This window comes from Podarcis pityusensis (assembly GCF_964106645.2).
Source record: "Podarcis pityusensis genome assembly, chromosome: 9".
NCBI classification, from domain to species: Eukaryota; Metazoa; Chordata; class Lepidosauria; order Squamata; family Lacertidae; genus Podarcis; species Podarcis pityusensis.
In genome coordinates, this window is record NC_138034.1 from 73,798,410 (window position 1) to 73,927,907 (window position 129,498).

General features: G+C 45.9%; 2 protein-coding genes and 1 long non-coding RNA gene across 6 annotated transcripts; 2 read left to right on the plus strand and 1 right to left on the minus strand.

Annotated features, from left to right (window-relative positions):
* Positions 1-6,400: 6,400 nt before the first annotated feature.
* ALMS1 (ALMS1 centrosome and basal body associated protein) lies at positions 6,401-76,379 on the minus strand. Of its 2 annotated transcripts, none has more exons than XM_081020611.1 (19): positions 76,171-76,379; positions 65,422-65,556; positions 64,103-64,298; positions 52,353-52,473; positions 49,247-51,503; positions 45,086-45,245; positions 42,142-43,521; positions 41,729-41,859; positions 33,607-35,359; positions 33,131-33,256; positions 31,330-31,500; positions 27,108-28,315; positions 25,563-25,680; positions 22,956-23,192; positions 19,755-19,927; positions 18,214-18,382; positions 15,858-15,921; positions 11,055-11,154; positions 6,401-6,496 (listed from the first exon to the last, which is right to left on the minus strand). In XM_081020611.1, exons 1-19 carry the CDS (start codon positions 76,204-76,206, stop codon positions 6,452-6,454), a joined length of 8,580 nt encoding a protein of 2,859 aa, XP_080876737.1. In that variant the 5' UTR covers positions 76,207-76,379; the 3' UTR covers positions 6,401-6,451. The 2 variants fall into 2 exon arrangements, with proteins under 2 accessions (XP_080876737.1, XP_080876736.1); XM_081020610.1 differs by having other exon boundaries at positions 19,683-19,927.
* On the plus strand, positions 19,936-22,817 carry LOC308485479. Its single transcript, XR_013990552.1, has 3 exons — positions 19,936-21,524; positions 21,576-21,944; positions 22,713-22,817. It is a non-coding gene; the product is annotated as an uncharacterized lncRNA (long non-coding RNA).
* Positions 76,380-96,229: 19,850 nt separating the features above from the next.
* Positions 96,230-112,403, plus strand: EGR4 (early growth response 4). 3 transcript variants are annotated; one of them, XM_081020941.1, is made up of 4 exons: positions 96,230-96,325; positions 107,813-108,122; positions 108,426-108,543; positions 110,234-112,403. In XM_081020941.1, exon 4 carries the CDS (start codon positions 110,242-110,244, stop codon positions 111,574-111,576), a length of 1,335 nt encoding a protein of 444 aa, XP_080877067.1. In that variant the 5' UTR covers positions 96,230-96,325; positions 107,813-108,122; positions 108,426-108,543; positions 110,234-110,241; the 3' UTR covers positions 111,577-112,403. The 3 variants fall into 3 exon arrangements, with proteins under 3 accessions (XP_080877067.1, XP_080877066.1, XP_080877068.1); XM_081020940.1 differs by having other exon boundaries at positions 107,813-108,543; XM_081020942.1 differs by lacking the exon at positions 107,813-108,122.
* The last annotated feature ends 17,095 nt before the right edge of the window (positions 112,404-129,498 follow it).

Here is a 129,498-nt window from a genome sequence, read left to right on the forward strand (position 1 = left end):
TTGGCCATTTAATTTACCATATTTTCCACTCTATAAGACGCACCAGACCACAAGACGCACCTAGTTTTTGGAGGAGGAAAACAAGAAAAAAAATATTCTGAATCTCAGAAGCCAGAACAGCAAGAGGGCTCGCTGCGCAGTGATTCGCTCCATAAGATGCACACACACATTTTCCCTTACTTTTTAGGAGGGAAAAAGTGAGTCTTATAGAGCAAAAAATATAGTAATTTAATAGCACTATGGTCACAGTTGCCAACGGATTCGACAACACATAACACCTTGCATCAGGTCCTGGGCATCACTTAAAATTAAGTCCAGGCTTGCTGTCCCCTTGCTGTATTCCATGCCCAGCTGAAAGACTGAATTACTTAGAAGGTGCAAATCTCTCTTGAGCTTCTGGGAGTAGGCTGTGCTTTGCACAGGGTTGGGCTCTGTGGCCCCCAAGACGCTGTTGGATTACAACTCCCATCTGCCCCAGCCAGGAAGTTTCAGGGATGATGGATATTGTAGTCCAATACCTGGAGGGCTACTGGTTCCCCATCATTAGATTAGAAGAATCCCTTAAACAGAATTGTGGGCTTTGATAGGCTGTCAGGAGGTGCCGTCAAGAGCTCACTGGCTATCTGCCTAGTGAAATCGGAGACTCGGGGAGAGCTTTTTCACTCCTCTTAATCTACAGTGTTGCTGCTGACCTTTAAAGCCCTAAACGGCCTCGGCCCAGTATACCTGAAGGAGCGTCTCCACCCCCATCGCTCAGCCAGGACACTGAGGTCCAGCTCCGAGGGCCTTCTGGCGGTTCCCTCCCTGCGAGAAGTGAGGTCACAGGGAACCAGGCAGAGGGCCTTCTCGGTAGTGGCACCTGCCCTGTGGAACGTCCTCCCGCAAGATGTCAAAGAGAACAACAACTACCAGACTTTTGGAAGACATCTGAAGGCAGCCCTGTTTAGGGAAGCTTTTAATGTTTAACAGACCACTGTATTTTAATCTTTTGTTGGAAGCTCCCCAGAGTGGCTGGGGAAACCCAGCCAGATGGGCAGGGTATAAATAAATAATAATTATTATTATTATTATTATTATTATTCAGAAACACAGGAAGATGTGGATTTACAGCCTCACATTTTGAATCGATGTTGCTCAGATTGTTGTTCCACCCCCCTGGCAGTTACTTCCTAGGGCTCAAATGCCTCCTGTGGCCTATGGTGGCTGCCAAGGGAATCTCTCTGCCTCTGTTTGGCTTTCTGCCCCGAGACTGAAGGGCACGTCTGGTGCGAGAGGAAGGAGGGAGCTCTCCAGAGACACCAGGTCACTTAGCTGCTGTATCTAACACATCAGACTCCTGTCTCTGTTCACTGCTATCTTGCTCCTGGTTCTTCATCATCCATTATTTCCCAGTTTCTTTCTTCTTCTGGGCTGTGTCCCGTCTCAAACCACCACGATCCCAGGTCCATACTCTCTCCCCCTTTCTCCTCTCTGGAAGGCTCTTAAGAGTGTACAGTTCACATCATTTCTGGTTTAGAATTAAACCACCAAACAATGGCGCAGAAAGATCTCACATCAGTCACACCAGATGAGGAAGGCCTTTGTCGTTCAAAGCTGGTGTCTCAAACTAGTACAGTGGTACCTCTGGTTACGTACTGCATTCGTTCTGGAGGTCCATTCTTAACCTGAAACTGTTCTTAACCTGAAGTACCACTTTAGCTAATGGGGCCTCCCACTGCCGCCGCATGATTTCTGTTCTCATCCTGAAGCAAAGTTCTTAACCCGAAGTACTATTTCTGGAAATAAAAAAATTCCTTCCTGTAGCACCTTAAAGACCAACTAAGTTAGTTCTTGGTATAAGCTTTCGTATCTGAAGAAGTGTGCATGCACACGAAAGCTTATACCAAGAACTAACTTAGTTGGTCTTTAAGGTGCTACAGGAAGGAATTTTTTTATTTCGACTATGGCAGACCAACACGGCTACCCATCTGTTACTATTTCTGGGTTAGTGGAGTCTGTAACCTGAAGCGTCTGTAACCCGAGGTACCACTGTACTACCGCATTGCCATCTTTGAAGACTTTGCAGGCAGCAAACTTCATGGATCGTGCTACTGAACCGCTGGTGAACTCCCAACGCTCTTTTATGCAATTCCGCTTTTGCAGCATAAAATCCTATCGCCGGTGCAAGAGAACAGGGGTTTCAGTGTGACACATGAAATCTCCTATAAAAGATTACTCGCAAGTACAACTTGCAAACTCAAGGGAGTTTAGGCCAGAAGTATCTGGCAGGCTAGAGAGCTCACGGGTTGCATGTGCTAATTCAGCTGACATGCCTTCAGATGTTTTTCCTGTTTACAGAGTCTGGCTGCGTTCTCTGCGGGTAAGCGAGCATTCCAACTTCATATGGGTGTAAAGAGAGCCCTATTGCAGTTTCTCCCTCCTCCTCCCTCTTTCAAGATTTCTTTAGATAAGAGTCAGATATCTGAGTTCAGAAAACAGAAAGACTTCTCAGTTAAAGGCAAACGCCCGCCTTTCCTCAAGTATCTTGCTTTCCACTTTTGTCATGTTTAATCAGGTCAGTAGTCTCCTGCTGTGAAAGAGCAAAGAAGTTAGAAGACTAGATCACATGTGGTGGACATGTGAGAAAATGAAACAATTTTGGGATATGATTTATAATGAGCTGAAAAAGTTATTTAAATATACATTCCAAAAAAAACCTGGAAGCTTTTTTACTGCTTGATAGGTGAAGAAATAGGAAAAGTAGACCAGAGATTATTCATGTATGCCACGACTGCCGCTAGAATCTTGGTAGCCCAAAAATGGAAGTCACAGGAATTCCCAACAGACAAAAATGGTAGAATATGTGGAATTAACAAAATTGACTTACAGAATTCGTAACCAAGAGGAAACAAAGTTCAGAAGAGAGTGGAGTAAATTTGTGGAGTATATAATAATTGTAGAAGTCTAAAGACTGTAGCAGGATTAAAATAAATCTTATGATGTGGATAGGATGTTATTAAGAAACTGCAGAAAGAAAAGTGGAAAATGAAAACCTGTTGGAGGGAGGGAAGTCCGCGCTTGGCAGAGCGATGAAATAATGTGGGTTTAAGATTATGGAACTTTACTGTATTTGTTTTGTTTGTTTGATTTATGTTAAAGAAAAGTCATAAAATGCATTTTTTTTAAAAGGAGACTAGATCACTTGTGCTGTACAAGGGGATGAACTGAAAAGATCACAGTCTGGATGACTTATGATTCTGTTGGCATCCATCTCTCAAGAGACAATGCAGTGTGCCTCTGGGGGTGAAGCTAAACTGTTGGAGAGTAGAGACTGAGACAGGAGAGACATGTTTTGTTGCAGCTGGGGCAGATTAAGGTGTCTGGTTGCGCTGCTGCAGATCCACCACGGCCTTTCTTCTCTCTGAGCTCCTCTGGTCACTGCTGTCTGTCTCCAGGAACTGCGGTCATCGGCAAGGGGTTCTCGCACGGCAGAGTTGGTGTTACCAGCCTTCATGTAACATTTGCAGCCATCTTTGTAACGCAGAGTCGGTCTGCCAACGGGCCTGGTGGCTGAAGCCAGCTCCCCACAGAGAGAGCTCCTTGGGGATCCTGCCATCTTCCATGCTGTGGACATGGCCAAGCCAGTGTAGACATTGCTGAGAGAGGAGTGTGAACATGCTGGAAATGCAGTGACTTCTGCAGGGCGCAAACCTGGGCAGTGTGTCTGGAGGTCCTGGGCTGTCCGGACGGCAAGATCCTCCCCCCCTCCTTTTGGGCCTTGCTGGTGTTGTCCCAATGAAAGCAAAAGAATACATTTGGAACCAGCTTGGCTGCAGAAGTTGCCGGAAGGAGGCACAGAACCGTCATCCAACCGTCTTAGGGACTCCAGATTTGTACAGGGTTAACTCCTTAGCCTTAGGGGGTATGGATTGTTCCTCAGGGTTTATCATCTCTATTTACCGCTACAGCAGGTGCAGAAACTGCCTTCTTGACCCACTATTAGTCTCATCCGCTTAATCTGCCAGAGTCTGTCTTTGTTTGCAGGGGATAGACAAGTCCCTAACTTGCTGAGGATTTAAGACCCATTGGCTACCCTCACCTGGTTTAGCCAACCTAATAAGAGGTCAGCATTTACAATTAAACAGCAATTAAATTAAGATTTATATGCTGTTATGCCTATTGTTTGCAGGAATATAGAAGGTTCCTGTGTGGATTAAACATGTACTTAGTTTTGCACGAGCAATCTGATGTGTACTAGCACAGACCTGCCGTAGTGGACCTCTCTTCAATCTGCCATGGAAATTTGTTTTCCCTTGTTCAAACCAATCCCAAAAGGGCCCATTTTTCTGTTGACCCTGCATAGCTCCAGCTACTTCCAATCCCCATCAAGCTGAACCCCACCCTGCTTTTTGCAATGTCCTCGGTGTGTGCACAGGCAACTCACGGAACGATGCACAGCTGCCTTTGGCCAGGATTCAACCCTATAAAAAAAGGATACTTTGCCCAAAGGAGAGCCCACGCAGTTCGGAGGGAAGGAAGCGTAAGATGCAATCAAGAAGAAAAGGAAAGCGGCTGTGAGGAGCCACAAACATATCCTTAGTAAGGAGCAGTGAAACAAAGTTTTTTGCATTGGTATATTCAACATTATTACAGTGGTACCTCGGGTTACAGGCGTTTCAGGTTACAGATTCCGCTAACCCAGAAATAGTACCTCGGGTTAAGGACTTTGCTTCAGGATGAGAACAGAAATTGCGCAGCGGTAGCGGGAGGCCCCGTTAGCTAAAGTGGTGCTTCAGGTTAAGAACAGTTTCAGGTTAAGAATGGACCTCCGGAATGAATTAAGTTCTTAACCCGAGGTACCACTGTATCCTTATCAGTTTAAAACACAATCACAGAAATAAGGTGATTCCTGAAAATAGGTATCTCAAGTACCAAAAGCCAGGGTAAAGATGAATGAGGATGACTTTAAGGAAGCACTAAGCCTAGCTGCAGAAACCCTGGAAACCAGAAATCTCTTTTCCCCTGCCTCCCACATGTTGGCATGCACCTGCATCAAGAGACAATGGAGTGTGCCTTCGGGGGTGAAGTCAAACTGCTATGTTAGCAGCACCAAAGTGACCTCCCTGAGGTGCAAGCCTGGAGGTCCTGGGCTGCCCAGCTGACAAGACCTCTCTCTCGGCCTCGCTGATGGGGTCCACAGGAAAGCAGAGCAAGACGCCTGGCACCAGGAGTTGCCAGAAGGAGGTGTACCAGGCGCCATCCAACCGTCTTAGGGACCCCACTTATGTAGGGCTTAGCTCTTTTTTGTTTGTTAGAGCGTTTATTAATTTTCCAATAAAAAACATCCAATTAACATATCAAATCATAATCCAATAAAAAAAATAAAATTAAATTAAAAAAAAGATCAAATTGTCTTCCGAGTTGTAATTTTGATTTTACGGCTTCCCACAGTCTGAACCTCGAAGCATATCCAAATCTCAGTCCTGCCTCTCATCATGTTGGGCTTAACCCTTAATCTTTTCTCCTTCCAAAGATAACCCGCAAAGCAGCGGAGGTTTAGGTTCAGAGTTTTCCTTCTCCTAGATGGGCTCCCTTCCCAGGCTGACAAGCCTCACCTGCCCCATGCTTCCCTCTACAACATGGGCAGAAACTCCCTTCTTAACCACTGGACCCACTATTGGTCTCGTCTGCTCAAACTACAGAAGCCTGTCTTCATACAGGGGAAGCCCCTGACTCACAGAGGGTTTGAGACCCATCAGCTCCCATCACCTGCTTTAGCCGGCCAGTCGAAGCTGTTCCCTAGGTGTGGCTGCTGTCGCATGCTGGCAGTTTCTAGGAGCCAAAGGTGAGAGCCGAGTGCAGAGTGGGGACCAAAGGTCAACAAACTACCCCAGAAGGAGCACGACAGATTCCCCGCCAGAAGTACTACCCCTCTCCTAACACCCTGTATACCCTCACATGGAGCAACGCCAAAAGAAAACGAAAAGTAGAAGTACTGGAAGAGTCTTCAGATATTTAATTTTTTCAGTAGTAGAAAAAGAAAGATACAGGGGAGCAACTCAACTATAAAAAAGTACAAAACACCCCAAAATTCAAGTATCAAATAAATTAACAAACAACCACACACACACATATACAAACAAACAAAACCCACTGATTGCATTGTTCTGATAAATTAATTCTAAGCTACTATGATCTCGGAGAGTAAATGCACACTACTAAAAGTCAATTATTTATCGGAAACCTGTTTTTAATCCTCGTGAGATTCAAAATATGTAGAAGCAGTCAGATTATGCTAGGAAGGACACCTCAAAATACTAATTAACATTAATGAAACCTCTTTTGCATAATTGGAAAAACCACCCGAGTAATCTGTTCACACACTTTTCATCTCAAACAGGGAAGGTGGTGAAATATTCAGTAGGTGTGATAGGTTTTATTGAAATAAAAGGTTGCTTGCTTGTTTTCGACATCACTCCCAAGGTACTTTTCTTCCCAAAATATGGTTGGTGACTTTCTGCGGAAAAAGAAAAAGATAAATCTGTTAGGCTTATCATCACTGCGATGCCATAATGATACCCATGCAGAGAGGGCAAACCTCCTACTGTCACCAAGCATCCATCCTCTGCCCACCCATCCTGTGCCGTGGAAACGGAAGCCTTGAGAGGATGGGAGAGAGCCGAAAAAAGGTGTAGCACAGGAAATTATGGACGTGACAAGAGCCCAGCTTCTGGGGTTCAGTCCAAAAGTCCTTCTAGCCCAGCACTCTGCTCTCACAGTGGCTAACCAGATGTCTATGGGAAGGCCTGTAAGCAGGACCTGAAAGCAACAACACTCTCCCAATTGTGATTCCTGTGATGGCCTGGGATTCGGACTCGGATGCTGAACCTGAGGGATCCCAGCCTGCACAGGAGTCCCCGCCTCCAGAACCAGCTGAGCCAGGGCTGGGGCATGAGCCTGAAGGGTCCTCACCTGTGCTGGGTCCTCAGGTGCAGGCACCAGTTGAGTCTGCTCTGGCTCCTGAGGTGATGGAGGACCCACTGCCTGCAGGTGCTCCACTCTCAGCCCCGTCATAGGAAGCTGAGGTTGCCTCTGGGTCTGGGAACCCTCCAGCCTCTCCTGAGCTGCAGAGGCTCAGGGCAGAGAGGCGGAGGGAACTAAGTTCCCGCAGGAGGAGTGCTCGCCTCCAGGCCAGGAGAGGCGAGTCAACAGAGGATCGGGGCCGCCCTATGCCTCGGGGCAGATAAAAGCCGGCCAGCCCCAGTCCCAAGTTGCAGGAGGAACATTGTTGGTGGCTATTTCCTGCCTGAACCCTGTCCTGCTTTCCTGCCGGAGCTCCTGACTTGCCCTGGCTCCCTGCTTGCAAGCCTGTTCCTGACTTCACCCGACTCCCCGCCCTGCACCCAGCTTCAGCTACTACAAACTGCCTCCCCGTTGTACCTTTAACCACGGACCGGACTTGGACCTCGCCTCTCGGGTAACCCACGGGACCAGCACAATTCCCAACAAATAGTATTCAGAAGCATACTGCCTCCGAAAGCATGGACAACTAGCTTTTGGAGAAATTATCAAAGCGGTTAAAACACAGTCAACAAAAAAGGCCAGGGTCCAAAGAGCCATTTCGGCTTGTGCTTGGTTTTTTAAAGCTATGAATTGCTGGCCCTCATTGCCATGGTGGGACGCTGCAGGCTTTGAATCTGTGGCCATTTCATTATGTTTACTGCAGTGCCGCCCTGTGGCGAAAAGTCAAATTCACAACTATATTTCCCCCCTGTTTTTCCAACTTTGGTGGTTTACCATGGCTTGCTGAAACAGAATCTTTTTTTTGGTGGTGTCAAATAGTGCAGCAAAAACGCCTGCTTGATGTTAACACGCAGGGAGTCACCTGCCACATTAAAAGACTGATTCCTTGCAAATGTTGGTTCTTAACGAGACGTTCTGATGACACTTTAATTTAAACGCATGTTAAAATACAGGCTGGGGGTGGGGTCTGTTGATAAAGGCTGGTCTTTTTTTATTTACAAAATTCACAGCATTGTTCTGGTGGGTGTAACTCCACTGGATATAGAATATTTTAGTCCAGGGTGCACACCTGGTCAGGATTTAGTAAGGTCTTGATTTAGAGCTTCACGTGCACTCTGTTGTGTTCACTGGGCTTCTGGCTTGTGGGAGGACTTCACATGCAATGGGAAGAAGCCCATGGGCTTTCCCTAATGTTATATTGCAAACTGCCCTGTGATTATATTGTAAACTGCCTTGTGATCTCTGGAGAAAGAGCTGCACCGAAATTTATAAATTAATAAGTAAATAAATATTCACAGCACTCTTACGTAACGACCTCAATTCTCCCTCCCAAAACCAAACACACAAACACGAACAAGCAAACAGCAAGGAAAGTTCAATCAGTTCTGCTTTGACATTCTTCCCAGTCCACTCCCTGTGCCAGCAGCAGAGGCAAGAAGGTCAACAATGCTGTTTTTATTTTGTTTGTATTAAATTGCAGTGCAAAACTTGCATTTATGGGGGCCCATAACGCGATTTCATAAAAGTGAGGGATTGCCAGCTACCGAGATGCTTACGCTGAGAATTTATGGACCTTTTCTGCGTTGCAAATTGCATTTTATGTACGGGAACAGTTAACATGCAGCCGCTTTGCTGAACGCATCATTAAATCCCGGGCCGTGAGAAGAGCTTTCTCCAGGAACCTTGTCCCTACAAGATCCGTTATGGCTTCTTACCCTCCAAGCTACTTTAGGAATCTACTTGGGGCATCAAATGCCGTCAATGCAAGCCTATAGGGCAGGTTTGTGTGGGGGTTCTCCAGATGTTGTTATGCTCCAATTCCCATTGGCCCAGCAGCCAGCATGGCCAATGGACAAGGATGAAGGAAACTGTAATCTAATGACAACTGGGAGCCCCACAAGCTTGACACCCCCTGATATAAGAGATCCCAACCCTGCCCCTCCTTTTTCATTTTTAAAATAAATATTCTAACTTCCCTGGCTTTTTTCTGGCCCATGTAGGACCAGTCTGGATAGCTAGCCTTGGTGAAGACTTGACATTTTCATCCCCCAAAAAGTTTTTGATTTGAGTTTCCACTGAAATGAGGCTGCATTTTAATGTTTTTATGTTGTATTTTAATCTTGTTTTTTAAGCTGTATTTCAATCAATTGTTTTTATATTTGGTGTTAGCTGCCCTGAGCCCAGTCTTGACTGGGGAGGGCGGGGTATAAATTATTATTATTATTATTATTATTATTATTATTATTTCCTATTTAAAGCCTGGAAAGGCTGCAGGATTAGCATGCTGAAGGTCTTCGGTTCAATCTCTGATGACTTCAGTTAAAAGGAAGTAGGACTGGGGGTTGGGGGAGACTCTCTGCCCCCAAGCCCTTAGCAGAGCCATCACTGGCCAGAGAAGAGTAGACTAGATGGACCAATGTCCACCTTCCTTGTACTGCAGCTTCAAATGTTTAAAGGGAAAGATGTAGTTCAGTGGTAGAGCACATGTTATAAGAACTAGGTTCAATCCCAGAATCGTTCAAAGGGTTTTAGGTAGGAAAGCCAGAAAAGGCTTCAGCTGGGGATCTTAAAGAGAGCTGATGCCGGTCAGAGTAGATGGCACTGGTGAAGGTAAAAGGTAAAGGACCCCTGGACAGTTAAGTCCAGTGAAAGGCGACTATGAGGTTGTGGTGCTCATCTTGCTTTCAGGCCGGGGAGCCGGCGTTTGTCCACAGACAGCTTTCCGGGTCATGTGGCCAGCAGGACTAAACCGCTTCTGGCGCAACGGAACACCGTGACGGAAACCAGAGCTCACGGAAACGCCGTTTACCTTCCCGTCAGAGCAGTACCTATTTATCTACTTGCACTGGTGTGCTTTCGAACTGCTAGGTTGGCAGGAGCTGGGACAGAGCAACAGGAGCTCACCCCGTCGCAGGGCAAGCCCAAGAGGCTCAGTGGTTTAGACCACAGCGCCACCCGCGTCCCTTTATGCAGATGGCACTGCAACCGGTTCAACTCAGGAGGCAGCAACTACACATGTTCATGTGCAGAAGCCAGGCGTTCCTGATTGCATTGGCGCATGGCAGCAGCATACCTTGGCAGTTTCCCTCCCTCTGCCCCTCCCAGGCAACATCACCTTTTAAATGAGTGCTTGTTTTGTTGACCCGGGCGGTATATGGAGGGTTGAAAAGTGTGGTCGCCGGGGATAAATCAGGGCATTTGAAGAGAGCCTCTGGTCTGCCAAAACTCCCATTTCCCCACTGAAAAACTGAATCAGGTGAAGTCTGAACATAAGAAGAGCCTGCGGCCCATCTGGATCTCACAGTGGCCCCCAGAACAAGAGCACTCTTCCTTCCAACAAATTTGCTGTGGCTGCTTTTGGCGTCTCTACAGATTTTAGGGACTGGGGCAGGGGGAAGGTCGTCATATTTGATGCATGGAGCTAATCTGGGCAGCAAGCCAAGTACCGTATTTTTCGCTCTATAAGACGCACCAGACCATAAGACGCACCTAGTTTTTGGAGGAGGAAAACAAGAAAAAATAATATTCTGAATCTCAGAAGCCAGAACAGCAAGAGGGATCGCTGCGCAGCTATCCCTCTTGCTGTTCTGGCTCCTGGGACAGCTGCGCAGCCTGTATTCACTCCATAAGACGCACACACATTTCCCCTTACTTTTTGGGAGGGAAAAAGTGAGTCTTATAGAGCAAAAAATACGGTACTTTAGATGGAAACTGCAGGAAACATTTCATTGTGACCATCTGATCACTGGGGAAATTCTGTTTATCCCAATGCAATGAACTTCCTTAACTCTCTTGCTCTCCAAAGGACACTCAGAGAAGACTGGGCTGTTGTGGAAGCAAGTGGGGGCTGGGAGAAAGTATCTCAGCACTACAATGAGTTACTATGACTTTAATGCATTGTATTAATTGACTTGCAGCTGTTGTTTGCTTTATTTATATGCTACTGCGTTTGATTGTTGTTTTAATTCTACTGTGATTACTGCGTGCCGCTTTGAGCTCGACATTAGCTGTTGGAAAAGCAGTACAAGTATAAACCAAATCAAGGCACCTACCATTTTATACAGCTGAGCCTTCAAACGATTTGTAGAATAGTCGGATTTTCTCTTTTCTTCTTCCCGTCTTTTTCGTACCTCAGGCAGCTGCTCATAGATGCTAAGAGAGCAGAAATAAAATGAAGGGATTACTCTAAAGAAATCAGTCCCAAATGAATCAGCCATTGCCCTGCTGAGTGAGTGCAGGGTTATATGGAGAAGAAAGAGGGAGCTTAAAAGAGCCAAGGTAATCTCTTTGGTACTCGGGTCCGAAACACAGACCTGACCTGCTGGATCTCAGGTGATCTGCTGAAGCCTAAAATTGATTAAAAGCCTCTTTTGAGCCTGACTGCTCTTCTTTCAGTTACACCCTTTGGCCAGTGCCAGGCTGAAAGCTTTTCTGACAAATCCCAGATTCAGGATCTGCTGTGGGCCCAAATTGCAACAACTGACCTCTCTCAGTTGTGGTTTTCCAACTGATCAGGCTTGCTAGCCCTCACAGAAACGGCCCCAGACCATTCTACAGAATTCCTTATTTGGCTCATTTACTGTAAAATAAGCACCAGAAATCAGGGCTGTAACAGGACTGAAACCTGGATTTACAGGATTTCTAGCTGGGGACTGGACCTGAACTGCCATCCTCCACCCACAAAAGCTGAACATTTCAAAGAGTGTTGGTTTTTAATCAGGATGGGCAAGGTTCCTAAGCCCATGGACTTGTTGGGATGCGTCCGGGGAGACGGGGGCATTTGGCAGGCCTCCAGCTGTATCCAGCCACCGGCCGGCAGCTGGGTGAACTCCGGTTCCCGGAACAGCATCAATCAGCGACTCGAGCCTCTGATAAGAGCGTGCTCAGCTTCTGAATATAATAATAATAATAATTTATTATTTATATCCCGCCCATCTGGCTGGGCCTCCCCAGCCACTCTGGGCGGCTTCCAAAAGAATATTAAAATACTATAATACATCAAACATTAAAAGCTTCCCGAAACAGGGCTGCCTTCAGATGTCTTCTAAAAGCCTGGTAGTTGTTGTTCTCTTTGACATCTGGTGGAAGGGTGTTCCACAGGGAAGGCGCCACTACCGAGAAGGCCCTCTGCCTGGTTCCCTGTAACTTGGCTTCTCGCAGTGAGGGAACCGCCAGAAGGCCCTCGGTGCTGGACCTCAGTGTCCAGGTAGAACGATGGGGGTGGAGACGCTCCTTCAGATATACTGGACCATGCATGAACATATCAGCAGAGTGAATAAATCTTCACAACAGAAGTGGTGGACAGAGACATGTGTAAGCATTATTTACAGGCGTTTATTCAGCATAAAGGTAAAGGTAAAGGGACCCCTGACCATTAGGTCCAGTCGTGGCCAACTCTGGGGTTGCGACGCTCATCTCGCTTTATAGGCCGAGGGAACCAGTGTACAGCTTCTGGGTCATGTGGCCAGCATGACTAAGCCGCTTCTGGCGAACCAGAGCAGTGCACGGAAACGCCGTTTATCTCCCCACCGGAGCGGTACCTATTTATCTACTTGCAGTTTGACATGCTTTCGAACTGCTAGGTTGGCAGGAGCAGGGACCGAGCAACGGGAGCTCACCCTGCCGCGGGGATTCGAACCGCCGACCTTCTGATCGGCAAGTCCTAGGCTCAGTGGCTTGACCCACAGTGCCACCCGTGTTCCTATTCAGCATAGTTCAGGAACAAAGGAAAAACATGTCTGCTTCCCTTCGTGTCCAGCAAAACAGCAGTATAGGCAAAAGCAATATACAAACGGAAGTTCCCAGCAGAACTGTGCTGGAAGTAAACAGGCATGTGACACACAACAGGCATGCTTGTTCCTTTTAAGGTGGAACGGAACTATATCCTAACAGGGCCCCTTAAAGACAGATGACAGCTACGGTTGCTTCTCGGGGCTCTAGCAACAGCCAGGATTCCAGCTGTTAGAGGAGAGCTGTTAGCAGCTGTCCAGTGGGAGCCAGGAGTCAGCAGTCAAGGTGGAAGGCAGACCTGGGAGGACAGCCAAGGAGTCAAAGCTAGGAAAGGCTTACTGTTGCCTAGACTAATTCCCAGCCTTTCCCAGAAAGCTTTTATAGTTTGTCCTAGTGAGAAAATGCTCTAAGTCAGAGGGAGCCCTGGTGGTTCATCGCACGGGACAGATGTGCACAGAGAGCTGTGCTTCAAGCTCCGACATCTCCCAAGGCCCCTGCCCAAGAGAAAGGAGTGACGGCAAAGAACTCGGTAAAGATTGCAGGAAAAGCAAAATGATGGTTGAACGGTTGCAGAAGCAGAATAAAGAGTAATTACGCTTACGCAGGAGAATGGCTGTGAATCACTCCCAGCGCGTTCCTTAAAATACACCCCCCGATTCCCAGCTCCAAAAATGAAGTATCTATCAAATCCCCTTTAGCAGTTAAAGGAATGAGCTTGTTAGAAAGAAAGAAGAGTTATCTGCTTGAACATTCCCTGGGGGGGATCTGATAAATATTGCAGAGAAGAGTAAAACAAACAGCTCATTTGGAATAAAGACAGGATGTGTCCCTCGGTGATTACGTTCTCACCACTTCATCTGTCCCCACAATCCAGTAACCTGATCATCTGTCTGATCCCTCCCTCCTATGCACATAATACATATTTGGAAAACTGCCATTAATAAACAAACGAAGTCAAAGCCAGTTTACTGCTGAACAGAAGATCAGGCTTTACAACATACCATAAACAAATCCCTATTCTTTAGGCATTAAAATACCCTGGCTAAAAATGTATGTATAGCCAAAGCTGGAAAGATTTCTGTTCCTGTAACTCTTGTTCCCACAGGAGAGATATCCAGAGATGGCCTAACTGCAGAACAAGGCAAGATGTGTGCCCCAGGGAGATAATTTAGGGTACCATTGAAGATTAAGAGACAGGTCTTACCTTGTGATGAGGTGAGAATATTCTCCGGAAAATATTCTTGAGAATGAGAATATTCTCGAGAATATTCTCTGCTAGAAAATTCTCTGGAGAATATTCTCCACAAACTGTAAATTCTAATGTAAGAACCAGTTTTACAACCCACATTTTTAAAAAAGCGAGTAAATAATACGTCAAGCTGCGATATTGCCAGGGTAAGAAATGAATAATGTTTGAGAAGTCAATATAAATTTATAAACATTTGAGACTTGTTACTTAAAGCCTATTTTTTAAATAATTTTTTTTCTTGTGACAATTTATCACTTATAATTTAAATATGTTGTGTGTTGCCTTACTTGTCTAAGCAGATAGTACTTTGCATTTCTGATGTTATGAAACTTGTCATTACTGATTATTTGTGTTTTATTTTCTGGAAATAATAGCCTTTGTTTTAAACTTTATATTGATTTTATTAGTGTTGCACTGAACATACTGTATCATGTAGATATGCTTATTAAAAGAACATACTCAAGTAGTGGACCTGAGGTGTTTTTTAAAAATTCCTTTTACTTTAAAAGCTACATTTCATACATACACAACATAATTAGAATTCAAAGTTGATGGTAAATTTACGGGTTAGTGGCAGGCTTAGTGATTAATCTGAGTCATTCACGTTGAATTTTCAATTTCAAGTTTGGTGCAAAAAATCAAAGAATGTGAATTCACTGCATTACCCCATTGAATAAAAGTATCTGTACAGTTTTTGGTTGCCATCTGAACAAGTTTACCCATGAATAAACATGTATATTAACTAATTATATCATTTTCAATGCATTAAAATTATATAATTTTCAATGCATTAAAATGAATATTCTCCTAATTTAAATGAAAATTTGCTAATATTCTCATTAATCGAGAATATTCTCGAGAATATTCTCCAAAAGATTATGCTCAAGAATTTAACATCACTAGTCTTACCCATGGTGCACAAGCCAGCAGAAAGGTGTTTTACACATCTCCTGTTCATTTTAAGATAGCCTGTGAGCAGCTCTAATGGACTAAGCCAAAGGCCCATCTAGGCCAGTGGGCAAACAGAAGCCTTTGGGAACCACACAAACAGGACCCCAGCACAGCAGCACTCTCCCCACATGCAATTTCTAGCAACTGGTATTCAGAAGCACCCTGCCTCCAACAGTGGAGCTAAACCAGGCAGAGGGAAACTCGGCCCTCCAGATGTTTTTGGACTACAACTCCCATCATCCCTAGCTAACAGGACCAGTGGTCAGGGATGATGGGAATTGTAGTCTCAAAACATCTGGAGGGCCGAGTTTGCCTATGCCTGAGCTAAACTGTGGCCACGGTGGCTAGCAGCCATAGTCAGTCTTATTGTCCATTAATTTATCTAATCCATCCAAGCTGGTGGCCATCGATAATTCTTGAGGGAGGGAGTTCCGCACTTTAACAATGTGCTGTGTAAATGATTCCCTCCTTTCGTCTGTTGTGAATCTTCCAACAATCAGCTTCATTGGATGCTCTCGGATTCTGTTATTATTAACTGTCCTTCGGTATCAATCAGCAAATTTGTCTACTATACTGCTTACCCATAACACTTCCCCAAGACCTTTTCCATCACAGCGAGGGAGCTGTCATCCTGGGAGTGGGATGCAGCTCTCATGAACCCAAAGGCCCTATCCATCAACCTCTCTGCCTCTTTTAACTTCTCCAGGCCTGCCACTTTCACCTCCAGGGAATGACATTTCTGCTGGGTTTTGCCCCACGTAAATTAGGGGTGGAGAAATTATGTGCTTTGGATTTTCAGGCCCCAATATCTACGGCCAATCTTGTGCCTTGTTCATTTTCTAACTCGCGTTAGAAAATAAATATATGAGGTTTATCCATATGCAAAAATATAACAGGGTTGTCCTCCAATCAAAAGCAGCCTTACCGTTTTGATCTCTGAACCATTTCATTCTTGGAAATTGCTCTTCTCTTCTGCATAGCCCTGTAGTCTAAACAAAGCAGGAAAAATGATGAGTACAGCACAATTCAAAACGTTAATGCGCCAGACAACTGATCTCATCCTCCAAGATGCTGTGCCAAGATAGAAGCTCGTAAGATCTGGTGATGCTAAGAGTGGGCCATGGGAGAGACATCAGTCCTCAGAAACAAGGTCTTGTGAAGGGTCAGCAAGGTTTACCTCACCTGGGCTGGTTCACTCCTGCGGAGATTGCTCTGTGGGCTGGATTGCGTCTGCGCAGACGCAATTTCCGGCACCGCGGAAGCAAGTCCCCGCTCTGCGCTGTTTTAGCGCAGTGTGCGGGGACTCACCGAGTGGGCGGCTCAGTTCGGGGGTGGCTTGTGGGCTGTTTAAATGACCCCCATGGGGCGCTTGTGGCCCATGGGACGCAGGTTGCCAACCCCTGGTCTTGTGCTTCATCCTCTGATGTAAAGACCATTGTGCCAATCTGACCAGGAGACGGGGGCTCCTCCCTCCTGACCCTTTTTGGACCACAGAAGCCGTAGAGGGTCAGGTTCAAGGTGCTGGTTTTGACCTTTAAAGCCCTTTGTAGCTTAGGGCCCTCATATTTATGGGACCGCCTCTCCTGGTCTGCCCCGCAGAGGATCTTAAGGTCCATGAATAATCATAGTTTAGAGGTCCCAGGCCCTAAGGAAGTCAGACTATCCTCCACCAGGGCCAGGGTCTTCTCAGTGATGGCTCCGAACTGGTGGAATGCTCTTGGTGGTTTGTTGTTGTTTTTTAAAAACTACTACTATAATACAAATATATACATACACACACACACACACACACACACACCCCTCGTGATTTTGCAACTAAGTAAAATTAGCATACCATGGGCAAGTGGAGCAAAAATGGCACTTGCTCTAGCTTTGCTGCTTTTCTAACACCCTTTACCACCGCAAGAATGTGCCTTGCTAAAGAAAGAAAAATCCATGGCAACAATCATCTATGAACAGCCACTCTGCAGAAAAATGGCCATGCAATGCTCAGTCACAGGTTGCATCTATTTTTAGTTGTTTGGGGTTAAAACAGGGCAGCTCTCAAAGCCTACAGCACACTGCCCATTAGCCTTTTCTGAATATAAAACTGGTTACTTACGCCATGCCGTGCCCTACAGAGAGACACGACATGCGTCCATCATTGCTGCTAGGGAAATATATGACAGCCTTGGTCCAAAGATGTGATATAACTGTGCAGGAGCGAGCGGCGCACACAGAGTCTGGCTGCTTGCTGTTTCTGCTATGGCAGTTTCCACTGCCAAATGGAAGGATGTAAGAAAAGCCTTGCTGGATGAGGCCAGTGGCCCATCTAGTCTAGCATCCTGTTATCACAGTGGCGAACCAGATGCCGCAATGGGAAGGCCACAGCCCTCTCTCCACGTGTGATTCCCAACAACTGGAATGCATAGTGTGGTAGGAACTTTGAGGTCTTAGATATATGTTAAATGTTCATAAGTGTACCAACCAAGCACATACATAGATCAGCACAGGAAGACCAACCTGGAACCATTTTGATTTGCAAACTGTTCCAAACTGACCAAATGTTTTCTCTGCAAGGTCAAATGAAAATGGAAAAGCCTCCCCATTGTCTTTTCCTTCACAAATCCTGTCTTAAGGGTATGTCTGTGTTTGAATAGGGTGTGAGCCTGTGACCTGGTCCAGGAACTAAGTATTTATCACTACAAAAGACTAGCCAGGCTTCCCAGGCAATCCAATCAAGTAACCTGGCAGACAGGAGATAAACAACGACAGGAGAAAAACAACATTCAAATTTCTGTTTTAAGGCCGCCTTTTCTGTGATGTAGGTGCGATGTATCTGAGGGGTGGTCTTAGGTTACACCCCTCCTGTGATGTGTGTATGATGTTTCTGGGGGTGGTCTTGATCTACAGGGTGGGAATTTCAAAAGTCTTTATAAGGCCTTGCGCACCATTTTTCTGGGTTCCTCCTCTCTCCTGCGGGTGAGGGGAGCACTCTGTTGCAACAGATCAATAAAGATCAAGCTTACTAGCTGCTTTGCTTCTCAATATTCTCTGGTTGGCCTCTGTTATTCTCTCCTACCAATAGGGAACCTATGTAAGGACTCTATATGGGCTCTTGGATACCCCATAAGGGAAAAGGGCATATTTTTGTTTACAACAATAGGGAGCTTAGAGAGACAAGCTGCTTGCCTCTTCAGCAATGGCTTGCCTCTTCAGCAGCAAAGGCCTTGTCCAGCTTTTCCCAGACGCATAACACCCCTCCTTTGGCATGCGACCCATGTCTGTAATAAGGAAGGCACCTCTGTTAGGAAGATGGAAACTTCTTCTCTCTTCACGAGCATTAAATAATTCTTCTCTCTCGCCCTGGAGCATGCTCTGCAGTTTCCTTTCTTCCATTATTAGCTTGAGGCGCTTCACACGCTCCCCGGAGCTGGAGATGAAATCAGGACGGTGCAGTGCAAGAGACTCCTGAGTTGGAAAACAAAAATAAGAGCTGCTTCAGAAGCTCCACTTAAGGCTGAGGAAATGTCAAAAATAGCTAACCCCATTAACAAAGCACTGAAAGCATGCCTCAGAAGAAGAGAATTATGCACGCAATGTACAGAATATTGCATCTACAAAAGGCGAAGAGATCTCTCTGTGGGTCTTGTTAACAAATGCTTTGATCTTGGACAACCAATTGGAAAGATACCAGGCTGGGAATAAGTGTAGCTACATTTTTGTAAAAGGGATAAGTACTTAAGCTTAAACAAGCTGGTTGGAGTGTGCACTTGGGACAAAAAGAAGTCTCCGTGCAATGAGGGAGGCCTCTCGGTGACTGTAAATGAAATGGATACATGGGGAAATTAACACGGTTCAATATTAGTCTTGGGGAGGGGGCTTCACAAGAGCCTGCTGGCTGCCAGATCTGCCAAAGCACAATGGTAGCAGGATGAGAGCGCTTCCCCCATCCTCACAACCCCCTTGCCATCAGAAGCGTAATGTCAAGCGCAGGAAGCGTGAGAACTGTTTGATTTGGACTGGAATTTGAAGGCAGGGATAAGCTGGTGAATGCAGACAAACAGCTTTACATTTCCCCTATTCCATCATCTGAACCAGTGGGGGCTGTGCAAACCCCACCTGCCCAGCAGTTGTTAGCATCATCTATTCCCTGCTGGCACATGCCATGTTTATGCTAAAGAAGGATGGCCCCATCTGGCAGAAAAAGACCGGCCCTTGGAGCCATTAGAGTTAGAATAAGGGTAGAACGGAAGGCAAAGTAGGTTCTATTCCAGCGGTTCTCAACCTGTGGGTCCCCAGATGTTGTTGGACTACAACTCCCATCCTCCCTGAGCTCTGGCCTTGCTAGCTAGGGGTGATGGGAGTTGTAGTCCAACATCATCTGGGGAGCCACAGATTGAGAAAGGCTGTTCTATTCTATTCCTGCCCAGCCCTTACATATTTTAAAGAGAGAAGGGGACAAGAGTCCTCCCCCACAACAAACACTCTGTGAGGTGAGTGGGGCTGAGAGACTTCAGAGAAGTGTGACTGGCCCAAGGTCACCCAGCAGCGGCATGTGGAGGAGTGGAGACGTGAACCCAGTTCACCAGATTACGAGACTACCGCTCTTAACCACTACACCACACAGACAGACACATAGATACACACAGAGGCACACATGCTGCATCTGTTAAACTGATGGGTGGCTCAGTTCATCTGACAACCAAAGCACTCGCACATGGGACAGCCAAAGCCAGGCAAGCAGTCCAAGGCAGAGCCTGGATTTTACCTGCAGTGTCATTTTCACAAAAGGTGGGGGCGGCTTATTCTCAACGTCTCTCGGTGGAGCCATCAGACGCACCTGCAGCTCGCTGTGATCCTCCTGCCAGTTTTTCTCCCGGAGGGGCTCTCGCCAGGGCTTTGGGTCGGGCACGGCTTCAAACCAGGAGGGACCAGGATCAGAAACGTAGCTGGATCCGCTTCCCTTTTTGAAGTCAGGTTTCAAATCCTTTGCCGAAACAAACCAGGAAACTCCTGGGCAGGGGAAAGAAAAACGCTTTTAAAAAAAAGGAATGTAAACTGTTCATTCCCGCTGCAGTTCACTTATAAAAGACAGGAAGGCACAAAAACAGGGGGCTACTTCCGCCGTTGCCCCCTTTTGCTCTGGGCTGTCCTCTGCAACTGTAAAAGGTCCAGGACGATGCTCAGAGCAGACATAGGCACATCACAGTTGCATATATAATGTATGCCACTCCCCAAATTTAGGGATTTAGCAAAGATAAAATGGCCCAGAACAAAGAGTGAAGAAGCATGGAAGCAGCAAACAATCCTGGAGAGGAAGTCAACATTTTAGTACAGTGGTACCTTGGGTTAAGAACTTAATTCGTTCTAGAGGTCCGTTCTTAACTCTGAAACGGTTCTTAATCTGAGGCATGCTTTTGCTAATGGGGCCTCCTGCTGCCGCTGGTGCGCGATTTCCATTATTATCCTGGGGCAAAGTTCTTAACCTGGAGCAACCACTTCCTGGTTAGCAGCGTTTGTAACCCGAAGGGTTCAGCATTTGTTTTCTTTGTTGAAAGAATCCTTGGGGAGGTGGAGATGGCAGAGAGAAGCAGCGGTGAATCCTTGGGCTTCTGGTTCTTGTGTCACGGCAGCTTACTGGGAGGGAAAGGGGGTTGGGGTTGTCGCTGTGCAGACACTCTGGCAGAGGAAACCCAGTGCCCCCACTGGTATGCCCACACAGTGATGACCCTCCCTGCCATCTCTCTCCCTAGAAGCCACAGTGACCAGAGACTCCTGATGTGCATGCTGGTTTTTGAAGTACCATATAGTCATTCTTTCCTCTTGCATCTGAGAATCTTCCCCTCCCTTCTTTATACCACCAAAAACAATGACTGGGCTATGATTTGCATTGTCTAAAACCAGAAGTAAGAAGAAATAAAAAAACCCAACAAGGTATGGAAAAGTAAATACAAAGGGTATTGGATTTACTGTCAGTGTGTGGTCAAAGCTGAGGAACAAATATTTTCCCCTCATGCAGTGTTTGTTTAAAACATCTTGCTCTGTATAGTTTTAATCTGCTATTTCATAGCTTTAGGAGACAGATAGCAGAAAATCCCCAGATCTCCAGATGATGAAATGAAATCTGTTTGCTTCTGGTCCCAATTTATTAGCACGTTTAAAGCCTTAAATTGTTTGGGGTGTCTGAAGGCCTGTCTTTTGTACTGGCACACAGCAGCCACCAGGTGAGGACCTGCTGCATGTCCTGCCTTTGAAGGTGCAGAGGACAAGGGCACAGGATTGGTCCTCTTCCATGGAAGCATCCAGGCTGCGGAATTCACTGGCCCAGGTGGTTTGGCAGGGGGTATTTTGGCAACCATTTAAACCAACTTTTGAGGGCTGCACTCTCTCCCTGATTTTATTTTTTGCAGGTTAAATAAGTGGTTTTGCTGCTGAATTGTTTTTTGTTTTATTCCTCATTGTTCTAATATGATATGATGTTTCCATGTTTTGCCTGCAGCGCTGACAGCCCTTTCAAAGATGTGGGGTGTGAATTATTATTGCATAAACAAAACAAAATAAGAGCAACCTGTGGCAGTGTAATATAGAACCCTTTTTCTTCCTGGCCTGTGTCTAGCATGTTGTGTTGCGCTAAACAAGTTTAAGACTGTGGTAGTAGCAGTATCTGCAGGGCCAGCGTGACTGCAAAAGAAAACCAAGCAGGAGATCTGGGGTTGGGGTGGGTACTCCCAAGAGATGCCTCTGGGGAAGTGAGCCTCAGAATTTCTTGGAATTTGAAGCTGAGCTGCACTTCCTGGATTAAGCAAGGCAGGGGCCCTCCAATCCCCTACTCCCTGGGATTATGCAAATTGCAACACAACATCATCTGGTAGGCCAGAGATTCCTCACCCCTGGATTAAGCAATGCAATCTACCTGCTTTTGGGTAGTTTTGAGACCAAGAGTGTTTTGGAGATGAACATATGAACTAGGATCCCACACACCCCATATTGTATTTACTTACAGTGGTACTTCTGAATGCGAATGGAATCCGTTCCAGAGCCCTGTTTGCATCCTGAAGCGAACACAACCCGCATGCACCAGTCGTGATTCACCACTTCTGTGCATGCGTGTGACGTCATTTTGTACGTCTGTGCATGTGGCAAAACCCGGAAGTAACGCGTTCCATTACTTCCGGGTCGCCACAGAGCGTAACCCGAAAATGCTCAACCCAAAGTATGCCTGTACAGTGGTACCTTGGGTTACATACGCTTCAGGTTACAGACTCTGCTAACCCAGAAATAGTACCTTGGGTTAAGAACCCCTTTCGGACAGGGACTGTGTTGTATTTTGCTTGCTCTTCTGATCAAAGGGCAGTAGCTACATAGCATACAGTGGTACCTCGGGTTACAGACGCTTCAGGTTACAGATGCTTCAGGTTACAGACTCCGCTAACCCAGAAATAGTACCTCGGGTTAAGAACTTTGCTTCAGGATAAGAACAGAAATCGTGCTCCGGTGGCGCAGAAGCAGCAGGAGGCCCCATAGGCTAAAGTGGTTCTTCAGGTTAAGAACAGTTTCAGGTTAAGAACGGACCTCCGGAACGAATTAAGTACTTAACCTGAGGTACTACTGTATTTGCAAAAGTTAACCTGGAACTCTCATTTATTTTTTGCTTATGGCCACATCCTAGAGGCAGGCTGACGCAGGCTCGCCTGCCTTCGTCTTGCCCCGAGGCTCTTTGTCAGAATTGTCCGACTCCCCATCCCTAGTGAAACCAAAGATTCATTCTGTGGATAGCCGTGAGCAAGCCTATCAACAGGGGCAGGACAGGGAAATCGGCTACAGAAGAAACAGTAGCACATGTAACTCCCTATCAATCTACTGGTGTGTGGGTACAATGGTGCGTTTTACAGCCACCTTTTATTTGTTATGATGTGTGCACGCTCTCCTCTACGTGCACCTAACTGCTGGTTTTTATGGCACCACAGCAACAACAGACAAAAGTCTGGAGGACCATGCGAGTCCTTCCTCATTCACAAAAGATGCAACACTTGTCAGAGACCTTGCCGCCACCGTGGCTTGTTCCTCCTCGGCTTTTTCTCTGCAAGAAGCCTGCCATGCTGCCTCCTCTGCTTGCCCTTGCTTTCCAGAAGGAACCCATCCAGCTGAGCAAATTCGCCCTCCGTCCCACTCTCGGGATCTTCCCGCAGCCTCGCCTGGCTGGGTGTCGGAGTGGGGAAAGTCAGGCCGACGTCTCGGGTGTGCTTCTTGGTGGCGCTGTTCACAATCTCAAAGTCTCCTGGGGTTCAAAAGAAAGGGATTTGATAGTGGTACGTTCTAAACAGGTTTTATGCATGTAATTCTATTTTAATTCTGCTGGTGTTTAATTGTATTTTAACAATTGATTTTTCAATGTTTACCACAGAGGGCCACACAGTGCAAACTGATTATGGGCTGGCTTGACACGGTCTGCTCTAGACACATTGAAAAAATACGCACATTTGCATAATATAATATATATAATATATGCATTATAAATAAAAGCACACATTCTACTCATGTAAAAACACCAGGCAGGCCCCACAAATAACCCAGAGATGCATTAAATTCTGGAATTAGATCCACACGTGAAACCTGCTCAAAGTTAATAAAACAGAAACAAGATATGAAAAGCAAAGATCCTGACTTTTTTTACTTTTGGTTTCTGAGTCTTTAAAAATATGAGAAATATACAGTATTTTTGGACAGAAACTGGAATGTCTAGGACTTGCAGCAACATCTCCTTCCTTGAGATTCTGAAGGATGCTCAAGCATCAATGAACAGTGTGAAGAGCTATGCAGAATGAAGACTGACACATACACACAGCAAAATCATCAGATATAGTAGCCTAGTGTCAGGGAACTGCCATCAGTGTCCGAGGGAGAGAGCCAGCTCCAGAGGGATCCCAGAGAGCGTCCCGGGAGTGGGAGAGGCAGCCCGTCTTCTGGGGAAGAGAATCAGCATAGCTCCAGTGGAGAAGGGGGGCAGATGGGGGAATCGGCAAGGCGGTCCCATGACTCCTTGCCGGGGATCAGCGGGGAGAGGAAGGGTCCTCCGCTGCCTACGCCCTCCTTGCGCAGAAGGCTTCCGCGCAGGGAGAGTAGGAGGAGACTTGGCGTCAAAGAGCTTCTTTGCTGGAAGAAGTTTAAGAAACGCCCACTGACGGATTCTGCCAGCGATTGAGACAGTCACGGGCAAGTGGCTGCCCGGACAGGAAAGGTTCACTCAGGCAACCCAGCCAGAGGTTGGGACAAGCTTACACACGAGCAACCCCTAGAACCATTACACCTAGCTACAGGATTTATTTCTTCCATGTATTGATTTTGTCACGTGTGCTTCCATGTTCGTTTTCTGAATATACACACTTGCTTTCCCCCCAATATACATTAGTCTGTAGAACAAGAAGCCCTGCACAGAGCCTGGGTCCAATCACTGAACATGTTGCTGAAACCACACAATGGGATCAGAAATTTCAGAAGACCCTTCTAACTCATTTTCCAACGTGCACGGGAATGAGAACAGAATGCTAGACTAGGTGGAGCTCTGGCCTGATGCAGCAGAGGACGCCATATCTTAACAGGGAGAACCTTGATTTAACCCAGGGGTCAGCAAACTTTTTCAGGGGGCCGGTCCACCGTCCCTCAGACCTTGTGGGGGGCTGGACTATATTTTGAGGGGGGGGGGGATGAACGAATTCCTCTGCCCCACAAATAACCCACAGATGCATTTTAAATAAAAGCACACATTCTACTCATGTAAAAACACCAGGCAGGCCCCACAAATAACCCAGAAATGCATTTTAAATAAAAGGACACATTCTACTCATGTAAAAACACTGATTTCCGGACCATCCGCGGACCGGATTTAGAAGGCGACTGGCCGGATCTGGCCCCCGGCCCTTAGTTTGCCTACCCATGCTTTAACCAAACAAAACACACCAAGAACCATGCCTGCCTTATGAAATGTGGAATTCCTGCATCCCTCACCCTGCCTCAGAGAAGGAGGGCTGGAGCACATGTCCTCTTAGGTCCCCTCCAACTCGAAAACTCTTCATTCTGCCAATAATGTATAGACCTGCAGAAAACTGGAGGATGTACATGGCTCCAGTTTCGATAGTGGTGAGGATAGTACACGGTTGTATATAACTGGCCTCCGTTTTTAGATAAGTTTTGTCACAGAACAGAAATCACACAACAGATAAGAGCAAGATTCACATCATCAAATAAGGAGTGAAGCTCCAGCCGTCTGAGCAAGAGAACTGACAATTATTTGCAGTAGTGAGAAAGTTTACGACTGTGCTTGCAAGTGGGGAAAATACCACACAGAACAAGTCAGTTCTCTGACCCAAGATTTATTGCGAGACCAGAGTCAAGAAAGCCCACAGAACGAACAAAGGAACTACCTGCTAGCATCAAAGAAGCCCGTGGAGGGAAGGGGAGTGCCATTTCACCGGAGTTCAACTTGTTATCCGTTTTTTGAAAGGATCTGAGCTGCAAAGATGTGCAGGCGGAGAAAGCTCTGCAAGCACACCTGGCTGACTGAAGTAAGAGCGAGGGACTCTGAAAAGGATCACAACAAAAAGGCAAGAGCGCAGACATGAAGGCAAGAGTCGGGATGAGGGCTGCTCACCTGCCTGGACAGCCTTGTTCAACATCCGCCTGCTCCGCTTGCTACTGAGAGCAGGGCTTGGTCCAAGGGAGCTGCTGATGGTAGAAACGGAATCCGAAGAAATGAAAGAGTCCGTTGCCTAAAGGAAAGAATCAGGCAGATGCATGAAGGTCTCAGAGGACTGCAAGTTCGTTTGTCGGTGTTTGGAAAGGAATCAAATCAGCCAATCTCGCTCACACGCACACGAAGAGCACCACCTTGGCTCTGAGAAACAAGCCAGCTAGCTTTTTAGAACACAATGTCCACATCCACTTCCTTCAGAAATCGTCACTTCTGTGGTCGTGAGGATGGGGCAATTATCCCCCCTGTTCATGGCTTCCAGCTTGGATGAATGTAAGTTGCTTGGTGGGGAAGTATGGAAGGAAAGTTACCGGTCGCCATCTGGGGTGAGACCCCAATATAAGAAACCACTTTGGCATATAAATTAGCAACAACAGGGGACATGATGCCCCCCCTTTTATTATGTCATGTTGAAGTATGACAGGATTATTATTATTATTACAATTACTATTATTATTATTACTACTACTGCTGCTGCTGCTGCTGCTACTACTACTAAAATTTGTATGCCACCCTTTGTTCTGAGATATCATGATGAATCACAGAATAAAACCACAAAGTACGTAACAAAAACAAAACAAAACAAAAAAGCCCATTCCCACAAAAACATTTAAAAGGACGTGGGCTGTTAATCAGCCAAAGGCCTGGTTGAAGAGGAACATTTTCACCCAGTGTCTAAAGATGCACAATGAAGGCACAGCTAAAGACCATTTCACCTGCTGCTTATGAAAGCTAAAGGACAACAAGGCTGACCTTTTCATACTCTTAAATGCAGAGGCCTCAGCTCAGCTGATGCAGTGGAGGAGGAGAAAGACAGAGAGACCCCAATGAAGATTAGCCTGCCTCCGCCCACCTATCTTAGCTGATCTTCAAATTAAAGGCTAGTTGTCACTCTTTCCTTTCACCTGTTTTATGCAGATAATAGATCACAGTATTTTTTTTTTGCTGTGGATTACCCTACAGGTTCCTACGCCACATACTTGGGCTTAGGGCCCTCATGTTTACGGGACTGCTCTGTCCCACGAGACCAGGGCCCTTCAGGATTTAACCTCTTTTTGTCAGGCCTGTAAGACAAAGCTATTCCGCCTGGCCTTTAATTTGAATTGAGCCTGATATTTTATTTCCCTTCTCTTCCCTCCCCCTCCCCTTTTATGAAGATCAACCGCTCTGAGACCCCACAGCTAATTCTCCCCTGGCCTCCTCGCTGGCCCAAGCAGGACTAATTCAGCTAGCTAGCCCTGGTGACTATCTAATGCTTATTAGATGGATTTCCCCTAAATTGATTTCTGAACTTTGAATTTTGTTATTCATGTTTTTATACTGTATTTTATGCTGCTTTTACAATTAAGTGTTTTAAATTTGTTGTTAGCCGCCCTGAGGCCAGTTTTTGAACCGGGAAGGGCGGGGTATAAATAAAAATTAATTATTATTATTTATTATACTTACCTGGGTCTCTTTTCTTTTTGGCTCAGCATGAGCCGTTCTTTGGTATTCTGCTACCCTGTCTTTCCTGCTCCCCTTGGCATACTTCTCTGAGCGCGTCTTCTGGTGTCGGATGGCGCTGTAGAGCTGGGACAGTTTGGGGGACACCTGCACTCTGTCATGCCCAAAGGCCCGGATCAACCTCTCTGTGTCGATCGTGGAAACGGAAACACTTGCCTCCGTCCGAGACGCAGTGTCCGTCTCGGGCTGAGTCACTTCTGAATCGGAGGTGATGTCGGTTAACACAATGGAATCTTTCACAGGCCTCATTTCAGAAGAGGTGTCGCTCAGAATTGCCGAATTCCGATGCTGCTCCATATTTCTATCCATGTGGTAAAGAGCTGTGGCGCTGCCAACTTTATAATGCCTAGATTTTGATAGCCGTGTATTGCTGGTGGCCTCTGGGCTCTCTTCCACCTTTCCTCTGGGGCTATGGATTGCAACTCTACCTTTGTACGCCTTATTTCCTTGGGAACTGATCTTCTTTGACTCTTTTCCCTTTGGTTCCACTTGGACATGGACATCTTCATCCTTGACAGGCACCAGGGTGTGCCTAACCGGGTTTTGCAGAAGCCTGGCTAATCTATCAAGCCGCTCTACCAGAGACAGCTCACTTCTGCTGCTGCCACTCGGACTACGTTGCTGATGCTGCTTCTGACGCTCCAGGTATTTAGCCCAGAGCTCATCTAAACTGCCTGTGAAAGGAGCACTTTGCATCGCTGGGAGATCGGCTACCCGCTTCTCTTTTAAGCTGCTCCTTTGGCTGCTTGGAAGAAGCTGGTCTTTGGACAATTTGTGGCCACTTTTCCTCCCATCAGGCTGTTGTAGTTCCTTACTTGGAGAGCCTCTCTCCAAAGTCTCATTGAACCTCAATTCCTCCAGCACACTGTAATCTGGCTCAAAATTTGGTGGGGAAAACCTCTCCTCTCCTGTTGGCTGGTGTGGAGAGAAAACAGCCTGACCTCTTCTGGATGTTCCGTCGTACTGGAAGATGTCTTTTGAAGGAAGGGCTGGGCGCTCTTGCACTGCATACTGTCCCAAGGCATCATTCCCAGCAAGGAAGTCAATTTCATGCTGCAGAGGCACTGGGTGATGCAGGTAAAACTGAGCAGATCTGAACACTGAATGGGTAGCTGCCACAGATTCCAAGGGATTTGGGACTTTGGGACTTCCTAAAGGGGGAAAGGAAGGGAAAAGAAAATGAAATATTTAAGCTCGGCTGGAAAGAAACAGCTACAATACATGATGGTCCTCATTCTAAATTGACAGTGCTATTCATCAACTCTAGGCGCAGTCTCCTTACATGTTTAGTTTATTTTCTTTTTACCCATTAATTTGGGGATTTGTATGCTGCCTTTCAAAACAGGACTCTGCCAAGGTGAGATACAATTAGAAGAATGTGTCAAAGCGTACCTTGAAAAAAGTAACTTTAAAAACAACTGTGCTTAAGGCGGCCAACAAAAATAATACAAATTATACAAAAAAAGAAGATAAATATAATGAAAAAGCATCAATACAAAATGAAAAACATAAACACAAGGGAAGTGAAACAAATAAAATTAATAAGCACAACGGTTAAAATCCATTTCAATGCACTTCCAAGTCCGTTTATGGGCCAGAGCAATAATAACAGTAATAAATGGAGTTGTATAAATGAACTCAGAGAAGACTAGTTTCTCTGTGCAAGCAGTTGTCTACTCCTCTGCTAGACCAACAACAAAAGTAATTGCTTATGCCTAGGCTAGTGGAATCTTGTCAGGGAAATAAAACGGTAGCACAAACTCTTTCCTCAAGCTGAAAATAAGGCTGTGCAAAATGGACGGCTGCCTGCATTTATTCGGGCTATTGAATTTAGATTATCTAGTTATAGGCTGGGTCCCCCCCCCCCTTCTCTGGCAGAACACACAGCTCTCCACACACACCCTCGCCTGAGGCATGAACATTTTTTAATGTGCTCATCTCCCCAACGTTCTTCTGTCCTCCCTTCCTTCTAATACTAACATTTCAAGAGTTCTGTATGTCACTCCATGGCAAGAGCTGATCAAAGGCAAGAATTCTCCTTCGGCTTCTGAGCATGTTGCCGCACTGAGATTTTTTAATGTGGAAACGCAGCCAGTTACGAACCTATAAAGTTTGCATGGAAAAGCTCATATATTCTGTCCACACTCTCCCTAAAATACTACGTTGTTCTGCTCTAATTCTTTTGGCATTTGCAGATTCTGTTTAACACCTTTCTTTCCTTCCTTCGGCAGTGAGAGAAACTTTGGCTGGCTCGTTCTGCACTGCCAGAGGATACTGAGTGAAAGAGCACAAAGAGAAGACCAGGTTTCTGGGTTCAGTTATGTTGCCAAGCAGTGGGTCCAGAACAGAAGCATTGGTTTAAGGCAGTGGTTCCCAATTGGTGGTCCATGGACCCCAGGGAGTTTGCCTAACACACCCGGCGGGTCTGTGGCACCATTCACATAACAAAAACTACCATAGAGATTGTAATGGTTCTAGGGGTTGCTCGTGTTGGGATACTGCCAGGGAGACAAAGTCCATCATGGCCCCAAGCCGTCTGCCGGACGATCCATCGATCTCCCATAGGCATGCAGTATCAGCAATTAGCGACATGAGTTTCTAGAAGATTTCTTGCCACATTCCAGAGCTCATGCACACTCTATCAGCAGATAATGCACAGCCAAAAGTTGCACTCAGGAGAGCATTATTTACAAGTTTATTCAGCGTTGATCAGAACACAGAAAAACATGACTGCCTGCTTTAGTGTCTACGACACAGAGAGAGAAAACGAAAGCAACAGAAAACATAAACATCCTGTGAACAGGAAATACGCAGACTCTGTGACTCACAGCCTGCTCCCTTTTAAGGTGGAACGGAAATATCCTAACAGCTCGTGCGTAAGCTTGTCCCAACCTCTGGCTGGGTTGCCTGAGTGAACCTTTCCTGTCCGGGCAGCCACTCGCCCGTGACTGTCTCAATCACTGGCAGAATCCGTCAGTGGGCGTTTCTTAAACTTCTTCCAGCAAAGAAGCTCTTTGACGCCAAGTCTCCTCCTACTCTCCCTGCGCGGAAGCCTTCTGCGCAAGGAGGGCGTAGGCAGCGGAGGACCCTTCCTCTCCCCGCTGGTCCCCGGCAAGGAGTCATGGGACCGCCTCGCCGATTCCACCATCTGCCCCCCTTCTCCACTGGAGCTACGTTGATTCTCTTCCCCAGAAGACGGGCTGCATCTCCCACTCCCGGGACGCTCTCCGGGAGCCCTTTGGAGCTTGCTCTCTCCCTCGGACACTGATGGCAGTTCCCTGACAGAGATATTGAAAATTTCAAAAGTAGGAGATCCATGGCCACAAATGGGAACAGCAAGCACCACACTCACATATATAAAAACAGTTTGTAACTTTTTCTAAGTCTGATTTCTGGGCCAGAGGTGTGTACGATCTTCCTGGAGGTTACAGTTGGGGGAAGGAAGGGTTAACCATTTACTGCCCGCCCCCCATTAAAAAGACTAATTGTGGCTCGAGGTGTTTTTCCATGGATCACAGCATCTAATCATTTTTCCCTTCGTTTTCAGAAATCATCTTCATCCACAATCTTTTGCTGGTGAATAAAAAAGAGCATCCTTTTCATGCCATCCTAAAACTATCCTCCGGTACTGCTGCTCTGAACTGCTGTTCTGTTACTTTTGTGATTGTGTGATTTTGTAATTTTAGTTTAATATTTTAATGATACAGTGATACCTTGGTTCTCGAACTTAATCCGTTCCGGGAGTCTGTTCGACTCCCGAAACCATTCGAAAACCAAGGCGCGGCTTCCGATTGGCTGCAGGAACTTCCTGCACTCAAGCGAAAGCCGCGTCAGACGTTCGGCTTCCAAAAAACGTTTGCAAACTGGAACACTTACTTCCTGGTTTGGGAGCCGATTTGTTCAGGAGCCAAGCCATTCGAGAACTGAGGTACCACTGTAGTGTGTTTTTGTTTTCAACCAAGATATTTTTCTAGCTCCCCCGGAAGCATTTGGTGAAGGGCAGATTATAGCAACAGCAACAAGTTATTTCAACTCCCATAGCAAAACAATCATTCTTGGGACACTCCGGAGCTAGCACAATACATAAGAGGCTTCCAAACTGTAATATTCAGATGCCACAAAAGCAGCTCTTGTTCCACCTTCAGAGATATAAAAGAATAGTCACCTTTGACACCTTCCTGTGCTCCTGCATCTTCTCCTGTCCAAGCCTCCTTAGGAATAGCCCTTTTACTATAGATGCCCTCTCTGTGCTTGATAGCTACAGGACTTGGTGGAATCTCATCCCCTGAGCCAAGTGCCTGTGCTAGAAATTTTGGAGGGGTGGCATCGTTTGATCCTGTTAGGAGACAGAGAGTGGGGAGACCAATATATATGTATATATGAGAAAGAGGACTGGGAAAGAAAAAGTACATTAAAAAAAAAGACACAGAGAAAATAAACATCCTAGAGCAGCATGTTTCTGTGTTGTAACAGTTCTAAAGTCTACAACGGAAGCCGATTTATATTCTGGGTCAACAGCACTTGGTCACCTAACATTTTCCCAATTAAACGAGACATATCCCAACTCTATCAGTTAATTTAGTTCTTTTTAAAAATGGATGTATGCTTTCTAGGATTACAAGCATCCTCGTTACTGAACTCCACTGCGGTCTTGGATGGATGCTACAACAAGGTCCCCTATGTAGACAGACTTCGCGTCTGTGGTCAACCTCAGGTGGAAGAGATCATTCATTATCTGTTAGCCTGCCTCTTATTTAGAGATCCAAGAGACGGCTTTTTGAAACCTCTGTTCACACAAGCAAACAGGTACACCCTGGCAGAAACGGTTGGGTTTCTTTTGAGTGAAAATAATAGCTTCATAACACACAGGAAAATGAGTTAGATTGAATCACTTCAAGTTGTGGTGATTCAGAGGTTTAATCTGAAATCAAGCTAGATGGTGTCTCTGGTATCTTCTCTCTCATACTTCAGGGATGTTGGCTTATACTATGGATGAATGTTCTGTATTATTTGCTAGAGGTTTGTCATGACTTTCAGCTAGAACAATAAACTTACAAACTGAACATTACAGAACTACGTTCACAGAGTTCCAACCACTAGCTAGGTCTTCTTGGTTCCGGTTCCAACCAAACAGGATAGGCAAACAACAGAACCTAAAAGCATGTGAGGTCTAATTCTGACCAGTTCATCTTTTCCATCAGGGAGAAGCTCAAAGCTATTGCCTGCTTTGAGGAAGAAAGACTAATAAATTCATGCCAGTCTTGTGATTGAACTTAACAAATAAGAAGCACCGTCCAACACCTTAGAAAGATGGTCCAAATGAGAAGGAATCTGTTTCCCATTCAGTGGCAGGACTCAGCATTATTCAGAACTACTTTACAGGTCAAGTAGTAATAAAGGCAAGCATGCCTCTGAGTATGTACAGAGTACAGGTTAACTAAGCTCTTGTACAAATACAGGCAATGCAAACATTTTGGGTATCTGTTTAAACTGAACATTGAACTGCTTCCCAGAATACTTCACTGATACCTTACCTAAAGATAAAAACACATAGAAAACTGGAACAAAAGAGGGAAACACTGCTGGAGGGAGAGAAAGAACTGGAATGATGCAGCAGTTCAAAGCAGAACCAGGAAAATTAAAAACATCTGGGGCCCACCAACATTGGTAGAAAGAAATCGTGCTGCCTTTCTAGCTACTAAATTGTTCCCCCTGTCATTCAAATCTAAAAAGCCATTTCAAACCAAAAGGCAAAGCTTAAATGAAGCACGCATACGAGTTCTGTTTCTGCTCGACAACTGTTGTAAATCTAGACTATTGCAGCTCAACTCTATTCAACAAATTTAAACACAGCACAACAAACTGCTTACGCTCTTGCATTTTATGCAAAGTCAGTTCCTTGGCTCTGCTGAGAACAGCCATGGTACTGAGCAGCTTAGATAAAAGTTTGGAGCAACAGGAAATACCTGAGTGGGAGCTCTCCATGGTAGTCTCTGATCGGACCCGTGAGAGTCTGAGGGTTTCTTTTGGACAGGGAACGTAGTACATCTCTGAGCTCCCAGGTGGTTTATATGGCAGCAACCTTGGCGTACCTGCAGGCATGGAAAGCAAGGTGGACAAGACAAGGACGCAAACTTAGCACCAAATGCGATACTACTTTAACCTTATAATCTGTTGGCATAGCTAGGATCCTAAACGTATACACTTCGGTCCATGTAAAGGTCTGCAAGGAACAAGGCTCTCACCTGCCTTGTATGACTTTTCCATCCCACAGAAAATGTGGCAGTGGATTCACAAGCTAAACTGGTAGATTTACTCAAATATCCCTCAAGGAGAAAGTAGGTCTCACAACTGAGAGGGGATAATATATAATATGAACAAGGCTGCCTTGCTCATTAGGCATAGCTCTTCAGATCAAAGGACAGTAAATTAAACTTCTCACCAGCCTGCCTGTTCAAAACTGAGATGTGGCTCATGGGAGCAGCTGCAGAACCCAGCATTTCATGACTCTTTCGATGAGAAGGTCTCAGAGCTTCCACGTCACCGCTGTCATTGCTAACAAATATCTCTGCAGAATAGGTTGCCCTCTCAGGGCTTTCTGTTGTTATCTGAGTGATGGCATCCGACGACATCTTTTCCGTTTGGGAAGAGGCCGTGGTTTTTAAGTTCTCTTCGGGACTCTGCCAATACGAACCTGGTATTCTCGTGCTTCCTCGGTCTGTAACTGGGAAAATCTGCCTGATCTCCAGAGGCTCCTGACTTGGGGCTGGTTTTGCTACAACTGGAACATGGGAATGCTTAAAGTGGGAATCTGGTGTAGGTGACCTTGGAAAGTATGCAGAATCCTGGGTGACTGTGAAACGTTCTGTGGGTTTCAAATTAGAGGTCTCTTCTAACGAATGACTCGGATCATTTAAAGTTGCTGGATGAGGGTCGCTTTTAAATCCACCAACTCGTCTCTTTTCAGCACCAGCATCTATTAAACTAGGAAGAGGCAATTCCACATGCTTTGGAGAGAGGGTCATATGGACACCAGACAGGGCTTTCCGGGTTGGTGATGAAGGAGAGACTGGAATGGTCGTTGAAATGTGATCTGGAGAGGAAGCGGATAACAGGCTGCTGCTTCCAGTGTCCATGGCTTCAGCCCTGCATAAATATTGATCAGAGGCAGATTTGCTCTCTTTTGTCAACGTACTTTCCCTGCCTGGAGGAAAGTGTGGCTTAGGAATACCAGCAAAGCTTCTCGAGACATCTTGAGAAGCATCCTCTGCCTTTTGTTGAGGTGGGTTGACGGGACGGAGAGGATCACCCATAGTTTCTCCTGGGTTAAATTTATTATCAGAAGTGTTAACTGAAGGCCTGTCGTATCTATTTAGCCCAGTAAAGCCTTGGTAAGCAGCCTGGGTTTCTTCCCGATTCTCTGTAACTGAGCGGACCTTTTGATCAGTGCAAATCGGCTGGGAGTTCTCCATAGAGGCAGAACTCTTTTCCTGAGGATATGCCTCCTTGCTGACAACCATGGGCACATGACGATGGCTGTCTCCACCTGGACGAAATTCAACACTCTTATCTGGCGCATGAACGGCTGTCATGCTTGCAGAAGCGCAGGGTTGAGAAGTTCCCACTTGCAGCTTACTAGACTCCAGCTGTTCACTGCCAATCGACTGGGTTTCCAAAGGAATGGCTTCAGGAATGCTGGCACAGGGCACCCGGGAAGACGATGTCCTTTTACGGGATGCAAAAGTAATGGATGTAATTTGTTTGGCAGATTCTGTAGAAGAGGTGTCCGCAGCCAATTTTGCCTGTGCTGAGGCACTCGCTTCTTTTCCTGTGGCTGCCTTGGTGGTACCTGTCAGCCCCTTCAGACTTGTGTCTGTTGCGATAGGCAAGGGAGTGTGAACATTGTGGCTGGAGTCTGAGAGATTTTCTGAGTGTGCCCGCGGCTGGTCACTGAAATGACTTTGGTCACTGGTCAAAGACGTAATCTCAGAGTCATCCGGAAGGGCACGGTCAGTTCCACATACCACCCTAGGCTGGGCTGCACTTACTACAGGCCATTCAGCTAGTTGGGAGTCTTGTATCCGAATGTCCTTTTGCAGCTCACTGTCACTTGAAGTTTTTGAGAGTTCTGTGTCTGTCTTCAGAATAGAACTGCAGCTAGAAATTCTTTCATAGCTGTTTCCCCGCAGCCCATCCTGTCAAGAATCCGAGACAACAGAAAGTACATACTTTAATAGTAGAGATCCACAACAGCAAAATCAGTTCAACAAATTAACGTAAATATTTTTATATTTGATCTGTCACAATCAATGGGGCAGAGATAAAACCAATGAATCTTGCATGTACAAACAACTGCCAAATTAAGAAGATCAGAGGACTTTGTCTTAAAGAAGGCTTCCTAATCTAAACCTCAACAAATCTTTAACTTTAAAGAATAGAAAAGGAAGTGGACCAAATCTCTTGCCTTAAAGTCCCAACTTGGTGTCAGACTGCCTCCAAACGTGCCAAGATGTCACCATGGACAGAGAGAGTCAAAGTGAGCCCTGATTTAGTGGCACATATAAACTAGGGATGGAGTTTAACAACCCAAATCAGAAAAATATGACTACACAGGCACAAGTTGTGAAGGCACCAGTGCTATCCCACCACTTCCTTCTGACACTTCTAACAAATTTCTATCACTTAGATCTTGCATTTAAAAATAAAAGCATTTTCAAGGCTGCTTGCAAAGTTCAAACATCATAAACCCATCAAGATCAAAGAACAAGCAATGAATAGACATCAGTAGAAAAATCTAACAAATCAAAAGAACAGGGAAGTTTGTCATTAAGAACCTTTTGGAATAACAATACAGTTAGCCTACAAATTAGCCTTCAACAATTTTATTCTGAGATCTTGCGTTGAAGGGCAATGTTGTTGTTGTTGTTGTTGTTGTTGTTGTTGTTGTTGTTGTTGTTGTTGTTGTTGGATAACGTTCTGGGAATTGTGCCTAAAGCCAAAAGTTGCATATAGTCAAAACCCATTAGATTCAATGGCAGGTGGGATTGCCAAAGTCATTCTTCCTAGAACTACTTTCCTCCCCTCCTTTTGTTTTTAATTTTACCTTTTTTAATTTGCCATGTCCATCATGCTGAATGCACACAAGTTGAAGCCTACTGTAGTCCCACCCACCCCTCCCACTTTCACATCTAAAAATGTGGCGGCTTGGTGGATTTCCCCAGGGAGAAAATTGCACAACTGCAGTATCACCACCCAAATGTGCATTGTTCTCAGCAGAATGGAATTTATGAAAAGACTGATCTGCCTGATGCACAAAGTAGGTCTACGTTCTTGCAATCAGCACAATAAAAATGTAAAGGTTTTATTAAACGTCAGTTAAAGGCAACATTTAATTCTACACTTTACTGATAGGTGGTTTATTTCCAGAGGCACCTGTGGATGGCTTCACAGAGGCAGGCAATTTCTAATCTAGATTTGAAGACTATTTCCAACAGCTCCGGTGTCACCCAGTTTAATCTGTTTACTGAAATGCCAATCTAAATAATGCATGGGCAAAAGAGAACGGCGTAAGCTTTGAACTCCACTAGGCTCTCTTCCTAAAAAGGAATAAAGAAAACCCCTGGCATGTGAGGTTTGCAGCTTTACTGAAACAAAGCACACTTTTGGGCATGCTACGGATGAAGATTGCCCATTAAAATAGAATAAAAATTCTCATCTTTTCTGCAGTTAACATCAAGTCTTTTGTGAGCCAGAGAGAGAAATTATAAAAGCTGCCATTATTCCTTTGGAGGCAGCAATACAATAAATGCAAAGAGATATCCTCTTGTTTACCTGATGTAGTAAAAACAACTTATTTGGCACAAGTAAAAACAAAGAACAAAAAACACCAGCCTGCTTCAGTAAGAAAGGCTGAAACAAAACACGTCTTTTCAGAGCAAAGATCACACAGCAAACTGTCAGTCAAACAAACAAACAAGGAACCTCTTTCAGATGCATGCAGAAAATTCAGCAACTCCAGCTTCCTGAAAATTGTTTCTTGGAAGCAATTAGAGAAAAACAGTATTCAGGTGCATTACTCAACGCTTCAAAACATGCTGCAAAGCCTCACCTCACCCCCACGTCAGCACCAGAGGCAGAGGCATTGTTCTCTTACGCTGGGAACAGACAAGACAAACAGGTACAAAATCAACAGGCATTTATATCTATGAGTTATTCAAGAACGCAAAGCCAAGATGCTGCTGGCATTAAGGAGTTCTTTAATACAAAAGGTCTCCCTACTCCTCACCACCACTGCTGCACCCCCAACGTCAAGAGGCACAGTCGCTTCTCACATTACTTTGTCATACATGTCTATCAAAGACATGGGCAGGACTGAAAATGACTGGATAAGGTGCATGTTTGAACTTTTGAATAATCAGATGCAGACCTCAAATGTGCTTTCTAAAAAATATTCAAGAAACAAGCCAGCAGAAGCATCCCTGAGATGAATTATTATTATTATTATTATTATTATTATTACTGTTATTACCCAGCACGATAAAACATCAAACATTAAAAACTTCCCTTTAAAGGGAAGTTTTCATAACTAACCACAATAAAACTGCAATGTAAAAAGGTAAATAATACTTTATTATTTATACCCCGCCCATCTGACTGGGTTTCCACAGGCACTCTGGGCGGTTGTCAACTGAATATTAAAAACAGAATAAAACATCACACATTAAAAACTTCCCTAAACAGGGCTGCCTTCAGATGTCTTCTAAAAGTCAGATAGTTATTTATTTCCTTGACACCTGATGGGAGGGCGTTCCACAGGGCGGGCGCCACCACCGAGAAGGCCCTCTGCCTGGTTCCCTGTAACTTCACATCTGTCAATGAGGGTATCAGCAGAAGACCCTCAGAGGAGGAGGCTGGACAATGAAGGTGGAGACACTCCTTCGGGTATATGGAAGGCCAGGAAATCTGTAAAGTTATTGTTTGAGAGCAAGCTGTATGAGTAACCCTGAAAGCACGTATGGAGGTGGGATATGCCCTAGGCAGCCACTTGAGGCTCATTCCATTTCTTCTGAAGGGGATTCCTGCATTCCATGGGGTTGGTCCCTTCTAACTCTACAATTCTATGATTCTATGCCAACACCTGGGAATAAGGTCAAGGCTGTCCTGCCCACTCTGGACAATATATATTCCATAGTGGCGGAAGTTTCATAAGCAGGCAAACTAGCATTTGAAAGGTAGGGGTGGGTGTGCATTTCCTCGGGATCCGTGGTCAGGAGCTGTTTCCCAGTGGTGGGTGGGGCAAAACCTATAAACACACACAAAAGCTATACATACACAGAGTTACACAAAACACACCACAAAGCTAATTCATGCAGATTGGCTGGGGGCGGGGATATTTTTATCCCCATCATGGCAATGAGGAGGCCCCTCTTTGCTCCTTAGCTCATTGGTGAGCATCAGCTGAGAAGAAGGAGGCCCAGTAAAAGGCCAATTTAGGGGAGCGTGTACAGGGTGCAGAGCCTTATATAAAAGGATGTCACATAGAGGAGGGAGAAAGGTTGTTTTCTACTGCTCCAGAGAAGCGGACACGGAGCAATGGATCCAAACTACAAGAAAGAAGATTCCACCTAAACATTAGGAAGAACTTCCTGACAGTAAGAGCTGTTTGACAGTGGAATTTGCTGCCAAGGAGTGTGGTGGAGTCTCCTTCTTTGGAGGTCTTTAAGCAGAGGCTTGACAACCATATGTCAGGAGTGCTCTGATGGTGTTTCCTGCTTGGCAGGGGGTTGGACTCGATGGCCCTTGTGGTCTCTTCCAACTCTATGATTCTATGATTCTATATATAAAAAAAGGGTGTGCGGCCAGGGATGTCGCAACTACAATTTAGAATGGAGTGCGAGAAGCAGAGGGGCGCTGAATTGCTGCGTCGCACAAGGCGCCACGGACATTGGAGACCCCAAGATCCGCCACTGGCCCAGTTTTCTTCCCCATTGCTGCATGCTGGGTGGGGGAAGGGAAATCAGTGTGACATGAAGGTGTTGAAAATCAGGTCTTCTGCATAGGTCCTCTGATGACAGAGGGCACAGGTTTCATACCCATTGCAGCAAGATAGGGAAGGATTTTTTTTATGTCATTTCAACAATTTGTAAGCTGCTTAATTACAGTCATCTCTAGGCAGTGTGTAGGAGACTTAATATAATAAAACTAAGAATGGGTAAAAACTTTAATTATATTATTTATTATCAACTGGCAGTGTGGAAGTGAATGGTTACTGGCATCTGGCATTATATATGGCGATTCATCAGAATCAATGTCTTATCATTTCTGGCAATACTCCATAATGGAAGCCAAGCTGGGATGGAAAGAGGAAATGATCATTGGTGACTATGACACCAGCTGTGTGAACTTGCCCTCAAAATGTGGGGCAGATTACTACGGCTCCTTTGGATTTTGAGTATATTAAGGAAAGCAGGTATTCAGCTACGCAAGTCTCACTTATTTCCTGTTTATGCTTTTCAATTGACAACATACAATCTATTGTCTGGTTTTCATAACTAACTACAATAAAACTGCAATGTAAAAAGTTAAAGGGACCCCTGACCGTTAGGTCCAGTCGTGCCCGACTCTGGAGTTGCGGCGCTCATCTCGCTTTACTGGCTGAGGGAGCCGGCATACAGCTTCCAGGTCATGTGGCCAGCATGACTAAGCCGCTTCTGGAGAACCAGAGCAGCACACGGAAACACCGTTTACCTTCCCGCCAGAGTGGTACCTATTTATCTACTTGCACTTCGTGCTTTCGAACTACTAGGTTGGCAGGAGCAGGGACAGAGCAATGAGAGCTCACCCTTTCACAGGGATTCGAACCGCTAACCTTCTGATCAGCAAGCCCTAGGCTCCGTGACCCACAGCGCCACCTGCATTCCTAAACTGCAATGTAAGATGTACTAATTACAGTACAACAAAAAACTAAAAATGTGTCTGCGCATGCATGCATGCACACGCATGAATGCATACATACAACAAGCCTAATGTCAGTTTCACTGCCGAGATAAAGATAAAACACTAGATCCTCACCGACAGGGATCTGACAGGAGTCCTTGCAGATAGAAAGTCTGTATGTGTGTCACACAAACACTAATGATCTGCTGCTAATAAATAGACAATAGGCCAAATTTGCTTGTAATACTGAGTTACCGTATTTTTCGCCCTATAGGACACACTTTTCCCCCTCCAAAAATGAAGGGGAAATGTGTGTGCATCCTATGGGGCGAATGCAGGCTTCGCGCTGGGCTCCCTAGGCTTGCGGATAGCAAGCTGTTCTGGGGGCTGGGGTCGGGGGAAGCTCAGGCTTCCCCAGCGCCTGGGGGGGGGGGAAATAAATTGTTTTTTTCTTTATTTCCCCCCCCCCAAAAAAAAACTAAGTGCGTCCTATGGGGCGAAAAATACGGTACGTTTTAGCGCTACATGGATGAGTCCATGCCAAACATCAAGCTTGTGTTCTTCCCCTCCTTCTACCATGTGGCCAGCATGACAACTTTAGCAAAGTTTAGTTTCACTCTAGCAGAATCCCTGCTTAGCATTATGCTTGAACCAGGAGCCCCAATTTAAAACAAGCTGTGTTAAGTTTCATAACAAGACAACTTCACACCTGGCTTGAACTTGGCTTGTTATCTGTTTTATTTAGGGAACTTGTATACAGCTTCACATCTCAGAAAAACCTCTAAGCGGTTCACAAATATTTCAAGCAAAACAGAAACAAATTAAATGCAATAAAATACTGCAGATATAGATTTTTTTTAAAAAAAACCATGAATACATTAGAAGAATTCCATCATTAAAATAGCACAGTCAGCGACAGAACAGAGTAACCATCCTTGTTATGAATCTGATTAGCTTAAACTAGGTTCCTTGCTTCAAACATAATGCTAAGCTGGGAGTCTGTAAAAGTGAGACTAAACTCTACCCAAGTCTTCCTCCTGGCCATACTCTTCCATGTCTCATCCTCACAACACTAAACCATGGTTCAGAATGTATGCGTGCACACTGCCCATAACACTAACAGCTGAAGCTGTGCTAGCTATGGTACAACCAAGCTGCATATTCAGCTCACACCAGAAGGGCTATAGTTGGGTGGCAGAGTGCATGTTTTGCATGCAAAGTCTCTGCTTCAGTCCCCGTAACATCCAGAAAAGACCAGACTTCTCAAAACAGACATTCTGACTTGAACTGCAGTCAAGAAGAGCTAGCCTTCCAAATGCGGGGCACATACTGGAAAAGGTGACCTCCATAATATGCATATTATAAATGTTTTAACCAGTCATCCAGTTTCCAAAAATCCCAGGCTATGTGGAAATGCTATTAAAAGGTCACCAGGACTGTGCACATGGTAAAACCACACCACTGGGAAGAAATTATTGCTTCCACATTATTGTTCCAATTAGTGCAACACTTTTTTTTTTTATTCAGCAGTTGTAAGATGCTTGTCCACAAGCCAAAGCTTGTAATTCTGTCCTAACCCTACAATGCTACCTAAATCTGCCTCCTGGTTTCCCCTGGTTCCTTCTTACCTTAACATTTCCAGCTTTCCTGGCACTCAAAAGCTGCATTCTCTTGATCTCTTCTATCATCCGCCGGTCTTCCTCGTTTAGATCAGCCTCGGCGTCTGCAGGTTGAAGAGTCAGCTTCAGTTTCACCCAGGCTGCCAGAGAGATCACAGAAAATGAGAGTAGAAGTTGCTAATGTGTTGGCAGGTGGTCCACGTTCTATTAAGGTAACTGCTATGGACACACAAACCAAGAACGGTTATTAAACAGGGAGTTTGAAAGACAGCAATAGTAACGTATGTTCTGCTAAAATTTTGCAGGATTGATTTCTGATTAGACTGATATTTTCACTGATTCTTGGGGAAATACTTCGACTTCTTTTACATTTAAACAATAGCAATTGTGCTTCATGGAACTCCTGCGGTTCAATTACTTACCATGTGCTTTTTCTTCTTCCTCCTCAGCACTCTGAAGTATCTGGGCTGCATGCATTACAGGGCGTTCGTCTTCCAGAAGCGTTTTGACACGAGCAGCCAGCGAGTCCAAGCTACTGCCGTTCTCACTCTCTTGGGATGCAAGATCCCCTTTGCTACAGGCTACACGGGCTCCAGCTGAGACTTGTTTCTGACTATGTTCATTGTGCTTCTCCCCCTCCGCCCACTGTGTTGTGTGTAAAACGGGACGTTCACACCGCAGAAGATTCTTCACTTTAATACCCAGCGAGTCCACACTGCTGCTGTTTCCACTTCCATGACTGCCACCCATTTCTTTCCTGGTTTTCTGCAAGACTTGCTGACCTTCCTCCCAAATATTAGAGGCGCTGTCTAAGGACCCTGCGCTAGACGCAGCTGCTAATTCTTTGAGATCTTTGGGGGTAAACAACTTGCTGTCTACAAAGACGGGCAAGCTTTTATTTACTGTGGCACTATTGCAGCCTTCAGGCTCTGATCGCCTAACAGGCTTCACGGTCCTATGTTCTTCAACCGTTACTTGGGAGGGTGGCATAGACTCTTCTGGCAGAATTTGATCATTGCTGAGGACATCAGCAGCTGGCTGACCATCACATTTTAAGCTACCAGTGAAGCTAGCTGTTTTGGGGAGCACAGTGTAACTGTGAACACTTTGCCTAGCCAGCGTCTCATCCCATGACCACATTCTCTGAATTCCTGGGCTGCTCCCCTTGAACAATCCAGAATCTCCAGAGCCATCCATCTTTTTCATTTGCTTTAATGAACTGTCCAGGTCTGTGGAGGAGATGGATGAGGCGGATTTAAAGTTTCGGCTTGGGCTCCTAGTTTCTGCCTCTGCCAGAATTTTCTGGATCTCTTTTAATGTTTCAGATCCTATAAAGAAACAATCTTTTTCTCCTCCAAGAAGGACAGCTGATGAACTGATTTTTTGACTTATGCTTTCTTCATCTTTTCCATGAGCCAAAGAGCTAGGCGAGAGTTGGTCTTGACTTACACCAAGTTCCTTTGAATCAAATCTTTCCATCAGTCTCTGTACACATTTTAGAGATCTCCCCTCACCAGAATGGATGTTGGATGGCCATTCTGGGGTTACGTGACTCTGCTCTGCTGTCTTAGGAGGAGCGGAAGACTCAAAAGTGCCTTCTCTTGGCTCTGGAGTTGGAGTGCGTAGTTCCAACTGAGGGCAGACCATGCTGCCCTGATTGAAGCAGTCTCTGGAAGGCTGATGGGAGAACTCTGTAGGCAGTGGATGATCAGTACCAGGATCTGACCCAGCTGGGGCATGCACACTATGAATGGAAGAGTCAAAGCTTGACTGTATAGCATCTATCACAGAGGCCGAGTCTCCTAGAAGGAAAAGAAGAATGGTCAGAACTCCAAGTATCCCTTGCCAATGTTCAATAATCATAAGTCCTTGTCACGAACTGAAATAACATGGTTCCAGTTACAGATAGGTAGCCGTGTTGGTCTGCCATAGTCAAAATAAAAAAATCCTTCCAGTAGCACCTTTAAGACCAACTAAGTTAGTTCTTGGTATGAGCTTTCGTGTGCAAGCACACTTCTTCAGATACACACTTCAGATACACACTGTGTATCTGAAGAAGTGTGCTTGCACACGAAAGCTCATACCAAGAACTAACTTAGTTGGTCTTAAAGGTGCTACTGGAAGGATTTTTTTATTTTGAAATAACATGGTGTAGGTAATTATACCGGAAAAGTAAATTATTTGGAGCATAATAATCACCAGAGTCGAGGGACGTGGGTGGCGCTGTGGGTTAAACCACTGAGCCTCTTGGGCTTGCCGATCAGAAGGTCGGCGGTTCAAATCCCCACAATGGGGTGAGCTCCCGTTGCTCGGTCCCTGCTCCTGCCAACCCAGCAGTTCAAAAGCATGTCAAAGTGCAAGTAGATAAATAGGTATCGCTCCAGCGGGAAGGGAAACGGCGTTTCTGTGCGCTGCTCTAGTTCGTCAGAGGCGGCTTAGTCATGCTGGCCACATGATCTGGAAGCTGTACGCCGGCTCCCTCGGCCAATAAAGCGAGATGAGCGCCGCAACCCCAGAGTCATCCGCGACTGGTCAGGGGTCCCTTTACCTTTACCTTTTACCACCAGAGTCAGGTTCACCAACATACCCCATTTAAAAGCTTCCCAGTTGCTTATTGGTCTGTTTCCATATGGCATGGGAAGGAAGATAGTGCTAAAAAATGACCGTCTGATGACCCAGGGTTAAAAGATAACTGAAAGTACAGGCAGTGTTTATCAGTGTTTATCTCAAAGACAGGTAAAGAGCTGCTCGAAATTTTATGTAAGAAAACTGGGGGATTGCTGCCAAATTCGGGAAACCCTAATGAACAAGGGACTCTTGTCAGATCACCTTTCAGAAATAGGAAGTCAAAAAGGTAGCTTCACTGCAAATAAAGTGTGAACACCTGAAAAGAAGATTCACATCAAAGTCTTTACCAGTGTCATGAGCAGCAGCAGAAACCCATAGGACCCACAGAGTAACATGGACAGGGCTTTTAGTGTGGTTGACCCTGTTCTGTGGAGCAGCATTCCTGCCAAGATAGGACAGGCACCCACTGTCTGCAGTTTCCAGAAACTGAGAGTCCATTCTGACGGACTTTCCCAGTTGGGCAAGTGGATCTTTGCCACCAGTGTTTATTTGTTAGGGTGTTCACTTCAAATGTTTAGGTTGTTTTTGTGCTTTCAAGCTGCCTTGAGAGGGGGGTTTAGGAGGTGGCTCCATCTAGCTGAGATTTCCAGTGGCCAGTCAGGAGCTGCTGGGAAGTCCACAAACACGGCATGAGGGTAACTGCCTTCCCCAACAACTACCGTTAGTGATGATGGCTATTAGCTGCTGACAGACCCACCTATCTTCCACAAATGAAGCCGATTCATTTCCCGCCCTTACCTTCCGATAACTGCAGGCGTCGCGCTAACAAATCATTGGACGTCTTCAGTGTTCTCAGCTCAGTGGGAGAGAATTCTATTTCTCTGACTGGTCCTCGGGGCATAAATGGAGTCAGTATGGACGAAGGTGACTGATCGATGCCCAGGTTATGGAGGTAGACCTGATGCAAGAAGTGAACACGGTTAATCTGGGGCAGCAGTCAAGGAAGGACTGCCATGTACAAATAAAAATTTTGCCAACCACCACCATCCCACATAAACAGCACAAAACCTGAAAGGCAGAAATAATTCCACATGCAACTCTCGACAACACACAGCGTGGGAATCTGTTCATTCGGCTTCTGTTCATTCAATCACCAACACTACAAAACTTCTGTTTCAGGGTGGGGAACTGGTGACCCTACAGACACAGTTGGATTTCAACTCGCATCAGCCCCAGCCAGCATGGTAAATGGCAAGGGGTGATGGGAACTGTAGTCCAGTAGTAGTAATTTTATTATTTATACCCCGCCCATCTGACTGGGTTTCTCCAACCACTCTGGGCAGCTCAGTAGGATCTAGTTTCCCAGAGTTTGGCCACACCTGTACCTTCATTGGAGAGGAAGGTACTATAGAACTCTGAGAAACCTACTTTCATGCTCACAACTGGATTTAACCGGATTCTGATATGGTGCAAGCACACATGCGCGCGCGCACACACACACACACACACACACACACACACCTCCACATTCCTTTAAAAGCCCAAATAAGCAACCACTCACAGCCCCTTTTTTCCAGCAAAATTAAAAGCCCTTCCACAGCAGGCACACCATGTTTCTTCCTTGCCAGAAAGACATTAATTACCTGATACCTAAACTATATTTGGAAATGAAGGCGAAATCACGGAAAGGAAAATCTGTCACATCTGTGTATATTAAATGCATGATTTATTCTGATAAATCGGTCGTGGCACTGATTTACAAGACAAATTCCCTCAAAGACTGCAGGCAAGGTGGCTGAATCTCAGATGCCAACCACAGGGATCCAACGAACATTTTTGTAAATAAACCCTCAACCTTTAGGTATTTCTCACACCTCTTAATGAAAAGGTGCCAGGCCACCTTTTCCAGGCCAATAGGTGTCAAAAAGGCAAGAGACTTCCTTGTCTAGGCACTGGTATGCAGGGATTATTACTCTTTTGCACAGCACGACTTCCAGTGAAATGGGCATTACATTTGAAGGGAGCCTTAGCTCAGTTTCATCAGCAACAGGGACTCATCTGCTCTTCCCTGCCCTGAAGTAGCAACAGGCTGGGGGAAACAACAGCCACAAAATGTGCAAAACTAGGGGGTTAGGGGGAGTTATGAACATGTATTCTTCCAGTCCCCCCCCCCCCAAAGCAGGCCAGGGCATAGATGCACAAAATTACATTTCCCCTTAGAAAGGGTCTGCATATGCCAATTGCCACGTTTAGAGGTGTGGAATTATTTCTGAGCTGGTAAGGCCAATGTGTATGTTGTTGCACTATATTTGCAAACACTGACAGGACAGGGTGGTATGCAGGCATGAGTTCTGGGAGTCAGGCTGAAAAGAAGCAAGCCACTTGTTTCCTTTCTGCATGGGTCTGAAAGGGAAGGAGGGAATAGCCTTGCTTTCTCTGAGACTAACTCTACTCACCCTGGGGCCTTTGAACTGCAGTGGGAGCAGGGTTGCCCCTTTCTAAGCCAGAGGATAATAATAATAATAATAATAATAATAATAATAATAATAATAATTTATTATTTGTACCCCGCCCATCTGGCTGGGTTTCCCCAGCCACTCTGGGCGGCTTCCAACAAAGATTAAAAATACATTAAAATGTCACACATTAAAAACTTCCCTGAACAGGGCTGCCTTCAGATGTCTTCTAAATGTCAGGTAGTTGTTTATCTCTTTGACATCTGAGAGTTGATGCAGCCCATCTGCTCTAATACACCAGGTTTTGGATCAAGTGAAGGAGCTATAGGTATCCCCATCCTAAGTGTACTTTCTACTGCAAGCAGCGCAGTGTAAACAGATCACATTTCCACAAACAGGCAGGTGCACGCTCATGTCTGTGGGTCCTGCTCCAGCAAGTGATGAGAACATGGAAAACTGCTTTCTCACTCGGATTCCCCTAGTTAGACCTGGCAAGAAGATTGGTGGGGAGGGAATATAAAAAGAGGAAACCTTTCCTCATCTTTGTCCTGCCCCTCTTGCGCCATTTGGGGTGGGTGGGGGGTCTACATTCTTGAAAGACCAAATTGGTACAGCAGGAAAATCTGGCACAAAAAAAAAAAAAAAAAAGGTAACAGGGAGAGAAAACTGCTTATTCCTAAAGTCTCACAAATTCATAAATGAGCATGTATTTATTCCAGGAACCCACAAGGGCAAATATTAACAGGCAGCCACCATCAAAGTAATTCTTTTATTACCAAAGACCAATTTTCAGGCGCTGCTGTTAAAAAGGCAGGTGGGCATTCATTCCATGTCAGCAGTTTGCATGCTTTCGTGCTAGAGATAACTTGAAAAGAATAGAATATTTATAGGGTCTGAAATGTGCTTTGCCAGGAGTTTGTTGTACCAGCTTCTTCTGTTGTTAGAGACATGTGGGTGTGAATAATTTTCTCCCTTAGACTCCACTAAAAGCTGGGCTTGTGTCACAGAGTAGATTTCTGGCATGGAGTATCTCAGTATGTCTGCCCAGAAGGAAGAGACTGGAAGATCACAAACAGCTCTTCAATGCAATAGTCAGAAAACATTAAGCTCCTCACCACTTAGCCATCCTGTCTTGTTCTTCTCATTGCAAAGACACTGATTCACTTCTTCTGTCAGGCCAACAACCTCAGCATATGCCCTACACAATCCATCTTACAAGGAATGGCTTGTGCATTCTTGTTACACAACAGTCCTCACCGAAAGACCGTAAGGCCTCAGTTTTATGTACGTGATAATTTGTCCAAAGCTGCCTTCCTCCCATCCACCCTCGATAAAAATTGGGCAATTTACTATGCCACAAAGGAAGACCATTTTTCAGGCATTTTGTTTGGAATGCTTCAAAATGTGACACATTGAGAAGAACAAGGGCAGGGGGAAGGATTAGCAGATCTTACTAGTAGGCAGATATGGGGGGAACTCAGGAAACAGCTAATGAAGTTATTTTCTTTGAAAAAGGAACTAATTACTTAATTTTTTACCACTCCAAAGCATATTTTTTCTGTTTCCCATGACAATGCTGAGGTCTATATATTTTTTTTTTTACTTTTTTGTCCTTTTCTTTCACCACAATGGTGGTTTCTAATTTACAGTTTTATTTTTCCTATTTTCAAAGTGACAAAATATATAAAATATATATCCTTAGGCACCATAAGGCACTGGGCACATCCAAAAATGTCTGGGATAGAAGATTCTCTCTGACATGCTCAATTTTGTACATGCAGGATGATTCCTATTTGAAGGGTATTTCCACTCTGAACCTCCTATCTGCCACGGTAGAGTCCAGTTTCAGTCCCTTCTACAGATTTAACTAAGTACAGTGGTACCTCGGGTTACATACGCTTCAGGTTACATACGCTTCAGATTACAGACTCCGCTAACCCAGAAATATTACCTCGGGTTAAGAACTTTGCTTCAGGATGAGAACAGAAATCATGCTCCAGCGGCGCGGCGGCAGCGGGAGGCCCCATTAGCTAATGTATTGCTTCAGGTTAAGAACAGTTTCAGGTTAAGAACAGACCTCCAGAACGAATTAAATACTTAACCCAAGGTACCACTGTACTGTAGTTGCTATTCTGGTATAAATGCTACCTATGTAATTGACCTTTCTATGTTTGTATGTTCCATTACTGTTGACACTGGCTCCTTGGTTTCAGTGCTAATGCCAATACTAGAAAGATCCAATTACCCACCCGCTCCTTGGTTCAAGACTCCTGTCCCTTCCGTACATGTGGAGATAAGGACATCTATTTCGATGGAAGGAGAAGTATTTGGCAAAAAGTACCATGCATGCCTGTCTCCAACGGTTAACAGAGTAGAAAGACCCTCAAGGAATTCATGCGTATGCACTATAGGTATACCATAAGATAAGATGGCTGTGGAGCAAATGTACCAACTGTAACTGCAAACAAGGACGTTTTAAAATATTGTGGCAAAATTAACTTACAGGTATTCTTTCTTCGATGTTTATCTCCCTGTCATATGGAGTTTTGAATACTTCTTCCAAACTGCCATGCAACTTTCCAGAAACAACTGAAGATCGCATTGAAGAGCGTCTTGAAGACTGTCTTGAAGAAAGTCTCAAGTCAGCGCAGCTGCCTGTCCCAGGACTAGTTCTTTGATTCAAGCTATCTGGTGAAACATCACTAAAATGGCCCAAACTGATCTGGTTGGTACAAGGAAGAAAACCCGGCAATTCTCTGGTATTATCTTGAGAGCCATCTGTCTTTTCTTGGCTACCACTAAGAAAGCTGGCATCTTCTCTGAGGAGTTCAGCAACTCTTTCACTGGAAATAAAATTATCTGGATTTCCTCCAGTGGCACTTTCACCGATTTCGTCATCGCTGGAGACAGTGGAGACTAGAACAGCTGTATAATGTTGGGAATGTGCATCCTCAATGTTAGCATCACTCTGCTTGACTCCAGACGCTCCTGAAACTCTTCCCTTATCTTCTACTGGATGAAGATCTTCACTGTGGGACGTTTCATGACCCACTTCAGCCCTTGGCATCTCTCTGCTGATTGCAACCACAGAGTTTTCAGACTGAGACCTGGTAAGTGGCAGCACCTGTGGTGGGTTTTTATCATAAACATGCAGGTTGGTCATGGAGTTTGGCCCATAAAAGGATGCTGCCAGCCCTGCCTTAAGATCAGCCTGGCTCTGCTGCTTTAGCAAAATGTGGTTCAAGGAATCTGCTATTGCACTGTAGGCCTTCTGCCTAGGAGAAACGCCACTTGAGCCATGTAGAGCCAAGGCATCAGACATCCTCTCAGCTGAATGACTCATGTTCCATGCCCCAACCTTCTCCATGAAGTTGAGAGAAGGTAGAGACTGAATCCTACCTTTAAGAGGATATAGAACCTGGAGACTGCCACTGTTTTCATCTTTTGATGCTTGGCCACTTTGCAGGGCAAGCGGCTCTCCCGCAGAGGGTATGCAAGTATCATCCAGAGAAGGTATGCGAGGCTCTTCCACGGAAGGAAGGAATGTATTGGAACAAGAGTTATTTGAGAACTCCTCGTGTAAGCAAGGGAGAGAGGACTGAAGAACAGCTTTGACCGGGTATGTCATAGCAGGAACTTCCCGAGTCAAACTTCTAGTTGTAAAAATTCCTGGAGTAGAATGATGAACGGGATGTGCCAGATGTAAAATGAATGATCCCTCGTTAAAGGAAGGTGAAATTCCGACATCTTTATGTTCCCTCTCTATACTGAAGTCTGAATGCATTAATTCACTTTTGTCCCCCATCTGGATTTCTCCCATGTTACGGATATTGCCATGCTCTGCAGCTACAAAGACTGGCTGGTGGGGTGCAGGGACATGAAGTTTAGCGTCCGCAAAAGCCGCAACAAGCTTCTTTTGCTCCTCAAATGCAGCTTCAGAAACATGCTGCAACTCCTGCTTGCTCAGAAAAGGGTTTGAAGATATCCCAGGGATGATGCAAGAATCACCCAAACCCATCCTTTGCCCCCTGAAGGACACATTTGAAATGTCTGAAGATAATTGTTCTGAATTACCGGTATTTCTAAAGGGCTTTCCCTCCGAATAAGAGAGTGCGTTCAACGAATCACACTCAGGAACAGTTCTTCTTTCTTGCCCAGGTGGTTCTGCAAAGGTTTCCAACTCCCTTTCCCCAAGAACTACATTTTCCATTAGCGGGCTCATTTCGTTTTCAACTGGATCCTTTCCCAAAACACTTTTGCCAGACGAACTCTCGGAAGATAAGAAGCCAGAATGCTTGGATAGCCCCACCTCTTTCTCCAGAATTTCAAGGAGGACAGGTGCTGGCACACGGCTGTCCAAAAGGAACAGATCCTGTCCCCAAGACTCATTCGGAGGAAGAGACGTTGCCGACTGAGGATTTAGCTGCTTCTGTGAACCTGGGATTTCCAAATTCTCATCGCTGGAACCCAAGGTTTCAGTCCTTGCATCAAGGTGTTGTGTATGCTGCTCACTATGAGGAGCCTGTTCCCTGGGAGTGGGCCCAGAAAATGAAAGGGGATGCTGGGATAGACAACTGCCAAGGCTGGTATTGCTAGGTGCCATGCTGCTGAAAGCCAAGGGATGCTGAGACAGTTTAAAGTAATCGGAGAGAAGAGAAGAGTCTGAGCTGACATCTGTGGCTGCCAGCCGCACAGCTTCACTCATCCGCAAATGGCTTGAAGACTCTTCGGAAGCAACATTAGAAGCATCTGGAGTCCCTCTGAAAGAGAATTGGGGGTGGGGAGCCAGAATTACAATCCTGCATTGTGGTCTAGCAGAACCCAGAGAGAAAAGATTTCCAGGTCCAACACAGCTCAATATTCCCCTTCAAAAAGGTGCTTTAATAAGTCACTGTCTCTGACAACATAAAAAGGTAAAGGGACCCCTGACCATTAGGTCCAGTCATGGCCGACTGGGGTTGCGACGCTCATCTCGCTTTATTGGCCGAGGGAGCCGGCGTACAGCTTCCGGGTCATATGGCCAGCATGACTAAGCCGCTTCTGGCAGACCAGAGCAGCGCACGGAAACGCCATTTACCTTCCCGCCGGAGCGGTACCTATTTATCTACTTGCACTTTGATGTGCTTTCGAACTGCTAGGTTGGCAGGAGCTGGGACAGAGCAACGGGAGCTCACCCCGTCACGGGGATTCGAACTGCCAAACTTCTGATCGGCAAGCCCAAGAGGCTCAGTGGTTTAGACCACAGCGCCACCCCTCTGACAACATACAGGCATGATTTTGTTCTGGCCTTCTAATGATGAGCTTCTGGCCTTCTAATGGTTTTTGGGGGGTGAAGGTGGACCCCTTTGGCTGAAGCAGCACTAGAATGAAAAATCCAGTGGTGCTGCAGCGGTTAAAGCACTGGACTAGGAACTGGGAGAGCCGGGTTCAAATCCCCACTCAGCCATGAAGCTCACTGGGTTGACCTTAGGCCAGACAGCCTCTCTGCCTAATCTACTTCATCGGGTTGTTGGGAGGATAAAATGGGGAGAAGAATGCACTCCATCTTGTGCTCAGTGCATTAAACAACACAGCTAACAGAGTACAAGAGAACAGTAGGTTTACCCCACCTCAAAGGAGCAAAATCTGTTCCAGTTTGCTGAAAGAGGGTCTCGTTGAAGAATGTTCGGCCTTGCGTTGAGTATGTTGTCATCAGTGGGAGGTTGGGAGAGAGGTGACTGTCCTCAGCTTCTGTCAACATTACAAACACCATGGTTATGTGGCAAGACTGAAAAGTCATGGCTTGCTAATCAAAGCCTTACTAATGCAAGTGCCCTGCCAACTGGCAAGAGCTTAAAAAACCAAATATGGTTGAAAATGTGTAATACAGCAACTTTAAATGGCTAAAGATGAATCAGACTGAAAAACACAGATTTCACATATGGTATAGTTGTTTCTAACATAAAAAAAACTTTAAAATAAATTTTATGGTACAGCTTTAGGGGAATGTGTGACATGCCTCCTCTTAGAAAAAAGCCTCAAATGTCTGAGAGAAACATTTACGTGTATGTAACTCAATGAACTTTGCATCCCCTTTTGAGCATACACCAATTGGAGACCTGATAATCAACGTTAACATCTATAACCTGAAATCCTGCCCATATTTCAATGAAGCTCGTGCACATATGCCCAATCTAATTTTGGTGGTTCCTAATAGCTGCTCTGCTCTTCGGAGGAAGGCAACAAGCTTACTTAAAGAAATTCATTTTTGCCATTAACTCAGCAAGAAGGATTATTTTAAACAGTACAAAAAGAGTTTTAAATCTTTTAATGGAAAAAAAAACCCCAAGCTTCACCAAGTAGGATGATCTAATGCATAATGGGTCAAATGAAATGCAAATTAGAAATCAATGACTTTTTTTAGTCACATACTGTCTTAATACATGGATTTCTTATCTGTTACTTTTAAGTAAGCAAGAAAATGCTTCAATCATAAAAAATGTTGATGTAGAAGCCCCCCCCCCCCATCTATCCACAGTCTGTAGAATAATTTGATCACAGAGTTGCTAGGCATCCATCTGTCTCAGGAGACAATGGAAGTGTGCTTTTGGGGGTGAAGTCAAACTGTTGAAAGGTTGCATTGCCTGCTATGTCCGTAGAGAACGATACAGGAGAGACATGTTTTGTTGCAGCTGGAGCAGACGAAGGCAGACTTCGTGTTGTGTTTGAAGAAATCTTTGTGACACAGAGTTGGTCTGCCAATGGGCTCGGTGCCTGAAGCCAGATCTCCATAGAGCATGTCCTTGGGGATCATAGAATATGTTTGATTTTGGAGAACACAAAGCCTACGGCAGTGGTCAGCCTGGGCCAGTTCACTGCCCCTCTGTGGGCCGGATCACGCGTGCACCTGTGATTTCCAGCGTCTGCACAGATGCAATTTTCAGCGCAGGGGCCAGTAAAATGACCCCCATGGGCTGCTTGTGGCCCATGGGCCTTAGGTTATCGACCCCTGGCCTACGGCAAAGCTGGGGCACTTCGTAAGAAGCAAAAAAGATACAACACAAGTGCAGTGTCTCACCTTCCAGCTTTTGGAAAAAGGTTTTGTTTTGTTTTGTTTTGTTTTGTCTGTCTGTCTGTTTTAACAACCTACACCAGGGGTCAGCAAACGTTTTCAGCAGGGGGCTGGTCCACTGTCCCTCAGACGTTGGGGGGGGCAGACTATATGGGGGGGGGGGAATGAACAAATTCCTATGCCCCACAAATTACCCAGAGATGCATTTTAAATAAAAGCACACATTCTACTCATGTAAAAACACCAGGCAGGCCCCACAAATAACCCAGAGATGCATTTTAAAGAAAAGCACACATTCTACTCGTGTAAAAACACCAGGCAGGCCCCACAAATAACCCAGAGATGCATTTTAAATAAAAGGACACATTCTACTCATGTAAAAACATGCCCAGATCATCCGCGGGCCGGATTTAGAAGGCCATTGGGCCGCATGCAGTCCCTGGGCCTTAGGTTGCCTACCCATGACCTACACCTTGATCCAAATCTCATAGATCTATCCAGGGCCAGAAAAAAAATGCTTTGGAGGCTAGATCTGCTATTTACCTTTCAAACACAGAATTCACCAACTTAAGCTCTTCTGTTTTCATGTTTATAAAAGAAATGTTTATGTATCAAGAAAGGCTAAAGAAACCAAGCCACATGGAAGTGCCTGGGAACCTCAGAAGCCACGACTGGGGTGAGAATGGGAGATGAGAGGCAGTGTTGGTGATGGGGCTCCAATGCTTTGGGAAGGTATCGTCCCTCACCCTTGGGGAATAGTTCCTGCAACTTATGCCCATTTCAGTCTCCCTGCTTGCACCACCTCTTCCTGACCGCCGGTCAAGCCTGCCAAAATATTTAAAAGAGCTTTGAAAACGTATTGCACAGAAGCAGGTTTGTGCGGGTTTCTTTCGTTTTCAGGATGCATCCTGTTACAAAATGGAGGATTTCTTGGCCCGATACAGAATTTGAATATTCAACCCAAGGTAGATAGGCTATAACCAAAATGCCAGAAATAGCAATGCCTTGAATATGCCACTGTTTCCAAGAGCTTGCAACAAGCTAATATAACCTTGTATTATGTTGTGAGTTTCCCAGCAACCAGGTTGCAAGTAAGAAAAAGCGTCAAAAACAAAAGGTCCATTTTCTGCCTCTCCATCCTTCTCTTTCCCCTTCTGTACTATACTGTTAAAAGGAACAAAATGTGCCTTATACAACTCAGTACTCTCTATTCATCCAGCAAAATATTAATACCCTCAATGCATTTTATACAAAATGAGTCATTAAAAATAAGGGACAAAGGTTACTGTTGAATATAAAGTTTCACACAGTTGTTCAATGTTGCAGGTGCTTTACAACTTTCCTGTTTAAATGCTACAGAAAACACAACAGAGAATCTTGAGAAGTCTTAAAGCTTAATGCACTTAGTGTGCAAGAAGTTTTTCAGGCCCTGACTAAGCAGAGCACATTCTCACGGAGCTATGAAAAGGGCAAATTCTGCACCACAGGTTATCAGAAAAGGGAACAAAAATAAAAACCCCAGTATAGTATCATAATGCCCTTATGCAAATATCTATGACATGGTCTGTGTACAATTCAGGTCACAATACCTCAAAAAGGGTATTTATACAGAGGTAGAAAAGATGCAGAAAATGTCAACCAAAATGATCATAACGCTTAAGCACCTTTCACTGCGAGGAAAGACTGTAACATTCAAGGCTTTTTAGTTTTAGGAAAATGGCAGCTAAGGGAGGACAAGCAAAACTTGCAGCAATAACTAAAAGGATATGCTTCATCGCTGAATGTTACAAATCTTATCACAGACCGTCTCATTTCTTAGGCCAAAATACACTTCCATATTTTCAAATGAGTTAACTGATGCCAAGCACAAAGTGTGAGGGGGCTTGGAAGACCCACTCAAGAGGACAACCTAGCAGTCACACATATGTCCAGCAAAGAAATTCCTCCTTCCCCCAAATATCAAACTCCCAAGTAAAGGATGCTTGAAACACAGCCATGTTTCACTATCTCACATTTCAAAACAAGGTCAGTGAATCAAACCAGAGATGGGCAACTTCTTCAGCATCTCAGACAGCACTGGAAATCTCATGAGCTGGAATACGGCAGCTGATTTCACATTAGGCTGCTTTTTGCATAAAGCTCATGCAAAGATGGCTGGCTGCCAGTTGTAGCTGGAAGGCACTGTGTATTTCCTCCCTTAACACAGGGGTAGACAACCAGTAGTGGATGTTGCGAGACCCAATACCTCAAAATTGCAAATTCAACCTTTCAGATGTCACAGAGTTTGAACACATGCTTTTTAATGCATTCTCTTCTCTGTAAGTCTTGAAGATAGTGGGCCTCAAACTGTGTTACTTGCCCAACACTTGGCTCCCAGTACGTTTCCGAGCACAATTCAAAGTGTTGGTGCTGACCTTTAAAGCCCTAAATGGCCTCGGTCCAGTATATCTGAAGGAGCGTCTCCACCCCCATCATTCTACCCAGACACTGAGGTCCAGCGCAGAGGGCTTTCTGGTGGTTCCATCACTGCAAGAAGCCAAGTTACAGGGAACCAGGCAGAGGGCCTTCTCGGTGGTGGCACCTGCCCTGTGGAACGCCCTCCCACCAGATGTCAAAGAGAACAACAACTACCAGACTTTTAGAAGACATCTGAAGGCAGTCCTGTTTAGGGAAGCTTTTAATGTTTGATGCATTACTGTATTTTACTGTTTTGTTGGAAGCCACCCAGAGTGGCTGGGGAAGCCCAGCCAGATGGGCAGGGTATAAATAAACTACTACTACCACTACTACTACTACTACTACTATTATTATTATTATTATTATTATTATTATTATTCCAACCTATCCTGAAGTGAGGTCCAAGGTTTTTGTACACCATTATTCATTGTTATGCCTGCCTGGTTTAAAAGTTACCAAGGATTTCGGCAGGATGGCTCCAAAGAGCCCTTGCTTTGGAGCAGGGTGAAGGATGGGAAGAGGAACACATAATCATTGCCTTTTCAGCCACCCCAAATCAGATACAAGCCTTTCTAATCCATGTACAATACCTAGCAATATTAGTCATCTCAGAAACAAAATCCATCAGCTATTCCATTACACAATCTAAATCAGGTTATTCACAAGTTACACTGAAAACCTATTAAATTTTATGTTGGCTGGAAAAATTAATGGAGCTTTGCTTTTCTCTAGGGAACTGCAAAATCATCATCTCAACTCTTGCTGCTTGTGATGGTTTTGGGGAAACGTTAACAGTAGTGTTCTGTGGGGAGACCTGTTAGGTCCCAGAGCAGCAAATGATACCAGCCACACCATCTTTGGGTGTCTGGTGCAAAAGAAGAGCAATTCTTCTTCCCACTGTCAATTCTGAAGGTCGCCTCCCTCATTCATAGCTAAATTTACCCAGCAAGCAAACCTGATCCTGCATCATCTTACATCCTGATGCTGACAAATGTGAAAGTCAGAAATCAGAATGTTGTCTGCTGAGCATTTAGAGATGGAGGCAAAACCTGAGCAGAGCCCTTCTTTGTTTTCAATTTGCTATATTAATTAATGCATTGCCAATAGAAAATACTTTTTCAAAAAGACTGTAAATGATGCCTCAATTATGATGTCATAATGAATACTTTTAGGAAAAAGAGAAGGGGGAAAAACATTCCAGTATTTCCATATGCAATACAGCAAGGCACTCCCCTCCAACCTTTTGACACGTGATTCAACTGTTTTATTTAGTGTACACACTCACTACTACAAGTATAGTCCAATGAATGGATAGTGGATAACATTGTCTTGGGAGTGAGGAAATGAGCTGGAAATGAACTGAATCTTTTTTGGGTGGGTGGGTGGAGAGGCTTTCAGAGCAAAAGCGTCCCTTTCACTCATCAGTAGTTGCCTGCTACCTAGTTTGCTAAATATGCAGAATCACCATCACTCCAGTCATCTGATTTGGCATTTGCCTACTCCTCTTGAGTGAGTAACACTGCTCATAGACTACACCACTAGTTTTTCCACTTCCACTTACACCATGGGCCTCTCTGTGCTCTCCGCACCCCACTCTCAATCCTGCCACTTCCATTCCTCCATTACGGCAGCCGCTACCCTCAGGGTGCAACCTTTAGAGCTGTGCATCCAATTTCCCCCTCTCTTATGTTTTAAATGGCCAAGACCCTTTTAAAGCCAGGACTGAAGGGAAAATATATGTGCAGCAAAGGAAAGGGAAAGGCAAAGAAAAGAAGAAAGATTCTTACGGTGACTCACACCCAGCAAGCCATAAAGGCTCAGGGACAATGAGATCAAGGAACCTGGGGAAAGAATAATCCCCAGGAAAGCATCGCCCTTACCAACCAATCTACCCCACTCCAATTTCACTGCAGATCAGATTCACAGGTTTTGACAGGAGATCAAACTGCAAATGCATTAAAGAAAAGGAGTCATTAAGAGGAATTATATAAAGCTGTGGAAACTGATGCCTCACACAACAACAAATAGGTTCCCTGGCTGAGGTAGCTGCATTGAATAAGAGAAACAGTTTGATATACGTGAAGTGGGTGGGGGAAAGGAGTACTCATCCTTTTTACACGGGAAGTCTCAAGGTGCTAGATAATGCAAACACAGACAAAGCCCATCTTAAGCCGCTCCAACCTAAGCATCTTTATGCGATTCCCAGCTGCATAGTTTCTCTACGCACCAGTTTCTCTTGCCAGCTTAAACAATACGAGCCCATATATGCTGCCTTGAGCTATTTGGGATATTAACAAAATAAACTATTGATGCACATATAGTCAGTCACTCTGCTACGCGCATGTTTAGATGCCAGCAATGCTAGTCGCTAGAGGAGACAGAGGAAGATCAGGTAGAGACTCCAGGGAAGAACTAACAAATAATCACAGTTCTTCAAGCACAGCAAGAGAATTATGCCCCATGTTCCAGTTCAAATCAACTGAAATGCTTAACTACCCATTATCAGATTCCGACTCTGTGAGCAATATTCACCGAACCATCCAGCAGTCACAATTGGAAATTCAAGCCTGCCAATGACTAAATGCTGAAGCTAAACTGGGAGCAGGAGCTGCCACCAGCAGTCAGAATATGAAGCAGCAGGGAGAGATCAGAGTGTAGGTGGCATATCGTTCTCAATGTCTTTTTAAAATTTCTAAAATGTCTGACTGCTACAAAGAAAGTGTACTATATAATCCAAATATAACACCCTTAGTCATATTATAATCATATTTTGCATATGTGTTCATTTTTAGCATTTACATTTCTAAAGGGCTGTTATGTCTATTTTAATTCTGCCGGTACCCACCCTGGCTGAGCTGAGGCATGGTGTTACATAAGGAACAGGGCCCCGATCCATAGCAGTATATGCCATCTTCCCTATACGCTCAGCGGCTTCGTAGCTCCTTTCTGACGAGGGGCCCTCCAGACAAGCATCCCCTAAAGTATAAAAAGGTAAAGGACCCCTGACAGTTAAGTCCAGTCATGAAAGACTCATCTCGCTTTACTGGCCGAGGGAGCTGACGCTTGTCCGCAGACAGTCTTTCCGGGTCATGTGGACAGCATGACTAAGCCGCTACTGGCAAAACCAGAGCAGCGCAAGGAAACGCCATTTACCTTCCCGCCGGAGTGGTACCTATTTATCTACTTGCACTTTGAGGTGCTTTCGAACTGCTAGGTTGGCAGGAGCTGGGACCGAGCAACGGGAGCTCACCCTGTCACGGGGATTCGAACCGCCGCCCTTCCGATCGGCAAGTTCTAGGCTCTGTTGTTTAGACTACAGCGCCACCCGCGTCCCAGCCCTAAAGTATATGGGGCTGCTATTGGAAATGAGGGGAGATCAGCCACCCCACCACAATGCATTTGGAAGCTCTTTACATGCGAACACAGGCATGTCTAGATCCAATCACAAATACAGAATTTTCTCAGACCACTTGCATTCCTCTCATGGAGAGGCAGAGGTAACTGGGTGATGTCAGTTACTGCCTGGTTCTTGTAGTCTGTCTCTCACTTGCACACTTTGGAAGTCACTTGTAGAACCATAGAATAATTGTAGAGTTGGAAGGGACCCAGAGGATCATCTAGTCCAACCCACTGAGAGGAAGGAATCTCAATACATGGTCACCCGTCCAATTTGAAACCATGCCAGACCCTGCTTAGCTTTGCAAGTGCACTAGCAAAAATTTTTTTAAAAAAATTGTGTGACACTGAAGACGAGAGCAGCATCCATTGCCCAATAAAACCTAGCTAAGTAATACTGATTAAAAAGGTAAAAAGAGAGAGAGCACAAGCTCAAACTGGCACACAAACTTCATCCTCTTGATACCTCAGGGGAGGAAGAATTGTCATGAACCCCACAATCCTGATGGGTTCAAGGTGCAATTTGCTGTCAGAAGAAGAGGAGGGAAAGGACAGACAATGTTGTCAGTGGGGAGGGGCCCGAAGGAGAGGAAGGGGACTCACCTCCTTTTCCCTTAAAGGGGCTGGGAAGGGGGAGGTTGAACAACTGAAGGAAGGGGTATGAGGGGCTGAGCCCCGTTCCATCACCAAGAGCTTGGCACCACCACTGCTGCTGGAAGCAGATCCGTGCCCCCCATCTGGAGAAACATGTACCACCCAGCCCACCAGCCTAGTGGCAAGAGAATTTCTCAAGTGAGTGCACCATGTCTTACTTTTAAAAACCGGCAAAAATTGGAAAAGCAGCAGCGTCCCAACTAAAACAGACTGGTTATCTAAAATGATGGAATACTTCCATACTGACGAACTAACAGAGAGGATAAGAGGAGATATGGGGCAAAAAGTGACTAAGGAGTGGGCTATCTTTAAGGAACACATCAAAATTTATGTGGAGAAAGCAGAATTTCTGACAGATACTGAGTGAATCCAGAAAAAGATTAGAGTGAAAGGAGAGTAAAGTTAAGATAGAAGAAGAGATTAAAGAAATAATGAAATGTGTTTAAGCTAGTTGGAAAAATAAAGTAGCGTAACAAGAACGGCTGGAAGTCAAGTCACTTGGTAGGTGTCCGTATGAGGTAGGTGTGTAGGTATGTTGATATGTATAGTATAGGTAGGTACTATATAGAGTAATGTAGGTATGTTTTATGTTATGAAAATTAGGTAGTGTGTTGTGTACGTGTATTGTATAAATGTATATGCATGTGTTTTATATGTTAATAAAAAAAAAGGCAGGAGGGGGCGTGCCTATTTGTTGAGACAACATCACAAATTTTGTCCAGTCTTGGACCCCTGATATTAGTGCCTCTGGCAATCTGTACCTGTAGTCTGACCTAAATAGCTGTAAGCCTTAAATAACGCTTCCATCTTAAACACAGGTAAGCCCCTCTGTCGCTGCCCTTGGGACAGGAGCCAGGACAACAATCTCTAGAAATTATTTGGCCTTACCGTATGTTTCAACAGTAGAAAATGGAGGAGCACAAGAGAAAAACAGTTACTGGCAAGGGAGGATTCTGATAAATTTCAAGAGATGCCATCTAAAAGAACAGGAATAGGGGTGTAAACCATCTGACTAATATAAGCAGCAAGAATACTTATTGCAAAGTATTGGAAGACACAAGATCTACCCACTCTGGAAGAATGGCAGATGAAGGTGATAGACTATATGGAACTGGCGGAAATGACTGGCAGAATCCGAGACCAGGGAGAAGAGTCGGTGGAGGAAGATTGGAAGAAATTTAAAGACTATTTACAGAAACATTGTAAAATTAATGAATGTTAGAATGATGTTGGAATGAATCTATGTGATTTTAGCAAAAATGTAACAAAGATTTAAGAAAAATAGACTGTTAATTGGTGAAAAGAGGGAAAGTAAATTTATATTAAGATCAAGATAAATTTTCAGGATAAAAATTTTGAAGAGAGGGAAAGGATTTGCTGAAATGGATAATTGACTTAGAATACAAAAAAGGGAGGTGTGAGGAGGTCAGGGAAACAAGCAAATGAAAGATAAGTTATGGGAAGGTTTGATTTTTTTTGTTTTTAATTGTTTCTATCTTTATGTTTTTTTATTGTGATGTGTTGTTTTGTCATTGTTTAATTTGGTGTGTTTTCTTTTGCCTTTTTGTAAACTTAAAACCCTAATAAATACTATTTTAAAAAAAACACAATCTGACTAATATGGACCAGTGTCAAAAAGAGTGCCCAGAGTCCATTTTAGGAACTTGCAAATTCAGTCTAACTGGGTATGCTATATATTTAATTTCCTCCATTTGAATCCTGTTTGTCATGCACACAGAGAGCATGTGGGTGGATCCTGCCTGCTCACCTTCCTTTTCTGGAATGATCAGCTGAAATGCTAATAAGGAAGAAGTGTGGTGACAGCTGAAATGAATGGCATTATGTGCTTTGCCCAGCTGGCTCAAAGATCTGGAGGTAGATGTGTGATCTTGTCACCAAGTGAGCATTCTTGATAGAATCCAGAATGCGGCAGCTAGAGTGGCGACTGGGAGTGACAGCCAGGACCATATAACACCAGTCCTAAAGGGACTTCATTGGCTCCCAGTGCGGCGTCTCCACCCCCGTCATCTAGGCAGGACACTTGAGGTCCAGCTCCGAAGGCCTTCTGGCAGTTCCCTCCCTGTGAGAAGTGAGGTTACAGGGAACCAGGCAGAGGGCCTTTTCAGCGGTGGCACCCACCCTGTGGAATGTCCTCCTATCAGATGTCAAGGAAATAAACAACCATACAACTTTTAGAAGGCATCAGAAGGCAGCCCTGTATCAGGAAGTTTTTAAGGTTTAATGTTTTAGTATGTTCTGATATATGCTGTGAGCCGCCCAGAGTGGCTGGGGAAACCCAGCCAGATGGGCAGAGTATAAATAAAAAAAATATTTTTTATCATCACCATCATCTTCTTAAAGTCATGCCACCTGAGGTCTTGTAAAGACATTATTGGTTCTTGTCCAGGGGTAATTCTTTAAATAAAATAATTTATCCTGTTTTTACATGATAAATACCAAGGTCTACACGCTATTTCTTAGTGCAGATAATAAAACTTTCCTTACTATACTATAATGAAGATTTGTATTTTGTTTAAACCCCCCCCCCCATTTTTTCAACTGCCCAACTAAGGTAGCCTTAAGAACTTTATGCCTTTTTATAAGAAATAACAAACTAGCTGATATTGCTGGTGTTTATTACACGTGAGTGATACATTTATTGTGGTTTTTTTTAAAGAACCCAAGGGAACTGTCCTATCTCTTAACAATAGGTATATTTGTAAGCAACATTTTAATAAATGAACAGATCTGTATTTTTAAAGGTCACAAATATCTCTAACAGTACAGTCTACTACCTAAATTATATATAACGTTTCATTTTCTTACCATAGCATAGGAAGCTTACATCTGATAAGAAATTAAGTACTGTATTGCCAATATGTCAATTCCCTCACTTTTGAGGGAAAGGGTGACATTAACTGTCCACTTTTTCCCCTTGGCTTTCAAAACTTCTAGGAGTTGCTGTCATCAGTACTGTCCCTGTTAGCACCATCAAATCCACAAAAATGATAATGAAGTTTGAGATGTGACTGGAGCACAAGGCAGGGTACCTGTGGCAGTAACTAGCGAAAAGACCCTGATGTTGGGGAAGATGGAGGGCACAAGGAGAAGGGGACGACAGAGGAAGAGATGGCTGGACAGTGTTCTCGAAGCTACCAGAATGAGTTTGACCAAACTGCGGGAGGCAGTGGAAGAAAGGAGTGCCTGGCGTGCTCTGGTCCATGGAGACACGAAGAGTCGGACACGACTAAACAACAACAACCATATTTTATACCAGCAAAAAGAAATGCTTGCTACTTAAGCAGACTGGAATTTCAGCAGAGAAGCCACAGTAAAAAGCACCTGCACTCAGTCCCTTGTTGTCTTATCCAAACTGTGAACTCTCAATATAAAACAACAGAACTCGAGATGGCCAGGATCAACACCTGAAAATTCCTCTGAATCATGACTTCGCTACAAATATATATGTACATACTTTAAAAAAGGTCATTGCTTATGAAAATAATTATAAAAGAAAATATTTAAGAGTACAGTGGTACCTTGGTTTACGAACAGCTTAGTTTATGAACAACTTGGATGAAGAACGCTGCAAACCCGGAAGTAGATGTTTTGGTTTGTGAACTTTGCCTTGGAAGCAGAACATGTTTCGCTTCCTGTTGAGTGTGTTCCATTTGTAAACCGAGTCCCCCGCTGCTATGGGAAAGCACACCTTGGTTTAAGAACGCTTTGGTTTAAGAACGGACTTCCGGAATGGATTAAGCTCGTAAACCAAGGTACCACTGTACTGTATACAGAACATACCCAACAGCCCTGTGTGTGTCGCATTGGGTGCTTGCTGCGTTCTGGAGTCTTCGGTGACAGTAATTGAGCCTTCCTCCATGCTTGGGAAGTCTGTCAAGTCACGGGTCCCACTGCTCTGACTAAGCCTTCTGCCCAAGGCTGCTGGCAGGTTGCTTGTGTCTATTTCTACATGAGGCTGGTACCATGTTTTCATGTCCTGAAAGTAAAATATGGGGGGTGGGGGGAGAGAGAATAGAAAAATGAATGATTCTTCAAGGCAAGCTTTAAAGAACCTATAATTTTCTCCAACAACATTTTTTTGAGTGTATATGCATTAATATATTATTATTATTATTTACTATTTATACCCCACCCATCTGGTTGGGCTTCCCCAGCCACTCTGGGCGGCTTCCAACAAAATATTAAAATACAGTAATGCATCAAACATTAAAAGCTTTCCTAAAGAGGGCTGCCTTCAGATGTCTTCTAAAAGTCTGGTAGTTGTTGTTCTCTTTGACATCTGATGGGAGGGCGTTCCACAGGGCGGGCGCCACTACCAAGAAGGCCCTCTGCCTGGTTCCCTGTAACTTGGCTTCTCACAGTGAGGGAACCACCAGAAGGCCCTCAGAGCTGGACCTCAATGTCCTGGTAGAACGATCCGGGTAAAAGATATGATTGCTTATGCATCAAAATAGGTAAAGGTAAAGGACCCCTGACCATTAGGTCCAGTTGTGGCCAATTCTGGGGTTGCGGTGCTCATCTCGCTTTATTGGCCAAGGGAGCCGGCGTACAGCTTCCAGGTCATGTGGCCAGCATGACTAAGCTGCTTTGGCGAACCAGAGCAGCGCACGGAAACGCCGTTTACCTTCCCGCCGGAGCGGTACCTATTTATCAACTTGCACTTTGACGTGCTTTCGAACTGCTAGGTTGGCAGGAGCAGGAACCAAGCAATGGGAGCTCACTCTGTCGCAGGGATTCGAACCGCCGACCTTCTGATCGGCAAGTCCTAGGCTCTGTGGTTTAACCCACAGCGCCACCTGTGTCCCTTATGCATCAAAATACTGTATATGAAAGAAAAGATTTGAGGACTCCTTACTTCACGTGGCCCAGTTCTCTGCCTCTATCTGGAATTCTGTTAGGACCTTTGTTTTTCCCCCCAGTCCTTTTGGTTAGTTTAGAGAGCCAGTGACTCCACCCCCAGCCATGAAGAACACTGGGTGACCTTGGGGTACTCACTGTCACCCAGCCTAACTTATTCCACAGGGATATGGTGATAACATGCACTACTGTGTGAATATTCTAACTGGATGAAAAAAATATGGAAAAGATTGCAAAATTACCTGATTAGCAGTAGATCTATGTCTGATTGCTTCTCCCAAGGAGATACCACTGACATATGAAACCTGAGTCCCACTGCTGCTTTGGCTTAACAGCTCTTCTTTCGGACCTTGACGTGGTGGCGTTGTTGCAATAGGCTGAAACAAACAGATCTTTTTCATAATGATGGCTGGAGAAACTGGTATTTTGTCCTATTTTGTCCTGCAGGACCAATTAGTTTCTAAAGTTTTATGGATATTCAGCAATATTTTATATTGCTTGCTTAAGTCAGTGAGGCAAGAGTTGAATACTACGTTGGAACAATGAGTTAAACAGCAAAATCCAATTATCTGAATAGTCACAGGAGCACCCAAAACATTTCTCAGTATCCAAAACTTAGTAAAACAATACTGCATGGCTATCTGTCATGGATGCTTTAGCTGAGATTCCTGCATTGCAGGGGGTTGGACTAGATGACCCTTGGATCCCTTTCAACTCTATGATTCTATTCATCCACATATTATAAAAATATGCATTTTCCAGGCATGAAGAAACAATGGATGTTTAACAAACATATTATTGAAGAGACTGCCTTGTGAAAAGTTCCTGTTCTTCTCTGGCTTCTTAATCTCCTCATGCCTCAGAAAGGTTAGGATCAGTCCAATACATTTATCTTATACAAAATGCTTAGTAACAATATAGAAATTTACTTATGCATGCAACTACAGCTGCAAGAATGTTACTTGCCTAAAAATGGAAAGAAGTGGTAGGCCCAATGAGAGAAGAATAGATACAAAAACTTACCGGAAGAATAAGAAATCAAGATAACAAACTTTTTATAAAAGAATAAAAATGGTTTATTGAATATTTACAGAGAACTTGTAAACAGATAAAAACATTGGCAGGATCTCTTTCTCTGTCCATCTACCCAACTCAGCCCTTCCACCTGCATCCCAAAACTCATTTTCTTTCTGCCCCCCCCCCACTTGTTATCAGATGTTACAATTTCCCCTTTACCTTTGTGCCTACAAGCTGATGTAGTTTGGTAATTAAGCCAGCAAGCTGTTATTTTAAGAGTGAGGATTTTGTTGTTGTAAAAAAGGAAAAGAAAAAACGTTAATGGTCTGACATATCCTGTGCACTAGACAAGGCCCTCACTCCACCTTCCCACCTTAATTCCAGTTTATTGAAGGAATTGAATAGGATGCATACACCACTCCTGGGCAAATCAAAAGTGGTGTGTGATGAAGCACGAACAATGAAGGCAATTAGTACTGGGTAAAACGCAAAAGGTATTGATTTTAGATATGTTAAGCAGAGGTAATTATGTGGGTGTTCTGAATGATAATCAAACAAGATGAGTAAAGCAGACATTGCCTTCAAAGGGGTCCACAGAGAGCAGATGGAGACTAAAACAGAAGAAGAGTAAATCCACGAGGGAGGGGGCCACATTTCTTTGGTTTCTTCCTAGTAGGGAGAAGAACCAAATGTAATAGCTGTATTCTGAACTGAGCCTGGACATTGTGATCGTACCACACCTCTGCTTTATGAATGCACTTGGCTCCATCGTTCTGCCCAGACACTGAGGTCCAGCGTCGAGGGCCTTCTGGCGGTTCCCTCCCTGCAAGATGTGAGGTTACAGGGAACCAGGCAGAGGGCCTTCTTGGTAGTGGCACCTGCCTGTGGAACGCCCTCCTACCGGATGTCAAAGAGAAAAATAACTACCAAACTTTTAGAAGACATCTGAAGGCAGCCCTGTTTAGGGAAGCTTTTAATGTTTAATAGGTTATTGTATTTTAGTGTTTTGTTGGAAGCCGCCCAGAGTGGCTGGGGAAACCCAGCCAGATGGGCAGGGTATAAATAATAAATAATTATTATTATTATTATTATTATTCCTGTTCGGTTCTAGGCTAAATTCAAATTGCTGGTTTCAATCCTTCACACCCTTTTTTTGTTTGGGACCAGGGAACCTGAAAGATTCCTTGCCTCCGTACCTACCTGTCCATACTAAAAGACCTGTCCATACTAAAACACCTCTGGCCTGCGGGCCAACGTAGGCCTGCCATGGAAACCAAGTAAACTAGCACCTGTCTGTCTACCAGCTATTACCAGACAAGCGAGCTGTGATGGCAAAGAGTTATTTTGATACTATGGCAGCACCGCAAAAAGGAAGAGAGTTTAAGAAACGGCGACAGCAAAGGTGAAACGGAAGGGACGGAGACCATGACAGACACGTTAGGAAAGGACTGCTACCTATTTAAAAAATGGGACATCCAGTTTCTATGAAAGGATCTGCTAACTGTGATTGGAGGGGTCCTTTACAATATTTGCTTCTCATACAGCCTGCTTTGCCTCCTACTTCTTTGCATCAGCATCTCATCATATCCTTGAGCACCATATGCCAAATTGATTGATGTAAACTGGAAACCCTATAAAAGAGATCTGGCAACCAGATAGAAGGGAGATCCTTCCGAACTCCAAAACAGGAGACTAGGCTTCCCTTCGCCAGCATCTAATGCTGAGTGTTTTACAGTCATACCTAGGGATAAATACGCTTCAGGTTGAGCGCTTTCAGGTTGCGCTCCGCGGCAACCTAGAAGTAACGGAGCGCGTTACTTCCGGGTTTCGCCGCTCACGCATGCGCAGACGGTCAAAATGACGTCACGCGCATGTGCGGGAGCGGCAAAACGCGACCCGCGCACACAAGCTGTAGCATCTTACATTCTGTTCAGGATGCTAACGGGGCTCCGGAACAGATCCCGTTCACATCCCGAGGTACCACTGTATATAAATTTAACTCACCCAACAGGATCCACGGCATTTGGGGTTGGCGTGCCTTTACTTCAGAGCCAAGCAGTATATAGAGAATTCAGGACTTACCGTAGCTGTAACCGTCCTTGTCAGGAGAATGAATGGGGCCTGGGGCACCCAAGAGCAGTGAGATATTTCAAATATCTCAGCACAGGAATGTAGACCCAGCAAGCACCAACACGGCAAGGCCTCCCCCCACCCCCCAACTGCCAGGTGGAGGGAGCCATGCCCTGTCTAAGCCTCAGCTATACTGCTGTCATAAAGACTGAGACCTTTGTGAGATTCGGTTGTCTGCCTCACCCTGACAACTTTCACAAATTATCACATCATGTTATATCCTGATACAGACGGAGGGGAAGCCTCCATGCCGAAGCAAATACACAAACGTTGCTAGTTGATCCCAAAGAGCCTCCTACTCATTCAGGCTGCTTTCCTCCTTTTATTACTGGAATTCACTTATTAATTGCCTTCTACACACATAAGATAGTTAGAAGCGCTTAAAAACACAAATACAACAAATACATTTAGAACAGAGCTACAGTAAAACCCTGGGGAGTGATATATACACAAGGCATATGCTACCATCATGAATGAAGATACTATAATTCAAATCTGTACGGTTACACACTGCAAGCACACAGATTAAGTATTAACAATAATTCTTTGGAGGTGTCTGAAGGAATGGATGCCAGTAATGAACACCAAATAGAATATTTCATATCTCAAAAGAAAGTTAATTAACTAGAGGCTCAAAAACTGCCACATTAGTAACTGGAAGAAGCTGACAGCAACAATACATTCATATGACTAGTTGCCAAAGAAAGCGTGGAGGGATGAGGAAATGAAAGAGCAATGTAGAAGGAATACAAATATCCAAGAAGTTGCACCATTGGGTGCAGAAACTCTAAAAAAATATTTACTTTGGTAGCAACCAGAAAAACAAACAGGAACAAATAGACTTATAACTTCAAATTAATGAAACTGGAATAATCCCTCTCCCGGGATGTGCATGTAATTAAGCTAAGGGAAGAAAACCTTGTCAGATTTTGAAAGTGCAAGAATTAGTTCTCTTCACTAAAATATATATTTTTTGGGGGGGGAGACACTGACAGCTATGAACTATGCTCATTTCATCACAGCTGTATCGATCAATGGGCAAGGCAGAAAAACTCTCAAGCACCTGCTGTATTTAAGAAAACTAAAACAACAACCAATGATTTCAGGCTAGGCAAATAATAGATAACCAGACTAGAGTCTACTGTAAACAGTGAAGATGTGAAACCATCAACCTAAAGTGGAATAAATGTTAAGACCCATGTATGTTGTCCCTAGGGAAATGCTGTCCCTAAAGAAATGGATCATTCAAGCAGTAAACACAGAGCTGAGAGAAAATAAATAAGGAACCTAGGAAGCTGTCTCATCCAGATCAAGCCAGTGGTCCATCTAGCTCAGTATTCTTGACACCAACTATCAGCGTCTCTCCAAGGTTTCGGAAAAGAAGCCTGCACAGTCCTACCAGGAGAGATGCCTGGGACCTTTTGCATGTAACAGCTCAGCGTTAAAAGTAGAAATTGTTATACAGGAGACAACCAAGAAGAGGATGAGAAATTCTCGATAGTTTTACAGCCACAAACATTCAGAAAATTCCACGCCATGAATAAAGGAAGGAAATATGCATGCTAGGGAAAGAAAATGTGCCTGTTGGCTTGTTCACTCCCCTTGTTCTTTTCGAAGACTTTGGGGAAGCATGTACTACAGTTTAGCAGACAAGGAATGAACAGTAGGGCTGGGCAATATATCATCCCAACTTGGTTTGAAGTGCATATCACGATATTGGTTTCATAATGTTTGATCTGGCAATATCGTGAACCATGGTGCGTGTGCATGTGATGCCAAAATCACAATGCAGGGAAAACCGCGAAGCCAGCCCATGCCTCTACATCAAGGTAAAGGTACCCCCTGACAGTTAGGTCCAGTCGTGGACGACTCTGAGGTTGCGCACTCATCTCGCTCTATAGGCTGAGGGAGCCAGCGTTTGTCCACAGACAGCTTCCGGGTCATGTGGCCAGAATGACTAAGCCGCTTCTGACAAACCAGAGCAGCGCACGGAAACACTGTTTACCTTCCCACCAGAGCGGTACCTATTTATCTACTTGCACTTGACGTGCTTTTGAACTGCTAGGTGGGCAGGAACTGGGACCGAACAACGGGAGCTCACCCCGTCGTGGGGATTCAAACTGCCAACCTTGCAATCGGAAAGCCCTAGGCTCTCTGGTTTAGACCACAGCGCCACCTGCGTCCCTATGCCTCTATGTAGTTCCACCCTTATTACAGACATTGTGATATATCGGTATATCACAATGTTTAGCTGGTGTTATACAGTATTGCGATGCTGGAAACCAGACATTGCCCAGCCCTAGAGAACAGCCCAAAACTAAATTTCAGAGGGGGAAATGGCTTTGATGGTCTAAACCTGACATCATACACAACCAAAAGCAGGTTTTAACACCGCAGCTACCTGCGAACTTTCATGCATGGAGATTCAGAAGAACCAACAATCTTACAGAGGGTTTGAAACAACACTAAACTTTAGCTAATTGTAACTGGAAGCAAAAGCTTCTGGATTCCTGCAGGGTGTCTAGCCTTGCTCCCATTACAATAAACAACAGTTTATAATGAGGTCTGAATGCAGCCAATGCTATAGAACCAGCAGAGTTTATCATGTGTGGCACAATCCACCTGTCCCCTCAGAATTAGCTAACTCCTAATTGGAGTAGAAACAGTCAGCAAAGGACGCGTACTGTGCAATGAGCACCTCCACTGATCAGTTCCTGACTGGGATATTTTGACAGGTCACAAAACCTTGTTGCCAAGAAAAATAAAGTATTCGCTCTAGCTGCTTAACCAAAGGAGTTGTGCAGTATGCCAGGATTATTCAGGTTTCCCAGAACTCCGATACTTGCGTTGTCTGCCGCACAGAAGTTGAAGGGAGGGTTGTACAGTGGTGCCTCGCAAGACGAAAATAATCCGTTCCGCGAGTCTGTTTGTCTAGCGGTTTTTTCGTCTTACGAAGCAACCCTATTAGCGGCTTAGCAGATTAGCGCTATTAGTGGTTTAGCGGCTATTAAAGGCTTAGCGGCTAAAAGGCTATTAGCGGCTTAGCGGCTTAGAAAAAGGGGGGGGGTGAAAAAAATTGCAAGACTCGCAAGACGAAGCAAGCCCATAGGGAAATTCGTCTTGCGAAGCGCATCGAAAAACGGAAAACCCTTTCGTCTAGCGGGTTTTTCGTCTTGCGGGGCACCACTGTACCAGACACAGTGTTAGAAACAGATATATAAGCTAATCGCCAAATGGCACAATGGAATGTTTAAGCACCTTGGCATTATCTTTATTAATTTCATTTCTATAGCGCTTTATATTTTAAAGGAAAAAATATCCAAAAATCTCATTTCAAGCAGGTAAAATGGTGGGCATCGCTCCTGCCTGTCTTGCCAACAAGTTTATTAGCTGAGAATAAAAAAGTTCTTTCAGCCCGGTGAAGTCTTCTATATAGCATTAAAGCTTGCATACTATTTCAGCAACACTCACAGGTCAACCTTGCTTATTCAACAGAATCTAGACAGAGGCAAGTGGAAGGAAGACAGACACATCCTGAGTTTAATTTCATGTGAAGCCCTGCCTTGCTCCACAGCTAACTCCTTCTAGTCTCTCTCAGAAGTACAAAACTAATGATACACCCTAGAGAGTAGAGACGGGTTGGGAACAAATATAAATCACACTATTTAATTGTTTAAAACTATGAATTAACTGCAAGAGATGCAGTTTTAAAGGGTTTTGATTTGGCTCACAGGTAGGAAGTAACCCACCCCAGGTACAAATAGAAGGGAATTTGGATTATTTCAATTTGAAGTATCACTCATCCCTAGGTTCACTAGAGTCCGAATTGATTTTCTGTGCTTGAAAACTGGCAGTGAATATCAAGCCTCTCTTAGGCTCTGATAATTACATGTTATGCTTAATAAAAAAAAATCAAGAACGGCTGCGAACATCGACAGCTGAAGATACTAATTTACACCCCAAACATAAACATGTCTAATTGGACTTCAGTAGGGACTTGCTTCAGAACAAACATGCTCAAACCAGGATGCCTGTAGAAGCAATGTTTTCGCTCAAGCATGAGTAAGTTAGGTGACAACCATCCACAGCTACCCCACAAACACATGGGGCAAAAGGCTGCATCCACTCTACCCTCCCACTAGAATGCCACTAAAAGTACTTTATAGCAGAAATGCTATAAAGGTTTAAGAAAAAATAGATTGTTAAATGGTGAAAGGAGGGAAAGTAAAGCTATAATATATTAAGATAAAATAGAGGATAAAAACTGGAAAAGATGGAAAGGTCTTGCTGAAATAGCTAATTGAACTAGAATACAAAAAGGGGAAGCATGAGGAGGTCAAAGAAATAAGCAAATGAAAGATAAATTATGGGAAGATTTGTTGTATATATTTTTGTATTTCTTTTTCTTTTTTCTTTTTTTTTCTCTTTTTGATATTGTGATATGATGCTTTGTTTTTCTGTTTAACATGTTGTTATCTATCTTTTCTTTTTGTAATCTTTTAAATCTCAATAAATATTATTTAAAAAAATAAAAAAATAAAAAATAAAAGTACTGTATGCCACAACAGAGCTCACACATCCATAATACTAGTTCACGATGGTTCTCCATGGTTTAGAACAGGGTTTCCCAAAGCTGGGTCTCCAGCTGTTTTTGGACTACAACTCCCATGATTCCCCAGCGGGCAGGAGCAGTGGTAGGGGATGATGGGAATTGTAGTTCAAAAACAGCTGGAGACCCAAGTTTGGGAAACCCTGGTTTAGAGGATCCTCCTAGCCTAGACAAATACATATTTTGACTTCCAGAAATTAAAGTCACAGGCATCCACAAAGCAGTGGCAAACAGATCTGAAAGCTTTACATCATCACAGTTCCAGATGATACTTCACACCTCCTTCCTCCTAGCATAGGGACAAACCAAGGAGTGGCCAACTTAGCATTACACCCAAACCAGCAACATGTGGTTTGTTTCTGAAAAGCTACAAGTACAATTCTAAGCCAGCTGCTCCATGGTTTGGTGGGCAGGAAGGGAGAACTGTTACTTCCGAATGTGGCCAGTGTAAAATAAAACTAATTTTCATATTATTTTTTGAAAACACACAGGCCCATATGCAGGACTGAAAATTCACGGCAAAATAAAAATAGTACATATTTATTTACAAGGAAAGTATCTGCTCAGCAAGACCTCAAAAGAAGGTCACAGCTGGCGTGCCTTGCTTTTGAAAAAGGGCAAGTGATTCCCTTCCTACATTTCTGTTCTCCTCTCCATTATAAAATGCCCTGGGAATTTTCACTGGAGAACAATTATAGCAAATAATAAAATAAACTTCACTCAGGCACACTGTAAGCAGTTTACTTGCAAATCCCACATCCCCTGCTAAACTCCTAGTGTCTTTCCTTCACTTATGAAAGCAACAATGCTAATTCAGATTACTGCAATGGGCTGTATGTGGGGCTACCCTTGTGGATGGTCGACGGGCTGCCGTTGGTGCAGAGATCAAAACCCAGGATGCCTGAAGGCAGCTTAACTCCTTGCATTGTCGCCAACCTGCGGCGAGGCCAATTATGAGATTTTGGCAAGAAGATATAAGGCCCTATGCAGCTCAGAACTACATTACTTCAGAGACCAACTTATCCTTCATATATGGTAGGTCACTAAATTCCGCAGGACAGATTCTCCCTTAAGTCCCTAAAATATCAGAAGCCCATGCCGCAGCAACTCTAAGCAGGGCCTTCAGTTTGGCTGCCCCTGTTCTGTTAAGCCACTTCCGACATCAGGAGGAGGTGGGGTTGCGGGCTCACGCCCCCAACACGCGCACGGAGGCTGGCTTCCAGCCCCGCGCGATCCGGGGAATCCTCAGGCCTCGCGGCCCAGGGATCTCCCTCTTTGGTCCGCGTAGCTGTTGTGGTTTCCCACCCGCCCGCCCTTTAAGGTTTCCCTTCTGAACTTGCTATGGACTTGGTTGGTCGCCCTTACGGGGCCTGGTAGGATTTTTTTCCACTTGGCAAATTGGCACTGGCCATTTGGTTTTTCACCTACCTAGTAGCAAATCGTCACAACTCCTTGGTTTTGGCGGTTAGGTATTGGTAGGGGTATTGTTATGTAGATGTCTTGGTGGGGGAGGAACGCCATCACCTCCCCCAACTGTTGAAGGGTAGTCCGGTAAAAGATTCCGGGGGGCGTTGCCTCGTCCGAACCCTATGGAGGCCAGGACCTAAAGTGCGCCCCCGGTCGGTGACCCGGGGGAGTACCTAGTTGATGTTCATCAGCAGGGCTCCCTCTGCTGGTGTTAACCCTTCCCGGTTTTCAAGCAAACAGGCTGAAGAAGGATAGTCTGATAGGACCAATGCCTAAGCCAATACCGCTCTTACCCGTAACCAATAAAGTTGTGGCCAATTTTAGCCCATTAACCTTAAATAATTGTGTCCTGTCTCTTTATTCCTACTGGGGGGAGGCGGGAACTCGCCACGCAAAACAACATTCCTATAGAGCTACAAGAAGAACCTACCCTTAATGATTAAATACAAATCCCAAGATTAATTTATCACTGATATAAGATAATTTTGGTATGACTGGATGTTACCAGCGGAAAGACTTATTAAAAGCAAACTTAACTTTTAACAAATCTAACCAAGGGCATGCAAATGCACTGTATTAATGAGAACTCCTACACTGAATGCCAGGTAAGGAAATGTGCCATATCTAAAGTCACAAACCTGCGCAACAAAAACAGCAGCCAACTTATTGTACGTATCAGGCAGTTTGCATAAAAGGTTACAAACCCAAGATAAAACATACCATCCTTATAAATCAGAGCTATCCAAACTGTGTGTCGCGACACCTTAGTGTGTCAGCTGCAACGGTTAGCTGTGTCAAGCGAAAGCTCTCATAAGGAGTTAGCTAAACCTCCAGTTTGCTAGTAAAACTGAATTACTGTGTCGCGAAATGATGCGTGTCTAAAAAGTGTGTCACCGACATGAAAAGTTTGGAAAGCTCTGATATAAACCAAGAGAGGTAGAGATTTGCGGGGGACGGGGGGGGGACGGGACAAGGTGCTCCCTGCTCCACACTGTGGACTAGCACCATGGGAAACACATTTGGGGGGGGGGTCTGCAAGTTCAAAGTGTGCGCAGACACAGACACATCATTTATAACTTTTTGTTTTAATATGGGGGGATAGGATTTCCCTTTCTGATGCATTTCCACACATGCAAGCACAAAAATCCCCCCACATTATTATGAAAGGGAGGGGGGCAGTGAAATGCCCTTAAAAGAAGCCCCCCAACTGAAAGCCCTCTCCCCCTAATTAAAGCCCCACCCCCAATTAAAGCCCCCATTAAAGCTCCCTCACCTCCATAATAATAATGCTAATATTGGTAATATTAATATTAATAATAATAATAATAATGTTATATTAATCTGGCTGGGTTTCCCCAGCCACATTAAAGCCCCTCACCCCCAATTAAATTCCGCCACCCCAATTAAAGCCCCCACCCCCAATTAAAGCCCCCACCCCTCCAATTAAATCCTCTCACCCCCAATTAAATTCCCCTACCCCCAATTAAACCACCCCCACCTCCAATTAAGGCCCCCACCCCCAATTAAATCCCCTCACCCCATATTAAATCCCCCACCCCTCCAATTAAAGCCCCACCCCAAATTAAAGCCCCTCACCCCCAATTAAATCCCCTCACCCCATATTAAATCCCCACCCCTCCAATTAAAGCCCCACCCCCAATTAAAGCCCCCACGCCTTCAATTAAAGCCCCTCACCCCCAATTAAACCCCCCACCCCCAATTAAATCCCCTCACCCCATATTAAAGCCCCCCACCCCCTCATACTCACGGGAACTTGGCCCTCCTCCTTCTCAGGCCCCTCCATGGCTGTGGGGAGTTGAAGGGAGTCGGGGGCGCTAGTAACGGCAACAGTGGGGGGGGGTGGCTTAAAGCTCCGCCCCTTTCAGCGCCCCCCGCCCTCTTTTCTCCCTCCCGCTCCCGAGCAAGCCTCCCGAGTCGAGGAGAAGCGCGCATGCGCATGCGCCCGCGGGGCCGCTCTCTTCCCGCTCGCTCGTTGTTAGGGACTCGCTCTAAGGAGGGTGGGAGGGGGCGGGGCTTCCTCCCGCCCGACGCCGGCGCGAGCGAAGGAGGGAGCCGTTGGAGAGAAAGCGAAGGTGCGCGCGCAAGCGACGGGGCGGGCAAAAGGCTGAACGTCCGTCCTAGGTCCAGGAGCCAATGGGCTGGAAGGCTCCGAGCGTGCCTCGCTGCCATTGGGCGAGGGGCTCCGCGAAAGAGGGCGGAGCCTCCAGCTGCGTGGCCGTGCGCGCTCTCAGGCGGGAAAGTGGGGGGGGGGGGCGTTGAGATTTTGAAAGACCCGGATGACAACATTCCCTACTGGCCTGCTGACTGCCTCTGAACATGGAGGCTCCACTCAGCCCTCACAGTTCATAATCCTGGATAACGTTTTTCCTCCTCCATGAATTTCTCAATAGTCCTAGATTTGGAGGGCGCCCCAGAGGCCATCTAGTCCATCTGCCAGGAATGACAAGAGGGATTAAAAAAAAATTTAATGTTTGAAATACTTAGACTGAAAGGTTTTCCCCCCATGTAATTTCATCGTTGTGTTCTTTTTGTAAACCGCTCCAAAGTTTATCAGTTTTGACAACAAAGCGATACGATACGATATCTTTATTGTCATTGTCCCTTGCGGAACAATGAAATTGAAAACTACATAAAACTACATAAAAACTACATAAAACTACCACAAAACTACATAAAACTACATAAAACTACCACAAAACTACATAAAACTACATAAAAACTACTACATAAAACATTCAAAACCCCCTAAAAACTCTAAAACCCCATTTTAAAACACACTATACTACAGAAACCCCTTATGCTGTGTTTAGAACCAGAATTGCATTAGCGTAGAAACTGTTTTTATGAAACAAAAAAATATTACTTAAAGAGTTCCAAAATTAAAAGAAAAAGTATGCCATGAAGGTGGTCTCACCATCCTCTGAGGCAGTTGGACAGCTAATAACCACCAGGAATTCCTTTAAATCCTTGGTCTTGCCAACTGAACCCCATTGGGTTCAAGTCCTACCTCCTAGAGCAACAGGAGACAAATTTGCTCCATCTGTGAGTCTAAAAAAACATCTACTCCTGGGCCGCTGAATTGCACATCAGCCCTGAGTGCTCACTGGAAGGACAGATCCTGAAGCTGAGGCTCCAAGACTTTGGGCACCTCATGAGAAGAGAAGACTCCCTGGAAAAGACCCTGATGTTGGGAAAGATGGAGGGCGCAAGGAGAAGGGGACGACAGAGGAGGAGATGGTGGGACAGTGTTCCCTAAGCTACCAGGATGAGTTTGACCAAACTGCAGGAGGCAGTGGAAGACAGGAGTGCCTGGCATGCTCTGGTCCATGGGGTCATGAAGAGTCGGACACAACTAAATGACTAAACAACAAGCAGAGGTTGGGTGGCCGTCCGTCATGGATGCTTTAGCTGAGATTCTTGCAATGCAGGAGGTTGGGCTATGAAATATACTCCAAGTCGAATGTGAATTTCATGCTCTTTCTTCAGCTCTTAGTAGCAATGAATGAAACCTTCCCCAAAACGTCTAGCTATATATATAGAGTGCATTATATACACAATGGGCCCCGCATCATTGGCTAATTTCGGGCTGCTACTGTAGGCCAATCAGGTTTCGGATTCACTTCCTCCAGTTGCCTGATTGGCTGCTCCTGCAGGCCAATCAGGTTTCGGATTCACTTCCACCCGGAGATGGATTGGGTTGCTTGTGCAGACCAATCAGACTGCTGCATTCTGGATCCTATTGTTCTAGGATTGAGCTGAGTACATATCAGGCTAATAATAATAATAATAAATTTTATTTATACCCCGCCCTCCCCAGCCAAGACCAGGCTCAGGGCGGCTAACACCAAATATAAAAACAATTGATTGCAATACAGCTTAAAAAACAAGATTAAAATACAACATTAAAATGCAGCCTCAAAAACTTTTTTGGGGATAAAAATGTCAAGTCTTTACCAATGCTAACTATCCAGACTGCTCCTACAGGCTAGATGGCCCTTGGTGGTCTCTTCCAACTCTACAATTCTATGATTCTTTGTGAATTGCATATATATTTAATATCCACCACTGGATATTGATCTCCTGCCAACCTAGCAGTTCGAAAGCACGTCAAAGTGTAAGTAGATAAATAGGTACCACTCCGGCAGGAAGGTAAACAGCATTTCCGTGCGCTGCTCTGGTTCGCCAGAAGCGGCTTAGTCATGCTGGCCACATGACCCGGAAGCTGTACGCCGGCTCCCTCGGCCAATAAAGCGAGATGAGTGCGCAACCCCAGAGTTGGCCACAACTGGACCTAACGGTCAGGGGTCCCTTTACCTTTTTACTGGATATTGATAAAATGTCTTTTGCAGTTGATATTAATCTTCGCATACCTTCTTTTAAGCTTTAATAAAATCTACTGAAAAAGACATATGTGCTGTGGTGAAAACCACAGAGCCTAGGGCTTGCCGATCAGAAGGTTGGCAGTTCGAATCCCCGTGACGGGGTGAGCTCCTGTTGCTCGGTCCCTCCTCCTGCCAACCTAGCTGTTCAAAAGCACGTCAAAGTGCAAGTAGATAAATAGGTACCGCTCCAGCGGGAAGGTAAACAACGTTTGCGTGTGTTGCTCTGGTTCGCCAGAAGCGGCTTAGTCATGCTGGCCACAGTGATCCATGCGATGGTCACCTCCAGGCTTGACTACTGTAATTCGCTCTCCGCGGGGCTGCCCTTGAAGCTGTCCCAGAAACTCCAGTGGGTGCAGAATGCTGCAGCGAGGCTCCTCACGGGATCTCTGCCATAGGAGCACATTCACCCAGTGCTTCCAGCTCCACTGGCTCCCGGTGGAGTACAGGGTCAGATTTAAGGTGCTGGTTTTGACCTTTAAAGCCCTTCGCGGCCTAGGAACCTCGTACCTACGGGACCACCTCTCCCGGTATGCCCCACGGAGGACGTTAAGGTCCATATATAGCAACACCCTAGAGGTCCCGGGCCCTAAGGAAGTTAGATTAGCCTCAAAGCAGAGGCAGGGCCTTCTCAACACTGGCCCCGGCCTTGTGGAACGCTCTGTCTCATGAGACCAGGGCCCTGCGGGAACTGATTTCTTTCCGCAGGGCCTGTAAGACAGAGTTGTTCAACCTGGCCTTTGGCTTAGAATCAACTTGATTCCCTCCCCCTCTTTCTTTTTTCATTTCTCCTCCTGTGAAGAGGCTGCATTCTAATGTTTTAATGTTGTATCTTAATCTTTTAAATTGTATTTTAATCAACTTGTTTTTATTATTGGTTGTTAGCCGCCCTGAGCCCGGTCCATAGCTGTCAACTTACAGATTTGAAAATAAGGGACCAGCAGCCTTGAAAATAAGGGACCAGCAGCCCAAATAAGGGACCTGCAGCCTCACCTGTTTCAGGCACTCCAGTCTTCCTGTCCTCCTGCCGTCTGGTCAAACTCATGCTGGGTAGCTTCGCGAACACTGTCCAACCAACTTTGTAACCAGAGGTTCAACTGACTAGAATCTGAATCACATGCACCACAAGGCCTATGCAGCCTCAACTTAAGATGGCTCCCCAGCCTGGCTTTGCACTGCAAAGTTTGCAGCAGCACGTGCAACAAAATGGCGTCCAGCATTCAAAAAACTCCTCAGCTTGCATTAACTAGCCACACACAAGGCATGCAAGCTCCACCCCCCAGTCGTTCTTAGACTTCTTATTGGGTGAGCAACACAGCCAAGCAACACAGTTGGAGCCTCCCTCCTCCCTGGCCGGTAGGAAGGGAGGGAGAGGAGCTGCTTCCTTTGAAATTTAAGGGGCATCCTTTAAGGGACATCCATCAATAAGGGACAGCAGCGGGACATGGCGCTGGAATAAGGGACTGTCCCTTCAAATAAGGGACACTTGACAGCTATGGCCCGGTCTTGGCTGGGGAGGGCAGGGTATAAATAAAAAAATATTACACTGGGCAACAATTTTTTACTTTTTGAATGTTGTCTAGATTTCTACAACTGATTTAGGGTATTTTTGCACTGCTGAATCAGGAAATGGCATCCGTTTCTCTCCATCAGGTCAGGTTTACTGTAAACTGAATGGTGGGCATTGATAAAGGTAAGTACACGTAAATTGCATGTTGCTTCACCATTTTTCAAACTTCAGGGCTTGAACTTCCGTTTCTTGGAACTCCTGGAATGCTCAGCAGCAGGGAGGTCTCTCTTCAGAGTCCAACAGTAGTCAGCCATCATGACTGCGTCCCAGCGACCCTGATACCTGGTCTCCATCTCTTTCATGTCCTGATGGAATCTCTCCCCCTGCTCGTCACTCATTGAACCCAGGTTCTCAGGAAACCGGTCCATATGTGAAAATAGGTAGTGCATCTTGACGGTCATGTTGCAGCCCAGGTTTCTGAAAGCAGTCAGCATGTTGTTGACAAGTTCTGCGTAATTTCTGGCCTTATTGTTGCCAAGAAAGTTCTTCACTACCAGAACAAATGCCTTCCACGCTTCCAGTTCCACTTCGTTCATTGAGTTTCCGAACTCTGGATCTCTGATGAGCTGACGGATCTGAGGACCGTCAAAGATGCCAGGTTTCAACTTCTCCATGGTCAATCCTGGAAAAGCCTGGCACAAGTAAGTGAAGCAATCACCATCCTTGTCCAGAGCCTTGGTGAACTGCTTGATTAAGCTGAGCTTGATGTGCAGCGGTGGGAAGAGTATTCTGTCTCTGTCCACCAGAGGGTCGTTGATGACGTTCCTTTTTTTGCAAGGCACCAATTCCTCCCGCACAGGCCAGTCCTTCTTCGTGTAATGCTGAGCACGGTCCCTACTATCCCACATGCACAGAAAACATGGGTACTTGGTGAAGCCAGACTGTTGTCCCAACAAAAAGTTCACCATCTTCAGGTCAACACAAATAAACCACTTATGCTGATCATAACCAATTTTCTCCAGCACATACTTCACCGCTTCATAGTTCTCCTTCAGTGTAGTCGAGTGAGCCAGGGGTATAGAGGCAAACTGGTTGCCGTTGTGTAGCAGAACACATTTCAGTGATCGCTTGCTGCTGTCAATGAACAGTCTCCAATCTTTGGGTTCGTACTGTGGCACTCCAAGCTTGAGCAGAAGCTGCGCAATATCTGCACAGTACACCAAGTCCTCTTCCGAGAAAAAACGGAGGTTTTATTGACTTCAAACTGATCCCTTTTCGACATAATCACCCAGAACTATCGGACCCGAATACTTCTTGTCAATAAAATAATCATTTCCAATCAAAACAATTATTCGACATGGCATTTTACCCCCACCAACTTCTTCTAAAATGCTCCACACAAGCGTACATGTGAACAAAAACGTAAAAAAACAACATGTGGCCATAGCTCAAAAACTTGACCTGATTGAGCAAAACCAATGTGATTTTTGGATTCAGCGCATCAGATTCGTCCTAAATCAGCTGAAAAAACGCAGACAACAAATTTGTTGTTGACCAGTGTTGTTATTATTATTATTATTATTATTATTATTATTATGACCCGGAAGCTGTCTGCAGACAAACGCCGGCTCCCTTGGCCCGTAAAGCGAGATGAGCGCACAACCCCAGAGTCGGCCACAACTGGACCTAATGGTCAAGGGTCCCTTTACCTTTACTTTATTGGATATGGAGGCTATTAACTAATATAACACAAGGTACCCATTTTTTCCCTAAGGCTGGCTGCTAATTTATTCAGTCTGTAAGTAAGTTTTGATGCGATTTTTTATTTCATTCCTATCTTTTTTACCACATTGTGATGTTTACATGAAAGGTTGTATAGATTCTGCCGATGTATAAGGGGGTACAGGGGTGCTGCAAACCCCAAAGATCCCCAAAAATCTCTATTATCATCAAACAGGACATATCTCTTTGCACAGGAGTTATGCTGGCAAGGCCTCATGCCTGGCATCAATCGTGTTGCAGCATTCTGCACTGAGGTGGGATCTAGACACATATTTAAAAACGCTGTGAAAATGCCTTTTTAAAAAGTGTTTTGAAAAATATATTGAATTTGCCATAAGTCCACCATCACCACCTAGTGGCACATTTGTATAATGCAGTTAAAACGTTTTATTTGCAGCTGTACAGCTGAGTCCTGACTGCAGCTTCCGGCTCAAGTGCGAGGGAAGCCCCACTTAGAGCGCATTGCAGTAATCCAGTCTTGAAGTAACCAGCACATGAACTACTGTGCAAGGCTTTTCCCGGTCCAGGAATGGCACTCAGTGCAGGCAGGGGGTGGGTAGGAAAGATGGAGAGACACATAGAAATAAATGGGGACAGAAGGAACCATCATGCTATCTTCACAGGTCACTTTCCAGACCCATGGAGAAATCAGAAGATTGAAATATAGCTGGGATTGAGCCACCAGTAAGTCTCTAAGCAGAAGCATTCCTCGCTGCAACACTTTGTTGCAGCATGAGCCCACTTGCAGTTTAGGGAGTAAAGCAGCCATATGCCACCACTAAGCAAGATTTAGTGCAAACTGGCTTGGACCTCCACTGTTAACCTGTTGCAACAAGGTTTTGAGGCACCTTGAAGATTTAAAAAATTTATTGCGGCGTAAGAACAGTGACCCATTCCCGACAGAAGTAACTGGCGATAACCTTTGCTAGCTTTGCCATGTTTCTGTATCCACGGTTGTGATTAAGTGTTAAATAAATTGGACCAAATCCGCTGGTCAACCTGAACTAAGCAGCTTTTAAAAAAATGTCACTCTAACCCTTTCGTCTGCAGAGATGCAAGCAAAAAACGAAGTGGGTGCAATTCAGTAAGGAAGCAGACCTGCTCTTGCCTCCCAGTGTTTTGGCAAATTAATGCACAGACCCTGCTCTGATTGACAAGCAAGACAAGCAATGGTGTTTGACCGCCTTTGCTCCCATTGCATACTCTTGCCTTTAAACAAGAAGGGTCAGGTGTAGGATGTCTGAAAGAAAGACCAGACCCTGCCTTTTATGCTCAACTTGATTATTGTTATATTATTTTCCAGTTGGCTGCATTGATTTTCCAGCAGCAGGGAGATCTGGGTTTGTTTGTTTTTCCTCGAGAACAAATTGGTGGCTTTCATTTGTCTGCCTTGAGAATAGCTTAGGCATGGTTTTTTCCAAAACATCTATGCAATTGCAATGCGTATATTAATTCAACGAAGGCATGAATAATTAAAATAGCTCATTACCCAGCACTGAGGCTGAACCTCAAAAAAATCAAAGCAGACAAGACGTTAAAATCCGGAAAGTCAAAGCCTTTCTCCGGCCACAGTGGTTGCGGATTTCCAAAGACTCTGCAGCGCAGTGACAAAAATAAATGTGTCTCCTTCTACAGATATTTTCATACTGCACCTTCCATCCAGACTAGATCCTCAGGTCATTAGACAATAAAGCACTATTAAAAATAATAGCTAAACAGCAAAATCGAGAGCAATAGGGCAAAAATAAACAGCAGCAGGCAGAGAAAATAATAGGATGGAAGAGCAGTGATCCGTAAAGCACACATTCAGATACGTTGATTCAGGAAACGCGTTTTTGAATTAGGTCATTTTAACCAGTTTAGTGAGCCAGTGTCTCATTTACCCAAATCAGGGGTAGTTAACCTTTGGCCTGTGGCCAATCTCGTCCTGCTAGGGGGTCAAATTTGACCAACGAGGCCAATTTTTAAATGCCACGCCCCCCAGCCAATGGCAGGGGGAGTGATGTTTGTCACCTGATTGGCAGGGGGCTGAGACTGATTCTGTTTTTTTTGTTTTGTTTTTTTTAAAATAATATTTATTACTAGTTTCAGAATTATAGGGGGGGGGGAAGAAGCATTAAAAAACAACACCAAACTACATAAAAAGAAAAGAAAAAACACAAAAACCAATACAACAATACAACAAAAAGATAAAAAGAAAAAAGAAAACAACACAAATCCCAAATTACATATCTAAAACTTCCATTTGCTTGTTTCATTGACTTCCTCACACCTCCCTTTTTGTATTCTAGTTTAATTAGTTATTTCAGCAAATTCTTTCCATCTTTCTCAATTTTTGTTAAAAAATTTATCCTAACCTAATTTAACCTAATAATTAGCTCAACAAATCCTTTCCATCTTTCCCCATATTCTATTATTCAAATTACCTTAATTTATTTAACCTTATCTTACCCTAAAATACCTTAAAGCTTGAATCTTAGTTATCAAATATACATTACTCCTGATATCATTTCTGCTAAAGTCATATAGTTTCATTCCAACATTTTCCCTAATATTCATTAATTTTTAGCCAATTCCCTAAATAGAAAATTTTCTTTATAAATTTTCTTCCAATCTTCATCCAACGTCCCTTCTTCCTGGTCTCGGATCGTGTCAGTCCTTACTGTCCATTCCATCTAGTCCATCAACCTGGAAGCCTTATGTCCGAGGCCCTTAAGTCTCTTCCATGTCCCTTCTGCAATTCTTCTTCTTCTTGTTTATACTTGCCCTTTTCCTTGTCTTTTGTTGGTCTCTTTCTTAGTTTCTTTCCTTTCTCATTGAGGAGTAGGCCTCTGGGGGATTCCAAGCCAAAATTGTCTCCATCTCCCTTCATCAAACCCGCCCATTCCCCACAGTCCCACTCCCCACAGTCCTCAATATAGTCCAAAGAGTATTTAAAAGCATATTCCAAGGTCTCTCCAACGTTAGGACTTCCGGGTCAGCGCCATCGGTGAATGGCGGAGTTCCTCCGTCCGGAGGAACGGGCTCCGTGGAAACTGGGTCTTCCCGCCGCGGCGAAGGTGGGGACCCGCTAGAAAACCCAGGCGGAGGAAGCCTGGGAACGTGGGGTTCGGCAGGGCACCAGGAGCACCCCCCTACTCGCAGGGAATCCCATTTAGGGGCTCCGGAGCAAAGTGGGGTGAGAAGCGCGGTGCTGCAAACTGACTGCTACTTTCACAGAGTGAAGCCGCACAGCCATTGCCGGAGAGCGCTGACTTTTTCCTGTGGACAATTGGATTTAAAACAAGTACCCGTGAGTAGAAACGGAAAATTGGATCAAGAAATTTCTTAATTTGGTAACGAAGCAGGAAGGTTCAAAAGAGGAAGTCCGCCTTCCACTTTTTGTATATAGACTAAAGCAAAAACTTTGTAAGCTAAAGCCTGGAAAGCTGTCAAAAAAGTCTAAATTTCCTTCATCCAGAATTACTGAAACCCCCTTGGAAGCAGGAGAAAAGGGGGGGAACTTTGTTCAACCCTAGCAGGAGAGGGAGTGAAGTTTCCACCGTCTCTAACCTGGGAACGGGGTGTCAGAGACAGAAATTGTTGGAGAGGCTCTTTGACTGTGAATGGAATATTTTGACAGATAGCTAAAGAAGAGAAACAAGCTGATTCCAGTGTTGCCTTTTGCATCCCAAAGAAACAAAATATCTGAAAAACGAAAGTAATTTTCCTTTGTTGGACTTGCCTAAAAAAAATGGATACAAATAGAAATTGCCTCCTCTAGAGGGAGCTTGTCAAATTGTTGCTGCAGTACATTTGAGGGCTCAACAGATGTGAGATTAAGACCGTGGGAACAAGCTTTTCTGACCTTGACTAAAGATGAGCTGGAAGGAAGACTGGGTGCTTGCCTTATGCAAGACAAGTGCCTTGCTGGAACAGATGCATGAGAAGATGGACTTGATGAATGAGAAAATGGATTTGACTGTTGTGGTTAATAACTGTGGGCAAACAGGGAATATTGATACAGAAATTATTCAGGGACCAACTCATGAATCTGTACTGACTGGGCAAGTGCAGAAGATAATGGAGGAGGACGCGGTTGCACCCCAAATAATACAATTGGAGAGTCCCGGGGCCCTACAGGAGCATGAGCCGCTGTCATTGAAGATTGAAGTTGGAGTGGGCCAGGGGGAGTCTGGAGCTGAGGAGGTTCCTAACGTTGGGGCTGAGACTGATTCTGCATGAGCTGCGCATGTCAGTTCCCCTGTGTGCAAAAGGGCTTTTAAACAGCCCCGTGCTGTGCTTTGAAGTCCCGACAGTCGGGGGTTTCAAAGTGACTTGCCGCCTGACACCGCTATATACTGTAGGTGGGTCCCATTTGCCCTAATTTTCCAGCCTCCACTGTTATTGCGCTGCCACTAACATAATGGTCCAGGAGGAAAATTGGTAGGTAACTTTGTTATGTACTGAAGTTCTCACCCTGGGCCAGCAGGGGGATACTGTAGATAGTTTTCACTCAGGTCCACACATGCAAATAAGGAATTGAAAGTGACGTTCAGTGATTGGATAGTTACAGAAAGTTGTTACTGTTGCTTTGTAGTGGAGCTCTATATAAGCAGGCTGGCTGAACCCTTCAGCCCAGTTCTGTTCTGGCCTGTGAATAAACAAGAGCTGTCTGAAGAATCGCCGTGTCGTCTGATATGTTCACCCACAACTTAACAAACTTAGCCAGTGTGAAATACTGTGCCCACTGGGCAGCACACCCCAACGTCTCTTGAGACAGACGGATGCCACAACAATTCCCTCTGGGAGAAACTAAGCCATGTTTATTGAAGGCTTATTGCTGATGGTTTGTGTAAAGGTGCTTTCAGGCAGGTGTTTTTTGTGGGATTGGTGCCCCTCACGCATACAGGTTTTTCACAGCCACCACACAATGTTCTTTGCCTCAAAAAAACAACCTTTATTTCCCCACCTCCTTAAACCAGATTTACCGTTTCAGTGGAAATCCAATACTGGGGGGGGGGGGGGACGGGACACCCCTGTTAGTAACAGTTGTTTACAGTAGAGCCTCAGTCTGAAGGCACTCTGGTATTTTCTTAGCAGTTTATAAAGGTTTTATATTTGTTTTCCACTTCAAACCCTTAACACAAAGCAGTATAAAACAAAGTACAGTGGTACCTCAGGTTAAGTACTTAATTCGTTCTGGAGTTCCATACTTAACCTGAAACTGTTCTTAACCTGAGGTACCACTTTAGCTAATGGGGCCTCCAGCTGCTGCTGCGCCGCCGGAGCACGATTTCTGTTCTCACCCTGAAGCAAAGTTCTTAACCTGAAGCACTATTTCTGGGTTAGCGAGTCTGTAACCTGAAGCGTATGTAACCTGAAGCGTATGTAACCTGAGGTACCACTGTAGTGATACATGAAAGTAGGCAGTGTGAGGTAGTGGTTAGACTAGAGCAGGCACACCCAAACTCGGCCCTTCAGATGTTTTGGGACTACAATTCCCATCATCCCTGACCACTGGTCCTGTTAGCTCGGGATGCTGGGAGTTGTAGTCCCAAAAGCATCTGGAGGGTCGAGTTTGGGGGTGCCTGGACTAGGGCGTTGGCTTAGGACCTGAGAGAACAAGGTTCGAATCCCCACTTGGCCATGAAGCTCACTGGGTGCAACCTCGGTCCATATCATCTGTCTAACCTACCTCGCAGGGTTGTCGTTGGAGATTAAATGAGGAAGGGGGAGAAAACCGTGCGAGGAATAAATAGATAAATCATAGCAAAACTAGAGAGAAGAGCTTCTTATGTTAAGATATGGGAGGGTCACTCACAACCAAAAGCTCAGACTTTTTTAAAGTTCGGTTTAAATCACCGGAAATGCAGACGCCTGCCCGGTAAACAGGCCTGTGTGAGAACACAGCCGCGGATCAGATAAATAAATCCGGAGCAGGCTGCAGTCTGGCTTTGTAAATGTGAAACATATCAGAGAACCCTGTGGGATTCAGAGGGTGGGGAGCGGCTGGAATTGACAATGCAAGCGTGAAGGCATTTGGGCACTGGTGCACCTCTCCTACCTGAAAGGCTTTCCTCCATCCAGTGCTGATATAATTCCTCCACTCGCCTGTTATGCAAGCTTTGGTTGCTCCCGGCAGGATGTTGGCAACAGCCTATTTTAAATCTTCCCACATGACAACGTCTCTAATGCTCCAGAAAGATGGAGGGGGGAGAATATGATCTGTTCGGATTCGGCGCTGATGATGCACTTACAAAGAGCTTCTGGATTTGATTCAAATGGGCTTGATGGAGGTTCTTTGAGGAAAACACATACCGCCACTTATGGATTTTCCTGCTGGGGCCTCGGATTCTGTCTCCCCACCAGCCCCCTCCCCTCCCTGGAAACAAAATTGGTCTTTTAAAAGGCAGCATTTTGCAGCGGCAAAACTCTCTGCTGGCTAGTCCATTGTTACAAAACCGGCTGCTTTAAGCCTGCCACTCAGGGTGGAACAGGTTGTACTCTGTGGGGTGGGCGAGTTTAAAAATAAAAAAGAGAATTGTGCATTTAACGAAGAAGACAAGGCTGCTCTGACACTGGGGACGCGGGAAAAGAAGGAGAGACCGGAAGCCATTCCGGCTGCAAAAATCATGTTGAAGGAGTGCATTTGTTGAAAGGGGATTTCTCTGATCTGGGAACTTAGCCTCTCCTTTCCCCTTAAAATATTGCCATGTTGTTGTTGTTTAGTCATTTAGTCGTGTCCAACTCTTCGTGACCCCCTGGACCAGAGCACACCAGGCACTCCTGTCTTCCACTCCCTCCTGCAGTTTGGTCAAACTCATGTTGGTAGCTTCGAGAACACTGTCCCACCATCTCGTCCTCTGTTGCCCCCTTCTCCTTGTGCCCTCCATCTTTCCCAACATCAGGGTCTTTTCCAGGGAGTCTTCTCTTCTCATGAGGTGGCCAAAGTCTTGGAGCCTCAGCTTCAGGATCCGTCCTTCCAGTGAGCACTCAGGGCTGATTTCCTTCAGAATGGAGAGGTTTGATCTTCTTGCAGTCCATGGGACTCTCAAGAGTCTCCTCCAGCACCAGAATTCAAAAGTATCACTTCTTCGGCGATCAGCCTCCTTTATGGTCCAGCTCTCACTTCCATACATCACTACTGGGAATACCATAGCTTTAACTATATGGACCTTTGTTGGCAAGGTGATGTCTCTGCTTTTTAAGATGCTGTCTAGATGCTTTTTAAGATGCATAATCATACCTTCCAACATTTCTCTACAATTATTCTATGACTAACGGGAAGACGTATAAACACCCTGCCTGCACATCAGGATCAGTGCTCATCGTCATATTGCCACCCTGTAAACAAATCGGAACCAACGCTTAATAAAGGCCAGATACAGTCTCACCTCCCAATGGGCTTTGTAATAGCAAATGGGGGTGAAAACTGAATAAACAGGGGAAAAAACCTGCATTTCTTTCTTTCTTCCTTCCTTTGCTAAAGGTATTTCCAGGATATCTTTCAGCTAGGGCAGCCAAGGTGGCTTACAAGCGAATGAAGCCCAATATAGGAAGTCAAGGATCTGATCTCAACAATATTATGTAGAAACTACTCATCTGTAGCCGTTAGTTATGTTTATCAGGTAATCAGCTACCATTAATAGATCGCTAGAGCACAGATTTGTTTTCTTGGCTATTGGCCAATGGCTATTAACCACATTAGTCATGCAATTAAATTCTGCATCTCTTGTGTTCTGTTTTGTTCCTGTTATGAAATGGACATCTTTTCAAAATATTTTTGGCTATCACTATTTTCCTGAAAGGTGTGGGTTGCTGAGGATTGAGTACTCATGAAGCACCAGACATTTGCAGAATGAATTGGCCATTTTTAATTAACCCATCCATACTATATTCCTTAATAATGCTGGGGCTGTGGTGGGGAGAGGAATACACAGTCTAGAGGGGAAGAGGAAACAGGCAGATCAGAAAACGGTGTAAAAGCAGCAGATATTCACAGCATCTGTAAACACCACTGCCAAAACCTACCGGGCAGGCTTCGGCTGATGATGACCCCCGTGTTTTATTTAAAAGCATTTCTAAACTGCTTAATATTTCCCTCCCATCAGATGTCAAGAAGATAAACAACTACCTGACTTTTAGAAGACATCTGAAGGCAGCCCTGTTTAGGGAAGCTTTTAATGTCTGATGTTTTATTGTATTTTCCATATTTTGTTGGAAGCCACCCAGAGTGGCTGGGGAAACCCAGCCAGATGGGTGGAGAATAAATAATAAATTATTATTAAATTATTATTATTTGTGATGAATTTAGCACATCCACCTTCTTCTTCTTCAAAAAAAAGAACTGCCAACCTTTTCAGCATTTTCAGATCCAGCAAGATGACAGGTCTTAGCTGTTTAATTTTTCAGGTGTGTATGTGTGTGCATGTGTGGGTTTTTTTATTATTTTCCCACCGCTCCCGAAAAAAGATGAATCATCATCTTGTAAGAATGAATGTGGCAGAAGTGGTGAGAAACCAATAATGAGGAAGGAGGACCAGGGTGGGAAAGACAGAACACTTGCTGATGCAAATTGTGTTCCAGACCTTGCCTAATGATCACCTGGAAGAACAATGTGGATCCTTCTCTTCCTCCATCACCTTTGTTTCTGGCACATTATGCCACAAGCTCCTGTTTCCAGGGAAATGTTTTTGTGTGCTTTAAGCATCGCCAGAGTCTCCCCCCTCCCTTTTAAAATCAAACCTGCTATTGAAAGAGCAATAAGTCTTCTGTTGTGTCAAGAATCCGGAGGGCTGCCTCTGTTTCCTGTCAGGGGGCTCTTGAAAACATCTTTGCATGAAATCTGCATCGGAAGAAAATCGGCCTCTGCCCAGTATATCTGAAGGAGCGTCTCCACCTCCATCGTTCATCCCGGACACTGAGGTCCAGCGCCGAGGGCCTTCTGGCAGTTCCCTCCCTGTGAGAAGCCAAGTTACAGGGAACCAGGCAGAGGGCCTTCTCGGTGGTGGCACCCGCCCTGTGGAACGCCCTCCCATCAGATGTAAAGGAAATAAACAACTATCTGACTTTTAGAAGACATCTGAAGGCAGCCCTGTTTAGGGAAGCTTTTAATGTTTGATGTTTTATCGTGCTTTTTATATTCTGTTGGGAGCTGCCCAGAGTGGCTGGGGAAACCCAGCCAGATGGGCGGGGTATGAATTATTATTATTATTATCCTCCAGGGAAACTTGCTTTGAACTGGCAGTCCCTCCAAGTGCCCCTATTTTCAAGGGACAGTCCCCAATTCACAGAAACCATCCTCATTTCTGATTTTATCCTGGAATGTCCCACTTTCCTTTAGGTCACAGCAGTTCTCAACCTGTGGGTCCCCAGATGTTGTTGGACTACAACTCCCATGATCCCTGAGCTCTGGCCTTGCTAGCCAGGGGTGATGGGAGTTGTAGTTCAACAGCATCTAGGGACCCACAGGTTGAGAAAGGCTGCCTTAGGACGTGCCTCTTTTCATTGGAGAAATGTTGGAGGGCATGGAGGTATGCGACCCATGAGCCCAGGAGATAAGTAACTACACACCTTTTAGAAGACATCTGAAGGCAGGGAAGTTTTGACTGGGGCAACCCAGTCAGATGGGTGAGATTTACAGTGCTCATCTGTTGAAAGAGAACCATCCAAGCCACTTCGGCAAGATGTTGTTGTTTAGTCGTTTAGTCATGTCCGACTCTTCGTGACCCCATGGACCAGAGCCCACCAGGCACTCCTGTCTTCCACTGCCTCCCACAGTTTGGTCAAACTCATGCTGGTAGCTTCAAGAACACTGTCCAACCATCTCGTCCTCTGTCACCCCCTTCTCCTTGTGCCCTCCATCTTTCCCAACATCAGGGTCTTTTCCAGGGAGTCTTCTCTTCTCATGAGGTGGCCAAAGTCTTGGAGCCTCAGCTTCAGGACCTGTCCTTCCAGTGAGCACTCAGGGCTGATTTCCTTCAGAATGGATAGGTTTGATCTTCTTGCAGTCCATGGGACTCTCAAGAGTCTCCTCCAGCACCATAATTCAAAAGCATCGATTCTTCGGTGATCAGCCTTCTTGATGGTCCAGCTCTCACTTCCATACATCACTACTGGGAAAACCATAGCTTTAACTATACGGACCTTTGTTGGCAAGGTGGTCTCTGCTATACCCAAGGAATATGCCAGGAATGCTCAGGCCCCTGTGGGATTGAGCATCAGTCCTGCTAATACCAAATGTGGGGGATAAGTTAAAGTTACCAGATTTTTTTTCAATGAATCTGGGGACACTTTAAATAAATAAATACTACACGTTCGGGACGTTGATGCTGCAGTGATGGCGGTGGCTGAGAGGCAGCTGCCGCCTTTACCTCAACCACCATATTTCTCCTTCCTCCGAGGCTTCTATCTCCTTTCTCCATGAGCCTGGGCAGCCCCTGAGTTGTTGGTTCTTTTGTGGTGGTGGTGGGGAAGCGGTGTGCGGTGGGTCAGGCATGGAAGGTGGAGAAGGAGGGCTGAGAGTGGCGGCGAAGCTCGGGCAGCGCGATGCCTCCCTTCCCATTGGAGCTGCCCCAGTCCCATTCCTACTCCTTCTCGCAGCAAGCTCTGATAGGCAGCGTGAAGCCTCCCTTCCCAGCTGAGAGATCCTTGCCCCCTCCTGCTTGCACACAAGTAGGAGTTGGGAGGCTGCTCCGATAGGCAGCATGAAGCCTCCCTTCACAGCTTAGTTGTTGGACTCAGGGAAGGTGGAGGCAGCCCGGAAGCTGTGTCTTAGAGCCCCTGCACCACCATCATAGGGGGACTTCTGAGCAGCTCCTGAAGCCAGCCAGAGCCAACTGCTCCGGGCTGCTGAGACTGCCGCTGCTGCATTTCCCGGGGACATCAGATGAAATCCGGGGACATTCCGGGGATAGAATTTGTATGGGGACTTATTTGCAAATCTGAGGACTGTCCCTGGGAAACGGGGACCTCTGGTAACCCTATGCTAAGTGCCAACAGAAAAGGAGTCGAGATGGGACCACTGGGACGCTTGGTGATATCATCAGCTTGCCTCGGGGAACCTTAAGATCTACAGAAGTACAAAAGAGGCATTGTGTTGTTGATTTTTGAAGTGGAAAAAATGAAAGAGGCCTTCCACCCCAATGGGGAGATATACGAAACAGACGGCTCCCTCCCTCAGCTTTGCCAAAAGCTCAGAGGCATCAGGTACCTCCTGCCCCTGAGCTGTGCCAGCTGATCATTATAAGAATAATTGGTGCCCACGTTTTCCTCCCCTGTCCCTTTTACCTTTGTGTTGTGGAGGGTTAGATCATAAGCCTGCGGGCAGCGACTGTCTTGTTTTAACTGAATGTATGTAAGGCACTCCAGGAGCTGTTTTGGCAGCAGAGCAGAGTCAAACATGCTCCAAATAAGTAATCAATCAATCAATCAATCAATCAATTAATCAATCAATCAGTCTGGAAGCTACTAGATGAGCCTTGCAGGATCCTGAAGGAGAGCATGACTCATGGGCTGAAGCTCCGAAGGGGAGCGCTCAGCTTGTGTGATGAGGATACACACACTGCCAAATTTTGTTCCACCTGTCATCTTCCGCTGCCGGGCGTTGCCATGGCAACCATGCACCACCCGAACCGCTCATGCAGTTGATGCAGCATTCCAGTGAAACATGTATTAACCAGGCACCTGCACTCAAAAATGTGCTTGGGATTCAGGCACCTGCCTGCAGGGTTTTTTAAAAAAACATTTTTGGACCCCTTAATTCCCCAACCCAGAGTCCTGCCCTCCCTGTCTGTTCCCTCTCTCCTTCCCTCCCAATACCACGCACTTCCTCCTGTCCGGTAGGGAGGAGATTTTCTGCAGTCCTGATGGATCTTTCACCGCACAGAAGTTGGAGTGTTTGTGAACATTCTGTTACTGCAGAACGTTTGAAACCTTTGCCAACCTGGTGCCCACCAGAAGTTTCAGACTCCCATGAGCCCCGGCCAGCATCTTATAGGACATGAGAAATAAGCCCCTGGGAATTCTGCCTGGGGCTGTCAAAGAATGCGGGAGAAGAACAAAAATAGGAACTGCTAAAAATATAGAGAAACCAATAGTTTAAGATTAAACATTGATAGAATTGAAACTATATGCATATTGATTAAAACCATGCAAATAATAAACCATTACAATAAAAACAGAGTGGAACCAGCCCTTTCATTAAAAAGCAATCAGTTACCAAGAGCCTGTTGGAACAAGTAAGTACAGTCATACCTCGGGTTGAATGTGCTTCAGGTTGAGCGCTTTTGGATTGCGCTCCGTGGCAACCCAGAAGTAACGGAGCATGTTACTTCCGGGTTTTGCCTCTCTCACATGCGCAGAAGCTCAAAATGACATCATGCGCAGACTCGCCGTTGCGTCTTACGTTCTATTCAGGATGCGAACGGGGCTCCGGAACGGATCCCGTTCGCATCCCGAGGTACCATTGTATTCACTTGTCAACAGAAGGACAACTAGGAGGGAGGCAGTTTGGCTTTTTCAGGGAGGGAGTGTTAGGATATTCCATTCCACCTTAAAAGGAGCAGGCGGGATTGTTGTGTGTCACATGCCTGTTTACAGTCCAGCACAGCTTGCTGGGAACTTCCATTTTGTGTACAGTGGTACCTCAGGTTACATACGCTTAAGGTTACAGACGCTTCAGGTTACAGACTCCGCTAACCCAGAAATAGTACCTTGGGTTAAGAACTTTGCTTCAGGGTGAGAACAGAAATCGTGCTCCGACGGCAAGGCGGCAGCAGGAGGCCCCATTAGCTGAAGTGGTGCTTCAGGTTAATAACAGTTTCAGGTTAAGAACAGACCTCTGGAATGAATTAAGTACTTAACCCGAGGTACCACTGTATAGCTTTTGCTTTAGCTGCTTGCTTGGACATGAAAGGGAGAAGTCATGTTTTTCCTTTGTCCTGAATAAACTGCTTGTAAATATGCTTTACATATGCCTCTATCTGCCATTCTGTTGCGAAGAGTTATTTACTCTGCTGAGTAGAGCGTGCTCCAGCTTCTGAAGCTGTGGGTCGCTGTTTCATGCTGTGCCAAGGACCGCAGATCGCCCGGCTACCGGCCGGTGGGCTGGAGCCAGGTGGGGGCCTGCAAATTGCCCCCATTTCCTTGGACACATCTCAACAGGGAGTTCCAGAGTATGGGAGCAGGCTGGGTACAGTGTGCCAGCCTAGAAGACTTGGGTTCAAATCTCCCCTTGGCCATGAAGCTCACTGGGCAGCCTTAGGTAGTTGTGAGGATAAAACAGGGAATCACTTGTATCACCTCAAGCTCCTTGGACGGAAGATGGAATATCTGATAGCAGCCCTATGTAGGGAAGTTTTCAATGTTTGATTTTTTTATATGTGTTGGAAGATGCCCAGAGTGACTGGAGCAACCCAGCCACATGGGCAGGGTATTATTATTATTATTATTATTATTATTATTATTATTATCAACATCATCATTACATCACCAATCGATAAAAAAAAACCTGCATCACAAAGGTAAACTTTAAATTTACTGCTACACCTCTGTTTGCCTCTGGCCCTGCCCACCACAGACATCCGGTTTCTTGAAGATGATCTGGATGAGATTGTGGTCACGGGACTGGAAAAGTCGCCCTACCCTGTCCCAGGTGGTCTCACCTGGTACCATGGCTCTTCTTCCAACATCTCTGAGTTGCAAGCAAGGGCTTCTTTTAAAAACAAATCCCTTTGGGGAACAGGGAGGGTTTACAGGTGGGGGGGGGGAGTCAGAAATTCTTCTCTGACTCAGGTTTCAGCCCGAGGCAGAGAATAATTCAAGCGCTTTACAAATCCTTCCCTCCCCGAACCCCAAATCCTCCTGGAAACTTATCTACGGGACTCCAAGGCTCCCTGCGGCAAACTGCTTTGGATGTTCCCTATGCTGGTCTGAATCCGCAGCGGGAGACAACTGGTGTAAAGTGTCGAACAGCCAGAAGGGAGCCCTTGTCATCCATCTCTCTGTTTACTTCTGCCTTCTCGTTTGTTTTCCCCCTGAAAGTCACGATTGTGCCGGGGATGTGGAAAAGCTGCGACGGGACTTGTGCCAGGATGCTCCCGGCTGGCCACGTGCCGGTTGCCGTAGGAACCTGCAAGATGCACATTCTAGAAGTTGTCCTGAAAGGAGAGGAGGAGTCGGTTGGACAGTTGTAGGAAAGGGGGCAAAGGGGCCCTCGGATCCAAACCACAAAGTCTCAGGATGTCCTGGTGAGTTGATGGTGGGCAGGGCAGTTCCGAAACGGGAGCTTCTTATGGGGACCAGTTGCCAAATTTGCAGTCCTACGTCTTGGGGACAGTGAAGCGGGCAGTGAGATGGGGGTCTCATTTCTGGGGCCAGAGACTCCAGTCTGCCAGCTGGTTTCCTTAACTAGAAGAATGAAAATCTATCAGGGGGCGTATAGGGCCCTGTGCCTGTTTTTTTTGCACCACAGACCATGGAATTTGGCCTCCGGTGCAGCCTAAGTAAGCAGGAATTCCAAGAATCTGAGTCTTCGTTTTTAAAATGAAAGGGTTGTTTCTAGCCCTCAGAGTTATGCAAGGAGAAAAATCAGAAGAATGTACGTCATGTTTTTGCTAAGTTGTGATAAATTGAGAGGGTGTTTTCTTAAACCGTAGCACCCAGATCTGGACACGGCACTCTAGGTGTGGTCTGACCAAGGCAAAATGTTGTTTAGTCATTTAGTCGTGTCCGACTCTTCGTGACCCCCTGGACCAGAGCACGCCAGGCACTCCTGTCTTCCACTGCCTCCTGCAGTTTGGTCAAACTCATGCTGGTAGCTTCGAGAACACTGCCCAACCATCTCATCCTCCGTCGTCCCCTTCTCCTTGTGCCCTCCATCTTTCCCAACATCAGGTTCTTTTCCAGGGAGTCTTCTCTTCTCACGAGGAGGCCAAAGTCTTGGAGCCTCAGCTTCAGGATCTGTCCTTCCAGTGGGAACTCAGGGCTGATTTCCTTCAGAATGGAGAGGTTTGATCTTCTTGCAGTCCATGGTACTCTCAAGAGTCTCCTCCAGCACCATAATTCAAAAGCATCAATTCTTCGGGGATCAGCCTTCTTTATGGTCCAGCTTTCACTTCCATACATCACTATTGGGAAAACCATAGCTTTTACTATATGGACCTTTGTTGGCAAGGTGCTGTCTAGGTTTGTCATTGCTTTTCTCCTAAGAAGCAGGCGTCTTTTAATTTCGTGACTGCTGTCACCATCTGCAAAATAGAGTGGTACTATTCCTTCTCTTGGCCTGGACAATATATTTCTGTTGATGCAGCCTAGAATTGCATTAACATTTTTTTTTTTTTTTGCCCTCTGAATACCAGTTGCTGGAAACCACAGGTGAGAGTTTTGTGCTCAGATCTTGCTTGCAGGTTTTGCACAGGCATGTTTCACAGAACTGAAGAGCTGGAAGGAACCCAACTCCCTCAACCTTTCCTCATAAGGCTTGGTCTCCAGACCCTTGATTATCCCGGTCGCCCTCCTCTGCACAAGTTCCAGCTCTTCAAAATTCTTCTTAATTTGTGGCACCCAGAACCGGACATAGTATTCCAGGTGTGGTATAATCAAGGCAGAATAGAGCTGAACTATTACTTTTCTTGACCTGGACACTATACTTCTGTTGATGCAGCCTAGAAGATCATTAGCTGTTTTGCTGCTCTATCACATCCTATATAATAATAATAATAATAATAATAATAATAATAATAATAATTATTTATTTATATCCCGCCCTCCCCAACCGAAGCCAGGCTCAGAGAGGCTAACAACAATAAAAGTAACACAACATTCTAAAATCAATACATCTAAAATCAATTCAAAATCAAATTCATGGCAACCATTGGGCTAGAGTTCTGTGAGGATTACCAAAGGAGGGGGTCAGACTGTGCCTTGGCCAAAGGCCTGGTGGAACAACTCTGTCTTGCAGGCCCTGCGGAAAAAAGGCAAGTCCCGCAGGGCCCTAGTCTCTTGTGACAGAGCGTTCCACCAGATCGGGGCCACGGCCGAAAAAGCCCTGGCTCTGGTTGAGGCCAGCCTAACCTCCCTGGGGCCTGGGACCTCCAAGATGTTTTTATTTGAAGACCGTAAGGTCCTCCGTGGGGCATACCAGGAGAGGCGGTCCCGTAGGGACGAGGGTCCTGGGCCATATAGGGCTTTAAATGTTAAAACCAGCACCTTAAACCTGATCCTGTACTCCACCGGGAGCCAGTGCAGCTGGTATAGCACCGGGTGAATGTGATCACCGCGGCATTCTGCACTTGCTGGAGTTTCCATTGACTCATGTGAAGCTTGTGGTCCACTAAGACGCCTAGAGCCTTTTCACATGTGCTACTGGCAAGCCAAGTGTCCCTCATCTGAGATTTGTGCAGCTGTTCTTCCTGTGTAGAACCTGACATTTGTCCCTAAAAAACTTCATTTTGTTAGTTTGGGCCCAGTTCTCCAATCATCAGTCCTGATTCTGTCTTCTGTGGCGTTAGCTGTCCCTCCCAGTTTGGTGTCATCTGCAAATTGGATGAGCATCCCCTCAATTTCTTCATCCAAGTCATTTATAAAGACGTGGAACAACAACAGGCCCAGGACAGAACCCTGCAGCACCCCACTTGTCACATTTTTCCAGGATGTGACAAGTGGTTTCCAACCATTAATGAGCACTCTTTGGGTTCGGTCAGTCAACCAGCTACCAGTCCACCTAACAGCTACCTCATCCATCCCACATTTTACCAGCTTCTCCACAAGAATATCATGAGGGACTTTATGAAAACCACTGTGAATTTGGCCACAGGATGCTTGACTAGATGCATTGATGCTTCTGGAAAGGGGAGAGGAGATTCCAAGTCACCTAAGCCTTTTGTTTTACATAAAGAAATGGTCCTTTTGTTCCTTTCCATTTTTTTTATTTTCACAAAATTATAAACAAACAAGACAAACAAACAAACCCAATTCACAATCTTATTAGAAATTATACTCATTAACATTGTTAAGTGACTTCCTCGCTTCCCCTTGAATTTCCATGCATATCCATTTAACGGTTTTCCAAATCACAGTTCTTATAAAATTTACCTTTAGCTTTAACATCTTTCAGTCTTTACCTTTTGAAATTATACATATTGATTCATCACTTAACTTATATAAAATCCTAAGCCTATTCATCCACATGTCATATAAATATGCTGTGGTTGGTCCTTTGGGGCAAATGGCGTACAGCCCCCAGGCATCTCAGTCTGTTTTCAGCCTGCTCCCACCCACCTGCCTTACTGACCACCTGTCCAAGGAGTAGCACTGGCTGCCGCCACCTCCTCCTTAGCACCAGCCTTGCCATTGTAGGACTCAGCTGGGAAGAGCATTGGGGGAAACCTGAGTGCTGGTTCTGCCTGCCAATGGGCGCCAGCCAGCCCTCCCTGTAAAATGGCAAGCCAGATCATTGGTCCAACTAGCCCACTAGTATTGATTGTGCTGACTAGCAGAAATTCTTCAAGGCTTCGGCTTTCTAAGATTATTTCCGTTGAGCATTCCATGTTTTCTCACCACAGTTCTCCACCCTGGAGCTATGGGACATCCCCTAACCCGGGGCAGGCAAGCTTTTCTCTTTCTACAGTGGTGGGTGAGGAAGGAGGGCTGGGCCACCTTCTCTCTCTGGTTTCACCCACACAACACATTTAAAGCCATCCTTCTAAGTCTATGTGGACCATAACTAAGCCCCTGACATTTTGAAAAACACACCTAAGCAGAAATGAATATTATTATGCCTTGCAGAAGTCAACAAAGCTGCACTAACATTGAGATCCACCCTTGATTTTTCTCTGCTGCGTCTTAAAAAAAACCCGACTTGAAAGGGGAACTCCTTCCTGGCAGGTATCTTGGCCAGGTGGGCAGACAGGTGGGCAAGTCAGCAGGTGCTCAGCTGACAACCTTCGGGAGGAGATGGGATCCCTTTCAGAAATCCCTGGCACAGCAAGGTCTTGGATGCATTTTGCGGAGGAGCTTCCAAGAGAGCAGGTGGGCCCGGGTACCACCATCGCAGCATCCTCATCCTCTTGAGGAAGCACTGCATTGCTTGCTTCCAGGTTGCTTGGACCGGTGTGCAGCATCCCATAGATTTCTGAGTCCCTGCCCCCTTTGTTCCCTGAGTGGTGGGAGAGAGGAGCCTTTGCACATGAGAAACAACACCAGAGACCTTCAGTCTTTTTGCAAGCTGAGTAGACTAAACTCAAGCGGTGGGGAACCTCAGGACTGGCTGCTGAATGTGGCACCCCTCTCTTGCCCACAGGCTAAACCAGGTGAGGGTAGCCAGTGGGTTTCAAACCCTCTATGGGTTAGGGACTTCTCCTGCATGCAAAGACAGGCACATGGGCTTCAGCACATGGATGTAGCCAGGATTTTTGTTGAGGGGGCAGGACTTGGTTGGGGGGGGCAGGACTTATGGTGGGGCAGAACCGACGTGATTGGTCAGTTAAGTAAATCGGCAGGTTGAGAAGACGAGACCAATACAGTCATACCTCGGGCTGAAGTAGTTTTGGGAGAAGTATTTTCGGGTTGCACGTGACCTGGAAGTAATGGAGCGCGTTACTTCCGGGTTTCGCCGCTCGCGCATGTTCAGACGGTCAAAATGACGTCATGCACATGTGCAGAAGCAGCGAATCAGATCCCGCATGGCCCTGGTCTCATGAGACAGAGTGTTCCACCAAGTCGGGGCCAGTGCTGAAAAGGCCCTGGCTCTGGTTGAGGCTAATCTGACTTTTCTAGGAGAAGGAAATCTCTGATCGTAAGCCTCCTATGCTTTGAGGCTATACTCATTTGTAAGAAAAGCTTCAGGAGTAAACCCCAAAGAAAAATCTGTGCCTGCTACAGATACCTGAGGGCATCTTCGAAAGAAGAAACGACTAAGGCGTAAACCCTACACAAATCCAGAGCAGAAATCCTAAGATGGTTGGATGGCGCCCTGTACGCCTCCTTCTGGCAACTCCTGCAGCCAATCTGGTGCCAAACCTCTTGCTCTGCTTTCCTTGGATAACGTCACCAAGCACCTCCCCATTCTCTCCCCGCAACTTTCCCCTGGCAAAATTCAAATTTCGCAAACAAACCTTTCCCATTTGTGTATGTACATCAGTGATCTCATTCATCTCTAGCAGCCCAAGTTTGCTGCTAGAGCAACTGAGTGCTTCTTGTCCTGGAAGCTCATAGAATCTCACATCATAGAGCTGGAAGGGGCCCCCTGAGGATCATATAGTCCAGCCCCCTTCATTGCAGGAATTTGCAGCTCTCCCTCACGGGGAATGAACCTGCAACCTTGGCATCTTCAGCTCCACACTGTAACCAGCTCAGCTATTCTAGAATGGTACAAGAGGGACTCATTGTTAAACAGCTCTGGGAATTGTATTTCCTTGAGGCGAATAAGGTAAAGGGACCCCTGACCATTAGGTCCAGTCGTGGCCGACTCTGGGGTTGCGGCGCTCATCTCGCTTTATTGGCCGAGGGAGCCAGCGTACAGCTTCCGGGTCATGTGGCCAGCATGACTAAGCCGCTTCTGGGGAACCAGAGCAGCGCACGGAAACGCCGTTTACCTTCCCGCCGGAGCGGTACCTATTTATCTACTTGCACTTCGTGCTTTCGAACTGCTAGGTTGGCAGGAGCAGGGACCGAGCAACGGGAACTCACCCCGCTGCGGGGATTCGAACCGCCAACCTTCTGATCAGCAAGTCCTAGGCTCTGCTTAACAAACTACAGTTCCCAGGATGCTTTGGGGGAAGCCATGGCTGGGGAAAGCACTTTGAATGCAAGCTGCATTATGTGGCCTCAGCCATTGCTATTCGTCTCGCTTCAAATTGTAGAAAAGGCCGGCAGAAAACCTTCTCTGCTCAGGTGAACAAAGCCCAGTTAAAGGTGTTGCTTATCATCTGACTATCGATCTGGGTCGTCAGGAAAAGGCATCAGGACCAGCCTTTCCAAACAGCCTGCGCAGGATGCAAAGCGAAGCTTGGAAGGCTGAGCTTAAGGCAGAAAAGCAAGAGGGAAGAAGCAAGGGGGAGGGAGGGGGGCGGAGAGCAGGAAGCGAATAAAACCAACACCTTCTGTGCTTCTAGAAGACACTGGAGCGACGAGAGCCGCACTCAGGGCAAAAATAGCATAAGGTGAATGAGCGCCTGGGGAGATGTAAAGCTGCCTTGACAGCTTCCCATAACAGGGTAGCTGCCTTTTGCCAAAGTCATTAAAGGCTGCTCCGTTGTGTAACCGCAGCTAAAGATGCCTTGCGACGGCCGGATCCTGTCAAGTGCTGATGATCTGTGTCCCTCCAGACATCAGCTGTATACAGTGGTACCTCGGTTTAAGAACAGTCTGGTTGAAGAACAATACGGTTCACAAACTCCGCAAAACCGGAAATAGTGGCTTGGTTTGAGAACTTTACCTCGGTCTAAGAACGGAATCTGAATAGTGGAAGGGCACCGGCAGTGGGAGGCCTCATTAGGGAAGGCGCACCTCGGTTTAAGAACGGTTTTGGTTTAAGAATGGACTTCTGAAACGGATTAAGTTTGTAAACCGAGGTACCACTGTATAGCAATGAGAGCAGGTCCATCCAGTGGCATAGCGTGAGGGGGCTTGGCACAGGCAGGGCCGGATTTAGGTAAGCTACTGAAGGTAATGGGGCCCTTTATACAGCAGGCGGGGCCCGTGACTTACATCATAGGAGCCTACACAACACAAAACACTGTTGCTGTATGTAGGTTTTATTGTATTCGTTTTTTATCGTATATTTTGGAAATGTACATCCAGGGGTTTTTTTCCTTTAAATTTTTTTGGGGCCCCCAAGAGAGTGGAGCCCTAAGCTATAGCTTGTTTAGCTTATACGTAAATCCGGCATTGGGCACAGGGGTGATTGCCCCAGGTGCAAAATTGTTAGGGATGCAACATTTCAACATCTGGTGCTGCCTCAACGCAGCTGCACATTTCCATCGCTGGGCTCCATTGAAAACGACTTTCCCATGCGAACCAGGAAGTGACCTCTCCAGACTCTTATTTTCTTATCTCAGCGGCTGTGACCTCCCGTCAGGCAGTTGAATATGCAGGCATACTCTGTCTGTTTCCTCCCTTCCACCCACCTCCATGTGGCCCCGGGCACTGGCAACCCATGCTACGCTACTGGGTCCATCCCTACCGTTAGCCAGAATGAGGTGACTGCCTTAAGCAGCAGATGCTGGTGGGTGGTAAGCAGTGGCACTTCTTGAACCCACCAGTTGTTCCCCTCTGTTGGAGAACAGAGCTGTGAGTTTCGTGGCCCGCCCTGCACCCAGTTCCCTCTGGCATGGTAGAGGATGGTTGACACAGTCTGGTTCACGGGCGATCAAAGTCCTGGCAGGGGATGTCAGGACCAGGGTCAAGATGGGGGGTGGGAGCAGGAACGGGGGTCCAGAAGCCAGGAAACCAAGAGTCCGAGGGTCAGAGAGCCAGGAATCAAGAAGCCAAGGGTCCAAAGGTCAGGAAACAAGGAGTCATGAAGTCAGGGGTCCGAGGGTCAAGAAGCAAGGAGTCACAAAGTCAGGGGTCCAAGGCTCAAGAAGCAAGGAGTCATGAAGTCAGGGGTCTGAGGATCAAGAAGCAAGGAGTCATGAAGTCAGGGGTCTGAGGATCAAGAAGCAAGGAGTCACGAAGTCAAGGGTGTGAGGATCAAGAAGCAGGGAATCAGGAAGCTGAGGTTCAAGGATCAGGCAGCAAGAAGCCAAACGCAGCAAGGCAGGAAGCGTGTTGCTGTGGCAAAGAGCCGAAGGGAAATGCTGACCTTATATCCCTTCCCAGCTCTTGCCACCAAGTGCAGTGAGTTACCAAGCGGCCTCACCTGTACAGCCACTCCTTTCCTCTTCAGAACAAACTTAGGAAGGTCCCAGTCCTGCAAAGTACTACTGGTCACAGGGCCTGGCTCCTGCACGCACTCCTGACAATGGTCTCCCATGGCTGTGATGCAACTGGCAATCCAGTTACTTTCTGCAACATGGTGCCATCTTGTCCTTTGCTTCCGGAATCAACTGGTCCTGAATACCATTGGCTGAGTTCATTGCACCAAGTTGAGTTGGGAGCAACTAAGCAGAGGACATTGCTGCAGCCCTGCGCTAAGAGGCCTGGGTCTGCCAGAACTGATCTGTGATAGCAGTTTCACACAAACATGTGAACTCAGCACGAGAGCTGCATCCCATGTGCAAAACAGGGCGACCAAGATGATCAAGAATCTGGAAACCAAGCTGTATGAGGAGTGGCTGAGGGAGCTAGGTATGTTTAGCCTGGAGGACTGAGATATCACCTTCACGGCCTAGGACCCTCGTACCTACGGGACTGCATCTCCCGGTCTGCCCCATGGAGGACCTTAAGGTCTATAAATAGCAACACCCTAGAGGTCCCGGGCCCTAAGGAAGTCAGATTAGCCTGAACCAGAGGCAGGGCCTTTTCAACACTGGCCCCGGCTTGGTGGAACGCTCTGTCTCATGAGACCAGGGCCTGCGGAATCTGATTTCTTTCCGCAGGGCCTGTAAGACAGAGTTGTTCTGCCTGGCCTTTGGCTTGGAATCAACTTGATCCCCTTCCCCTCTTTCCTTATTCCTTTCTCCTTCTGTGATGGAACTCCTATTTGGGGATTTCCCTGGCTTTTTTCTGGCCCATGTAGGGCCAGTCTGGATAGTTGGCCTTGGTGAAGATTGGATGTTTTCATCCCCAAAAAGTTTTTGATTTGAGTTTCTACTGAAATGAGGCTGCATTTTAATGTCGTATTTTAATCTTGTTTTTTAGTTGTATTTTAATCAATTGTTTTTATACCTGGTGTTAGCCGCCCAGAGCCCGGTCTTGGCTGGGGAGGGCGGGGTATAAATAAAATTTATTATTATTATTATTAAATATATAAAGGGCTATCCCATGGAAGAAGGAACAAACTTGTTTTCTCCTGCTCCCGAGAGCAGAACCTGAACCAATGATTCAAACTGTAAGAAATGAGTTTCCAACTAAATATGTAGGAAGAATAACTTTCTGATGCTAGGAGCTGTTGGACAGTGTAGCAGACTACCTCAGAAGGTGTAGTTTTTTAAGCAAAGGTTGGATTTCAGGGATTCTTTAGCTGAGATTCTTGCATTGAAGTGGGTTGGACTAGATGACCCTTGGCATCCCTTCTAACCGTACAGTTCTATGCTTCTATGTTCCTTTTTGTCTGGAGCACGTTGGTAAGGTGCCCTGTTCTTTGGCTACACTGAAGGCCAGAAGGAGGGGATTTGCTTAATCCATACGAACCATTTGTTCATATAAATACACTGCACAAACTTTGCTTGGTCCTATGCATTGCACAATTGCCACAAACACACCTGTGGTGTTGCATGTAGAAACGAGAGAAGGTGACTGCCTAATTTGCCTCTGCATCCAACAGATACAAATGTCTCTGTGCTGTGTGTTTGGGCAAATAATAATATATAATAATAATTTATTATTTATACCCCGCCCATCAGGCTGAGTTTCCCCAGCCACTCTGGGCGGCCGCCAATCAAGTGTTGAAACTATACAGCATTAAATATCAACAACTTCCCTAAACAGGGCTGCCTTCAGATGTCTTTTAAAAATAAGATAGCTGCTTATTTCCTTGACATCTGATGGGAGGGTGTTCCACAGGGCGGGTGCCACTACCGAGAAGGCCCTCTGCCTGGTTCCCTGTAACTTGGCTTCTCACAGCGAGGGAACCGCCAGAAGGCCCTCAAAGCTGGACCTCAGTGTCCAGGCTGAACGATGGGGGTGGAGACCCTCCTTCAGGTATACAGGACTCAGGTCATTTAGGGCTTTAAAGGTCAGCACCAAACAGAACCTGTGTATCTTTTTCCTTCCATAGGTAGGGTAAATCGATACCAACAATAAAGTTAAAGAGGCACACTCCTTCCTTGGTGAAATGCTGTGTGTGTATGTGAAATATATACACAGCACATCATGTGTACACATGTTTATAAAGTGCACAAGTGTGTGTGTGTGTTTGTGTGCTTCTGTTTCCACACAGAAACAACCAAGAGTCTTGCAGCATCTTAAAGACTAGCCAATTTATTACAGCCGAAGATTTTGTGGACTGGAATGGTGATATATATTAGTTATATGCATTCCTGTGTGTCTGGATAACCTGTCTCTCTATAGCATACATGCTCAGCTCTCTGAGCATAACACACATCACATGCAGGTGCAAGAAGTGTATGCAGGGAGCGCATATAATAATGCAACCGACAGCATAACAACATGAGAAGAGCCTGCTGGATCAGGCCAGTGACCCATCTCTAGTCCAGCGCCCTGTTCTCCCAGTGGCCAGCCAGATGCCCTAATGGGAAATCTGCAAGCTGGACTCGAACACAAGACTCTCCCCTCCTGTGGTTTCCAGCAACTGGCATTCAGCAGCATTGCTTCCTCCATGGCTTCATCCTCCATGAATTTGTCCCATCCTCTTTTGAAGCCATCCAGCTTGGTGAAGCTCTTTTGAAGCCATCCATCCATCCACTGCTTCCTGTGGCAGGCAGTTCCATAGTCGATATGTGTTGATATAATAAATAACACTGTGCCCATGGAAGATGTTAACTCCCAGTCTGTTTGGTGGGCATGTAAGTAAACACTACACGTAGTCTTCCCCCTACTCAAGTGGTTGCACCAATTCAATGAATAGAAGAATGCACTCTGCACATGTTCAGATGCTTTTTAATCCTTGTCAACGGAGGGAACCCTGGAATTCACCCCAGATCAGCTTGGTCTCTGGAAGCCCCTCTCCTCTCCCCCTGCACATGTGGCGTGGCTCACTTTCTTGAGCCACCTGCCACTGTTCACCTATTATTTTGCACCTGCTCTCTGCTTGGGGCTCATGCCAGTAAAGATTGTACTAACAGAAGCGCGGGAAGTTTGCAGAAATGACTGGGGTTATGGATGCTGCAGCCTTTTGGCAAAAGTTTGGAGCCAGTGGTCTTCCTTGCACCGTATGTAGTATGTGCCCAGATAGCGTATCGCTTCTTCTCTTCCCATTTTTCTGGGGAGGGGTGGGAAGGGCTGGCCACGAAACGGGCAAGCAACCCCAGAAGGTTCAAACGTCCAGGTCTGTCCACTGCTGAGCTTTCTCAATGCAATGGATTATTATCAACAAAACATAGCAGTTAAGTAAGACTGCTTTGTTCCGGTGGAACGGAAGGCGATGGGCTCTCCTTCCCGGGAGTTCTCAAAGCAGATTTTGGATGGCCATCTGCCAGGGATTTCTTTAGCTGGACTTCCTGCATGGCAGGGGGTTGGACTGGATGACCTTGGGGGTTCCCCTTCCAACTCTATAACTCTATAAATGAGGGGGTACCGTTCAGCTGACCCGCTCACTCTCCTTCATCCAAAAGTGGAGCTCTGCCAACACTGAGATCCTGGCCTTCTTTCACCTTGATTTTCCTGTGCCAGTGACCTAGAAATCTCCCCTCCTGGGGCACCCTCAGACCGGCAGCTGCCGCCTCGACTAGGGGGAAGCCCGCTTCCATCTGGTCCCACTGCGCAACAGCGCCCCTTGGTGCCCGTGCCAAAGCATTGCCTGGCAGCAGCCCAGAGAGAACCAGGCGTCGGGTGGTTTTGGTGATTAGGCACCCACCTCCAGGATTTTGCAGGATTTCTGGAGGCTTCCAACTTCCTGACGGCCAATTTTGTTTTATTTTCTCCCCCCCCCCCCCCTTTTCTTAACCATCTAGATATGAACTGTTGTTGTTCGAAAAGCAGAGAGCGGGGAGGGGAGAGCGCGCGGAGTGAGGTGGCGAGAGCCAGGCGCCAAAAAAGATGCTAAAACGTCACAGGGAGAGATTTCCTTATTGGGTCTCCCTCGCCTGCATCCTGAGTCCATATATGGGCATTTATGTCACAGCAGCCTGGCTCGGGGAACTCCAGAAATGGAAGAGCGGAAGATCAGAGGCAGATATATAAACCCAGGCTGCGTCTCCTCGGCTCTTTGCTTACAAACACCGAAGAGGGGAGAGAGAGACGCACCTGCCCAGCTCAGCCCAGGTGAGGCCTGGGATACAGATACAGCCCCCAGCTCCCTAGGAATTCAGAGCATCCTCCTCTCTCTCTGCCACGCGAGGACCAGCATCCCTGCGTCTTTCCACCTGTCGGAGGATCCCTTTACTCACCCCACCTGGAGCTGAAGCAACCTCTGCCTTAGGGGGTCTCTCTGAGCAGCCAGGGAGGGGGCTCTCTCCTCCCTTCCACACCTCCTGCTTTACTCCCATCCTTCCTTCCCCCCCCCCCCATTCCCATCTCCTTTTCTTCAATTTGGACATGTTGAACACCATGGATTTCTCGCACCAGGACTCTCCGTATGACAAGCGTCAGCTGAAAGCAGGTGACGCTTCCGTCTCCGGGCAGGACCAGGAGTCCCAACTTTTGACGGAGCAGCCGAGGGAGGGAGCCTCTGATTTTCTCCCAGGTAAGGAAGAGAAGCCTACTCCATCTCACCTTGGAATGTCGGGCGGGGGGGCGGGGCGGTGGATGGACCTGCTCTGGATTTTTTAACCTGATTATTTCACGTGAAAGCAAGCCGGGGGGCAGGGGACCGGCATCAGATTTGTGAGCGCACAGCGGCACGGGCAAATGCCCTTCTCTAAAATGATGGTGTTATAACGGTTAGGGTAAATTTAAGAGTCCTTAATTGTTTAAAACAATGCGTGGGAGGGGGGGTTAGTAGGGGAATGTGGTTTGAAAAATCGACTGTGATGGCATTCATTAGAACTGCATGGCTAGAAGTGTGTGAGGGGGGGAGGTTAATACGAAAGAAACATAGAATAGAACCGGAAGGGCTCTCACGAGGCCATCCAATCCAACCCCTGCTTTGTGCCCACCAGATTCTATACGTGCTCAAAGCATTCTTGACAGGTGCTGGTTTAACCGTTTAACCCAAAACTTACAAAGGAGGTGGTTCTTCAAGTTCCCTGCTAGGCAGCTCATCCAATTGCAGAACAGCAGGACATTATTATTCCCGTTTCACAGATAGGGAATGGTGGTCGAGAGAATGGCTGAGGAAACCCGTGCAAAGGCTGACACCACCCCAGTGCTCCAAATATGGGTTCTTCCCCTTTAGACTCTCCCTTTTTTGGCAAATGCTCTGCACTGGATTGAAAATTGTGCTTGGGTCCAAGAGGGGAAAGTCCTTATCTCCGTGGTAGACCCTCTACCTGTCATACAGGTAACATGTCCAGGTAGGGCTGAGAAGGACACCTGCCTGAAGCTTTGCAGAGCTGCTGGCAGTCAGCACAGACAGTTCTGAGCTAGATGGACTCAAGCCCATCTTGTGTCTCTTCACTAGGGCAACCTACTTGCTGTCTCCCAGTCTAACCAATGGTTAATTGCTAAAAGGATGGAGTCAAGGCTGAAATGCAACTGGTGGAGGCCTTTACCCCCCCCCCCCGATCCCAAGCCTGTGAGGCTTGGTTATAGCTGCTTAGACGCTGCACATGCTCAGGAACTCTTCCTTCTTTCTTTATTTCACATGCTCTGGAGCCATTAAGACCTGGCCCATGGAGACCAACTCTGGGATCTAGCCCTGGGTCCATGAAGCCTTGAGCCCAACTCACCTCCTAGAAGTGTTGTGATGGTCAAATGAGTCAGGTGTGCGTGGGCATCATAACCCACCTCAAACTGCTAGATCAGGCTGCAAATCCACCTTGAACAAGCAAGAGCCTCATTGCAGGCACCTCACAGGAGGACATGCCTCACCCCTATTGCATCTGGGGCACGAAACAGGGCCATGGGGAGCTACATTCTACCAGCTCAGGCTATTGGTCCACCTAGGTCAGGTCTGTGTCCTTGATTTGGTGCCTGATCTTCAATGTCAGGGAACGGGCTCATCCCATCACCTGCCACCCGATGGCCACCTGTTTACCTGCATTGCAAGGGGTTAGACCAGATGACCCCTGGGAAACCTTCCAACAGTTCCATGATGACAGGACCTTTTTGGCTGAAGGATTAAAGCCGGGGCCGTCTGCTTGCAAAGCTGTGTGTGCCACCATCATGCTAAGGGGCCATCGCACCTTCCCAGAAACCTCTGCTGCCTTTTCTTGTGGAGCTCTGGTGTTCTATGATTCTATTTGTAATGAAAACCCTGTGTTTCTGTTTTCCAGGTGACTTTATGGGAGCCACAATGAACCCTGAAACCACAGATTACTACTTCGTTTCTGGACAGCCCTCCCCACCGGTCAGCTATACGGGCAGCTTTTTCATCAAGACAGAGCAATGCCAAGACCAGGAGTCCCTCTTCAACCTGATGTCAGGCATCCTTGGTCTTTCTCCCTTCTCGTCTTCAGAGGCCCACCAGAGGCAGCCGGACGCCACCTACAGTGTCCCAGAGGCCATTCAGAACCATTTGGACCTCTATTCCACCTGCCAGCCCGAGCTGAACATTTCTGTGCGGCCGTTGTTAGCCGAGCAAAGCTATTCTACGTTCTCCAGCCCTGACACCATCCAGCAAGCCCAACCTTCCTCCGACATGGGGGCCTCTTCCCAATGCCTCTTTAGCGAAAAACTGTTGGACAGCAAACAGGACATCAAGCTGTCCGCCATCTCCCCGTCCCTGGAGAAGTTCAAATCCCCTTGTTCCCACTGGGACCCTCTCAGCCAGTCTCAGAATTACCTACCAGCAGAATACAACCCTCCAGAGACATTCCGCCCCACAGAGGCCAGCCAGACAATGTTCCCCCAACTGGCATCCAAAACCGAGAATGTGCTGTCCGTCAGCTGCCAGTCGGAGCTAAACGGACTCCCTGAACAGTCGGGTTCCTTCGGACAAAATCTGGACTTCACTTGCCTGCCGGAAAGGTTCTCCACTCTCACACAGATCCCCAGTGACTTTGTAGAGGCCAAGATCCCCAATTTACCGCCCCAGCTCATCCAAGACTTTGAGTCTTCCTTGCCCCAGACTGAGGTCATGCCAAACCTGGCCAGCACCAATGACCAGAGGCTGCACACCAGCCACACCCCGCCATCAACTCCCATGACAGACTTCCTGGCCCATTCCGCCGGCTCCTTGGTCAACCCCCTAGCCCCCAGCAGGACCCCCGGAGCCGTCCCAGAGCCAAAGAAGAAGCCTCGCAGGGGGAAGTGCTCCTCCAAATGCTTCTGCCCCAAACCCCATGAAAAAGCCTTCGCCTGTCCGGTGGAGAACTGCATCCGTTGTTTCGCGCGGTCGGATGAGCTCAACCGCCACCTGCGCATCCACACCGGCCACAAGCCCTTCCAGTGCCGCATCTGCCTGCGGAACTTCAGCCGCAGCGACCACCTGACCACGCACATCCGGACGCACACGGGGGAGAAGCCCTTCTCCTGCGACGACTGCGGGCGCCGGTTCGCCAGGAGCGACGAGAAGAAGAGGCACAGCAAGGTCCACCTGAAGCAGAAAGCCCGGGCGGAGGAGAAGCTCAAAGGCCTGGGCTTCTACTCCGTGGGACTTTCTTTCGGGATGCTGTGAAACCCTGGGGGGTGGGTGCGAATCCTGATGGGACTTTGCGGGGAGGTTTTTCTTTCTGGAAAGGGCTCTGGGAAACTCAGGTTAAGGTTCCTTCGTGCAGCAGAGAGTTGAAAGGAACGATAGACGTGGCATTGTGGCTTGTCCAGTTGATTCACTTTTTTGGAGGTGTCCGGGCGGAAGAACGTAAATGGAGGGGACCAAAAGGGTCTGGTGGGATGCGGGCAAGAATTCAAAGTCATTCCATGCTCTTTTACAGAGGAGTTCAGGTCCAAAGGCCAGCTTCTGAGTTGTCAGAGAAATCTGTATTTTAGCAGAGGTAAGCTTCTGAGTTTCAGCACCACATGAGTAGCGGACAGCTCCCAGTGGCTAAGCTAGGCTAAGCAAGAAGCTGAATTTCCCAAACAGCATTCGTAAATATATATATATATTACAAGGGAGAGAGAAACACCTATCTCTGTTTTACACAAGAACAAGACAACTTTACAGTTTTTAATGAACTGAACCGACTTTCATTACATAAGCACTTTAATGGGCCTTCCAGGGAGAGGGGAGGGGTACTTAAAAAAAAATTCCTAAGAATAAAATTTCTCATGTTCAAACTGCAGGGCTGGGGAAGGAGACAAAGTTGTATACAATCAGCACAGTTCATTGCTTTGTTAATGATGCAAATTGTTGCTATGGAGTAGGCAAACTTTGCTTAATGAACATTTTGTATATAATTGTGATTGCAGGATTGGGTGGGCGGGGTGATTCTCATTTTTTATGTAAATCTCTCTCTTTGTAAAAACAGAATGTGCCAGGGTTATTACAAAGCTGTGTTTATTTTTACAATAAACAAAATTTGTTTTAATCTAAAAAAAAAAGTTTTAAGATTTCTTCTATGTTGCTTTTCACCGCCATCTTTGACCCCAATCCAGATCCCCCCCCCCCCGAGAAACCCAAACTCTTCAGTAGTGGGAATTGAGGGACAATTCCTAGTTCCCTGTTTTGCCTGAAGGCAGCACAACGGGTGTTTCGGATGTAAGTAGGAAAGGGTCTCCTAGGCAGAGATGCTCATTTAGCAGCAAAGAGGATCCAGGAATCTGCTTTGTGGAGAGGAACAGAGACCCCCCCCCCCCCCGTCATCACTTCTCCAAATCTATCCCTGCCCAAACCACCTCTTGTCTGGATTGTGATGGTCTGGGACTCGGGCTCAAACTCGGAGCCAGAGGAGTCTCAGTCCGCACTAGATCCTTTGCCTCAGGCATCATCTGAACCAAGTCTGGGGCCTGATTCCGAAGAGCCCCAGTCTGCACAGGTTCTCCTGCAACAAACACCAGCTGGGTCGAGTCAGGGGCCTGAGCCTGCCTTGGCTCCAGATGCGGGGATTACCTTGTTGCCTTCAGCTGGGCCATCACTTACAGCTGCTCCACTACCGGTTGGGTCAGGAGAGGCTGAGGTGGCCTCTGGGTCTAGTAACCCACCGATGTCTCCTGAGCTGCAGAGACTCAGGTCTGAGAGAAGGAGAGACCTGAGTACTCGCAGGAGGAGTCCTTGCCTTCGGGTGAGACAGGGTGGCGAGTGACCAGGGGATCAGGACCGGCTGTTACCCCGACAAAGATAAAAGGCTGTCAGACCCCGCCCCAGGTTGCAGGAGCAACATTGCTGTTTGCTAGAACCTGCCTGAGACTCTGTGCCTGACCTTGCCTGGTTTCCTGCCTTGAGTCCTGCCTTGGCCCTGTCAGACTGACTCCTCATGGAGCCCTTTGATTCGGGACCAGACCTGGACCATGTTGCTCGGGTTAGCCCCCGGGCCCAGCACATGGGTAATTCTCCTGCACCCACTCTGATTTTTCTATCAAGGCTCTCCACGGGATGAGTTCCCAGTGCTCTGCATCTCCAAAAGCTGTCTTATCCTCTTTTAAAGCCATCCAGGTTAGCAACCATCACTTCCTCCTGTGGGGGGGAGTTCCACAGTTTAACTCTATGCTGTGTGAAGAAGAACTTTCTTTTATCTGTTCTGAATCTTCCAACATTCACCTTCACTGGATATCCACCATGTCTAGCATTTTGAGAGATTCATTGCTCTGAACACTTTTGCCCCAGGCCCTGTCAATCACTGCAATGTGGCCCCTTCGAGCTCTAGGCTTGTCAATGTTGTTGGGATGCGTCCAAGGGAACGGGGCAATTGGCAGGGCCCCAGCTGGCTCCAGCCCACCGGCCGGCAGCCGGGCGATCTCCGGTCCTTGGAGCAGCATGTAACTGCGACTCAAACCTCAGAAACCTTCAGAAGCTGAGCACGCAAGCCAGCAGAGAAAATAACTCTCTGCAACAGAAGGGCACAGAGACAGAGGCTGTGTAAAGCATATTTACGGAAGTTTATTTAGCATACATTAGGACAAAGAAAACATGTCTGCTCTCCTTCATGTCCAAAGCAAGAAGCATAAGCAAAAGCTAGACACAAACGGAAGTTCCCAGCAAGCTGTGCTGGAATGTAAACAGGCATGTGACACACAACAGCCTGTTCCTCTTAAGGTGGAATGGAATATCTTAACAAATGTTTGGGACATTAGACTGTATGCAATACAGTGGTACCTTGGTACTCAGACTTGGTTCCCAAATAAATCGGCTCCCAAGCGCCGCAAACCCAGAAGTAAGTGTTCTGGTTTGCGACCGTTTTTTGGAAGCCGAACATCCGACGCGGCTTCCGATTGGCTGCAGGAAGCTCCTGCAACCAATCAGAAGCTGTGCCTTGGTTTTTGAACCATTTCGGGAGTTGAACGGACTCCTGGAATGGATTAAGTTCGAGAACCAAGGTAACTCTGTTTACGTCAAGAAAGCTGACATAGGACCATGATAGCGAATCTTTCATTTCAACCGCATTGCCAATAACCGGAGATGAAGGCAGATGTGCTCCAGATTCTGGCAGGTGGAACAGCTTGATGGTCAGCCTGGTGAGGAATGAGGCAGGCTTCTGTAATCACTCTGAGCATATTGTGAAGGACAGAGTGTGGTGTCCTGTAGGAGGAATAGACCGGAATTTTACTGGGAGGCAGAGGTTGAGCCAGAAGAAGTAGGAGCTGGAAAGGAACAGCCTACTTGGGACTCAAATCTAGTCTGGAGGGGAGAGATTCTTCCAAGGAAAATGAGAAACTCCCAGACCCAGTGAAGGGAGGGGGTCTATTACTTAAAGTACCTCAGGAGCAGGATTGTTAAATGGGGAAAGTGAGAGTGAGAGCTGGACCATAAAGAAGGCTGATCGCCAAAGAATGGATGCTTTTGAATTCTGGTGCTGGAGGAGACTCTGGAGAGCCCCATGGACTGCAAGAAGATCAAACGCATCCATTCTGAAGGAAATCAGCCCTGAGTGCTCACTGGAAGGACGGATCCTGAAGCTGAGGCTCCAAGACTTTGGCCACCTCATGAGAAGAGAAGACTCCCTGAAAAGACCCTGATGCTGGGAAAGATGGAGGGCACAAGGAGAAGGGGACGACAGAGGAGGAGATGGTTGGACAGTGTTCTCGAAGCTACCAGCATGAGTTTGACCAAACTGCAGGAGGCAGTGGAAGACAGGAGTGCCTGTCTTTTATGGGGAGGGTGGAGGGGGGGAAATGGGGGGGGGATTAAGGATGATATGTTTTTTGAGAAAATGTTTTGTTGAAATTCCTAATAAAAAATATTATTTTTTATAAAAAAAGAACCAAACACCTGTCACTCTGCCTCCCATTATCCTGTCAGCCTCCTCCTTCCTCGCCTTTTTGCTTGGATGACTGTGAGGAGCTGCTGTTGAAAAGACCAAACGACAGAGAGGTCAGCGCTCTCAAACTACTGCAACCTCCATGCGCCGCACTTTGCCGGCACACAGTCAACAAGGCCACAGCTGTCATCCGTGCTGTATTTCAGCTACAGCTGCTCCCTGCAACCAGGCAGGCCGAATTCAGCTTGGGAGGCGATGTGGTACAGCCTTCTCCTTGGGGGAGCCAAGTAAAATAGCTCCAGACAAGTGGCCGAGCACCACCAGTGTCCCGTCTGCCCTGATATGTTATGAAACTGCAGGTTTAAAATGATCTCCACAGACATAATATATTAATGATGGACTAGGAAAGGCTTTGGAAGCATTTTGGAAGATAGATTTGAATTTGAAAGTACTGCATGCACTTTACTTTACTGAAAAAGAACTACATGGAAATGATGTATCGTTGGTACGTATTTGTTGTTGTTTAGTCGTTTGGTCGTGTCTGCCTCTTTATGACCCCATGGACCAGAGCATGCCAGGCACTCCTGTCTTCCACTGCCTCCCGCAGTTTGGTCAAACTCATGCTGGTAGCTTCGAGAACACTGTCCCACCATCTCGTCCTCTGTCATCCCCTTCTCCTTGTGCCCTCCATCTTTCCCAACATCAGGGTCTTTTCCAGGGAGTCTTCTCTTCTCATGAGGTGGCCAAAGTCTTGGAGCCTCAGCTTCAGGATCTGTCCTTCCAGTGAGCACTCAGGGCTGATTTCCTTCAGAATGGAGAGGTTTGATCTTCTTGCAGTCCATGGGACTCTCAAGAGTCTCCTCCAGCACCAGAATTCAAAAGCATCCATTCTTTGGCGATCAACCTTCTTTATGGTCCAGCTCTCACTTCCATACATCACTACTGGGAAAACCATAGCTTTAACTATACGAACCTTTGTTGGCAAGGTGATGTCTCTGCTTTTAAAGATGCTTTTTAAGGTGCATATTTAACCCCGGTTTAATTAGCAAAAATGTACAGAACAAGTTCTAATAAGTGCTGGAAATGTAGAGAAACAGAGGGTACGTTTTATCGTATGTGGTGGGAATGTAGGAAGGTCAAAAACTATTGGGAAATGATTTATAATGAAATGAAAAAAATGTTTAGAGTAACCTTTGGTAAAAACCACAACAACCAGAAGCCTTTTTATTAAGTATTCTAGGAGCGGAGATTCCAAAAGAAAAGAAAAGAAGAAATTTTCTGTATGCTACAATGGCCGCCCGGACGGATACTGTTAGCCCGGGGGTGCCCAAACATTTTTCAAAGAGGGCCAGATTTGATGAAGTGAACATGTGTGAGGGCCGACCAAAGTTGTTGAGCCAGATTAGGCCCCGAAACGGACTTTGGACATGCCTGTGTTAGCCCAAAAATAGAAAGAGGAAGCAGTCCCAACGGAAGAAGATTGGCAAACCAAGTTAATGACTATGCAGAAATGGCGAAACTAATTGGAAAGCTCAGAAATGAAGATGACAAGAAATTTTAAAAAGAATGGGAAATGTTTATTATGTACTTACAAAAGTATTGTAAATAGGTTAATACATTGGCAGGATTTTAAGAACACTTGTAATTTTAGAAATAATATAAGGCATTTCAGATAGAAAAATAATTTGGAGTAGAAATGATATGCAGTTGAAAAAGGAAAGTAAGGAACCAGAGATGAGGGAAGTAACAGGATTCGGAGAATTCCATATCATGGATTTGATATGGTTTGGGTGTGCTTTTTTACAATTTTGTTTGTTCGTTGTTGTGGTGTTTGTTGTCGTTTGATTTTTATTTCTGTTATTTTTGTTGAAAAATTAATTTAAAATCTTTTTTTAAAAAAAATAATGTTATTCACCTACTTATTTGAAATCCCACCAACTTACAATCCTGTTGGCAAATGAGGTAAAAGTGCCTGCAGAAACCTTTGCTTCGAGCTCCCTTGCAGCTCAGGTTGTGCAATGTTTATCTGAAATGGATTTGCAAGGGAGCTAAGGTCTTGCAATAAATCCTTGCCCGGATCTAACAGCTCAGATTTTGCATAGGTTTTATTGTTTTATTTTGAATTGCAAGACAGATCCTTTGCAAAGCAAGGTAGTTTGCCGGGGGTAGCTCTCCACTTGGAAATCTGCCTTTAAAAAATGCCTCACTTTGAAGAGGGCATTGCAGAGTTGGAAAAGGTTCAGAAAATGGTAACCAAAAACGATCAAAGAGTTTGAACAACTGCAGCGTCTGGGACTTTGAAGTTTAGAGAAAGGGTGAGAAAGAGACATGGTGTGCTGGGCCCGGGAGTAACCCGTGAAATGCGGTCCAGGACCGGTCCAGAATCCGAAGGTTCAGCTGGGAGTCAGTCCAACAGGGCCAAGGTAGGAAACCAGGCAAGGACAGGTACAGGATCTCAGGCAGGATCTAGCATACAGCTATTGCTCCCGCAACCTGGGGCAGGGTCCGACAGCCTTTTATTTCTGACGGGGTAACGGCCGGTCCTGATCACTTCACCTCCCTGACTCACCTCCCTGTCTCACCCGAAGGTGAGCACTCCTCCTGTGAGTACTCAGGTCTCTCCTTCTCCAGACCTGAGTCTCTGCATCTCGGGAGACGTCGGTGGGTTACTGGACCCAGGGGCCACCTCAGCCTCCCCTGACCCAACCGGTAGTGGAGCAGCTGTAAGTGATGGCCCAGCTGGAGGCAACGAGGTCATCCCCGCATCTGGAGCCAGGGCAGGCTCAGGCCCCTGACTCGGGCCAGCTGGTGCTTGTTGCAAGGGAACCTGTGCAGACTGGGGCTCTTCAGAATCAGGCCCTAGACTTGGTTCAGATGCCGCCTGAGGCAAAGGATCCGGTGCGGATTGAGACTCCTCTGGTTCCAAGTCTGAGCCCCAGTCCCAGGCCATCAAACATGGCATGAGAAAGCAGATAGAGAAAAGTTTTTCTTCCTCTTTCACAACACTAGAACATCTGATGAAGCTGAATGTTGGACTAATTGGGACAGAGAAAATGAAGTTTTTGGAACTCCCTCCCACAGGACCGCCACCAACTTAGATGGCTTTAAAAGAGGATTAGACAACTTCATGGAGAAGAGAGCTATTGATGGCTCCTAGCCACAATTTCTACGCTCTGCCTCCACAGTTGGAGGTAGCAGTGTTTTTGAATCCCAGTTGCTGGAAACCACCGGAAGGGAGAGCATTTCTCTCGCACTCAAATCCCGCTTGTGGATTTCCAACAGGCATCTGGTTGGACGCTGTGAGAACAGGATGTTGGACTAGATGGGACTTTGGCCCGACTCAGCAGTCCATTCTTATGGAGGGCTTAGGGCCCTCGTACTTACGGGACCGCCTCTCCTGGTCTGCCCCGCAGAGGACCTTAAGGTCCATGAGCAACCATAGTTTAGAGGTCCCGGGCCCTAAGGAAGTCAGACTATCCTCCACCAGGGCCAGGGCCTTCTCAGTGGTGGCTCCGACCTGGTGGAATGCTCTGTCCCATGAGACCAGAGCCCTGCAGGATTTAACCTCCTTCCGTCGGGCCTGTAAGACAGAGCTATTCTGCCTGGCCTTTAATTTGAATTCAGCCTGATCTTTTATTTCCCTTCTCTTCCCTCCCCCTCCCTTTTTATGAAGATTACCCGCTCTGAGACCCCACAGCTAATTCTCCCCTGGCCTCCTCGCTGGCCCAAGTAGGACCAATTCAGCCAGCTAGCCCTGGGGATTATCTAAAGCTTATTTCCCCTAAACTGATTTTTGATTGTTATTCATGTTTTTATACTGTATTTTATGCTGCTTTTATAATTAAGAGTTTTAAATTTGTTTTCGAACCTGGAAGGGCGGGGTATAAATAAATAAAAAAAAATTATTATTATTTATTTTATGAAATCAGGTTTTGCAACGACTGAAGATTTAGTGTCTTGCAGGTGTCGCTGGAGGGAAGGTCGCTGAGCGCTCACTTTGCAAGGCGCTTGCAAACTTAGCTGCCGGCATAGCCCGGATGTGAAAATACGATGCAGTGCAAGGAACATGCAGTGACTCAATAGCAGAGCAACAATCTCAGCGCATTTCCCATTCTTTGCAAATGGGTTTGCGCTCGGCGTTTATTTAAAGCTGCAGCCCGCGAGGTAATGGACGTGCGTGTGTTGGCATGTGTTGTCAAGAGAGACACTTGCTCTTTCCAAATTCTTCTAGTTTTCCCTCCGGGGCTTCAGAACAGAGTTGTTCCCATAACAACCAAACGCCGTTCGTATGGCGAACAAGGCCCAGGTTCCACATTGTTTCCTGCAGTTATATCACAATCCGGTTCTGATTCTTGCCTTGCCACTCTGGCAGATAACATACAAATGCAAGATAACAACAACAACAACAACAACAACAACAACAACAACAACAACAACAACATTATAATAAAAGCGTGATCAAAAACAAACCAATAACCCCAGTCCCTAGCCATTACATTTTTACTCCAGGTTTCCTTTAAGGAGCTGAAGGCGGCATACGTACTTCTCCTCCTCCCCATCTTATCCTCACGTCAACCCTGTGAGGTCGGTTAGGCTGAGAGCGAGCGACTGGTCCACAGGCACCCAGTGAGCATTATGGCTGAGAAGATGCCTGCTTCTCAGGAGAAAAGCGATGACAAACCTAGGCAGCATATTAAAAAGCAGAGATATCACCTTGCCAACAAAGGTCCGTATAGTTAAAGCTATGGTTTTCCCAGTAGTGATGTATGGAAGTGAGAGCTGGGCCATAAAGAAGGCTGATCACCGAAGAATGGATGCTTTTGAATTCTGGTGCTGGAGGAGACTCTTGAGAGTCCCATGGATTGCAAGGCACTCCTGCCTTCTACTGCCTCCCACAGTTTGGTCAAACTTATGCTGGTAGCTTCGAGAACACTGTCCAACCATCTCATCCTCTGTCATCACCTTCTCCTTGTGCCCTCCATATTTCCCAACATCAGGGTCTTTTCCAGGGAGTTTTCTCTTCTCATGAGTTGGCCAAAGTATTGAAGCCTCAGCTTCAGGATCTGTCCTTCCAGTGAGCACTCAGGGCTGATAATAATATATTTATTTCTACCCTGCCCATCTGGCTGGGTTTCCCCAGCCATTCTGGGGAGCTCCCAACAGAATATTAAGAACACGCTAAAACATCAGACATTAAAAAGTTCCCTAAACAGGTCTGCCTTCAGATGTCTTCTAAAAGTCAGGTAGTTGTTTATTTCCTTGACATCTGATGGGAGGGCGTTCCACAGGGCAGGCACCACCACCGAGAAGGCCCTCTGCCTGGTTCCCTGTAACTTCTCTTCTCGCAGTGAGAGAACTGCCAAAAGGCCCTCAGAGCTGGACCTCAGTGTCCGGGCTGGATGATGAGGGTGGAGACGCTCCTTCAGGTATACAGGACCTTTGGCTGTCAGCATGTATAGTTATAGTCCCATTCTGGAAGGACTTAAAAGCTGCAAACTTGAACGCTTGATATGGGAAAGTAAGGCATATTGCCCATATGGAAAAACTGACCCACAAATTAAAACCGGCAAGAGCACAGAGGCACATTTGCAGGAGGTTCATTTGGTTCACAAATTCTCCAGGAACCCAAGAAGACCAATTCCAGAGGTTTATACAAACTTGCGGATCACTTAATAACCCTGTGTTTTGCAGGCATATACCGTTATAAGTTGATGTGTATTTATGGCAATGCAAGTTTTTATAATGTGTTTCAGGGAATCTCCTGGGAAATTTAAAGAATAAAATGTATTATTATTATTATTATTATTATTATTATTATTATTATTTTAGATGGATTGCAGGGAGCTGAGCCCGGCTGCTGGTTAGCAGCGCCTCTCGACCACCGCAAGACGGGAGTCTCTCCTCTCCTCGGAGTAAGCACCGCTCGATCTCTTTCCACGCACCGTCTCTTTTGAATGATGCATGACGCTTTATTAATACCCCCTCAGAAAACACATCTATTATGGATGCAATTGCAGGAAAAACCACTCACCAGTCCCGCGGCGAGAGGTGCGCAGACCCTGCTGCATTATTGCCTACGTTGTTTTTAAATACGTGTGTATTTGTGGAATCCTCAATGCACTTTGCAGCCGTTAGCCTCATCAGAAGCAGGTCAGCTGCAGCCTTGGCTGGGGATAGCCTTACAATCTCAACAGCATGCACGAGTGTCAGGCTTCAGGGAATCAGACTGACCTCCCTCACGGCTGGCAGCCAGAAATGGGGAAACAAGATGTTCTTACCATGGTGTTTTATTCAATATTCACAGAGGGAGACGGATGGAGGCACCTCTCAGGTAATGGCGTTGCTACAAGTAAAGTACCACCCCCTCTGTCTCGTCTATTGTACATCATCCCTGTGTCGTCGGCTGGTCTGTGCTTTCTGCCTCTGAGCTTCCTGTTCTACTACTCTCAATGCACGCCTGGTCCTGGGAGAGGGGGTTCAGGAATGCTTTCAAGAGACACTGAATCTGTCAGCTGTATCTCCCCTGGGGCTTCTTCTTCTTCCTGCTGCTCCTCTCCCAATATTTCCCAGCTTCTCCCCGCTGTAGCCTCTGAACTACAACCTTCCACAAACCACTGTTCTTGTGATGGCCCGGGACTGGGGCTCGGACTCTGAGCCAGAGGACTTTTTTTTAACCCATTTTACTATTTCGACCTTGTGCATATTTTAAACACTAGTTGTCCATTTTTCTTGGTGATTTGATTTTTAAAAAAAAAAAAAAAAATCAGACTGCTTTGAGGTTGCTACTTTTGCAGTCAGGCAGTCTATCAATTTCATGAAGTAAATAAAAGAAATACATGGTAAAGTCATCCGCTGCGAGGTTCCTTTGGGCTGCCGGTTGCTCGGGAAACAACGATGGATGGAACGAAAGGTCCTGCCAGGAGGATGAGTGATAGATGGCTAAGCTGGGGCACAGAAGCAGCAAAGGGCCAGGAAGGGGGAAGGGTCACCTGGACCTCCGATTTTGGGGAAGGGGTGTGTGGTTCAACATTAGAACATCTGGTATACAGTGGTACCTCAGTTTACGAACTTAATTCATTCCGGAAGTCCGTTCTTAAACCAAAACGGTTCTTAAACCAAGGCATGCTTTCCCTAATGAGGCCTCCTGCCTCCAGTGCCCTTCCACCATTCAGATTCCACTCTTAGACCGAGGTAAAGTTCTCAAACCAAGACACTATTTCCAGTTTTGCGAAGTCTGTAAACCAAATCGCTCTTAAACAGGACTTTTCTTAAACTGAGGTACCACTGTATATGCAAAATTTCTCTCGGAGTCAGTACAAATCAGAAATCAGTATATACAGTGGTACCTCGGGTTAAGAACTTAATTCGTTCCTGAGGTCCATTCTTAACCTGAAACTGTTCTTAACCTGAAGCACCACTTTAGCTAATGGGGCCTCCCGCTGCCGCCACTGTGCGATTTCTGTTCTCATCCTGAAGCAAAGTTCTTAACCTGAGGTACTATTTCTGAGTTAGTGGAGTCTGTAACCTGAAGCATCTGTAACCTGAAGCATCTGTAACCCAAGGTACCACTGTACTTGCTAAAGCTCCTCTGTTGGCTAGCAAGCCCTCTCTTACGCCTCAATAACTGTTGATATATACCATTGTTGTACAGTGGAACCCCAATTTTCGAACGTAATCTGTTCCGGAAGACGGTTCGACTTCCGAAACGTTCGAAAACCAAAGCATGCATTTCCGGAAGCATTTATGTCCAGAAAACTCAATACAGGAGCGGCTTGGCATGTTTGGCTGATTTCCTTCAAAATGGAGAGGTTTGATCTTCTTGCAGTCCATGGGACTCTCAAGAATCTCCTCCAGCACCAGAATTCAAAAGCATCAATTCTTCGGCGATCAGCCTTCTTGATGGTCCAGCTCTCACTTCCATACATCACTACTGGGAAAACCATAGCTTTAACTATACGGACCTTTGTTGGCAAGGTGATATCTCTGCTTTTTAATATGCTGTCTAGGTTTGTCATTGCTTTTCTCCCAAGAAGCAGGCATCTTTTAATTTCTTGACTTTTAATTTTGGGTCTATGGACTGCAATAAAGATGTGTGTCTACATATGCCTTCTGGAACCTGACTATCTATGTGTCTTGGTTGATGGCAGCAATCTTTGGCCCTTGAGTCTCAAAGGTGCTTGGACAGGACTCCTTGCCCGAGATGTCATACCATTTGCTTCAGAGCCCAAAGCTGGGCAGACTGGACCCAATCCAAGGGCACATCTCAATCAAAGCCACAGAATCCATTTCCTTTAAGACACTTACCTCTTCCCTCCTTTCTGTTTTTTGTTTTGTTTTGTTTTTTAAATCGAGTTTCTATTCCTGAAGCCTGGTGAGACACGTTTGGAAGTCTCTTGGCATTGCTTAGTGAAAGCTCAGGACACAGAAAGGGATTTGAGGAGGTTTTCCTTTTGGCAAGAGTTCTCCAGTGAAAGTAGAAAGTAAAGTTGATTTACATCAACCAAAGGTCACTGCAAGTTCATGGAATGGGAGAGAACAATCACAAACGGCACTTAATATTCATTGCAATACTGGAGTTTGCAGCAAATGATCTCCATTAGGAGGGATAGCAAATCCCTTTCACCGATTTCTCTCCAAGATGACGATCCGTTTGGCCGAAAAGCTGTCCTGGAAGTTGTAAAGACATCTATATCCACAAGGAGGTAGCAGATTTTGTGGGCCTGGGTAGAATCTGTTAATTTGCAAATAAGATCTTGTGTATGTGTGTGTGTGTTTATTTTTAAAAAAACCAATCCTTAAGCTCGTTTTATAATGACAAAGGGGAAAGATGGTGTACTAGCTAGTGGAACCCAAACTGCAATTCTGAAAAATCTGATTATTGAAGACTTGGAAGGTAGCATTGATGGACAAAGTAGAACCCTATGACTGGGTTTGGAATATTACTTAGGTAAAGGTAAAGGGACCCCTGACCATTAGGTCCAGTCATGGATGACTCTGGGGTTGCGGCGCTCATCTCGCTTTATTGGCCGAGGGAGCCGGCGTACAGCTTCCGGGTCATGTGGCCAGCATGACTAAGCCGCTTCTGGCGAACCAGAGCAGCGCACGGAAATGCCGTTTACCTTCCCGCCGGAGCGGTACCTATTGATCTACTTGCACTTTGATGTGCTTTCGAACTGCTAGGTTGGAAGGAGCTGGGACCGAGCAACGGAAGCTCACCCCGTCGCGGGGATTTGAACTGCCAACCTTCTGATTGGCAAGTCCTAGGCTCTGTGGTTTCACCCACAGCGCCACCCATGTCCCTGGACAATTACTTACTTTGATTTAAATAACCCAAGAAATATGCCCAATTCTTTTGCCTTGGCACGGAGTTTTTTCCCCACTCCACTCATTGATGTAAACCACAATTAAACCAGGAAATACCTAATTCCCCAAAGCTTCCCATTTTGTACAGACCAGGAAAGTATGGTTAGCAGGTCTGGAACAAGCCAGGATAACCACAGTTTGAAGTTGACTTACTATCCTGGTATGTTCTGGAGCTGCTAACCATTGTTTCCCGGTTTAGAGGAACTGGGACACTATGGTCAATCAGATACTTCCTGATTTAATCACAGCTCACACAAAGGGGCTCAGTGGGGATGTGTTTATCTCCGCTTAGTAAACTACACTGGCAAAGCCAGGCCTGTGGCAGCTGGTGTGGTTGTAAGCAATGTCTTGAGATGTTTGGAAAGCCTTCAGCAACTGTTTTAATGTTTGCATTAATTCTTAAGAGACAATTTCATTGTTAGATGGCTCTCTGGGTTTTTTGATATGGTAATAAAAGAGAGGGGAAAACAATGCCCCAAATTTGTCATTTCGAAGCTCACATTTTGGAACGTTCCTCTCGCTCCCGTTTCAGTGTGCTGAAAGCAGTGTTTGGAAATGCAATTGTGTAGAGGATCTTCTCTGTGAGAAGGGGAATGAGTTGTGGCTGGAATCAGAGTAACATTCCCCTTTTAAACTTTCACAGCGGATAGGTTTGCCAGGCTTCTATAAGCCTCTAAAATAAGTTTCCTGGTAGTTCCCCTTTATTCCCTCTTAAAAAGAATAGACACGACACAACCTTGTCTAAAAGTATAAAATAGTTTACTCACACATCCTGTTCACAGATGGACCCCAGAAGGCAGACTTAAGTTACAAAATATATACATGTGGAATCTATCCCATAAGGAGATAGTTCCTTTGTCCTCTCTTGGCTGGAAGCCAAGAGAGCATCTCAGACTGATGCTCCTTCGACGAAAGCAAAATGGAGAAGAGAGAGAAATGACTGCCTCCGCTGTGCTGTTTTGTTACCTGCACAGGTGAGGTCACGCCCACCTCTGGTCACTTGCAGAGGAAGTCTGTCCCAGCCCAGAAGGAAACAGGAAGTTCCGACTGGCTGGTCCAGACATCCCCTTTTTATGTCCACTCTAGGAATGTTGTATTTGACTGCTCTGTGTTTCACACCCCACAAACCTAACTTTGTAAAACTCCCTGTCTCTGTAGGGACCTCCAGGCTGCTGCATCTCAACACAGATGGGAAGCACAGTTTGGCTCAAAAGCCACAGATGTCAAAGATCAATGCTGTCTTCTCACACCTACGCTGTTCATTAGGTTCAAGCACACAAACTGTGCAAACACCCCTTCCCTAGATACATCATGACCCAGCGGTTGCCCGTTTAGCTAGCATATGTACCTAAGAACAAATTAAATGGCGATAGCTCCATTGGCAGAGAACAAGACTCTTAATCTCAGGTTCATGGGTTTGAGCCCCAAGTTGGGCAAAGAAAATCCTGCATTGCAGGGGGGGTGGACTAGATGACCCTCAGGGTCCCTTTCGACTCTACATTTCTATTATTGGCTTGGGCTTCCAAGCAACTGAGGACCCTCCCACTGCCATTGTAGAACAGGACCAACCTGTGCTGCCACCTAGCGGAGCCCAGAAGAAATGCAAAGGTTGTTGTCGACTGGAACTCTGGGGCTCTTCTGGGCTCTGGGCGCATCCAGAACATCTGAAAAAGGGCCATAGCTCAGGGGTGGAACATCTGTTTTGAATGCAGAATGTCCATGGTTCAATCCACAACATGTCCAAGTAAGGCTGGGAAAGATTCCCTGCCTGAAATGCTGGTGATCTGCTGCTGGTCATTGTAGACAATACTACTACTACTAATAATAATAATAATTATGATAATAATAATAAGAAGAAGAATAAGAATAAGAATAAGAATAAGAATAAGAATAATGGGACCTGCAAAGCATTTACAGCCTGGCTGCATAGGTTCTCTGACCGGCTGGGAGCCCTACTGAGATGTAGGAGACTGACACTGTTTCTATCTACCCATTTTTCAGACTGTTCGCAGTCAGGAAAGTGATGGGGAAAATATTGCTGTTTCTTAGTACAGTGGTACCTTGGGTTACATACGCTTCAGGTTACATACGCTTCAGGTTACAGACTCCGCTAACCCAGAAATAGTGCTTCAGGTTAAGAACTTTGCTTCAGGACGAGAACAGAAATCGGGCTCTGGCAGCGCAGCAGCAGCAGGAGGCCCCATTAGCTAAAGTGATGCTTCAGGTTAAGAACAGTTTCAGGTTAAGTACGGACCTCTGGAACGAATTAAGTACTTAACCTGAGGTACCACTGTACGTTTCCAAGCACAATTCAAAGTGTTGGTGCTGAGCTTTAAAGCCCTAAACGGCCTCAGCCCAGTATACCTGAAGGAGCGGCTCCACCCCCATCGTCTAGGCAGGACACTGAGGTCCAGCGCTGAGGGTCTTCTGGCGGTTCCCTCCCTGAGAGAAGCCAAGTTACAGGGAACCAGGCAGAGGGCCTTCTCGGTGGTGGCACCCGCCCTGTGGAATGCCCTCCCACCAGATAAACAACTATCTGACTTTTAGAAGACATCTGAAGGCAGCCCTGTTTAGGGAAGTTTTTAATATTTGATGTTGTTGCTTTTTTATTATTGTCATTAGTGTTCTTTTGGGAGCCGCCCAGAGTGGCTGGAGAAACCCAGCCAGATGGGCAGGGTATAAATAAGAAGTTGTTGTTGTTGTTAAATGTGTATACCACCCAATCCCTGTAGAGCAGTTCACAACACAAAACTACAATATAAAAAACATGAAATGAATTATAAAAATAAAGACAACCCAATAATCCCCACTTCCACAACACATTTTAAAAGGGCATTGGATGTCAATGTATGGGTTTGTATGGTTTTTTTGTAATCTAAGTTGAGAGGTGTATGTATCTATTTATAATAAGTTTGTTCAGTGTTCGGGTTTGTGTTTGTAAGTATTGCATTTATCAATAAAAGTTTAAAAAAATAAAAAAGAAAGAAAGAAAGAAAAGTGTCAAATGATTAACAGGAAGCTGCATAAGCGCCCTGAGAGCAGATCAAAATGGGTGCTCCCTGCCATATAACCGCCCAGCAAAGCAAATCAGAATGTATAGGAGAGCTGCCTATTCCTACATTGCAGGGGGTTGGACTGGATGATCTTCAGGGTCCCTTCCAACTTCACAATTCTATAATTCTACAATTCTAGGAGCGCTCAGTGAAGTCTAACCTACGCAAGCAAATCCAGATGAACGCTGAATAAACTGGTTGCCAGTTTCCTCCAGACCTTTGATGGGTAAACAGGTCAGCTCCAGGCCTCCCTGCCTCCTTCTCCTTGCCCCACATCAGCCTGACTCCCTGGCTGCTGCCCTTACCTCCTCACTCCAGGCCCCCTTGGCTTCTCAGGGCAGGCCCCCACCCTGCCATCTGCCCGTGCCTCTGGACCGACGCTCCTGCGGAGAGGTCCCAGCCCCCCGACTCAGCTCCGCCGAGAATCGGGCCTCGAGTCCTCCACACGCTTGGCTGCCTATGGCAGGGCCTTGACAGACAAGGGCGCAGCTTGGGAGTCCCATCTGCTCAAATCCTTCTGGAGCAACCCAAAGCACACATTGTGATATAATTTTTTTTTGTAATAATAATAATAAAAAGAAAACAACCATCAGAGAGAGCACAGATTGTCCAAACTGTACCAGATGCTGAAAATAGAAAAAGTGTGATAACGCAATTGGGAGAAATCAAGTGATCATCACATGGCAGGCAAAGCCGAAAGCAAATGAAGCCGACAAATTAAGGCAAATCCCTGACCCGACCTGACCGCAGCCAAAGAAAATGACAATTTTGCAAATGGAACCAGAGAACTGCTGGGTGCAACCGCTTCAGGGTAGGGGGAAATGATTCTCCTGTTTTCCTTCTAGAGCATGTGGGGGGGACCATGATCAGCCCAGGGGCCACATCTCCTCCTGGGCAATGTTCCAGGGGCCACATGCCGTGGTAGGCGGGGCTTCAGACACAAGTAGGCGGGGCCATGGATGTAAGCTTTGTGGGGTAGGCTGCTTTCTGCACATGCTCTCTCTCTCTCACCTTCCTCCCCCCAGGCAAGGAAGAGGCATGGTCAGAGATCAAGGACACACATTCCCAGGCAGGCAGAAGAGCTCTGGGTGCCCAGGATTCCTGAACGGAGAAAGCCCCGTGGAAGTCTTTGCATCACAACACCTTCCCCTGGGCTTTAACTGAAGCATGGGGGCAAGAAAGTAAAGAAATTCTGGGTAATGATATATAGTGAGATGAAAAAGATGTTGAAATATACGTTCTTAAAAAAAACCAGAAGCATTTTTACTTGGCCAAGACATTAATAGGCAAGATGTTAAATTGTTCTTATATGCAACAACACCAGCAAGAGTACTGTTAGCCCAGAAATGGAAGCAAGAAGAAATTCCAACGAAAGAAGAATGGCAGGCGAAATGAATGGACTACGCAGAATTGGACAAAATGACAGGAAGGATTCGAAGCCTGCGGGACCAGAGATTTACAGAAGATAGGAAGAACTATATGAATTATTTGAAGAGCAACTGCAATCAACAAATTACTCTAGTAGGACTACAAGAAGTTTTGTAAGGAGAAATATATGAAGTGTGACAAAGTAGAAAAAGATAGATATTGGTTATGAGTTTGAAATGTAATAGGGAAGAGAAGAAATGGATACTGAGAGATTAGATTGGAAAATTTTCAGACACGATTGATGGAAGTCAAAAAAATTGAATAAGATGTAAAAGTATGTTTAATTATTGTTGAAAATTATATGTTAAAAACATTTTATATATATATATATATATATATATATATATATATATATATATATAAAAAATAATAAAAGCATGGGGGCAATGAGAGGTTGAGGAA

What these genes read in the sequence shown, in the direction of transcription:
- ALMS1 (XM_081020610.1), bottom strand. Translation starts at nt 76,206, where the DNA reads ATGGAGGGGCCTGAGAAGGAGGAGGGCCAAGTTCCC. An exon ending in GGAAGAAGAAAAAGCACATG is followed by an intron (nt 41,860 to 42,141) that starts GTAAGTAATTGA and finishes TCTCTCTGGCAG; the next exon opens with CCTGGGTGAAACTGAAGCTG. An exon ending in CAAGCCACGGTGGCGGCAAG is followed by an intron (nt 19,928 to 22,955) that starts GTCTCTGACAAG and finishes TCCCCTGCCCAG; the next exon opens with GAGTTTCCTGGTTTGTTTCG.
- EGR4 (XM_081020940.1), top strand. Translation starts at nt 108,396, where the DNA reads ATGTTGAACACCATGGATTTCTCGCACCAGGACTCTCCGTATGACAAG. An exon ending in AGCCTCTGATTTTCTCCCAG is followed by an intron (nt 108,544 to 110,233) that starts GTAAGGAAGAGA and finishes TCTGTTTTCCAG; the next exon opens with GTGACTTTATGGGAGCCACA.